Source organism: Boleophthalmus pectinirostris, unplaced genomic scaffold (assembly GCF_026225935.1).
Source record: "Boleophthalmus pectinirostris isolate CB_2022bp ecotype Guang Dong unplaced genomic scaffold, ASM2622593v1 HiC_scaffold_8, whole genome shotgun sequence".
Classification (NCBI taxonomy): Eukaryota; Metazoa; Chordata; class Actinopteri; order Gobiiformes; family Gobiidae; genus Boleophthalmus; species Boleophthalmus pectinirostris.
Window position 1 is genome coordinate 3,637,432 of NW_026571515.1, and position 144,179 is coordinate 3,781,610.

The window sequence follows — 144,179 nt, forward strand, 5'->3', positions numbered from 1 at the left end:
GCACCACCAGGTCATCCACCGCACCACCAGGTCCTCTTCTGCATCAATGTGCCCTCCTCTGCACCACCAGATCTTCTCCTGTACCACCTGCTCCTCCTCTGTACCACCAGGTCCTCCTCTGTACCACCTCTCCTCCTCTGTACCACCAGGTCCTCCTCTGTACCACCAGGTCCTCCTCTGTACCACCAGGTTCACTGATGAATCTCCTGCCTCAGGTTTGTGACGTCGTGTCGTGTTTTTTGTCTATGTTCATGTGGGAGCTCGGCTGACGCAGACTTGTGGGCGGAGCCTCGTACAGGCCCGTACAGCTCACTGTAAATGTGAGGAGCAGACCCACGGGAACATAGAGTCTGTTTAAAACTCGTCTCTAAGAAACGACGGGCTGAGGGACGAGAGGAACTCTGCCCAAAAACAGACCAGAAACTCTAAAGGACACGTCCAACCACGTCCCACCAGCAGAGTTGAGGAGTAACAGATTACATGTACCAGAGTAATCAGAGTACAAATTATGAGTAACTGTATTCAGTTACAGTTACTGTTTCAGTGAGTGGTAACTGGATTACAGTTACTTTGTTGAAATAAAAGGATTACACAGAGGGATTTTACTGTTTTCACATTTGGGGCTATGTCCCTTTTGTTTTTTGTTTTTTTCGGTAATTCCACTCATTGCCGGACACTAAACCAGGACTAAACCAGGACTAAACCAGGACTAAACCAGGTCTAAACCAGGACTAAACCAGGACTAAACCAGGACTAAACCAGGACTAAACCAGGACTAAACCAGGACTAAACCAGGTCTAAACCAGGACTAAACCAGGACTAAACCAGGACTCTAAACCAGGACTAAACCAGGACTAAACCAGGACTAAACCAGGACTAAACCAGGACTAAACAGGACTAAACTAAACCAGGACTAAACCAGGACTAAACCAGGTAAACCCAGGACTAAACCAGGACTAAACAGGACTAAACCAGGTAAACTAAACCAGGACTAAACCAGGACTAAACCAGGACTAAACCTAAACTAAACGGACTAAACCAGGACTAAACCAGGACTAAACCAGGACTAAAGCAGGACTAAAGGACTAAACCAGGACTAAACAGGACTAAACAGGTCTAAACCAGGACTAAAGCAGGACTAAACAGGACTAAACCAGCTAGGTAAACCAGGTTAAATAAACCAGGACTAAAGTAAAGGACTAAAGGACTAAAACCAGGACTAAACCAGGACTAAACTAAATTCTAAACGGTCTAAACTTCTGTCTAATCAATAATATTTTTAATAATTTGGTTCAGTAAAGTTTGGACTTTTTATTTTCTTTTATCAGACAAAACATCTTATGTGAAGATTTCCTCGTCTTTATTTCTCTACAGCAAATCAAGTAATCCAAAGTATTCAGATTACATTACTCACTTTAAGTCATTTAATGGATTACGTTACAAACTACACTTTGGTGTGTGTAATCTGTAATATGTAGGGGATTACATTTTAAAAGTAAACTTCCCAACACGTCTCACCAGCTTCAAACATCACGTTTATTAGTTTAATTAAAGACAAAATCACAGTCGATTAAATTTATTGGACGATTATGGATTTAAATCACTGAAAGAATTTGTCAAAAGACCAAGACTAGATTAGATTAGATTAGATTTAAATGTTTTAAACTGAAACAGAGTGGAGTTTCCGTGACGTGATGAGCCGGACCCGTCAATACGACACAAAGAGACAATGAGGCTAAAACTCCAACACACAGAGCTCAGAGATAAAACCTGCCCCCACCCCCTGCCCCCACCCGCTCCACAGGGGCCCCTCTGTTCCATCATGTTTGTGTCTCCAGGTAACACGCCGTCCCCTGTGTCTGTGTCTCTGTGTCTCTGTGTCCCTCAGCGTCAGAGTCTCATAATGAACCTGAGTCCAACAGGCCAAAAGAACCAAACACACTGAACCTGGTTAAATCTCGTCAGGACGTGTAATGTTCACACACGATTAGTTCTGATATGATTTAAAATACTGTAAAAGTTGCACTTATAAAATATGTCTTTTAAATTGTTTTATTTCTTTAGAGTATTTCTATTTGTAATGCCAAGTGTCAACTGTTTGAGAAACATCATTGTGTCCTTGGGCAAGACACTTCACCCTACGTGCCTGTGTGATAGTCAGGGTTCCCATAGTCATGGAAATCAATCATTGAAAATGTCATTTCCCAGGCCTGTAAATTTACTGAAAGTTTTGAAAAAGTCGTGGAGTTTTAGTGTCTCTTTCACTCAACTCCAGCGTTCTGTTAAATTCTCATTAAACTGTTCTGATTATTTTTTAAGTGGAAACAGTTCACATTTCATATTTAGTCTTAAACGTCTGATCGGTTCTACACATGTAGGTGCTGTAAAGTCATGGAAAATTCACTTTAGGTCATGGAAAAGTCATGAAAAAGTTTTGAAATGTTGTCAGTGAAAAAGAGTGGGAACCTTGAACAGTGGCAGATGAGAGAAGAGCTGGTGGTGCTCAGAGAAACTCCAGACAAGAGGAGATCATCACATCTCCATGGACACGGGCAGGTGGCAGGACCTCTGTGAAAAGTGACGTAGTGCAGCTTTAATGTCGACTACAGAGCCAAACAGAAGAAGAGAAGTGTGCTGTGGTGTGACGCCCGAATGTGAGTCTGTGGGTCTGTGAGTCTGTGAGTCTGTGGGTCTGTGGGTCTGTGAGTCTGTGGGTCTGTGGGTCTGTGTGAGTCTGTGGGTCTGTGGGTCTGTGGGTCTGTGTGAGTCTGTGGGTCTGTGGGTCTGTGAGTCTGTGGGTCTGTGGGTCTGTGGGTCTGTGGGTCTGTGAGTCTGTGGGTCTGTGGGTCTGTGGGTCTGTGTGAGTCTGTGGGTCTGTGGGTCTGTGAGTCTGTGGGTCTGTGGGTCTGTGGGTCTGTGGGTCTGTGGTCTGTGGGTGAGTCTGTCTGTGGGTCTGTGGGTCTGTGAGTCTGTGGGTCTGTGGGTCTGTGTGAGTCTGTGGGTCTGTGGGTCTGTGAGGTCTGTGGGTCTGTGTCTGTGGTCTGTGAGTCTGTGGGTCTGTGGGTCTGTGGTCTGTGGGTGGTCTGGGGTGATTGTGGGTCTGTGGGTCTGTGGTCTGTGAGTCTGTGAGTCTGTGGGTCTGTCTGTGGGTCTGTGGGTCTGTCTGTGAGTCTGTGGGTCTGTGGGTCTGTGGTCTGTGGGTCTGTGGGTCTGTGGGTCTGTGAGTCTGTGAGTCTGTGGGTCTGTAGGGTCTGTGTCAGGTCTGTGGTCTGTGGTCTGTGAGTCTGTGGGTCTGTGAGTCTGTGGGTCTGTGGGTCTGTGAGGTCTGTGTGGGTCTGTGGGTCTGTGAGTCTGTGGGTCTGTGGGTCTGTAGGTGTGTGGTCTGTGGGTCTGTGGGTCTGTGGTCTGTGAGTCTGTGTGAGTCTGTGGGTCTGTGAGTCTGTCTGTGAGTCTGTGGGTCTGTGGGTCTGTGGGGTCTGTGGGTCTGTGAGTCTGTGGGTCTGTGGGTCTGTGGGTCTGTGAGTCTGTGGGTCTGTGGGTCTGTGAGTCTGTGGTCTGTGGGTGTCTGTGGGTCTGTGAGTCTGTGGGTCTGTGGGTCTGTGGGTCTGTGGGTCTGTGGGTCTGTGGTCTGTGGAGTCTGTGGGTCTGTGGGTCTGTGGGTCTGTGGGTCTGTGAGTCTGTGGGTCTGTGGGTCTGTGAGTCTGTGAGTCTGTGGGTCTGTGAGTCTGTGGGTCTGTGGGTCTGTGAGTCTGTGGGTCTGTGGGTCTGTGGGTCTGTGGGTCTGTGAGTCTGTGGGTCTGTGGGTCTGTGAGTCTGTGGGTCTGTGGGCAGGTGTCAGGTGTCACACAGACCAGAGGAGGCGGAGCTTCCTCTGCCTCAGACGACACAGGAGGATTAAAGAGTGAGTGTCGAGTGTTTGTCTAACAAAACAAAACAGGACGGATTTATCTTTTCCTCAAACACACTGAGAGTTTTACACGAGCAGAGACTGAGCCCAGAGACGCCTGCACAAGCAAGACCCTCAAACTGTGAGGAGCACCAGAGCCGCAAGACCCTCAAACTGTGAGGAGCACCAGACACGCAAGACCCTCAAACTGTGAGGAGCACCACACCCTCTGGACCCTCTCATTATGAGAAGCACCAGACTCTCAGGACCCTCTCACTGTGAGGAGCATCAGACCCTCAAGACCCTCTGACTGTGAGAAGCACCACACTCTCAGGACCCTCTCACTGTGAGGAGCACCAGACCCTCAGGACCCTCTCATTATGAGGAGCACCACACCCTCTGGACCCTCTCACTGTGAGGAGCATCAGACCCTCAAGACCCTCTCACTGTGAGGAGCACCACACCCTCTGGACCCTCTCACTGTGAGGAGCACCATACCCTCTGGACCCTCTCATTGTGAGGAGCACCACACCCTCTGGACCCTCTCATTATGAGGAGCACCAGACTCTCAGGACCCTCTCACTGTGAGGAGCACCACACCCTCTGGACCCTCTCATTGTGAGGAGCACCAGACCCTCCGGACCCTCTGACTGTGAGGAGCACCAGACTCTCAGGACCCTCTCACTGTGAGGAGCATCAGACCCTCTGACTGTGAGGAGCAACACACCCTCTGGACCCTCTGACTGTGAGGAGCACCAGACTCTCAGGACCCTCTCACTGTGAGGAGCACCACACCCTCTTGATCCTCTCATTGTGAGGAGCACCAGACTCTCAGGACCCTCTCACTGTGAGGAGCACCAGACCCTCAAGACCCTCTCACTGTGAGGAGCACCAGACTCTCAGGACCCTCTCACTGTGACTAGCACCAGACCCTCAGGACCCTCTCGTTGTGAGGAGCACTAGACTCTCAGAACTCTCTGACTGTGAGGAGCATCAGACCCTCAGGACCCTCTCGTTGTGAGGAGCACTAGACTCTCAGAACTCTCTGACTGTGAGGAGCACCAGACCCTCAGGACCCTCTCGTTGTGAGGAGCACCTCTGAACAAACCTGAACTCACTTTAAGGTTCCTTCTTACATAAAACTGACTCGTGAACTTTAAGTCTGTTTAAATGTTGTTCCCGCCTCAAAAACAAACCTGGAGTCGTGTTTTGTTTCATTGACACGTTTCACGAATCCTTTTTTATTTCTCGGTCTGTTCCACTTTGTGATGTCATGCAGTGGTAGTTTTCAGTTCCTTTTACCTGTTGTTCATGACACAGATCAGAAAACAGAGTAAAACAGGTTCTTTGAATCAAAACTCACACACCAGAGCTAAAGTAGAAAGACCAGATTTTCAAAATAAAAAAATAAAAAACTGGGACATCCCTGGTTTGTGGTGGTTGGTAAAAATAAAACTGTGAAACGAGTGACTAATTAAGGAGAATTGTTCTGCACTTGGGTCTAATCTGAGTCAGTATAGTCACATTTTCTTTGTGTTTTGGTCGTTTTTAAGCAGATTTTTAGTATTTTAGCTAAACAAATTAGTTTATGTCTCTTTTTACTGTTGGCAGGGATCAAACTGGGACAAATCAGTGGTTTTGGATAAATCTGCAGGGACCAGGGACACAGGCTCAAAACTGGGACTGTCCCGGGTAAATAAAGAACCGGTTCTAAACCCAGGCTAAACTTGGACTAAACCAGGACTTGAGCAGGACTTTAGGACTACAGTGACCAGAATTTCAAAATAAAAAACTGGGACATCCCCATTTTTTTGGTGGTTGGTAAAAATAAAACTGTGAAACGAGTGAGTAATTAAGAAACGTGTGAACAGTACAGTCACATTTTCTTTGTTTTGGTCGATTTTAAGCAGATTTTCTGTATTTTACCAAAACAAATGACAGTTTATGTCTCTTTTACTGTTGATTGATCAAAAATAGAGACATCAGGGACATTTCTTGTATAAAATTCGGACAAATCACTGTTTTTTGATAAATCCACTGGGACATGGGACACAGGCTCAAACTGGGACTGTCCCGGGTAAACAGGGACATGTGGACTTAACAAACCAGTTCTAAACCCAGACTAAACCAGGACTTCAGTGGGACCTTAGGACCAGGGTGACCAGAATTTCAAAATAAAAAACTGGGACATGTTTTTGGTAAGTTGTAATAATAAAATTGTGAAACGAGTGCATAATTAAGAAACGTGAACAGTACAGTCACATTTTTATGTCATTTTTACGCAGATTTTCTGCATTTTACCTAAACAAATGACAGTTTATGTCTCTTTACTGTTGATTGATCAAAAATAGGGACACTTGGGACATTTTTTTTTTTTTAATAAAAATAGGACAAATCACTGGTTTTGGATAAATCTGGTGGGACAGGAGACACTAAAAAACTGGGACATCCCTGGTTTGAGTTGGTTAGTAATAAAATTGTGAAGCAAGTGTGTAATTAAGAAAAACTGTTATACACTTGGGACTAATGTGAGTCAGTATAGTCACTTTTTCTTTGTGTTTTGGTCATTTTTATGCAGATTTTTTGTATTTTACCAAAACAAATGTGAGTTTATGTCTCTTTTTACTGTTGGCTGGGATCAGATTGGTCAAAAATAGAGACACCTGGGATATTTCCTGCATAAAACTGGGACAAATCACTAGTTTTTTGATAAATCTGCCGGGACAGCTCTGGTTTGAGTTGGTTGGTAATAAAATTGTGAAGCAAGTGTGTAATTAATAAAAATCGTTATGGACTTGGGACTAATGTGAGTCAGTGTAGTCACATTTTTTTAATGTTTTGGTCGGTTTTAAGCAGATTTTTTTGTATTTTACCTCAACAAATTACAATTTATCCCTCTCTTTACTGTTGGCAGGGCTCAGATTAGTCTAAAATAGAGACACCTGGGACATTTCTTGTATAAAACTGGGACAAATCAGTGTTTTTTGATAAATCTGCTGGGACAGGGGACACTAAAAAACTGGGACATCCCTGGTTTGACTTGGTTAGTAATAATAAAATTGTGAAAAGAGGACTAATGTGAGTCAGTATAGTCACTTTTTCTTTGTGTTTTGGTCATTTTAACGCAGATTTTCTGCATTTTACCTCAACAAATGTCAGTTTATGTCTCTCTTTACTGTTAGCAGGGATCGAATTGGTCAAAAATAGGAAAACCTGGGACATTTTTTGTATAAAATTGAGACAAATCAGTGTTTTGGTGTACATTTGTTGGGACAGGGGACACAGGCTCAACACTGGGACTGTTCCTCGTCTCCCTAAGACTAAACCAAGTCTAAACAAGGACTTAACGAACCAGTTCTAAACTTGGACTAAACTTGGACTAAACCAGGACTTGAGCGGGACTTTAGGACGTCCAAAAGCGGGTTCTTCTCGTTGTTTTTGGTCACATTTGTGCAGTAAAGTGTGGTAAAGATGGCAGTTGTGTGTGAGTGTTTCCTGCTCGCGCTGTGGTCCCGGACCCCGCCGCCGAAGCCGTCGCCGTCGCCGTGCGTCGTGACGCTGCCTCGACGTGGGGTTTCCCGGCGCTGTTCGCAGGGTTACCGCGCCAGGGTTGCCAAGTCCGCTCAGATTTACCCACTCTGAGCTTCTTTGGGGGGAATTTACTTACGGAGTTTGGAAGTCAGGGGTTCCGTTTTGGGGCTTTTTTTCTGTTCGTAGTTGCATTTCATAAAAGAGAGTGTATTTTAGTGTTTAATTTGTTTGGTTTTTGTGATGCCAGTTCACCCTAGAGCCTAATCACCAAGTGTAACGCCTCTAATGGTGTAAATGGGGCGAGATTAAGGCAAATTTTCTGTATTATAAACATCAAAATATGTGTCAGGATTAGGGTGATTTATCTTGGACAATCCCAGTTTTGACTTCTGTTCCCCCCGTTCCAGCAGATTTATCCAAAACCACTGATTTGTCTCAATTTTATTCATGAAATATCCCGGTTGTTCTTATTTTTGACCAATTTGATCCCTTCTAACACTAAAGAGAGGCTTAAATTGACATTTGTTTGGGTAAAATATAGAAAATCTGCTTAAAAATGACAAAAACACAAAGAAAATGTGACTCTACTGACTCACATTCGTGCTGAGTGAAGAACAGTTTTGCTTAATTACTCACTCGTTTCACAGTTTTATTATTACTAACCACAAACCAGGGATGCCCCAGTTTTTTTATTTTGAAAATCTAGTCACTACTAAAAAGTCCAGCTCGAATACAAATATTGCCCACAAATACTTCTGGTGACACAGACGAACGTCACAAAACTGACTGAAATATAAAAACACAGTTTGTAATGTTGAGGGTTTTGGTTTTATTTGGGGCTCGTGTTCACGGGGGTGGCTCCGGGTGGCTGTTCGCGGGGCCTGTTTGCGTGCTTGTTTACGTGCTTCTCTCGTGAGATCTGGCGCCCCCGCACCGCGCCCATCTCCGCTGTTCCTCCGCTGAGGCTCGATGGCCGCAGGAAGACGCCGCTGAGCTGGACACAAGGACCGGACAGAAGGACCGCACCGGGGGACGGCTCGCGACGGTGGGAACGACCCAAAGGGATTTAGACTTTTGTCGGATTTAGTGTTTTTCTCCGTCTGAGCGTTTGCACGGGACTCCGGCGTGTGTTTGTGGAGGACAGCGCCCAGTCTCTGAGCCGGTGTGTCTCCCCCCCTCGGCGGGTCAAAAACTGGGTGCGGGGAGTTGCCGCTCCTCGGGTCGGACAAAATTCACCAAATCTGAGCCCCCAGACGGAGACGAGGCGATCGGACCCCGCGCACAGTCAATGTGAGAGAAGCACGGAGGCCACCGACTGAACGCGGGTAAGGCCAAACTTCAGTGTTTGTGGAGCAGAACAACCAAAGGGTTAAACCTGGATCTTTAGCCGCCGTTAGCTTCAGCAGAGCTCCGTGTCCCGGGGAGCGGGCGGGCGCGGGGGTCTGGGCACAAACTCTTCTGTTTGTGTCTGTTTCACTGATAAAAAGCGAGCGCAGCGTTTATAAAATCATTTGTGTTCATGTTCCGGCCTGGACGAGGCCTAATGTCTGGGTGTAACTCCGGCAGAGGCGGCGCTCACAGGCCCCTGTCCGGACACACTCCGCTGTGGCCCCGCTGGCTCCGGGTCCCCCGTGTCTATGTTTGTCCCCCCGTGTCCCCCCGTGCGACTTTAGCACAAAACAATGATTAATGCAACTGACGACGTGGCCCTAGAGCCCGTGAGCTCCGTGATAAACTCCACCGGCCCCGGAGGAGCCGAGCGCACGGACAGCGGCCGTAGCGGCGGCGGGACCGGGCGGACGTGCGCAGGGTTCGGGGGGGACCTGACTCTGGTGTTCGGGGTTCTGTGGAGCGGGTCGGGGGTCAGTGGGTCAGCAGCGCCCCGCTCTGAGGCCTTGTTTGGCCGCAGACTCACCTGAGGCCCCGGGCCGCGGCTCAGGGACACAGATAAAGGCCAGAGTCTGTGATGCAAATGGACGCACGAGACGGAAGCGCCCGTGCGCTTTCAGAGCCCGTCACGTGCGCAGCAGCTGTAAAAAAACAAGAGTTTGATGAAGCGCAGACCGCAGCAGCAACAGCAGCAACAGCCGAGCAGAGCAGCATCCTCCTCCTGCTGCTGCTGCTGCTCTCTGTGCACGGAGGGTCCGGACCCACCGAGTCTGACCCGGGTCAGCGCGGTGCCTCGGGTCAGGCCGGTGCAGTGTGGTCAGAGCCGGAGCTCGGGGCCGGTGCAGTCTGAGTTTAAGTGTCCGGGCCTCGGTAATGGGATTTGGGTTTATCTGGTTATGTGCACCGGGGCTGGGCTCGCGGCCACGCGCGCATCCGGGCACACAGGGCTCTCGTGCTCTCGTGCGCTCTGCAGCCGCGGTACAAACCCGCACAGACCCGGGGTTCACAGTAGAGTTTAGTCCGGAGGGGGCTGTTTGCCGGGGCTGGTGTGTGTGCAGTGAGCTGTGTGTGTGTGCAGTGGGTGTGTGGTGTGTGTGCAGTGTGGTGTGTGTGCAGTGGGCTGTGTGCAGTGTGGTGTGTGTGCAGTGGGCTGTGTGCAGTGGGTGTGTGTGCAGTGGGCTGTGTGCAGTGGGCTGTGTGCAGTGGGCTGTGTGCAGTGGGCTGTGTGCAGTGGGCTGTGTGCAGTGGGCTTGGCCACGGCCCGAGCTCCAGCGCGTGTGAGCAGCGCGTGTGTCCGCTCCAGAGCCGCTCCGACCCGGGACAGAGCGGGCAGAGCCGGGGCAGGAGGCGGTGTGGGGGTGGAGTAATGTCGCTCTGTAAACTCTTATTTTTAATTCGTGATTAGAGCCGCGGAGTGATTGAGCCGCGGCTCCATGAATGAATGAGTTCCTGTATCCGGGGCCGTAGCAGCTGCACAGAACAAGATGGCGTTTGAAGCTTCTGTGTGAGGCTTTTCCTCTGTGCGGGAGACAGATGCGGAGCCGCGGAGGAGCCGCTGCTGCTGCTCCTCTGTGACCGGAGCCGCTTAAATAAACCGGTGTGACTGTAGTTACGGAGAGGCCCAGACACGGCCCGGCTCTCCCGGGAGCCGCTGAGCCGTTTCATTACACAAACTGTCCGGGGAGGAGCGGGGCTGTGCGGGGCTGTGCGGGGCTGTGCGTGCGGGGCTGTGCGGGGAGGTCCGGGGGTGGGGAGGGGAGGTCCGATTCCCGCAAACATTGTCCGTGTGGTTAAACTCCGGTTTGTGTCTCAGATTCTCGTCCCAGTCGCGTTAACGCGCGGCTCCACATGTGTGTGACGGGCTGTGCTCTAAATAAAGCCTCTGTTGTCAGTTGTATGAGTTATTTTTAATCTGCTGTGATAAATGTTGGATAATAGTATTAACTTTTTAATCCGGCCTGTGGATGGCCCTCTGGGATTACAGGATTTGGTGACTGATATGGTCATTTTCACACGTACAGATGTGAGGGGAGGTGACACAACACACACACACACAGACACACACAACACACACACACACACAACACACACACACACACCTCGACCCCAGACTGTGGACAGGAGTTGGACAACAGACAATTAAATGAAACCTGGGGCAGTATTTTGGGTTCAGTGTTCATCACTTGTACAGTGTCTTTGTGAAAGTTTTGGGGATTTGTTGTGTTTTTGTTGTAGTAAAATCACATTTAGGTTGTAAAATGTTGAATAATTCACTTCTGTGGATAATTATTGGCACATTCTGCTCAGGCCTTTTAGTGACTCTGTCTATTTAAAACTGATTCTCTGTGATGATCCTGCATTATTTTTTATTACATCAGTATCATAAAGTAGCTTCAGTTTTATAGTTTCTCTGTTGCCCGGTGTCTGAGGTGGCGACGGTCCAGGGCTCGCTGCTCGTTTGAATAGGCAAAGTGCTCGCCCGCTGCCCGCTGCTCCGTTCAGCCCCGGCGCCCAAACTTTGCATCGTCCCGTCGCTCCAGAGCCGCACATTTGCATGGCACACGGCGGGTTTCGTGCCCTGGTGTATAAACGCTCCGGCTCAGGTAATCCACGTATGCACGGTGTGGTTTTTTTTAGCGTTTCGGACTCACTCTGAGCACACAAACGAGCAGCAGGAGGAAGTGGTGGCGGCGCAGGGCGGATGGGGAAATGGGGAGAGCCGTGCGTTTGTTTTGGTAAAGTTGGTCGTCGTGAATCTTCTTCGAGCTCGCTGGATCTTAGAAGGATTTAGGTGGACTCAAGACTCTACTACGACCAGAATCTTCCTTGTACTACTCGCTCACGATACGATACTATCACGATACGACGATACACGTGAAAATCAGTAAAGTGCGCATGAGATATTCTGCGATACAGGACTATTTTTAAGAACCAAAAACACTTCTAAACTACTGCTTCTGTAAAGTCAGTGTGGAATAAACCAGTGGAAACTATAAAAATCATGTAAACACTTAAGGGTGTAACACTAAAGTCACGGCTCGGTACATGTCTCGGTTTTGAAGTCACGGTTCGGTTCATTTTCGATACAGAATGAGAACAAAATGTAAAACTGTTTGCTTGTTGTTTATTTGTGTGTTTATAAGGGATGTAACAATCACAATATATCAAATTACAAGACTCTTTGCTTATATGAAGAGTTCAGGTGCAGCAAAAGCTTAAAAAAAATATAGGAACTACATAGACCATGATCCTTTGCTCCATTTCGGTGTACACTACAAGAAGAAATAACAGTTGTAACACTTTTAAGTCTTAGTTCTTTGGATTAAGTCTCGTCAAGGCTTTTTAAGAGGAAAAAGTCACATATTATTCAGTTTTGTTCGCAGCTTCCACAAAATATCATAATAAATATCGTGAGATGTATATTGTGAAAATATCGTACAGAGAGATTTGGATATCGTTACATCCCTAATCGTGAGCCTCCCCATCATATCGTGAACTTTCCCACAATATCGAAAATAAATATCGTACCGTGAGGTTCATACTCTGACAATATCGTATTGTGAGACTTTGATATTGTTACACCCCTAGTGTTTATTAAACCAACAATTAGTTTTAACTTTATACAAACAGGAAAATAAAATAAATACAAAGTGCTGCTTGGGAAAACTAATAAGTTAAATAAAAATATTCTCAAATAAGCAGGAAACGTAGGAAATAATATTTAAAAAATGTATTCCTTGTAAACAAAACTTTTCAGAAAGTAAAGAGCAGCACTAACCGTTCCAGCATGAACTTTTACAGGGCAGCCGTGAAGAAGGCCTTAAAAAGTCTTAAATTATGTTGTCCAAGTCTTATTTTTTTCCACAAAGGTCTTATATTTCATTAGGCTATTTTTTTGTTTTCTCAACCAGGCTGCAGTGTGATGTTAAACGGTGGGAGACAAAAAAATACAACAACGTGAAATAACATAATGAGAATGAACATTGAATTTGGAGTCTGTGCAAACTTTGTCTTTTAGCGCCGGCAGCAATGAGTACCGTATTTTCCACATTATTAGGTGCGGATTAAGGCGCCCTGTCATTAAATGGTCTATTTTTTTACTTTTTTCACAAATAAACCGCGTGGGACTTTAAAGGAAACCCAACAGTGTGATGGTGAGTGGTTTTGTTTGTTTGTTCGTTCACGGTGACTCTGGGCTTTGTTCAGTTGTGGCGTGTAGGGAGGGTGTGTCTGGGACCAACGGATTGTCGGCGTGTTCGCAGTGACTCAGTTGTTCAGTCGTGTCTAGAAGCGGCACATCGCACTCGCTTTTTCGGTTCGTTCCTCCGTTCCGTTCCTCGTCGGCGTGGAGTGATGAGTGTGTCTGTGAGTGTGTTTCGCCGTGCGGTCGCTGTCTGCTCCGTGTGTGTTTGTGTGTTCTGCGGGTGGTGCGGCTTTGTAGTTTACTGAAGTCGTGCTGGGACACCTAAGTGGATTTGTGTATAGGGCGCAGTCATTTTTTATCTGGTTGGAGGCTTAAGAGCGCTTCTAATAGCCCGAAAAATACGGTAAACAATCAGTTCCGTCTACACTGCCCAAGACGCAAAACTCTGGTCAGTTCTGCTCACGTTGTGTACGAGTTCACGTCACATACGTCACCACCGAGCGTCACCACCGAGCCGCCTGACATGCAAACACAATCCAATTCTACACACTTTTGCGTCACCGTATGCACACAGATTTCCTCCCGAAAACACTCGTCTAAACGCAGGATAAAAAGTGAAGATGCTGCACCACTTTTGTGTCTTGTTAGGACCCTCATCATATAAGCGTAGCCTTAGATTCTAAATATAGTTCAGTAGTTGTTTGGTCATTATTAGAATTAGACCTGGTGTTTTTCGCCCACATATTGGGTGTGACGTTGGTTTTAATTTTCATTTAAGTGGTCTTTAAAAGGTCTTAAAGTCTTTAATTTGGGGTAGTCAAACCCGGGAATACCCTGTTTTACTCAGTCTTCATATTTTTGGCCAGAAAATGATGATGATCGTAGTTTTGCGAGGGTTCACGTGGTCTGGAGGGACGTAGTCGAGGCAGGGAGAAACAGATGTTGTGAAGGTGGTCGCTCTAACTATAAAGCGCCGCGGGAAACTAGTGACGTGGAGATGAAGCCCCGTGAAGCACTGAAGCGTTCCGTCCATTTGCTCGACTCTTGAGCCGATGCTTCAAGGTGCTTCATTTGCTCCACTGCGCCATCAAGAACCCAAAAAAATGTCTAACAGGCAGAGTGAAAATAGAACAACCAACATGATCATCGTGGTTCTGATGGAAACATTTATATTGAAAAAACGAATGATTAAATGTTTGACTGTTTGTGATTTATGAACATGGGAGTCTGTGTTTATGATCTAACGGTCGGGTTAAAAGAAAAAGTAGGAACAAATTGGAGATCAGGATGTAATGTGACTGTGCTTGTGTTACTACTTTATGGCTGTGCTTATGCGACAATAAGGATGGGAAAATACAGTCATTTTATTTAAAAAATATAAATTTCTCCACAGTATTTGGACTTGGATGGTTTCTTTTTTACAGAGAATTGCCCCTGCTTTTGAAAAAAACCTTTCACAGCGCACAGATGATGCAGGCGTGCAGAGAAAAGCCACTTGCTGCTCCGTCACAAAAAAAAAAGAAAAAAATAAAAAAAAAAAGATCTCAAATAGAATGTACCAAACTCACAATAACCCAAAACCACAAAATGTTCTGGGGGAATCCGTTGCATTTCTTTGGCCCTTATGTTTCGAATCGCACCAAATCCGCGAACTACTTCCTGAAGCAGTCACGTGGTTCGTTCGGTCCCACGAGGCTTCAAACGTCACCGATACAAACCTCGATACACTTCACCAAAGACTTCCTGCGTTACTCTGCACACGCTTTGAAGCCTCGGCACATCTCGTAACATCACTACGGGAAACGCCTTCACCCCAATCACGGTTCCTCATGAATATTCAAGAGCCGAGCCTCCGTTTAGCTGCACAGGAAGTGGAGGAATGTAAACACACACACACACACAGTAACTGCATGAATTCACTCGAGCACAGCCCTGCGCCGAACCAAACGCCCTGTACCGAAACAGTTTACATGAACCGTTACACGCCTCATAAACAGTGAATATGTCAAATGTTCTGCATAAACAAGTTTATATATATACAAAATATACAACAACATGATACGAAACTGTACAACAACTTGACAAACCTGATGCCACGTGCAGGAGTTTCTTTAGACGGATGCTTTGTGATGGCGCTCTGAAGGGGGAGTGACTAAGTGCAAGGAGCAAAGACAAGGGGAGACTCAGAGCGGCAAAAACTTGAAATGTGAAATTTATACGTTATGTTTTTAGCAATAATTAAAATAAAATAATACATGAAATAATACATATAAAATAATTATAAAAATAAAATCTAAAATTATTATAAAATAAAATACATAAATTAATATATATAATAATAATAATATATAAATAAAAATACATTAAAAATAAAATAAAAATAATACATAAAAAATAAAATAAAAACAATACATAAAAAAATAAATAAAAATAATACATAAAATAAAATAATAATACATAAAATAATACACTGATTTCTGTGAATAAAGCATTTTTAAACCAGTAAAAGGGAACACATTGATCTAAATGAGTTAAGTTAATACCAAACCTTTGCCTATTTGAGTCACAAACTCGCGAGAAACCCGAGCAATCAATCACATCGCAGCACTCAGGTTTGGGACCAAAACAAAGATGCCGATGCCGACAGACTTTAGTCTATTTTAGCGTCACAACTTCAGGAATATTTAGTTTGTGAAATCGTGCAGAGGAAAGAGCTTTTTGTACTACTTTGAGCTTTTCTCTCAACTGGATTTAACTCGAGTTTGATTTTTTTTGTTCGCTGTTGTGACGCTTCGACCAGTCAGATTTAAGTTTTCATCTTGGCACTTCACGTTTTCCGTTCTCTTTCACCGAGAGCCGTCCCAGACTGAGCATGTGTAGAACTCTCTTCAGTCTGTGACACACACCCGTTTGGTTAAACCTCCACAGAAATAAAAAGTAAACTCACAGTTGCCTCAGTCCCGTCAGTTCTAACTCGAGGTCCATCTTTCCCACGTCTCTTGTCCTGTTCGTGTTGTGGATTATGTTGTTGTACTCATCTGTGTGACGTAACTGTGCTTAGTGTATGTAACATGTTTGTATGAAGACAAGTGAGTTCATTATAGTGACACTTCTGGTTCATCATGGGCCTGTAAATATTCTCATTAGATCATTGGTGCATCAGATGAACCACAAACTGGAATCAGTGGTGTTGTTTTTTTCTGAGACAGTCCTGACCTCACCTGCTGCTTAAAAGGAAGAAGTTTGTGCTTTTAAAGTTTTAAAATTGAGTGTGAAATCCCTCAGTCGTCAGGTAGAATCTACAGCGAAAGGAGAAATTCATTTATTTAAGTCGAATACGTTTCTCAGCTCATCCAAGTTACTTCTTCAGTTCTGGTCCGACGCTGGTGGACATTTATATCTGTCTGCAGGGAGGACCTAACTACACTGAAACTACTCTGAAACTAACACACACACTTGACTACAGTTTCTGTTTGTTTGCTCGGCCTATTGAGTGCGAGTGAATTGGTTTGAGTGGAGAGTTAAAGAGGCAATTTTTGTGAAGAAAGACAATTCTTCCTTAAACAGAAATGGAGCCCTCAGACGTCATCTGTCTCCGATTTACAACTCCATCCGCAAACCTAAAACAAAACAAAGAAAACCATAGGTGTAGCCAGGTCAAGTCCAGAGGTGTGAAAACTCCCATTATGGCCCTGAATGTTTATGCTAATAACAGTTCATAGACAAACATGGTAATGTTTGTCTATGGTGTGACTTGTTTTATGTTCTTATGTCTCTGTCTCTCTGACCTGCCAGGAACTACAGATGAAAAGCAGCTTTTGGGCTAATTCTGGCGTATTTACAAGTATATGTTCATTAATACGCATTGTCCCTTTTAAATAAATAAAACTAAAACTAAAATATATGACCCCACACTCTCCAAGTTGAACAGGCTGAGCTACAAACAGAAACTGTAAACAAGTGTGTGTGTTAGTTTCAGAGTAGTTTCAGTGTAGTTAGCTCCTCCCTGCAGACAGATATAAGGAAGTGTCCACCAGCGTCTGACCAGAACTGAACAAGCAGCTTGGATGAACTGAGAAACATATTCCACCAAGTAAACTTTTGTCCAGTTGACAAATTGAATTTCTCCTTTTGCCACAGTAGTAAAAATGGTTCTGAAATCACCTCTGAACCTTTGTCTCTAGAGGTTAAACCTGCAGATACAGACACTTAAAAAACCCTCACGCCCCACGGGAGCGGGAAGGGAAAAAAATGTCTTTGGGTCAATGTGACCCCGAGGAGAACGTGAGGGCTACAGGTCTGTCTCATTCTCAGTACGGGAAAGCTCAGAACTTCCACATTTTTACAGCGACTCTCTCCAGATCAAACTGTCACATTCTGCCCACAGCGCCACCTTCTGTCCACTTCCTTATGCAAAAATCTCTCTATCTTGGATCCCTTTAAAACACATTGTCTTAAGTTTGTGCAAAAACATTTGTTTCGATTTTTCTCTGCGTTATTTTATGTTCAAAGTTTATTTTATCGCAAAACTGCTCTAAGGTTCATATTTGTGGCCTCAGTTTGAAAGTTTTGCGTAAATTATCAACAGCAAAGTGCGAGAAATGCTCAATATGCAAAAAAATCGTTTGAATAATGGTGTTTGTCTCTTGTGTCTTGTGGAGTGAGTTGGAGCTTCTCGCGTTTGCTCAGTGAGTGACTTCTGGACGGGCAGATTGAACAGAGCTGGTCCCGTCCTCCATTGTTCTAGTTTCATTCAGAGAAGTGGGTTATGAGACCTCAGGCGGCGTTTCTTCTTCTTCTTCTGGAGCCTGTGAGGAGCTCGGCCCTCGGTGTCGGCTGAACCAAGAACTCGGCCCTCGTCTCGTCTTTGTTGAATCTGTGAACAGCGATTCTGCGGCGGCGAGGCTTTTTACTGTCGTTCTTCAGCCTCCTGTGTGTTTACCAGCACAAGTGCAGGGCTGTGGTGTGGTTTGGGAGGAAGCCAAAGGTGAGGCACTCGACCGAATCAAAACACACACACGACGCGGGCGCACAGGTCGGGTTTAGCCCAGTAAACATCTTCCTGTTTAATAAAGAAGTTTGCATTTATGGGAAACACCTTTGTGCGTTTTTATCTGTAATCACCAATCCTAGAGCCGTCAAAACTAAATACTAACGAATACAATAACTAATACTGAAACTGAACACTCATTTGTGCAGTTGATACCGAAACGTCCAAAAAAGGTCCTATATTATGCAAAAAATTTACTCTTGTGTGCGTTAAGTCATGTTTTAATGCAGTTTTCTCCTCAAAAACATATCAGGAATTGTGTTTTGTTTCATTTAAACATGTTTGAGTAACTCTTTATTATTATTGTCCGCATCTTCAAAGCTCAAAATGCTCTGATCCACCTTGTGATGTCATGTAGTGGTAATGTTTTGAGTTAAGGCATACCTTTTTTCAGGAGAGATTGGAAATTCCAGCCTAAATTCAGCCTGAATCTGAAGAGTTTGTGTGTTTAAACATGTTTGTAATGAGGAAACAACCGCAAAACATTTTATTTTTTATTTTTTTAGGGAAAGCAATTAAATTTATATGAGACTAGGAGGCAACTTCCTCCAGAGAACGTGCACTGTGGCTTTTTATTGTGTTGAAATTACAGTTTATTTTTGTTACGGTTTTGAAATTTGGGTCTGAAAAAGTTTTAAAACACACTTTTTTTTTTCATCATGTCAGTCAAACTGTATTTTGTGAGTTGACAGAAATAACAGGAGCTGGGCTGGCAGGGTGTGGGCCTGTTAACTCTCCCACACAGGAAACGGTGAAGAATTCGTTTGACTCTGAGCTCACAGACGCACAATGAGGAACACACAGAGGCATACACACACAGAGGCGCACACACACAGAGGCGCACACACACACAGAGGCATACACACACAGAGGCATACACACACAGAGGCATACACACACAGAGGCATACACACACAGGCGTACACACAGAGGCATGCACACACACAGAGGCATACACACACAGAGGCATACACACACAGAGGCACACACACAGAGGCATACACACACATACACACACAGAGGCGCATACACACACACAGAGGCGCACACACACAGAGGCGCACACACACACAGAGGCGCACACACACACAGAGGCATACACACACAGAGGCATACACACACAGAGGGCATACACACACAGAGGCATACACACACAGAGGCATACACACACAGAGGCATACACAGCACACAGAGGCGAACACACAGAGGCACACAGAGGCAACACAGAGGCATACACACACAGAGGCGCACAGACACACACAGAGGCATCACAGAGGCTCACACAGAGGCTCACAGACACACACAGAGGCACAGAGACTCACACAGAGGCGCACGCACACAGAGGCGCACACACACAGAGGCATACACACACAGAGGCATACACACACACAGAGGCGCATACACACACAGAGGCGCGAACACACACACAGAGGCGCGCACACACAGAGGCGCGCACACACAGAGGCGCACACACAGAGGCGCGCACACACACAGAGGCGCGCACACACAGAGGCGCGCACACACAGAGGCGCGCACACACAGAGGCGAACACACAGAGGCATACACACACGGAGGCAACACACACGGAGGCGAACACACACGGAGGCATACGCACACACAGAGGCATGCGCACACACAGAGGCATGCGCACACACAGAGGCATGCGCACACACAGAGGCATGCGCACACACAGAGGCATGCGCACACGACACGCACACGGAGGCGAACACACGGAGGAAACACACAGAGGCGCACACGCACAGAGGCTCACAGAGCACACACAGCGCACACACACAGAGGCACACACACACAGACGACGCACACAGAGGCTCACACACAGCTCACAGACGCACACACAGAGGCAACACACACAGGCTCACACGACACAGACGCTCACACAGACGCTCACACAGAGGCTCACACAGAGGCTCACAGACGCACACACACGAGGCTCACAGAGGCTCACAGACACACAGAGGCTCACACAGAGGCACACAGAGGCTCACAGAGGCACACAGAGGCTCACAGACGCACACAGATCACAGAGGCTCACAGACGCACACACAGAGGCTCACAGACGCACACACAGAGGCTCACAGACGCACACACAGAGGCTCACAGATGCTCACACAGGGGCTCACAGACGCACACAGAGGCTCACAGACGCACACAGAGGCTCACAGACTCACACAGAGGCTCACAGACGCACACAGAGGCTCACAGACGCACACAGAGGCTCACAGACGCACACAGAGGCTCACAGACGCACACAGAGGCTCACAGACGCTCACACAGAGGCTCACAGAGGCTCACAGACGCACACAGAGGCACACACGCACACAAATGCACACAGTCGCACGACACACAGTCGCACAGACCTGATCTGCCCTGTGGTGGAGGTGGAGATGTAGGTTTTGTAGATCATCTTGCTATTATGTCGGTTCTGTGGGTTTGATCTGTAGGTACTGTGGGTTGAATAGGTTCTGTCTGTTCTGTAGGTTCTGTGTGAAACCCACATCGTCCAATCATGTGTGTTTATTTCAGTGACGGGAGGAGCTGGTTGGTCGTCTGTTTTATTTAGAACAAAATCAAAGTTCCCCTCGCCTCAGATGGACAGTTTAGTTCGTCACTGCTGAACTCCTCCATGTTTCTCAGTCCTGTGTGTGTTGTTTTTCTTTTCAGTCCTAATCCGTCGTGTTTGTTTTGTACAGACCATGGGCTTCTCTGATTGGTTTATCTGTCTGTCAATCACCCCCATGTGACCCCAGGAGATTAGATGTGCCCAGTGTCAGATCAGACCACACGTCTTTATGGTCTTATTTATAATTTATTATCACCATTTATATTTTTTACTCTTTGTTATTATAATATATTGTGATGAGTGAGGATCTGTGTCTAAATCATTTCCCTTGTGGATTAGTAAAGTTGCCTTGTCGCTGTCATTTTTGATTCATGCGTCTGCGTCGAGGTGTATGTGCCACGAAGTAATTCACCGCCACAACACTAGGAGGCGAGGATTTAAAAATACCGTTTGTGTTTACAAAATGAAGCTGGAAATCAGATTACTGGAAATGTGTGTAGAGAGGACCAATCACAGCTCTTACTCTCTGTGTTGGTTCGATGCGCAGTTAGAACATTTTGGAGGTGCGGCGACGCAGACTCTCTGCCTTGTGATGCAGACGATTTGGCACACGACCATAAAATGGGTTTGAGCCTTAGGGTGCACTCACTCTAAGGACTTTAGATCTGTGCCCAAGCACAGGTCGCCTCTAAAGCGCCGTACGTTTGTCCAGGGTGAGTGCAATTGAACCATGCTCAACAAGCCCTGTCAGGTGTGCTGATGTTACTAATACAAGGAAAACTGAAGAAAATCTGCTCCAAAACACAAACCCGCGCTCACCTTCAATAAGGACTGTGACAGAAGTTTAGCTGCTCCACACTGTTTCATCTCCATAAACTCACGGAGGAGCGAATATCATAAAAGGACACACGTCAGCCTCACTATTTGATATTTCTGCCGCTGGACTTTTTTTCTCCACTAAAGTGTGAGCACATGTAAACAAACAGCGACGTGTCATCAGGCCGTGGCCCGGTTCAGATGTGCAGGTGTGAGTGTGGAACATAGAACCCTACACATTGTGCTTGAGCACAGCACAGCACATTTCTAAAATCCTAGTGTGAGTCGCTCTAAGTGTGAAGTGTTGACAGGTCCATGACGTCCACCTCTGAGTTTAACTGAACATTCTAAAATAAATGTTTTGTTTCCTTTTTGACACGTGTGTGGTGTTTGTTCAGTTGTTTTGTGGCAGGTGAACTCTGGCAAAATGGGATGTACATCGTGTTCATGTTTGAATGTTCAGGTGCATGAAGCCTCCATCACTGTAGCCCCTCCCCCTGTGTCCGAGCCTTCACCTGTCCTGTCGCTGCCACTGTCACTGTCCCTGTCACTGCCCCTGTCACTGCCCCTGTCACTGCCCCTGTCACTGCCCCTGTCACTGCCCCTGTCACTGCCCCTGTCACTGCCCCTGTCTGACCCCACAGGTGAATCTGTGTGTTTGCTCAAATCTGCACTTAATCCCACTGAGATGTTCTAGGATCTTCTCCACACTCTGTGATTCAAACTCTGTGTGTGTGTGTGTGTGTGTGTCTGTGTGTGTGTGTGTGTGTGTGTGTCTGTGTAATCCTGGGACCGACTAAGAGGAGGATTTTTAGTTTAGTTTTTAGTTTAGTTTAAACTTTGGTTCATGTTTTCAGTTTAGCTTCAGCGTTATGCGGTGTGTTTGTTTGTATGGGTGTGTGTGCGCACCTGTGTCTGTGTGTGTGTGTGCACTTGTGTGTGTCTGTGTGTGTGTGTGAGATCCCGGGACCAAGGAAGAGGATTTTTAGCAGAGTTTGGTTCATGTTTTCAGTTTGGCTTCAGCTTTACACGGTGTGTGTGTGTGTGTGTGTGTGTGTGTGTGATCCTGGAGCAGAGGGTCTGGTACATGACTGCAGGCGGGTGACTTGGTAGTGCTGTGTTTACCAAAAGCAGCTCTTTGTCATGTGTGTGTGTGTGTGTTTGCGTCCTGTGTGTGTGCGTCCTGTGTGTGTTCTGACCTCCTTAGGGTTCCTTGAAGAGCGGCATCTGGAGCAGGCTTTTAAGACGGGCCGGGCTCACTGTCTGTCTGCTCTCTTGTCCTGCGTGTGTGATTGTGTGCGTCGTGAGTGTGTGTGTGTGTGTTGTAAGTGTGTGTGTGTGTGTGTGTGTGTGTGTGACCTGGTTAGCTTTATGGACATTTTCCATGCATGGCTTCCCCTGCACTTACAGCCCACGGCCCCACAGCGCTCGGCCAGGAACACTCCAGCTCGCATTATAGGAGCCATACCCCATTTTCAACGTGCTCGCAGCTCCACAGACCCGACACACACACACACACACACACACACACGACAAAAGACAGCAGCTTCAAAAGGCCCATTTACACTACTTTCTGATTGACTGTAGACCTGGAGTTGTGCGGTGATTCTACAGACTGTGGGGTTGTAAATGAAGCATTTGTCGGGACCCGTGTGTGTCGAGTCACTTCGGTCCTCGTGAGACTCTCGGACGCTCTGATCAAAGCCTGCCCGAGTCCGCGGCACCAGAGGATTTTATGGCCTTTCTGCGGCGATCACTTCCTTTACACGTCAGCTCTGTGTCGGGCTGTTCTGTTCTGACACTGTTCTAATCCAGGACGCTGCGGGGAGGGGGGGGGGGGTTGGCGCTCGTACAGTGAGTTCACAAAGGTGTGTGTCGTGAGTCTGTGTCCACATCCGCCCGAGCGGAGGAGCCCCCCAACCCCCACAACCCACCCCCCCGTCACTGTCGCTCCCGTCTGTCTCCTCAGGCAGGAGGGCCTGAATAATGTACAGCACTTCCCCCTCCCTCCCTGTTTCTCTGCTCCTCCTCTTCTCCACCTCTTCTCCACTGCTCCTTTGTGCTCCTCTCTTTCCTCCTCTCTCCTCTTCTCTTTCCTCTCCTCTTTCTTCTTCTCTTTTCTCCTCTGTACATTTGTTCCACATTGACACACTGAGTCTTGTGCAAAGTGTCATTGTGTAACTTCATTTGTTCTTGTACAAACACGAGGAGCCGTGAACCTGAGAACAGGTCTTCATATCTGACTGGTGTGTTGGCAGAGTGGATAGTGCTCCTGCTGCTAGAAGGAAGCAGAAGGTTCTGGGGTGAATTCCCGGTCCTGTGTGATGTTCTCTGTGTAGTACAGTAGTACATTAGTACTGTACTGTAGCAGTACAGCAGTAGAGTAGTCCTGTAGTACAGTGTGGTAGAGTGGTTTGTGTGCGTACAGTCTTTGGTTTGGACAGTGCAGCGTGAGCACATTTGGCCGAGGGAAAACCCGCTCCTCTCCTCCTCCTCCTCCTCCTCCTCACTCCTCTTCTCCTCTCCTCACTCCTCTCCTCACTCCTCTCTGCTCCTCTTCTCATTCCTCCTCATTCCTCGTCCTCTCCTCTTCTCTTCCGCTCGTCACATCTGCCCCTCCCCCTCCTGCACCTGTCTAAAAATAGCCCACAGTGTGAGTGAGGCTGAAGCTGAGGCTCTGCAGCACACAGCTCCTGATGTCACACCTCCGTGTGTGTGTGTGTGTGTGTGTGTGTGTGTGTGTGTGTGGTGTGGGTGTGTGGGTGTTGTGTGTACATTTGTGTGTTAGTGTGTGTGTGTGTTAGTGTGTGTTAGTGTGTGTGGTGTGTGTGTAGTGTGTGTGTGTGTGTGTGTGTGTTAGTGTGTGTTCGCTCTAGACCACCACTGCTTCAGCTTCTGCTCTCCATGGTCTGGAGCCGGTGGCTGAGTCGATGCTGGAGCAGAGCCTCATGTTCTGTTCCTCTTGGTGTTTTTATATTTATATTTGTAGAGATGAAACCTTCGTTTCTGTTGAACAGAAAGTCTTGGTCGCTGAGGTCGTCTTCAGACCGGCCGCTTTTCACCAATGAAAACCAATGAATATTGAAAACTGAAGGTGCAGGTCCTACAGGTTTCTGTAGTTCAGTGTGAGAGGAGCAGAGCTCAGGATGGAAACGTCTGTAACGTCCTGTTTAAAGATCTCCACGAGCAGCAGCAGCAGCAGAGGGAGAGTCAGAGTCAGAGTCAGGAGGGAGTCAGGGAGCTACAGCCTGATGCTAACACAAAGCTACAGCTTTAGCCTGCTGCTAACACGAGGCTCCTGTCACACACGAGCGCTGAACCTCGTGTGATGAAGACCAGGACCTGAGCCTGGACCGTTACAGAAGCTCTCAGTGTAAACTGTGGATCTGACCTCATGTTTATAAGAGAAAGACTCAGTGCACAGAGACCAGAGGGACACGTGTTCATCGTCAGTGGAGCAGCGTCGACAATCAACATTTAGACGATTATTTTTCTTTTGCCTTCTCTTGTTTCTCCTCTTGTTTCGGCTCATTGAGTGTCATTTTTAAACACAAACTCAGATGACGCTGCTTGAAATCAACATTGTGAAATGAAAACACAAATCTCACCTGCGCTTTTCTCTCAGCGGATTTAACCAAAGTTTGTATTTTTGGTTTGTTTTTCTGTGGTGACTCTTTGGCCGTGTTCATCAGATGTTTTAAACCAATTGTATTTTTAATCAACTGATATGTTTTTTTCACGGCCGTTGGTGATATAGATTGTTTGGAATCCAGAGAAACCGATGGCTGATAAGCTTTGCCAATATTTTTAGGGACGATATGTTGTGGCAAAAAGAGCAGAATTTGAGGAAAATTATCAAAATCTGCCCAAGTTTTTTGAGAAACCTGTGTCGTCTCGGTTATATATCCGTATTAAAGTGTAAAAATAAAAGCTTTGTGTGTGTTTTTTAAGCAGCAGATCGACAAAAACTCAGTATTGTGCTGAGATTTAAGGCTGATACGTTAAAAATCCAAATATCTTCCCGACTGAAATGGTTTAAATGCTTCAACCTTTAAAGGACATTTGACCGGCCGTTATCTGACACACTTATGTTTGGCTGAAATTATGAAGATTTTGAGCATTTTGAAGTAACAGGATGGATTTTTTTGAGTCTTTGTAACACGAACCTGGAGCTGGTGTACCTCTCTGGAGTGTTAAAGTTGTGTGTCCAACAGTGACTCACACACAGAACACAGACAGGTTCTTTCACTTTTAATATCTGGCAGCAGCGGCGGTGATGGGCCAAAAAACTGAAAAAACGATTTGGATTTAATCAGAATTCATGTTTTTTTTTTAGAGTTAAAAAAAGGTGCATTGTGTAACTTTTCCGTGCTTTTTTTCCCCATGTTTTGCAGTGTGGTGTTAAAACTTTTATATTTTCACCAAGTTACAGGTCAGATCTGTGGAGAATGTTTGTTTTTCAAGGTGTTTTTGAGCGATAAAACCACCTGTAATTGAACAAATGTAGCTTTTCTTGTGAAGAGTCAGTCAAACGCTTTTCTCAGCTCTAACTTTTACATGATGCACCTTTAAGAAACTGTATAAAATAACTGTATGTTTCTGAAGGTTTACTGTGATTGGTTAAATCCACCTGTCAATCACTCAGAGCAAACAGAGCTGACCAACAGGACGAGTGTCTGGAGCTGCAATAAACAAAAAAGCAGAATATCACCATAGATTAATAGTTTAATGCAACGGTGTCAAACTCAAATTGACAGAGGCCAAAATTAAAAACAGGGACTAAGTCGTGGGACAAACTAAATATTTATTGAAAACTTTCAACAACATCTGCATGTTTTCTCTTCTTTCGACATCTGTAATGTTAAACCTTTTCTTATTAAAATAAATGTTTAATAATAGTTTTGCTTAAACACTGAATCCAGAACAAACATCATATAAAATAATAACATAATTTTAAATAAATAATGTCTTTATAGTCGATCTGTAGTCAGCGGGGCAGCTCTAATACAGATCTGATGTGATCTCGCGGGCCAAATATAATTATATCGCAGGCCAAATTTGGCCCCTGGGCCTGAGTTTGACATGTCTGGTTTAATGCTTTGTTCATTGATTCTGCCGAAATCTGAAAAGTCCTTTGTGATTTTTTTTTTTTTCAATACGTCTGACGATGCTTGTTCCTGATTGGCTAATCCATCTGTCAATCACGCTGCATCTTCAGGCGGTTATAGAGGAATTGAAGAATTATAGAGGAGTGTGTAAAAATATTGAAATATCGATATATCGTATTATTTAATGTGACAATACAGTATCGATATATCACCAAGAGTAATTTTTGGTATATTTTACCAAATTATTTTGTGTAAGATCTACAGTTGCGTTGACATTTTCACAGTTTTGATAAATAAAATATTAACTTTGCACAAATTTAGTGGACGTAGACTTGTAATATCACAGTCATGATTTAGACTTTGTTTTTCACTGAATCGTATTGAATCTTTTTGAAACATATCATATTGAATCATATTGAATCGATAGTGCACCATATCGAAAAACATATCGTGGCCTCTGTATCGTATCGGCAGCTTCTTAATGATACCAGCCCTAGTAGGAGTAAGAATTTATTTACTTACACAATATGGAACATCTTTTATTTTTATGCGATTTTTGTGCAACAGTTTTGGTTTGATTTTCAGTCGTGGCTTCAGTCCAGGTGGATTCAGTTTGTCGCTCCAACTATAAACGAAATAAATGTTTGTGTATTAATAGATGATAAAAGAATGGAATTTGGCATCAACAATAATCCACGTGTCATTCGTTCATTTGTTTTTCAAATTATAAATAAGAAAATGAAAAAACAACTTTTCTTCATTATTTGTCTCCAAAACCAAAATGAAAAAACAGATAATGATTCATTTTTTTCAGTTTTCGATGTTGTGTTTAAATGAAAAATGGAAAAAACGGGTAATGACAGTTTCCTGTTTTCAGACTTAAGCTGCAATGCCGGACTAAACCAGGACTAAACCAGGACTAAACCAGGACTAAACCAGGATTAAAACAGGACTAAACCATTTTCAGTCCCAGTCTGGTTCCGGCCTCAGTCCTGGTTCAGTCCTGGTTCAGTCCTGGTTCAGTCCTGGTTCAGTCCTGGTTCAGTCCTGGTTCAGTCCTGGTTTAGTCCTGGTTTAGTCCTGGTTTAGTCCTGGTTCAGTCCTGGTTTAGTCCTGGTTCAGTCCTGGTTTAGTCCTGGTTCAGTCCTGGTCTAGTCCTGGTTCAGTCCTGGTTCAGTCCAGCATCGCAGTTTACGTCACGTTTTCATTTAAACACAAAATCAAAAACTGAAAAACCAAATCATTATCCGATTTTTCATTTTGATTTTGGACACAAATAGCGAAGAAAATAGTTGTTTTGTCGTTTTCTTATTTTTGGTTTTATATTGAAAAAGAAATGAACAAATGATTAACAATTTATGGCTTTTAGGGGAACATTTTATTCACAAATGTCTTTTTTTTTTAAGGTTAAACCAAACATAACACACTTGAAGAACGACCTGAAACTTTTTGTTAGTTTAATTGAAAGAAAAGAGGCTGGTTTTGTCCTTTTTGAGTGAGTTTAAATTATTTCATTAAACTAGGGCTTTGAAATTGCCCTTTTTAAATGTGAATGTTTTTATTCACTGTAAACTTTATACTTTTATAAGGTGCTTTTTTTGTTTGTGTCTGAAAATCTGCAATAAAAAAACAAAAAAACCTACACAATAGCGAAAAATAAAAACCGCAGGATCGTGTAGAGCGGGTTAAACATTTTAAGACCAAATTGTCGATCGCCAATTCTTCAACGTAAAGTCGATCGGAGCCAGAGTCGACGGAGCCCGAACCGCGCCCGTGCTCACGTCCGTGTCCGTTTACACAAACAGACGTGCGGCGGAGAAAGTGCGTTGTGCCGCGGGTGTGGGCGGAGGAGGATTGAGGTCAGCGAGAAGGCCACAGCTTCAGGATCATCAGCAGGTTTTGTCTTAACCCGATTTGTTCTGAGGAGCTGAATCAACTCTGTCCCGGGATTACCACAGTGACATTGAAGAGGAGCCAGAGCCGCAGCGTCTGCAGCCCCCAGACACACCTCCGGCCTCATCTCGCCATCTTCGTCACTTCGTCTGAGTCTCGGCGGTTGGATTTGGAGCCGGACCGGGCCACGGTAACCTCACCAGGACCGGGCAGATTCCGCTGGACGCTCGGCGGACTTTGTAGAAACTAGAAATACCTTTTAAAATCAAGAGCGGGGCGAATGAAACGGGCTGAAAACTGACCAAATGTTGAGAAGTTCTTTCACGAATAATTATTAAATGGACTTCTCCTTCAAAATATGAAAGTTATGAAAGCTAGAATATTGTACTTTGGGGCTTAGACACTATTTCTTAGCAAAATTTGTGAGATTTTTTGGTAATTTTGTTGTTTGTTGGATTGAAATGTGTAATGTTGAGAATTCTTGTTGCAGTAATTATGGACTAAATGGACTTCTCCTTCAAAATATGAAAGTTAGAATAATCTACATTGAGGCTCAGATACTTTTTTTTTTTTTTTTTTTTTTGCAAAATTTGGGAGATTTTTTGGTAATTTTGTTGTTTGTTGATCTGAAATTTGTAATCTTGAGAAGTCCTGTCACGATAATTACTATATGGACTTCTCCTAGAACATTGTACTTTGGGACTCAGACACTTTTCTTTGCAAAATTTGAGATTTTTTTCTAATTTTGTTAGGCTGAAATGTGTAATGTTGAAGTCCTGTCGCAATAATTATGGACTAAATGGACTTCTCCTTCAATATATGAAAGCTAGAACATTGTACTTTGGGGCTTAGATACTTTTTCTTTGCAAAATTTGGGAGATTTTTCGTAATTTTCGTGTTTGTTGGTCTGAAATGTGTAATTTCGAAGTCCTCTCACGATAATTACTATTTGGACTTCTCCTAGAACGTTGTACTTTGGGGCTTAGACACTATTTCTTAGCAAAATTTGTCAGATTTTTGGTCAATTTTGTTGGGCTGAAACGTGTAATGTTGAGAATTCTTGTCGCTAAAAATTATGGACTAAATGGACTTCTCCTTCAAAATATGAAAGCTAGAACAATCTACTTTGAGGCTTATATACTTACTTTCTTTACAAATTGTGTTACATTTTTCTTAATTTTGTCATTTCTTGGGCTGAAATGTGTAAAGTTTAAGTCCTGTCACGATAATTACTCTATGGACTTCTCCAGAACGTTGTACTTTGAGGCGCAGATACTTTTTTTTTTTATTAAGAAAAATCGAACATATTTTGCAATTTGTTGGGCTGAAATTTGTAAATTTTAAGTCCTGTTATGATAATTACGATATGGACTTCTCCGAGAACGTTGTACTTTGGGGCTTAGACACTATTTCTTAGCAAAATTTGTGAGATTTTTGGTAGTTTTGTTGGGCTGAAACGTGTAATGTTGAAGTCTTGTCGCAATAATTATAGAGTAAATCGACTTCTCCTTCAAAATATGAAAGCTTGAAGAATCTACTTTGAGGCTCAGATCATTTTTTTCTTTGCAAATTGTGTGAAATTTTTCTTAAATTTGATGTTGTTGGGCTGAAATGTGTAATTTTGAAGTCCTGTCATGATAATCACTATATGGACTTCTTCTAGAACGTTGTACTTTGGTGCTCAGATACTTTTTTCTTTGCAAAATTTGGGAGTTTTTTCATAATTTTGTTGGTTGTTGGGCTGAAATGTGAAATGTTGAGAAGTCTTTTCACGATAGTTATGGACTTCTTCAAAGCTAGAACAATGTATTTTTTTATTGTGGATAGTTTTTCTTTACAAAATATGGTTGATTTTTGTTATTTTCGTTGCGATTTGAGCTGTAGAAGGTTTTGTATGTCACTTCTACGACTCATTCTCATCCCCGGCTTTTTATGGATACTGTATTCAAAAACTGGTTTACTGAGATTCTCCTACGACGTTTCGGTGTTTATCTCGACAGGGTTAATGTCGAGTGGGTTCGGGCAGATGCATTTGGTTGTGGTGTTGTTCGGCGTTGGAAGAAATGGTTGGAAAGGCGTTGAAATCGTAACTCCTTCAAAGCTCTAGTTGAAGTTCTGCTGCTAGAGGTTCAATTCCAGCTTCAGTCAGAACGTGCTGGTGTTGTCAACTCGATTTTGATGCTAAGAAATGGACTCGATACTGATTTCCGATACCGCAGAGACGATAAAAACACTTTATTCCGACAATAGAGCGTGATTTTCAACATTAAATCGCAGTATTTTCTCTTATTTCCGTCTTGTATCTGTGTAATCTATCATTTTTGTCTTGTGAATGTGACTTTTTCAGTATCGATACCTGCGAAAAATGAGGATCTAGGTTCAATACTACTTTTAGAATCGATTTAGTGTCGGATTTCTGATACTTTTGACAACTTTGGTACATACTGTTCCAGGTTTTTCACTTCCAATGCTTTGTCTTTAAGTAAATTTCAGTGTCCGATTGAAAATGGCATTTATTTCTCTCAAAATACCGTTAACTTTATTACAAAATCGGTCTGATTGTGCGAGTAACTGAACAGATTTTTGTGAACAGAACGTACATTGTGTAACTTTCCTGGTGGAGGGACCGTCAGATGATTTTCTTTCTCCATGCAGATGTCGTTGCTTGGTCTGGAATGTTTCACTTTCTATCTTCATGGAGACCAAACCAGACCGAGTCACAGGTCAGGTCTGTGGAGAGGCGACACCGCTCACAGTCAGAATAGAACGCCTGTTTTTTGTAGGTATTTTTGAGTTATAAAACCACCTGTAATTGAATAAATGTAAAGTCGAGCTGTTTAATGTCACACTGTGGAACATTCCAGGCAGAGCAATGACGTATCCATAGAAACAAGCAGGTGACGGACTCCCAACCAAAAAGTTTAAAACTTAAATTGTTGTTGTGAGATGTCTTGGGCCTACATCAGTCAGTAAAGAGTCTGAACAGGATCGACTGAAACGATATCGTGAAGCCGATACCCCAAATTTTAATGGATCTGCACCGATATTCCAGACCAGTATCGGTATCGGTGCATCCAAAGTCTGAACGTGGTGTTTGGCTGACAGGGCGTCCGGCTTTTTTCACAAAGTTTTTCCTAGATATTGTAGGATTCTTTTCTATTTTCACAACGTTAAACTTTTAAAAATGTTTAAATCCTCCAAGGGCCTAAAAGTGATCTTTGTCAGACTGAGCCTCGCCGTTCTGAGCCGCGTTCTCTCCGCTCTAGCAGCTCTCGCTCCGATTGGTCCAAACGCTCCACGCCGTGCTCGTTACAGACGCCGCGCGGGTGGGAGGAGCTCGCCCGGATTGAGGAAGTAAACGCGGAAGAGTGAATTGTTGTTGGGCGCCGATGAGCCGAAGAGCACAAACCACTGAAAACAACACGGCACTATCTTGGGTTCAGCTTCAGATTTTATTATAGTTCTGGGCTCTGACCGTGGAATTAAATGAAAAATGCATAAAACTGTCCTGAAAAAACACCGTAATGGACTGAAACATTTGTACTGGGTCTGGGCCGCTTCAGCTTCAGCTTCAGTCACGTCCAGTGTTGGGAAGGTGACTTTTAAAACACATTCCCCTACAGATTACAGATTACAGACCACAGAATGTAGTTTGTAACGTAATCCATTAAATTACTTAAAGTGAGTAATGTAATCTGAATACTTTGGATTACTTGATTTGCTGTAGAGAAGCAAAGACTCGGATATCTGCATATAAGAAGTTTTGTTTGCTAAAAGAAAATAAAAAGCCCAGACTTTACTGAACCAAATGAAAAATATTACTGATAGAAGATGAGGAAACACGTCCACGCAGCAGGGTTTAGTCCTGGTTTAGTCCTGGTTTAGTCCTGGTTTAGTCCTGGTTTAGTCCTGGTTTAGTCCTGGTTTAGTCCTGGTTTAGATCTGGTTTAGTCCTGGTTTAGTCCTGGTTTAGTCCTGGTTTAGATCTGGTTTAGTCCTGGTTTAGATCTGGTTTAGTCCTGGTTTAGTCCTTGTTTAGTCTGGTTTAGTCCTGGTTTAGATCTGGTTTAGTCCTGGTTTAGATCTGGTTTAGTCCTGGTTTAGATCTGGTTTAGTCCTGGTTTAGTCCTGGTTTAGTCCTGGTTTAGATCTGGTTTAGTCCTGGTTTAGTCCTGGTTTAGTCTGTTTAGTCCTGGTTTAGTCCTGGTTTAGTCCTGGTTTAGTCCTTGTTTAGATCTGGTTTAGTCCTGGTTTAGTCCTGGTTTAGATCTGGTTTAGTCCTTGTTTAGTCCTGGTTTAGTCCTTGTTTAGATCTGGTTTAGTCCTGGTTTAGATCTGGTTAGTCCTGGTTTAGTCCTGTTTTAGTCCTTGTTTAGATCTGGTTTAGTCCTGGTTTAGTCCTGGTTTAGATCTGGTTTAGTCCTTGTTTAGATCTGGTTTAGTCTGTTTAGTCTGTTTAGTCCTGTTTAGTTGTTTTAGTCCTGTTTAGTCTGGTTTAGTCCTGGTTTAGATCTGGTTTAGTCCTGGTTTAGATCTGGTTTAGTCCTGGTTTAGATCCTGGTTTAGTCCTGGTTTAGTCTGGTTTAGATCTGGTTTAGTCCTGGTTTAGATCTGGTTTAGATCTGGTTTAGTCCTGGTTTAGTCCTGGTTTAGATCTGGTTAGTCCTGGTTTAGTCCTGTTTTAGTCCTGGTTTAGATCTGGTTTAGTCCGGGTTTAGACCTGGTTTAGCTCTAGTTTAGTCCTGGTTTAGATCTGGTTAGTCCTGGTTTAGATCTGGTTTAGTCCTGGTTTAGTCCTGGTTTAGTCCGGGTTTAGACCTGGTTTAGCTCTAGTTTAGACCTGGTTTAGTATCCGGCATGAGTGGAATTACTGAGAAAAGACAAAAAAAAAAAAAAAACAGGGGATAAAGCCCAAAATGTGAAAACAGGAAAATACTGCCCTGTAATCCATTTATTTCAACAAAGTAACTGTAATCCAATTCCCACTCACTGAAACAGTAACTGTAACTGAATACAGTTACTCATCATTTGTACTCTGATTACTTAACTCCGGTACATGTAATCTGTTACTCCCCAACACTGGTCACGTCTAATGTCAGTTTTCGAATCCAGCAAAAGTTTGGATCAATTTGGCCTCGATTTTCACGAGAATGACCATTTCGACTTATCGTTCAGTATAAGTTAGATGGAATTATTTTTTTTATGGTCAGTTTTTATTGTTTACAGTATATTTCTTTACACTTCTTTGGAAATTTGTGGTTCTTTTTTGACTATATGATGAAATTTGAGCTGTAAAATTTAAATTAATGACTTTTATGAGTCATTTCAGATGCAAACTCGATACTGAAGAGTTTTGTTTTGCTGCTTATTTACAGCAGCTCATGTTTTTTAAATAATATTGTAGATTTAGAGCAGTTTTTGTGGTTTTTGGGTTTTTGTGTCAGTGCATTTTAGTTTCAATATCCTCATTTATCGTCTGTATTTATTCGTTTATCAAAATTTGTTATCGAGACAGGCAAAGGTTTGGAGCCCTAAAGGTGCATTGTGTAACTTTTCTGCTGGAGGGTCCTGCTTGTTTCTATGGTTACGTCATTGCTCTGCCTGGAATGTTCCTCAGTGTGACATTAAACAGCTCTACTTTACTTTTACATTTATTCAATTACAAGTGGTTTTAGAGCTCAAAAATACCAATAAAAACAGACATTTTGACTGTGAGCGGGGTCGCCCCTCCACAGATCTGACCTGTAACTTGGTTCGGTTTGATAGAAAGGTTTAATGTGCAAAAACATATTGTGGAACATTCCAGACAAAGCAATAACATCTCCACGAAGAAAAGCGTTTGATGGAGCCTTCACCAGAAAAGTTATACAATGCTCCTTTTTGAAACAACAACAAAGGCCGATTATTTTTAGTTTTGGTCGATCCACTTCCTAAAAAACGCACTCAAAGTTTCATTTTAACACTTTAATACGAAGACATAACCACACAAAATGTGACCACACTGCCGCTTTATAGGTTTGAGGTGTTAAAAAACAAAAAAAGCAGCTGTATGTGAGTTTGTTGTAAATTTAGAATACTTTTTTTTTTTTTTCACCCACCATTAACAGACGCTGAAAAAAAATTAAATAAATAAATAAAATTTAGAAAAAAAATACTACTAATAATAATAAACATTTTTAAAATAAATAAGTAAAACAGTAATAATAAAATAAAAATACAATAGTAATAGTAATATTCACCAGAAAATAATAATAAAAATAAAGTAAAAATAAATACATTTGAATATATTTCATTTACAGTACATAATTTGGGGAAACTAATTAAAATATCAGTCCAAAAATATCAGCAGAGTGTATCGGCCATCGGTTGGACTGGATTCTAAACAATTGATATCGATATCGGTATCGGGCATGAAAAAAAAAAAAAGACAACAAAATAAAACATATCGATCGATCTGTAGTTTGCATTTTCTGTGCGTTGTGCCTTTCTGGACACTCAAGGTCATCTTACAACAACATAAACAAGTTAAATATTATTAAAACGTGCAGTTAAAAGCACACAGTATGGCTTTAAATCTTTCTATCCTCATGGAGACCAAACCAGGCCAAGTTACAGGTCAGATCTGTGGAGAGGCGACCCCGCTCACAGTCAGAATGTCTGTTTTTCTAGGTATTTTTGAGTTTTAAAACCACCCGTAAATTGAATAAATGTAAAGTTAGAGCTGTTTAATGTCACACTGTGGAACATTCCAGAGTAATGACGTATCCATAGAAACAAGCAGGTGAGGGTCCCACTACAGAAAAATTACACGGCGCAGCTTTACGTGGGAGCCCGTATCGTTTATGTTCATGAACTCAATACTGAAAGTGATTTTTTTATTTTGTTTTGAACACAAAATAAAAAGCTGTTTGTTGTTCGCTGGAATGTTGTGTCTAACAGTTTGTGCGTTTGTGTGTGTGTGTGTGTGTGTGTGTGTGTGTGTGTGTGTGTGTTGTGTGTTTGTGCAGATCAGCAGAGTCTAGGTGGAGGAGAGCAGCTTTAGAAGAGGAAAATGAGTGAACTGGACCAGCTGCGCCAGGAGGCCGAGCAGCTCAAGAACCAGATCCGAGTGAGTCCCCGTCCACCGTCCACCTGATACACACACACACACAACACAACACACAAAAAACACACACAAAACACACATATAACATGCATATAAACACATATATAAACACACAAACATACACATGTAAAATACACACAAACACACTTATAAACACACAAATATACACCAACAAACACACAAACATACACACACACACACACACGCATATAAACACAAATATACACTCACACAACACACGTATACACACACAAACATACACACGTAACATACACATGCATATAAACACACAAATATACACACACATATGACACACAAACATACATAACACACATATAACATGCATAAAAACACACAAATATACACACACGACACACTAACACACAAACATAAACACATATAAACACACAAATATACACAAACACACAAATATACACAAACACACAAATATATACACACACACAAATACACACACACATGCATATAAACACACAAATATATGCACATACGACACAGAAATATAAACACACACGTAACATACACATATAACATACGTATACACACAAATATACACACGTAACATACACATGCATATAAACACACACACGACACACACACATATAAACACACACACACAAATACACACACACATGCATATAAACACACAAACACACATATAAACACACAAATATACACAGACAAATATACACACAAATATACACACGTAACATACACATGCATATAAACACACGACACACAAATATACACACACACATATGACACACAAACGTACATATAAACACACATATATAAAACACAAACATACACATGTAACATACACACAAACACACATATAAACACACAAATATACACAGACACATATACACACAAATATACACACGTAACATACACATGCATATAAACACACGACACACACAAATATACACACACACATATGACACACAAACGTACATATAAACACACATATATAAACACACAAACATACACATGTAACATACACACAAACACACTTATAAACACACAAATATACATATAACACACATATAACACACGTATACACACACAAATATACACTCACAACATACACACACACATATAAACATACACACGTAACATAGACACAAACGCACAAACACACAAATATTCACACAAATATATACACTAACACACATATAAACACACAAATATACACACACACAAACACATAAATATATATATATACACAAACGTAAACAGACACTTTGAATGTAAACCACAGTTGCAGTTTCTGTTAATTAATTTACCGTATTTTTTGGACTATAAGTCGCTCTGGAGTCTAAGTCGCATCAAAAAATGTGTAATGAAGAAGAAAAAAATCATGTAAGTGGCACCGGACTATAAGTCACACTTTTTGAGAGAAAGTTATGTTTTAAAATCAGAGACTAAGAACACACATTTAATAACAATTATTAACAATAGAAGAGAGAACAACAGACTGTTAACGTCTCATATGAACTGTTGTTTTGTTCTGTTGTTTATGCTGTTGTTATCTGAACAAGTTTACCAAACTCTCCATCTCACTCCAAATCACTAAATCCATTCAATTCTTCATCCTCGGTGTCCGCCAATTAGTTAAATCTCGCTTTTAGTCCGGGATTTGCTTTTTGTGTTTTCTTCGTTGCCGTTCGAGTCTCTTCCGCTTTTCTCCGGTCCCTCACAAGTTTCTCTCTCACTCCAAACTTTCTTTCTGCTGCTCGATTACTGTTTTCAGCTAATTATTTCACGACTTGCAGCAGGATAGAGGCTCTTTCTGCAGGAGACATGCGCAGTGACAGTGCTACAGGAGCATAGAACTTATCACACAGATGTTATTATAGCTCCATGTACAGGAGTAACAGTGTGATATCAGCAGCAGATCCTGGCACACAAGACTAGAGCCTCTCACGGCTGTCAGTGTGAAAATAACACGTGAAATTATATACTTGCACTTGAGTATTAAAGGTTGTATGGAGGATTTTTTTTTGTTTCAAACTGTCAGTGAAAGATTAAAATACCATTACAGAGACGCAGCAGCTTTGTAATTATGATGACCAAAAAAAAAAGAACGAAAATCTATCAACTGTGGACGTGTTGAGGCCAGATAAACATCAGCCAATAGAAAACGAGGCTCCCTCATTTTCTATTGGCTGTTAGGTTGTCAATCAAACTCCCTAGTATAACTGACTCGTCGGAGCGCGGGGATTACGTGGTTTACGCAGCGGTTCTTAGAGGCTTTTTTGAACTGTCGCTTCCTCGCATTTCACACGAAGTTTGTTGCGACGGCGGACGAGAATCCACGACCGGTTCGCCGCAAAAGAAAGTCCGTTTTTGAGGTCGCTGAAAGAAGAAAAGTGGAAAAGTAGCAAAGCCAAACTGAGGTGATTCTTGGAGATCTCGTCCAGCGATGGCGCAACCGAAGCAGACGAAGGGTCAAAAAACTGACGCGTCGGTCGCTGAATTACTTCTAGACAGGAAACTTCAACAGTAATTCTGAATGCGCACAAGGACTGTCGCTGTATTTCTCTTCCCTTGAAAAAATCCTCTATACAACCTTTAAGTCACAGGAAACACCCAAACCATGAAAAAAGTGCGACTTATATTCCGAAAAATACGGTAGTAGAAAATAACGTTTACTGTCCCGTCACTTGAGCTCAGACCAGAGTCGGCGTAAAGAAAACCTGATGCTAACGCCGATTAAAATGGTGAAATAAAAACCCCAGGATCAGGCAGAGTGGGTTAATAAAAACATTTTAAGACCAAAAAGACCGAACAAGTGATGGTTTTTCAACAGAAAGTGAACTGGAGCCAGAGACGAGCCAGATTGCGCCCGTGCTCACTTCCTGTTTGTAACGCAACAGCCAGCGGGTTGGATATGTTCATACAGTCTGATTCATTGTTCCGCTGGTTTTGACAGACGTGTGTTCTAGTCCCTCTTCATGTTCTAGTCCCTCTTCATGTTCTAGTCCCTCTTCATGTTCTAGTCCCTCTTCATGTTCTAGTCCCTCTTCATGTTCTAGTCCCTCTTGGTTTCACTGTCGGACGCTCGGGTTGATGTTTGTCTTTAGTCCAGGTTCTGTTCTAACTCTGCTCTGTGTTTCAGGATGCCAGGAAAGCGTGTGCAGATGCCACTCTGTCTCAAGTAAGAAACACACACACACACACACACACACCCTGTCTCTCTCTCTGACCCTGTCTCTCTCTCTCTGACCCGTCTCTCTCTCTGACCCCGTCTCTCTCTCTGACCCCGTCTCTCTCTCTCTCTGACCCTGTCTCTCTCTCTCTCTGACCCCTGTCTCTCTCTCTCTGACCCCGTCTCTCTCTCTCTCTCTGACCCCGTCTCTCTCTCTCTGACCCCTCTCTCTCTCTCTCTCTCTCTGACCCCGTCTCTCTCTCTCTGACCCCGTCTCTCTCTCTCTCTGACCCCGTCTCTCTCTCTCTGACCCCCGTGTCTCTCTCTCTCTCTCTGACCCTCTCTGTCTCTCTCTCTCTCTGACCCTGTCTCTCTCTCTCTCTGACCCGTCTCTCTCTCTCTCTCTGACCCCGTCTCTCTCTCTCTCTCTCTCTCTCTCTGACCCCGTCTCTCTCTCTCTCTGACCCCGTCTCTCTCTCTCTCTCTCTGACCCTGTCTCTCTCTCTCTCTCTCTCTCTGACCCCTGTCTCTCTCTCTCTCTGACCCCGTCTCTCTCTCTCTCTCTGACCCCTGTCTCTCTCTCTCTGACCCCTGTCTCTCTCTCTCTCTCTCTCTCGACCCTGTCTCTCTCTCTCTCTGACCCCTCTCTCTCTCTCTGACCCCGTCTCTCTCTCTCTGACCCTGTCTCTCTCTCTCTCTCTCTGACCCTGTCTCTCTCTCTGACCCTGTCTCTCTCTCTGACTCTCTGTCTCTCTCTCTGACCCGTGTCTCTCTCTCTGACCCTGTCTCTCTCTCTCTGACCCTGTCTCTCTCTCTCTCTGACCCTGTCTCTCTCTCTGACCCTGTTCTCTCTCTCTCTCTGACCCGTGTCTCTCTCTCTCTGACCCTGTCTCTCTCTCTGACTCTCTCTCTCTCTCTCTGACCCTGTCTCTCTCTCTCTGACCCTGTCCTCTCTCTCTCTCTGACCCTGTCTCTCTCTCTCTCTGACCCTGTCTCTCTCTCTCTCTCTGACCCTCTGTCTCTCTCTCTCTCTCTCTGACCCTGTCTCTCTCTCTCTGACCCGTGTCTCTCTCTCTGACCCGTGTCTCTCTCTCTGACCCGTGTCTCTCTCTCTGACCCCGTGTCTCTCTCTCTGACCCTTCTCTCTCTCTCTCTGACCCTGTCTCTCTCTCTGACCCTCTCTCTCTCTCTGACCCCTGTCTCTCTCTCTCTGACCCCTGTCTCTCTCTCTCTCTGACCCTCTCTCTCTCTCTCTCTGACCCTGTCTCTCTCTCTCTCTCTGACCCTGTCTCTCTCTCTCTCTGACCCCGTCTCTCTCTCTCTGACCCCTGTCTCTCTCTGACCCTGTCTCTCTCTCTCTCTCTCTGACCCTGTCTCTCTCTCTCTCTCTCTCTGACCCCTGTCTCTCTCTCTCTCTCTCTGACCCTGTCTCTCTCTCTCTGACCCTGTCTCTCTCTCTCTCTCTAACCCCGTCTCTCTCTCTCTGACCCTGTCTCTCTCTCTCTCTCTGACCCTGTCTCTCTCTCTCTGACCCCGTCTCTCTCTCTGATCCCCGTCTCTCTCTCTCTGACCCCGTGTCTCTCTCTCTGACCCCGTCTCTCTCTCTCTCTGACCCCTGTCTCTCTCTCTGACCCGTGTCTCTCTCTCTGACCCGTGTCTCTCTCTGACCCGTGTCTCTCTCTCTCTCTAACCCCGTCTCTCTCTCTCTCTGACCCCTGTCTCTCTCTCTCTCTCTGACCCCTGTCTCTCTCTCTCTCTCTGACCCCTGTCTCTCTCTCTCTCTCTCTGACCCCTGTCTCTCTCTCTCTCTCTGACCCTGTCTCTCTCTCTCTCTCTCTCTCTCTCTCTGACCCTGTCTCTCTCTCTCTCTCTCTGACCCCTGTCTCTCTCTCTCTCTCTCTCTCTGACCCCTGTCTCTCTCTCTCTCTCTGACCCCTGTCTCTCTCTCTCTCTCTGACCCCTGTCTCTCTCTCTCTCTCTGACCCTGTCTCTCTCTCTCTCTCTGACCCCTGTCTCTCTCTCTGACCCTGTCTCTCTCTCTCTCTGACCCTGTCTCTCTCTCTCTGACCCCTGTCTCTCTCTCTCTCTGACCCCTGTCTCTCTCTCTCTGACCCCTGTCTCTTTCTCTCTGACCTCAGATCACGGCCAACATCGACCCCGTGGGCCGGATCCAGATGCGCACCAGACGGACGTTGAGGGGCCACCTGGCCAAGATCTACGCCATGCACTGGGGCACAGACTCCAGGTACACGGTTTTGATAATCACCTCACCTCAGGAGAGTTAGAGAAGAGTTCTCCTCAGACAACAGGCCGCTCCAGGTCACTTCAAACGAGACTTTGAGCGTTTACAGTGTTTACAAGTGTCCAGAGCTGTAGTGGGGTTCATGCAGATTCTGTTGCAGAGATTTTCAAACATTCTTAAAATCCAAAAGGTGAAAGTGTAATTCAGACTTCAGGTTTTCCTCCTGGTTCTTGGATGTGACATTAATCCATAAGAACAGGTGCAGTGTTTAAAACCTCCTGTGTTTAAAGTCGGTCTCTGTGATCGTGTGAATCTGCGCCGACTCTTCTGCACTTTCAGCCTCATTCACTAGAACTGCCTTTGGCTCATTTTAACCTGTAACTTTTTTTTTTAATACTTTTTATTTATTCAGTTTTTCAAGTTTTGAGAAACAAACAAATAAATATAAAAACATAAAAACAAAAACCTGGGGCACTGTTCCGTTGTTGTAAGTCTCAAGTCTCTTTGTTTATATTTCAACCCTTTTGTCCAGTGTTTAATGAAGAAATGTCCTTGGAGACGTAGAAAAAAAGTCATTTGTTCCATGGAATATATTTCTTCTATAATGTCGAGCCACTGGTTCACTGTCGGTGGGTCCTTTTTAAGCCAGCTTCCTGTTATTGCCTTTTTTGATGCTAAATGTATCTGTCCGCTTTTTCGGTCACCTCTCCAGGCAGAAGACCCAACAAAAATATCTTTGGGTCCTTGGGAACAACATAAGTCAAGATCGTATCTGTTTTTTCAAACACATTATCCCAGAATGATTTTAATTTTGTACATGTCCAAAAAATCTGAGAGTGATCGGCGTTTGACTGGCCGCACTGTCTCCAACATTGAGAATCTGACCCTTGTGCTTTGGCAGTAATTTGAGGTGTAATAAAGAATCGTATAAGACACTTCCACCCGAATTCCCTCCACCTTTTGGAGCTTGTTGTTGTTTGTTGTGTGCTGCACATCAAAAGCCAATCATCTTCTGATAAAACAATATGCGGCTCATCCTCCCATTTAGATTTAACAAAAAATGTATTGTTACCCTTTTGTATTTGCAATCCTTTATAAAGTTTAGAGACAGATTTGTTGGGCATTTAACCTGTAACATTTTACTGCTTCAAATGTCCGTGTGTCTAACGGTCCTACAGCCAGAATCCCCCCGTCCGTCTCCTCTGTGTCTGAGGTTTTGCCCGTTTGCCCCAGAGGTTGTGATGTTAAACTGAACAGTTTTATCAGTGTAATTGTCTTTCTAGCAGAAGTTCTGGTGTCAAACACGTGTGCAGACTGAGCAGGTGTTAAAAGTCTCCAGCTCCTCCTGCTCTGCTCACAGGAGAATACAAACTGTTCATGTTCAACAGAGGCTGTTCTTTTTCTGTTGACACTTCTAAACATGGACACTTTTCTCCACCTGCACCTGCCTGTGCCGAGTTTATAGAGCGACCTCGTCTCTGTCAGGTGCCGGCAGGGGGCGCTCCTGTGCGGTTCTCTGGGGGTTCCTCCCTCACAGCTCTGAGCTTTAAAAAACACACATGGTTCTTCTTCCACATTCCCCCGGAGGAGAGCGTGGCCTTGGTCTGATCTGACTCTGTTCTGTCCACAGGCTTTTGGTCAGTGCCTCTCAGGACGGCAAGCTCATCATCTGGGACAGCTACACCACAAACAAGGTACACACACACACACACACACACACACACAACACACACAATCACCCTTCAGCAGGAGCATTACTTTGAACTTCTTTAAATGAACAGTAAATAGTCGTGTAGCCGTGGGTCAGAGCCGTTACTGAACCATGGTCTTAGTATTTATCGTGTATCTTGTTAAACTTGTTCCCGGTCGTTCCCTCTATGATTTTATTCAAACCAGTTCGAGCCTCTACAGTTTAAACTCTGCTCTGACGCAAATACATGTCGTCCTTCGGAAAAATGCTGGATGGTTCTATATCGGTGACTTGCTCGTGGGGGTACCTGAAAGAATCTGAAAAAGTTTATCAGTATCAGAACATTTTGGGACGACACTACATGTTTCCAGCGCTTGTGTTTGTCTCAGTCCGTCCGTGCCCATAGAGCTTGGAGTCTGTAACAGGTCTGAACTTTACAAACATCTACAGAACACACAGGCACACAGGCGTAAGCAGTTTTCCTCTTTAAAGTCTTGGTACCAAGTCCAAATTTGTTGCCAGTTGGTGAAGTTTTTCCAAATGTTGCACTGAAGGCTGCACAGACTTGGGTGAGTGTGTGAGCAGATTCCAAAACGCAAACTGACTTCTCTTTGGGAGTGAACGGCTCAACCTGAAAACAGAACAAAAATAAAACATTAAATATAAAATCTTGATCTGTTTCTAAACATTCAGTGAATATTTGAGGTTATTTCAACAAGAACTGACAAAATTATTGGCCTGCAAAATGACACCTTGTATATCAAATCGAAAGTTCACTTTACGAGATGCATATCATATCGTTTCCTACGTATCGAGGTAAGTATCGTATCAGCAGCTTCTTAATGATGCCCAGCCCTAGTGACATTGCATCAAATGTTTTCAATTTCCATAAGAGCATAAACCAACCGAACATGCATCAGTTTAGCTTCAATAAACGCATCAAGAATCTCGGACTTTCGGTCATTGCGCAATTCACACTGGGAAGGATTTAGCAAAAAAGTGAGCGTCAAACCTCCATGTTTGTTTTCCCAGTGGGATGTGTCTATTGTCGAAGTCGATCTTTTCAAGTCTTTTGAACCATATCACTTTTGTTTCTGGTTCTGATATTGTCATATTGTAGTTTTGGGATTCGGACATCGTTAATTGTGTGGTTGTTGGATCCTAACAGCGGAAAACGACTCGAGAAATGTGTTTGTGAACTCCATAAATGCAAAAGTGAATCAGATGTGTATGACTCAAACCTCCATTCAAACTGTTTCTCTTCCCATCGGAATTGAAAAATAGTGAAAGGTGAAGGCGATGGGCAGGATTGATCCACAGGAAGAACAAAAAAGGAAACTTTTAACTGCCTAAATCATCCCGAGTTTGTAGAGAACATTTTGTATGTGGAGCGAGGACAAAACAAAATCCCAATCCCTCACTCAGTCTTGGTTACGAATTTAAAAAGTCAATGCCAAAGCAAGAGGCACCAACTGTTCACCAAGAAACACCTTCCACTGCAAAGAGACCAAGATGTGATGTTGCTGTAAAACCACAAGAACAAGAAAGTGCAGCTCAGTCTGTTTGTCTTCTGCTCCTCTCCATTAACAAACGGGATTTTGTTTTGTCGTCGCTCCACATACAAAATGTTCTCTGCAAACTCGGGATGATTTAGTCAGTCAGATGATTCCTTTTTGGTTCTTCCTGTGGATCAATCCTGCCCATCGCCTTCACCTTTCACTATTTTTCAATTCCGATGGGAAGAGAAACAGTTTGAATGGAGGTTTGAGTCACACACATCTGATTCACTTTTGCATTTATGGAGTTTGCAAACCAATTTCTCGAGTCGTTTTCCGCTGTTAGGATCCAACAACCACACAATTACCATGTCCGAATCCCAAAACCTAAAATATGACAATATCAGAACCAGAAACAAACGTGATATGGTTCAAAAGACTTGAAAAGATCCACTTTGACAATAGACACATCCCACTGGTAAAACAAACATGGCGGTTTGATTCTCACTTTTTCGGAAAATCCTTCCCAGTATGAATTGCGCAATGACCGGAAGTTTGAGATTCTTGATGCGTGTATTGAAACACCTTTTCATAACTGAGGATTTGCAGCGTTTTGTTTCACTGTTTCTGTTTGTGGTTGCGTCAGTATGAAATAAACCCCTGTGAGATTCTGTTCAGGCTCTCGTTTTGTCATATTCGTCCTGAAAACGTTTCGCTGTGCCCCCGCAGGTCCACGCCATCCCCCTGCGCTCCTCTTGGGTGATGACCTGCGCCTACGCCCCCTCTGGGAACTACGTGGCCTGTGGAGGTCTGGACAACATCTGCTCCATCTACAACCTCAAGACCCGCGAAGGCAACGTGCGCGTGAGCCGCGAGCTCGCCGGGCACACAGGTAAAAACACCAGACCTAACAAGTATGAACCTAAACTATACAGGTAAAAACACCAGACCTAACAAGTATGAACCTAAACTATACATATAAAAGTACTGTACTACCAAGTATGAACCTAAACTAAACAAGTAAAAGCACTAGACTAACAAGTAAGAACCTAAACTATACAGGTAAAAACTACTGTACCTAACAAGTATGAACCTAAACTATACATATAAAAGTACTGTTCTACCAAATATGAACCTAAACTATACAGGTAAAAGTACTGGACTAACAAGTATGAACCTAAACTAAACTGGTAAAAACACTGAATTTATCAAGTATGAACCCAAACTATATAGGTAAAAGCAGTGTACTATCAAGTATTAACCTGAACAAACAGGTAAAGGCACTGGACTATCAAGTATGAACCTAAACTAAATGGGTAACAACAGTGTACTACCAAGTATGAACCTAAAATATACAGGTAAAAAGCACAGAACTATCAAGTATGAACCTAAACTATACAGGTAAAACTACTGTACTATGAAGTATGAACCTAAAATATACAGGTAAAAAGCACAGGACTATCAAGTATGAACCTAAATTATATAGGTAAACTACTGTACTATCAAGTATGAACCTAAACTATAGGTTCATACTTGATAGTACAGTAGTTTTACCTGTAAATTATACAGGTAAAAGCACTGAACCTAACAAGTATGAGCCTAAACTATACAGATAAAGGCACTGTACTATCAAGTATGAACCTAAACTAAACGGGTAAAAGTACTGCACCATGAAGTATGAACCTAAACTAAATGGGTAAAAACAGTGTACTATCAAGTATGAACCTAAAATCTACAGGTAAAAGCTCTGTACTATCAAGTATGAACCTAAAATCTACAGGTAAAAGCTCTGTACTATCAAGTATGAACCTGGACTCTGCAGGTACAGTCAGAGTCCTGTCAAGTATGAGCTAAACCACACAGGCAAAGCCACTGCAAGTACCAAATATGAACCTAAACTCTACAGATACTGCCACTGTCCTATCTAGTATGATCAAATATAAACCTAAACCGCGCAGGTCCACTCCTGGGCTGTTAGACGTAGTATAAACGAAGTATAAACCCAAATCTAAATGAGCTCCCTGCTTTGACTATCTTTAGAGAGGCAGTATTGTGCAAATGGACTTTTCGGGAGCTTCCTACCGTGTTATAACGTTGTTCCCTCATCAGAAACACGTCTGAAGAGGTTTTAGAGTCATCCGTGCATGTTTGAGTAATCTAGCGATCTCTCCCAGGCCCTATTCAAACCCTCCTTATAACCCTGTTTGCAGCCTGATTCTGTCCCCCATGGCTCCCACACGATAATTCTCCATAAACTTACAAAAACATGATACAAAACTGTGCGCACAACTTGACGGGACGTTCGCTGATTTTTGTAACGTGATAGCGCTCTGAAAGGGGAGTGACTGAGCACGAAGAGCAAAAAGAGGGGACAGTCAGAGTAGTAAAAACAAAGCTGAAACTTGGTAGTGAAACATGTTAATACGTTTGGCGAATATAACATTTTCCAAACAATAGAAGGAACACGGAGATATAAATATGTTAAGTGTTTGCAGTTAATATACAAGTGTAATAAAGGAGGAAAATATGTGAGGAGGAGGAGGAGGAGAGCAGACTCCACCGCTCCTCCTCCTCCTCACACTGTTTGGGGAGGAAGAGCAGAGGAGACTGTGTGAGGAGGAGGAGAAGAGAGTGTGAGGAGGAAGATCAGAGGAAACCGTGAGGAAGAGGAGGAGGAGCAGAGAAGACTGAGGAGGAGAGAAGACTATGTGAGGAGGAGAGAAGACAATGTGAGGAGGAGGAGCAGAGGAGACTTTGTGAGGAGCAGGGACTTTGTGAGGAGGAGACTTTGTGAGGATAAAGAGCAGAGGACACTGTGAGAAGGAGGAAAAAGGAGAGGAGACTGTGAGGAGGAGAGGAGACTGTGAGGAGGAGAGGAGACTGTGAGGAGGAGAGGACACTGTGAGGAGGAGAGGAGACACTGTGAGGAGGAGAGGAGACACTGTGAGGAGGAGAGGAGACACTGAGGAGGAGAGGAGACTTTGTGAGGAGGAGAGGACTTTGTGTGAGGAGGAGAGGAGACTTTGTGAGGAGGAGAGACTTTGTGAGGAGGAAGAGGAGAGAGGAGAGGAGACTGTGAGGAGGAGAGGAGACTGTGAGGAGGAGAGGAGACTTTGTGAGGAGGAGAGGAGACTTGTGAGGAGGAGAGGAGACTTTGTGAGGAGGAGACTGAGGAGGAAGAGCAGAGGAGACTGTGAGGAGGAGAGGAGACTTTGTGAGGAGGAGAGGAGACTTTGTGAGGAGGAGAGGAGACTTTGTGAGGAGGAGAGGTGAGGAGGAAGAGCAGAGGAGACTGTGAGGAGGGGAGGAGACTTTGTGAGGAGGAGACTGTGAGGAGAGGAGACTTTGTGAGGAGGAGACTGTGAGGAGGAGAGGAGACTTTGTGAGGAGAGGAGACTTTGTGAGAAGGAGAGGAGACTTTGTGAGGAGGAGAGGAGACTTTGTGAGGAGGAGAGGAGACTTTGTGAGGAGGAGAGGAGACTTTGTGAGGAGAGAGGAGACTTTGTGAGGAGGAGAGGAGACTGTGAGGAGGAGAGGAGACTTTGTGAGGAGGAGAGAGACTGTGAGGAGGAGAGGAGACTTTGTGAGGAGGAGAGGAGACTTTGTGAGGAGGAAGAGCAGAGGAGACTGTGAGGAGGAGGAAGAGCAGTAGTTTAGTAGAGGAGTAGTTTAGGGCTGTGCTGCTCCAGAGTAACCCGTGGGTCACATGGGCCACACACACACAAAGAGCACTTATCTGCAGCGTCACATGACCCGCGTCACATGGTACAGGAAGCGCGGCGGCGTCTCATCTGGAGGGGCGATGTTAGAATGTCGGGATTGGCCATTCGAAGTGATCAAGTTTAGTCAAGAGTTAGAAAACAGGTTCAGGTTTAGGCACAGGAGTGTTTTAAGCTGCAGAAATGTGTAAAAGTCCCGTGTAAAGTCCCGTGTAAAAGTCCTGTGTAACGCCGTTTTCTGAGCTGTTCTAGTGTCGTTTCCTCATCACAGACAAACCCGGAGTTGTGTTTTGTTTCATTCGCACACGTTTAAACACACAGTTCGTCTCTCAAACAACAGAAAACACTCTGTTCCACCTTGTGACGTCATGTGGAAGTGTTTTTAAACTCCACGCACCTTCACTAGAATCGTTTGGACAATTTTAATCCTCTCTCTCTGCTGACTTAAGGTAAAAGGAGGTGTTCACTTGAAAACTACCGCTTCATAAAACAGAATAGAGCTTTTTTTGAGCTTTGGAGATGTAAACTAATCAACTCCGGGAATGTTTTGAGGAGGGAACAACATTTTAACACGGTTTAAAGCTCAATAAAGAGTCAGTTTTGTGGAGTATAGGACCTTTAAGGAAAATATTTTGGGGTTAGTTTTGCTGAGACGGCTTTAAAAAAATGCAATTGCGACTCACTGGCCTTATCTCAACTTGCCCAGTAAAATAAAATAAAACATAAAATAGTCAAAAATACAACGTTGAAAAAGCTGAGGCACTCAAAAAGTACAAAATAATTAAAAACCTTTTAATACCACATGGCAGAAAAGTTAAAATCACCACGTTGTTGTATTAAAGGTGCCACAGTTTTCTCAGTTTTGTATTTGCGACTGATCTCTGCACTGAAGACACCGAAAGGACAATTCTGCACAATCTGTACATCCAGAAACTCTCCAGCCCCATAAAAGTTTTACAGAGTCGAAAATACAACATGTTATGCCTGGTTTAAGCTACAGCAGCCGGAGGTGATCACTTCTGTTTCTCCGGACAAAACGATGGAGCATTAACACAACTAGAGCTCTCCTCCTCTCTCCTCTTCTCTCTTCTATCTTCTCCTCTCTCTTCTTTCCTCTCCTCTCTCTCTTCTCTCTCTTCTCTCCTCCTCTTCTCTTCATCTCTTGTCTCTCCTCTTTCCTTTCTCCTCTCCTCCTTTCTCCTCCTCTCTCTCCTTTCCCCTTTCCTTCTCTCCTCTCTTCTCTTTCCACTTTTCTCTCCCCTTCTCCTCCTCTCTCCTTTCGTCCTCTATTCCTCTTTTGTCTCTCCTCTCCCCTTTCCTCCTCTCCTCTCTTCTCTCCTCTCCTCCTCCTCTCTCCTGTCTCCTCTCTTCCTTTCCTCTCTTTTCTTTTTTCTTCCCTTCTTCTCCTCTCCCCCTCTCCTCCTCTTTCCTCCTCATCTCTCCTCTGCTCCTGTCTCCTCTCTCCTCTCCTCTCCTCTCTTCTCTTTCCTCTTTTCTCTCCCCTTCTCCTCTCTCTTCTCTCCTCTCCTCTTTCCTCTCTCCTTCTCTCCTCCTGTCTCCTCTCCTTTCCTCTCCCCTTTCCTCCTCTCCTCCTCCTCTTTCCTCTTTCCTCTCACAGCTCCTGCCATTTCATTATAAAACTAACAACGAACACACACTAATGTCTCTCTGTGTGTCTCTGTGTGTCTCTGTGTGTCTCTGTGTGTGTGTGTGTGTATCTCTGTGTGTGTGTGTGTGTGTGTAGGTTACCTGTCCTGCTGTCGCTTTCTGGACGACAACCAGATCGTCACGAGCTCTGGAGACACCACCTGGTGAGTAGAGGAACTGCAGCTGCACCTTTTAAAAAAACATCACAAAGTAAAAACCTTTTTTTTTTTTTTTTTTTTTTTTTTTTTTTTTTTTTTTTTTTTTTTTTTCTCTCCTCCTTTTAAACACGGACATATTCAGCCTGGACAAACTCTTCGTGTTTTTATTAAAGAAAAAGTGCCTCTGTGAGTTGACGTGTGTCTCTGTTAGTTATTTATTTATTTCAAACCTGCACGTACAATTCACATGACAAGATAACAACAAAAGGGTACGGATGAGGCAAGATTATTACCGTATTTTTCGGGCTATTAGTCGCGCTCTTAAGCCTCTAACTCCAACAAAAAACAACCGTGCGCCACAATCCAGAGCCCACACACGAATCCACTCGGGTGTCCCAGCACGACTTCAGTAAACTACAAAACCGCAAACACACATGGAGCAGACGGCGACCGCACAGAGAAACACACCCACACACACACTCATCACTCCACGACAACGAGGAACGGAACGGAGGAACGAACCGAGAAGGCGAGCGCAGTTCTAATGTTATGGTCATGAATAAAACAGAAGGAACTTGTTCAGACTGATTCTACAGTTAAAATTAAAAATCGGTTTCATGATGTCGATATTAGGGATGGGCATGTTTAGTCGATTAATCGATAATTGATCACTAAGAATTTCATCGATAACGTACATTTTAATCGTCAAACCAAATGTAGGTTGCTGTGTGTATCGTGACAAAACAGGTGTGTACATGTGTCTCTGCATCAGAAGGAGCGAGACACAAACAGTGGGTCAGTCTGTAACGAACCGAAGCACAAATGTGGATTTAACGATGATTTGTACAAGAAATTCCACACTTTCTGTTGCGTTGGGACAAGTGTGAGTCCATGTGCACAGTGTATAAAGCAGCACATATGTTTCTGTGTCCAGTGGGAAAAAGTTTTTCCAGGTGAGAGTCGCTCAATGTGGATGATGAGGCCCCGCCCCCCTCCCCCCGTACGCTGTCCTGGTTTTGACAAACACAAATCTGGTCACACTGACCTGTATTCACCTGAGTCATGTCTTTTAATCTGACAGAAGTTGAACCACATCAGCGACACAAGAGCTGGAGTTTTATCTTCACTTAGTTTATGCAAATTAGTGATGTGGTTTTAAGTTTTGTTTCTGTGAGATTTGAACAAAACTGAATTAAACACATTATAATGTCAAACAGCTGATGTGGCTCTAGAGTCGTTATGTTTATATGTTGTAAAGTTGAATTTATTTATGCAGATTAGTGCAGATAGTAATAATAATGATGATCATTTAAATATAAAAACGTTAATGATTAATCGATAATCGATCATTAAATCTTCCGACGATCGATTAAGAAAATTTCATCAAATGCCCATCCCTAGTTGATATTAGTACAGGCGAGTTTCAGCTGACGTCATTGTTATTAAAAGTCCGCGTTGCTGCTGGGAAATATTTTGGTCGGAGGTAAGAAACACGGTAGCGTCAAACACAGTGCGTAACCTCGCGTATTTCTCCTCGATAATGGTGAATTCCTGCTGCATTATCGGATGCACAAATAGAAGCACGGAAGAAGGAAAATGTCTTTTTCGTGTTCTGAGTGAAAAGAACCTCTGACGGTGAATTAAAGGACTTTCAAACATCCGCAGAGCAAACGTAGAAGATCCTAACAAACCGTGGACTCAACAAGTTCAACAACACATCGAGACTCTTGGAGGTTTTCATCTTTTCTGCTGTGAATGGCCCAGGAGTTTCCACCAAGTCATTGTGGATGTCGCCCAAGTGAATATTTGTCCAGGTAGTTGGAGATTCAGACCAGAAATTTGGTTTTGTTCCACCTTTTGTCGGGGTTGAAAAGGGTGATTTGTCGTCCGTCGATGCTTATGACCAATTTCTGGTCAAATGGTCTTGGGTCCTCTGCCGTTAGTGGATAAATAACCAGGATCAATACCCTTTACGTTCTTTCTCGCTCCGTCCGTCATGTTGAAGTAGTGTTTCTTTCCGCTGACCAAAATAATTCCCAGCATGCAACGCGCGCTTTTGTCAACAATGAAACTTCGCGCTTTTAAAACCTCCAACTTCATCAAAAAACGACTGTGGGGTCGCGTCTTCGTTTTTTCTTCCGCGTTTAGACGAGTGTTGAAAATCCTCCCTGATCTAAACGTTTCATCGCTGTGGTTTTAGTTGTGTCCAGTTTAGTTTGTTTCTCTGACCAGTCTTCTTCTCTTCCTCCTCCTCTTCTCCTTCTTCTTTTCTCTTCTTCCTCTTTCTCATGTTCCTCCTCCTTTTCCTCTCTTCTCCTCCCCTCTCTCTTTACTCTCCCCCTCCCCTTTCTCTTTCGCTTCCTCTCTTCCTCTTCCTCCTCTTCCTTCTCCTGTTCATTCTCTTCTCTTCTTTCTCTTCCTCCTTCTCTGCTTTCGCTTCCTCCTTCTCCTCTTCTTCCTCTTGCTCCTTCACTTCTTTCTCTTCCTCCTCCTCTTTGTCTTCCTCCTTCCCTTTTTTCTTTCTTCCTCCTTTTCTTCTTTCTCTTCCTCCTTTTCTTCTTTCTTCATCTTCCTCTTCTTCCTCTTCCTCCTCCTTCTCTTTCTCTTCTTCCTCTTCCTCTCCTCTCTCTCTTCCTCCTCCACTTCTTTCTCTTCCTCCTCCTCCTTTTCCTCTTCTTTCTCTTCCTCCTCCTCTTTGTCTTCCTCCTTCCCTTCTTTCTTTCTTCCTTCCTCCTTTTCTTCTTTCTTCATCTTCCTCCTCCTTCTCTTCTTTCTCTTCCTCCTCCTCCTTCTTTCTTTCTTCCTCCTCCACTTCTTTCTTTCTCCTTCTCTTCTTCCTCTTCCTCCTTCTTTCTTTCTTCCTCCTCCACTTCTTTCTCTTTCTCCTTCTCTTCTTCCTCCTTCTTCCTCCTCCTCCTCTCTCTCCTCTCCTCTCCTCCTCTCCTCTCTCCTCTCTCTCCTCCTCTCTCCTCCTCCTCCTCTCCTCTCCTCTCTCCTCTCTCTCCTCCTCTCTCCTCCTCCTCCTCCTCTCCTCCTCCTCTCCTCCTCCTCCTCTCCTCCTCCTCCTCCTCTCCTCCTCTCCTCTCCTCCTCCTCCTCTCTCTCTCTCCTCCTCTCCTCTCCTCCTCTCTCCTCCTCCTCTCTCCTCCTCCTCTCCTCCTCCTCTCCTCCTCCTCTCCTCTCCTCCTCCTCCTCCCCTCCTCCCTCCTTCCCGGTGCAGTGCTCTGTGGGACATCGAGACGGGGCAGCAGACCACCACGTTCGCTGGTCACACCGGGGACGTGATGAGTCTGTCTCTGGCCCCGGACACTCGGCTCTTCGTGTCCGGAGCCTGTGACGCCTCCGCCAAACTCTGGGACATCAGAGAAGGGATGTGCCGGCAGACGTTCACCGGGCACGAGTCCGACATCAACGCCATCTGTGTGAGTGGGACAACGCACACACACCCTGACACACGCACACACACGACACACACACACACACACGACACACACACAGACGACACACAGAGAGAGACACATACAGACACACACAGACGTTCACCGGGCACGAATCCGACATCAACGCCATCTGTGTGAGTGGGACAACGCACACACACCCTGACACACGCACACACACGACACACACACACACACATGACACACAGAGAGAGACACATACAGACACACACAGACGTTCACCGGGCACGAGTCCGACATCAACGCCATCTGTGTGAGTGGGACAACGCACACACACCCTGACACACACACGCACACGACACACACACACACACACACACACACGACACACACACACACGACACACAGAGAGAGACACATACAGACACACACACAGACGTTCACCGGGCACGAGTCCGACATCAACGCCATCTGTGTGAGTGGGACAACGCACACACACACCCTGACACACGCACACACGACACACACACACATGACACACAGAGAGAGACACATACAGACACACACAGACGTTCACCGGGCACGAGTCCGACATCAACGCCATCTGTGTGAGTGGGACAACGCACACACACACCCTGACACACGCACACGACACACACACACGACACACACGACACACACAGACGACACACAGAGAGAGACACATACAGACACACACAGACGTTCACCGGGCACGAGTCCGACATCAACGCCATCTGTGTGAGTGGGACAACGCACACACACCCTGACACACACACACACACACACACACACACGACACACGACACACACAGACGACACACAGAGAGAGACACATACAGACACACACAGACGTTCACCGGGCACGAGTCCGACATCAACGCCATCTGTGTGAGTGGGACACACGCACACACACACTGACACACACACACACGACACACAGAGAGAGACACATACAGACACACACAGACGTTCACCAGGCACGAGGACGCACATACACACGGACACACAGAGAGAGAGGGACACACACACGACACACACACAGACACAGACAGACACACACATAGACGTTCACCGGGCATGAGTCCGACATCAACGCCATCTGTGTGAGTGGGACAACGCACGCACCTCGCACACACGACACACGACACACACACACACGACACACACACACAGACACACACAGACGTTCACCGGGCACGAGTCCGACATCAACGCCATCTGTGTGAGTGGGACAACGCACACGCCTCACGGACGGACACGTACACGTTTATGGTCGTACAAACTTATAATAATGTTAACGAAGGCACAAAAGTTTATGACCCTACAAAATAAACCACAATAAGAATGAAAAAACTAATAATAATGACAAACATTTACTCATTTAGATAATTTATTTAATTTCATTTTTTTTTTTTTTTTTTTTTTTTTTTTTTTTTTTGTTTTTTTTTTTTTTTTTTTTTTTTTGTTTCCATTCTAGTCCAGCTTTTTGGAACTGTAAGAGCCGTAACTCACCAACACGTCACCTTTTTTGTCCAATCCAAATGTGAAACACTTGTCACCAGATCGTTTTTTTTCTCTTGTCTCTTGCTCGACCTTGTGGTAATTTTCTCACGAGGTCTTGTGGCTCGAGATCTTGTAGCATCTCGAGTGAAAAAGGTTTTTATTTTGAGTGTCAGTTCAGACTCTCGTTCTTTTAGTGAAAGTTTAAACAGTTCAGTGGGACGGTGGTTCTTTTCTTCAGTGCTCGTCGCTCTCTGTGCTGCTCTTTTCCCTCCAAAACCTCCAGAACATGTAGGTCAGGTTAACCCACAACGCCGCCGCCGCCGTCGTCGAGCGAGAGCAGCAGCAGCAGCAGCAGCAGCTGCCGCCGCCGCCGCAGCAGCAGCAGCAGCAGCAGCGGTGCACAAAGAACCACCTGAGCTACACAAATGTGCTGTGCAACTTTCAGGGAGAATAAAGAAAGACGTGAACTCTGATCTTATCTGATCTGATCTGATGTCCTCACACTCCTTGAACTTCATGCTAGTGTGAAAAAAATAAAATAAAATAAACACATTGAGTTTCCAGACAGGTCAGAGGAATTGCAGATGTTCAAATGTGTTCAGATAAAAGTAAAAAATAATGATCTGTACAAGTGACTTTGTGACATACGTCTGTGAAAAGAGCTATAGAAATAAAAACTTACCGAACCAATGAATTAACTAAATAACTAAATAAAATAAATAAAAATAATAATTTTTAAAAATCAAATAAAAACTAAATAATTAAATTAACAAATAATAATAATAATAATAAAAACAGAATAAATAAATAAGTAAAATAAATACAAAATAAAAATAATCAAATAAAAATGTTATGATTAAATAAATAAAATAATAATAAAAAATAATAGTCATCAGATAAAAACATAATAAAATAGTAAAATAAATAATAAAATTAAATAAATATAGGGTTCCCACGGTCATGGAAATCCTGGAAAAGTCATGGAATTTTTCACGCAACTGCAGCATGTCTGTGAAAAGAGCTATAGAAATAAAAACTTACTAACTAATGAACTAACTAAATAAATAACTATATAAACAAAAATAACAATCAAATAAAAATTAATATAAAATAAATAATATAATTAAATTAAATTAAATTAAATAAATACCGCGTTCCCACAGTCATGGAAATCCAATTTTTATCCCCACAACTCACAAGTTCTCATGAGGCTGTTCTCATTATTTCTGAACGTCAGAATTTTGTCAGATTTCAACTAAACCGATATCAACTGAACCGATACCCGATACTGCAAACTTTCCTGGATTGGCGCCTACACCTGAGTATTTGTATCTGTGAATCCCTCAAATAGCAGAGAGTAGAAATAGAAGTCTTGTCTCTCCTCCATCTCATCTTGTTTTTGGTTTTTTTTTTCTTCTCAGTTCTTCCCCAACGGAAACGCCTTCGCCACCGGCTCCGACGACGCCACGTGCCGGCTGTTTGACCTCCGCGCCGACCAGGAGCTCATGGTCTATTCCCACGACAACATCATCTGTGGCATCACCTCTGTGGCGTTCTCCAAGAGCGGGCGCCTCCTGCTGGCCGGATACGACGACTTCAACTGCAACGTGTGGGACACTCTGAAGGCCGACCGCGCAGGTACACGCCACCGCCGAACCGTAGTCCTGTTCCCGAAGCGTAGGCCCGTTCCCGAAGCGTAGGCCCGTTCCCGAAGCGTAGGCCCGTTCCCGAAGCGTAGTCCCGTTCCCGAAGCGTAGTCCCGTTCCCAAAGCGAAGCATAGTCCCGTTCCCGAAGCCTGTTTCTGAACCGTAGTCCCGTTCCCGAAGCGTAGTCCCGTTCCCAAAGCGAAGCATAGTCCCGTTCCCGAAGCCTGTTCCGAAGCGTTCCCGAAGCCTGTTCCCGAAGCCTTCCCGAAGCCTGTTCCCGAAGCCTGTTCCCGAAGCCTGTTCCCGAAGCGTAGTCCCGTTCCCGAAGCGTAGTCCCGTTCCCGAAGCGTAGTCCCGTTCCCAAAGCGAAGCGTAGTCCCGTTCCCGAAGCGTAGTCCCGTTCCCGAAGCGTAGTCCCGTTCCCGAAGCGTAGTCCCGTTCTCGAAGCGTAGTCCTGTTCTCGAAGCGTAGTCCCGTTCCCGAAGCGTAGTCCCGTTCCCGAAGCGTAGTCCCGTTCTCGAAGCGTAGTCCTGTTCTCGAAGTGTAGTCCCGTTCCCGAAGCGTAGTCCTGTTCCCGAAGCGTAGTCCTGTTCCCGAAGTGTAGTCCCGTTCCCGAAGCCTGTTTCTGAAGCGTAGTCCCTTTCTTAAAGCCTGTTCCCAACGCGTAGGCCTGTTCTCAAAGCTTAGGCCTGTTCCCGAAGCATGGTCCTCTTCCCGAAGCGTAGTCCCATTCCTGAAGCGTAGCCCTGTTCCCGAAGCCTGATTCCGAATCGTAGTCCTGTTCCCGAAGCGTAGGCACAAGCACAATAGGTCTTCTTTAATGAATGAACAAAAATACAACAGGAGTGTTTTGGTGAGGGGACAACTGTATATAAGGTTAAAATCTGCCTCCAGCAGTTATTTTAATGTCCCCAAAAAGCATCGCAACCCCATATGTACGAACAGTAAATGGAGGAATGATAAATAAGTACAGACGGATCAATATATGGGCAGAAATTTGCTCTTATTTAGCTTATCATTTAATGTCCTCAAGTCTCCACCAGAGGCCAATATTTAGTTTGTTTTGTTGTTTTTATTTGAACACTTAAGTCCAAAAAGTTACTGCTAAAATGTGACGACACTGGACACTGGAGTTTGTTGTAAAAGGAGGTTCTGAATGAGTTTGTGAGAATTATAAACTGGACAAATGGGTTCGGTCAAGTGTTAACGGAGGGAAACAGGGTCAGATTTTTGACATTCAAATGTCTCTTATTCAGAAACTAGAGGAACTATTGAAATAAGTAAAGTATCAGAATGTAGGAAAGAGTTACACTCCAACAGGGTCAAGTTAAACCTGTGAGATTCTTTCAAGTTCAAGACAAAAAATTAAAAAACTCATGTTGGTAACGGAGGAATGAAATATGCAGCACTTTTTGGTCAATAAATCCAAACAGTGATAACTCTTGGTTCTCACTTACATATCCTTAACAAACTGGTTTGAATATTTGCTTCATATAGTTTTCTACCATATGGTACAAGATTAGGTTGAAAAACCTCTGACTTTTTTGACTCATGAGATTTTTTTTATTAAGAAAGGTTCATGGTAACGGAGGGAAAAGTAACGGAGGGAAAATTGTGCAAACAAGTAGAAGGTGCAGGATTTTACATCATTTGTCTCTTTTTTTCTTCTGAAAACTTTAATATTACTTCAAAATGAAAGAAACTATTTCTATAAAATATGTCAGTCCTTCCAAGAACATTTTTATCATTTTAAATACTTTTTTTTTTTAAATCATGTCCCTTCATCAACAGTTCAAAGATGGAATAACACAAGATATGATGAAATACATCCATTTATTTACATGATTTTCAGGTCTTTGAAATTTGGGAAATAATTTTTGTTCCATGTTTCATACATGGTCTGTTTAAAACGGATGGAACTTTAGAACCAAAAATGGTCCAGAAAAAAGGTCAACAGTTTCATAAACTAGAGTACATATGTATCTGTTCAATACATTTTTATATCAGATGAATTAACTGGAATTTTTGGCCTTGTTGTTTACTTCTGCTTGACTGGACCCACATACAGCTCATATCAACCTAAAAACATCGGCAGAGGTCTTGATCCATCAGTTTCTCTGTCTTCTGCACAAGATGTAAGACGTCTAATGTAAACTTTTTGGTGTTTTTTGTTTGTTTTTTTCAGGGGTGCTGGCGGGCCACGATAACCGGGTGAGCTGTTTGGGGGTGACTGATGACGGCATGGCAGTGGCTACAGGGTCCTGGGACAGCTTCCTCAAGATCTGGAACTAGAGTCCAAAGGTAAAAACTCGGCTCCTCTTCGTCACACCGTCCACTTTCACTTTCACTTTCAGAGCAGGACCACAGGGGGGCAGTAAACGCTCACACTTACACCACACGTCTGAGAGGATGTGTGCACTGAACAGAACTCTTAAAGGTCCGATTCCTGATTTTTATTTATTCTTGTCAAGATTAAAGTTTTTTACATCAGGTCCGTGTTTGGTAAAAGCTGCAAAAATATGGAGCAATAAAACTTTCAGGAATATTTTGTGTGCTTAGGCGCTTAGAGAAATCTGTGCGTGTTTGTCTCTAGTTGAGCAAAAAATAAATATTTGTGAACTTTCCAATGAGTTCAGTCGTGTTTAAAATGTGTTTTCCTGGTTCAGTTCTGGTTTAGTCCTCTAGATTCAGTCCTGGTTTAGACCTGGTTTAGTACTGGTTTTGTACTGGTTCTAGTCCTGGTTCAGTCCTGGTTCAGTCCTGGTTTAGTCCTGTTTTAGTCCTGGGTTAGTCCTGTTTTAGACTTCGTTCAGTCCTGGTTCAGACCTGGTTTAGACCTGGTTTTGTACTGGGTTAGTCCTGGTTCAGTTCTGGTTTTGACCTGGTTCAGACCTGGTTCTAGTCCTGGTTCAGTCCTGGTTTAGACCTGTTTTAGTCCCGGTTTAGTCCCGGTTTAGTCCCGGTTTAGTCCCGGTTTAGTCCCGGTTTAGTCCCGGCTCAGTCCTGGCTCAGTCCTGGTTTAGTCCTGGTTTAATCCTGGTTTAGTCCTGGTTTAGTCCTGGTTTAGTCCTGGTTTAGACTTGGTTTAGACCTGGTTTAGACCTGGTTCAGTCCCGGTTTAGTCCTGGTTTAGTCCTGGTTCAGTCCTGGTTTAGTCCTGGTTTAGTCCTGGCTCAGTCCTGGTTTAGTCCTGGTTTAGTCCTGGTTTAGTCCTGGTTTAGACTTGGTTTAGTCCTGGTTCAGTCCTGTTTTAGTCCTGGTTCAGTCCTGGTTCAGACCTGGTTTAGACCTGGTTTAGACGTGGTTTAGACCTGGTTCAGTCCTGGTTTAGTCCTGGTTTAGTCCTGGTTCAGTCCTGGTTTAGTCCTGGTTCAGTCCTGTTTAGTCCTGGTTCAGTCCTGGTTCAGTCCTGGTTTAGTCCTGGTTTAGTCCTGTTTTAGTCCTGGTTTAGTCCTGGTTCAGTCCTGGTTTAGTCCTGGTTTAGTCCTGTTTTAGTCCTGCTTTAGTCCTGGTTTTGACCTTTTTTAGAGGATCGGGAAACGTCACTTTTTCCAAGACAACAGACGCCCTGGATCCGAGTATTTTTCTCCCGTTTGTCGTTTGTTTGATTCCCCTGACCGGCCCGTGTGTGATCTCCACCCGCCCGTAGTGTTTCCAGAACGTTAAAACTCGGCACAGAACTCTAACTCACACTCGCGCTGGAGGATTTTTCAGATTTTGCTCAGTGGATTAAACCTTCAGGAGGGTTTTAAAGTCTCTTTAAACGTGTGTGAAAGAAACAAAACACGACCTTTTAATAACGACTCTGTGTTTCTTTGTCTGTGTCTGTGCAGGAAAACCTCTGGACTCTTGAGTGGAAGACCATTCCAACTTCACAATGTAAAATTTTCTGGCATATCCGATCTTTTCCACCCACCTCCACCACCGCCACCGCCACCGCCATACTGACTCCAGCCATCCCACAAACTTATCAAAGGGCAAATCTCTCCTCCTCCTCCTCCTTTATTTAAAAAGAGCACAACGTGGTCGCCCCTCCGAAGGAAAAGGAACGGCTCCGACGATTGGCCGGCGAACTCAGCAAGCCCCGCCCCCTCCCTCCTCCCTGTCTGTCCGTCCCTCCTTTTCTCTTTCCCGCCGCCTCCTCCCTCCATCCCTCTCTCCTCCTCGTCGTTCTTTTTCCCGCTGAGCGACCGCCGGGACCGACCGGGATCGAGAGTTCGCCCTAGTTTTAGCGTGACCCCCTTTGACGTTTTTTCCGAATCGCCCACGCCCGTCTGTACGCGCGCCCACGTTTTTTTTTTTTTTTATATTTGTTTTTCTACCTTTTCTTCCCCCGTGTCGTCATGTCTTAGTTTGCACAAGCGGAAAAAAAAACAAAAAAACAACACACATATTAGAGTAACGTCGACTAACGAAGCACACGCCGTCTATAACGAAATAATGAATGCTCTTTTTTTTTTTTTTTTTGACAAGGCGCCCACACATAGCAGATTATGGAGCCTGGCCCTTCCCTCTTTTTTCCCTCTTTTTCCGACTCCCTCTTTGCCCCGATTCCCGCAGCGAAGAGAGCAAATGGAACCCAGGACCCTCCCCTTTCCGCTCTTCCCGTCGGCGCCCGCGTTCACTACTTTTACACGCACGAAAAAATAAAAAAAAACATCGAAACAGACGAGGAGCAGCTCAAAAAACCCAGAAGATCACGAGGCGTTTAGGGGCGTCTAGTCATTTTTAACGTCTAAAAATTCGCGGCGATGATTACTGAACGAAAACGCCGTTCGTACTTAAACCCAAACTTTTACGTAAATGTTAAAACGTTTTATTTTCAGCTGCGTTACTCTGGTAGTTTTTCGCTTTTAACGTAACGGACCAAAAAAAATGGAGAGATTGTAGTTTGTAAACGAGCGCGCAAACGTCCGAACGCGTGTCTAGTTTTTTTCCTCGTCGTTTCTTACCTCGTGCAGTTGGACGCCTCTCCTCGTCCGAGTAAATGGAAACGGGACGTCGGAGCGCGTACGAGCTTCTCCGGACGTTATTCGGAGCTTTGAGATTCGATTCGAGACTCCTCAATCGTCATTCCCGTGTTTACGCTTTCCGGAAAATCGGTTTAATTTGGACGAGACCAGTTCTTTGGTTTTCTAGGTGTGCGTAAATGTAGTGAAAACTTGGCCACTCCCACTCAGACAAATTCTGCGTTCGTTTATCCGTCCGTCTCCTAATCGAATCTCGGATGTGACGCAGTTTTATTACGGTTCGTGTGTCCGATTTGGAGAAAAACGCGGACGCTAAACCGGAAAACTGTTGTTGTTTTCGCGTCAACCGAGCACCAGGAGCAACAAAATAAGTCTGTTCTTCAACTGCAAAACCTCGAGGAAGATTCAGAAAGTATAATTCAGTTTATTAGTGAAGTTAAAGTGTTGGTGTCGCTTCGTAGTCGATCGTTTTGTCACGAAATGGGCTAAAATCGTGGGCGACACCGACGACCAAACCGACACTCAGTGAAACAAAAACAGTAAGTCTTGAGTATCCAAACCTTTTTAGTCCGACGATCTACTTTTACAAAACGAAAACGCGAAAGAGAACTTGTAGTTTTAGCGGTAAATAAAGAGGCACGAAGAGTCTTGGATGACGTACAGACAACGACTATTAAACATAAACCAATATCTGTTTATTAGTGGACGAAGTTCGGAATTAGAATGACACACGTACAATGGAAAGAGGCTTTTAATGAATCAAATTTTACTTATTGAGCTCAATACGTATGATTGAGAAATAGTTTGGAGAGCTGCTTGGAAGTGGGAGACTGAAATGATCCTTTAAACCAAACCAAAAGCTCCAAACATAAAGTTGAGTTTGTACGTAAAAGTGACTCTGGGCGCCGCGTCTTGGTTGGATTCTGTCTCAGAATCTTTGCCTCGGAGTTTTTCCGAGTTTCGCCGTCCGAGGGAAAGGGGCGTGTCCGTGTGTTTCGCCGGGCAACGTCCTCGGAGCTCAGAGTCTGATGGATAAACGAACGCGCCAAGAAGCTCCTCCCCCTCATACAGAAGCTCCTCCCCCTCATACAGAAGCTCCTCCCCCTCATACAGAAGCTCCTCCCCCTCCCCCTCCCCCTCATACAGAAGCCCCTCCCTCTCAGGCAGGCCCCTCCCTCGCAGTCAGAAACCCCTCCTCCTCAGTCAGGCCCCTCCCTCTCACGCAGAAGCCCCTCCCCCTCCGTCAGACCCCGCTCTCTCTTTCTCTCTTCTCTTTCTCTTTTCTCTCTTCTGTCCCCTGGTTCTTTGGGCCGTGGGCGGGACCCTCAGATCCGTGCTTGGAAATGCAGTTACTACTCTGTGAATGACATGTTGTATAAATCAATGTTTGAAAATAATGATATTGAAACTTTTTAAGTTTAAAACGGAAAAAAAAAAATAGATTTTGGTTGTCTGCCATGGGTGGGTTCTCTCTCTCTCTCTCTCTCTCTCTCTCTCTCTGTCTCTCTTAGAATCGCATGCTGTAGAATTGCTTAAAAAGGTGCATATGGAATTCAATTCTTTGATGTTTTTCTTTAAGAAAAAATGTTGATATATCATAAATACTATGATATGGTATTTATATTTTATTTTTTATGTTTGTTTTTTCCTTGTTCTCGGCTCCTCTGTGCATACACGATACAAGTCAAAAGGTAAAGCTATGCACAGGAGCAGCAGCCCCCGCGTCCCCGGGTCCATCGCACACGGGGGGGGGGGGTCCCACAAATGAAGTTCAATTGTACACATCCTTCATACATCCTCATCACCGCGGCGACGGAACAACTCTTCATTGCTCTGTAGCAGGTCCAGCCCCCTCCCGAGCGCTCCCCCTCCCGAGCGCTCCCCCTCCTCCGAGCGCTCCCCCTCCTGAGCGCAGGCTGTTCGACTCCTCCTCCTCCTCCTCGTTCTCCTCTGACGCTCTTTCTTTAGCACTAGTCACATCTCACTGTTTTTCTCTTCTCTGCTACATCCTGTACAAACATGTGCTGTAATCGTGCGTTTAGGCCTGGAGTTGGCAAAAGTCAATAAATAAATTAAAATACAAAAAAAAAAAAAAAAGTTCAAATGACTTAAATTCCACTTTTTGTTTTTTTTCCCTTTTTTCTCTTATCCTCCATTTTAACTTCAATAACTGTAGAGCTCTGCCCCGACGCTCCCCTTTTCATTTTTTGTATTTAATTTTGAAGTCAGTCAGTGTACAAGAGAACGCTGGATGCAAGATAGAAACTATATTCAAATGTACTGTTATTTAAGATGTAATAAAAGGCAGTTTGAGATGACCCTGTGTTGTGTGATTCTGCGGTTCCACACACGCTCCATGTGGCCCACTCTTACCTGTAATTCTGTTCAAATGAAATAAACACTTTCTTATCCACACCGAGCCCCCATAGTTCTGTTTTATATTCCACTCGACTCGTTACATTTAGATTTTTTAAAAGGTCCGATACGACGCAAAATTGAGCTTTTAAGACGTCGAAATAAATGCAAACGTACAAAATTAACGTCAAAAACAAAGCTGTTTCATTCACACATGTTTGAGTGACAGTTTATTATCAGTCTGTCTACATCACCAAAGTTCAAAACCCTCTGTTCCACCTTGTGATGTCATGAAGTGGTCGTTTCTCATTTTGTGGCTCATTTTTTTTACCTTTAGTCAGTGTTGGGAAGTTTACTTTTAAAATGTAATCCCCTACAGATTACAGATTACACACACGTAAATGTAGTTTGTAACGTAATCCATTAAATTACTTAAAGTGAGTAATGTAATCTGATTACTTTGGATTACTTGATTTGCTGTAGAGAAACAAAGACGAGGAAATCTTCACTTAAGAAGTTTTGTCTGATAAAAGAAAATAAAAAGTCCAGACTTTACTGAACCAAATTCAAAATATTATTGACAGAAGAAGAAGAAACACGTCCACACAGCAGGATTTAGTCCTGTTTTAGACCTGGTTTAGATCTAGTTTAAACATGATTTTAGTCCTGGTTTAGACTGGTTTAGTCCTGGTTTAGTCCTGGTTTAGATCTAGTTTAAACATGATTTTAGTCCTGGTTTAGAACTGGTTTAGTCCTGGTTTAGACCTGGTTTAGATCTAGTTTAGACTTGGTTTTAGTCCTGGTTTAGACCTGGGTTCAGTCCTGGTTCAATCCTGAATTAGTCCTGGTTTAGTTTCCGGCAATGAGTGGAATTAACAAAAAAAAGAAAAAAAAAAAAAATCCCAAAATGTGAAAAACAGGAAAATCCCTCTGTGTAATCCATTTATTTCAACAAAGTAACTGTAATCCAATTACCACTCACTGAAACAGTAACTGTAACTGAATACAGTTACTCATCATTTGTACTCTGATTACATAACTCTGGTACATGTAATCTGTTACTCCCCAACACTGTCTTTAGTTCGATAGAGATGAGCAAATCCAGAGCTAAAATTAGAGTGTTAAAATCGACTCTCACAGTCTAATGTAACATTTTTGGAGATTTTAATTGAGTAACACTGGACTAAAGTTCCTGTTTAACCCCAAAATCAAGAGTTATATGAATGTTTTGAGAGTAAACAGATAACACTTTGTAGAGTTATTCTGATTTATCTAAACAACACACAGAGGTGTTTTATTTTTACACTTTAATTTAGTTCATTTAAGATGAAATTATGAACAAAACTGGGTCAAACTGGTCTCTCACAGGAGTTTAAAGTGGTGGTGCTAAATTAACACTAAGGGAAGTTGAATTAACACTGACATTAACTTCAACCACATCAACTCTGAAAAAAATACAACTCTGAAATATTTCACCCTTGACTTTTAACCCTCCAGTTTTTGCTGTGTGTATTTATATATGTATAAATATGATTAGAGTGAAGGTGTGTGAAGTTTATAAACACAGTGGAGCACTTTCTGTTTCACCAGATGACATCACGAGGTGGAACAGAGTGTTTTATGTGCGAGAAAAGAACATAAACTAAGTCTGCAGTGTTTGTGTGTTAATTAAACGTGTGTGAATGAAACAAAACACAACTCCAGGTCTGTTTGTGACGAGGAAACTGGATTATAACATAAATCAGAAAATAGCGTAAATATGAGCCCTTTAAAGAAATGACACTTTTCAGAGTACTTTTCTGACACAATACTTTTACTCCTACTTGAGTAATATTTGGGTCCGGTCAAGTGGTAACGGAGGGAAACAGGGTCAGATTTTTGACATTCAAATGTCTCTTATTCAGAAACTAGAGGAACTATTGAAATAAGTAAAGTATCAGAATGTAGGAAAGAGTTACACTCCAACAGGGTCAAGTTAAACCTGTGAGATTCTTTCAAGTTCAAGACAAAAAATTTAAAAACTCATGTCGGTAACGGAGGGAATGAAATATGCAGCACTTTTTGGTCAATAAATCCAAACAGTGATAACTCTTGGTTCTCACTTACATATCCTTAACAAACTGGTTTGAATATTTGCTTCATATAGTTTTCTACCATATGGAACAAGATTAGGTTGAAAAACCTCTGACTTTTTGACTCATGAGATTTTTTATTAAGAAAGTTCATGGTAACGGAGGGAAAAGTAACGGAGGGAAAATTGTACAAACAAGTAGAAGGTGCAGGATTTTACATCATTTGTCACTTTTTTTTCTTCTGAAAACTTTAATATTACTTCAAAATGAAAAGAAACTATTTCTATAAAATATGTCAGTCCTTCCAAGCCAATTTTTATCATTTTTAAATACATTTTTTTTTAAAAAAAAATCATGTCCCTTCATCAACAGTTCAAAGATGGAATAACACAAGATATGATGAAATACAAACATTTATTTACATGATTTTTGGGTCTTTGAAATTTGGGAAATAATTTTTGTTCCATGTTTCATACATGGTCTGTTTAAAACATATGGAACTTTAGAACCAAAAATGGTACAGAAAAAAGGTCAACAGTTTCATAAACTAGAGTACATATGTATCTGTTCAATACATTTTTATATCAGATGAATTAACTTGAATTTTTGCCCTTGTTGTTTACTTCTTCTTGACTTGTATTGCAGTAACTGTACTGTTACTTGAGTAAAAGTTGAGTTTCCTCTTCCCACGTTGAGTCTAAAGTGACAAAAGCTTCATGTGACAATAGGAAACAATTTAAACGTTTGTGTTTCTTCAGATCTGATTCAGTTTGTCTCATTTTTGTGTCCGTCCTTTAAAAAACACCAGATTTTGTGATTTATTTAACATTTTGTCTTTCACATTACATTCACTTCAAATTATAAATCAGATATTACGTCCTGACAGTTGCTCTTTATGTTACACAGTCGATTTTTTTAGACCACTTCTTCGTACTTCTACTAGACTAATATTATTTTGAAGTAACATTACTCTAACTTGAGTACAATTTTTGTCTCCTCTATCACCTCTGAGTATTTACACAGTCTATGGTCTGTAGAGTCATTAAAAATACACTTTCATTTTTAACATTTCTGACATTTTTGAGTCCATAAAGCTCAATATTACTGGATTTTTATCATCAGTTGTAGCCTGTCTGTAAATATTTGTCATCTACATTCCCTGATGGTGTGACCCGGGACACAGAAGATTTATCCAAAACCATTGATTTGTCCCAGTTTTATACAAGAAATGTCCCTAGTGTCCCTGTTTTTGACCAATTTGATCCCTGCCAACAGTAAAGAGACATAAACTGTCATTTTCCACTTAAAAATGACCAAAACACAAAGAAAATGTGACAACACTGACTCACGTTAATCATAAATAAGGTGACCACATTATCAAAACTCAAAACTGGAACACACTCGGGTTGGGATGGTTGGGATAAATAAATTTATAAAAAGATCGTGAAACATTGTGGATTCTTATGTCAGTCGTGATCTGAGGAGCTTCTGTCGCTGCATTTTTTGCTTTATGGTCATTTGCAAACACGGTTTTCTGTATTTTTCCCAAATAAATGACAATTTATGCTCCTCTTTTACTGTTGGCAGGGGTCAGATTAGTCAAACATTGTGATAGTCCAGTTTTAGTCCTGGTTTAGTCCTGGTTTAGACCTGATGTAGTCCTGGTTTAGTTTTTAGTTTAGTCCTGGGTTATTCCTGGTTTAGACCTGGTTTAGACCTGGTTTAGTCCTGGTTTAGACCTGATGTAGTCCTGGTTTAGTCTTAGTTTAGTCCTGGTTTAGTCCTGATGTTTAGTCCTGGTTTAGTCCTGGTTTAGACCTGATGTAGTCCTGATGTAGTCCTGGTTTAGTCCTAGTTTAGACCTGATGTAGTCCTGGTGTAGTCCTGGTTTAGTTCTGGTTTAGACCTGATGTAGTCCTGGTTTAATCTTAGTTTAGTCCTAGTTTAGACCTGATGTAGTCCTGGTTTAGTCCTGGTTTAGACCTGATGTAGTCCTGGTTTAGTCTTAGTTTAGTCCTGGTTTAGACCTGATGTAGTCCTGGTTTAGTGTAGTCCTGGTTTAGTCCTGGTTTAGACCTGATGTAGTCCTGGTTTAGTTTTAGTTTAGTCCTGGTTTAGTCCTGGTTTAGACCTGGTTTAGACCTGGTTTAGTCCTGGTTTAGACCTGATGTAGTCCTGGTTTAGTTTTAGTTTAGTCCTGGTTTAGACCTGATGTAGTCCTGGTTTAGTTTTAGTTTAGTCCTGGTTTAGACCTGATGTAGTCCTGGTTTAGTTTTAGTTTAGTCCTGGTTTAGACCTGGTTTAGACCTGGTTTAGTCCTGGTTTAGACCTGATGTAGTCCTGGTTTAGTTTTAGTTTACTCCTGGTTTAGATCAAATTTGTCAAAAACAGGGACATTTCTTGTATAAAACTGGAACAAATCACTGGTTTTGGATAAATCTGATGAAACCTGTGCTAACTTTAGGCACTGCTCTGTCTGAAGCTTTGTTAGACTTTAATTTGTGTTTTATTTGAACACAATCTGACCAGAAAGAGCCCACTTAACTTCGCTGATTTGTGCCGTTAAACTGTTAAAAGTCTCTCACACACATAAACATTACGATCACGAACAGTTTTTCGGTACATTTTAACGGACTACATCTGTATTAATGATTATTTCTGATTAAAATGTAATAAAATCCAACGATAGCCCAGTAACAATGAATGGTTTTAAGGAGAATGGCGCCCCCTGCTGACAGAGTTAACGCAAAACCAAATAATAAATAAAATACGGTAAAATACGTAAAGAAATAGGCTAACTAACAAACTAACTAAATTAATTAATTAATTAATAAGTGAATAAATAAATACATAATACATAAATAAAATGAAATAAAACTGAAAATTAAAATAAAATGAAATAAAATAAATAGCGTTTTTTTTTTTTGTTTTTTTTTTTTTTTGTCTAATTGCGTCATAAACTCTCACTCATCGTTACCAATTTGTTCATCGTGGCATTTTTATATCGGTTTTTTTTTAATTGATTGATGCAAAAGGAAATGTTACAAAATAAGGTAAAAATAAGCTAACTAACTATAATAAATAAATACATAAATAAAAATAAATATTACTTTTCTTTTTTTTTTTGTCATAAATTCACCGTCACCAGGTTGTTCATTGTAGCATTTTTATAAAGAGATATTATAATTAACTGATGCAAAACCATGTCGTAAAATATGGTAAAAAAAAAAAAAAAAAAAAAAAAAAGGCTAACTAACTATAACTAACTAACCAACCAACCAAAAAAAAAAAAATAATAATAATAAAAAATTAAAATAAAATATAATATAAGAAGATATAATAAAATAAATAAATACATAAATAAATAAAATTGCAGTTTGCCTTTTTATTTTATTGCGTCATAAAGTTTTTTCATCGTGACATTTTTATAAAGAGATATTATAATTAACTGATGACATGTCGTAAAATATGGTAAAAAAACAACAACAACTAACTATAACTAACTAACCAACCAAATAAATAAAATAATAATAATAATAATAATAATAATAATAATAATAATAATAATAATAATAATAATGATGATGATAATAAATAAATGCATAAATACGTAGAATAGCTGTTTGCCTTTTTATTTTATTGCGTCATTAAGTGTTTTCATCGTGGCATTTTTATAAAGAGATATTATAATTAACTGCATGTATTAAATAGATAAGAGATGTCCACGGTCCTGTCCACTCGGAGGGGGCTGTCCCGGGCGGTCCTCCCGGAAGGGGCGTGCGGTCAGCGGGCGTGGGCGGCGCGTCACTCCCGGCTCTGGGCTCTGGTTGGCGGCTGAGAATGAGGAAACTCTGGGCTGACTGTTGACAGTGTCGGGGGGGAAATGGACATGTCCAAATGAGGCCTAAAGCGTGAAAACATGTCCAGTGTGTGAACGTCCCCGGCGCCGCCACGACCTGCGCTCCCCCCCCGGACCCGGTAACGAGCCACGCCGCCCCCCGAGCCGCGCTGCCCGGGGAACAGGCGCTGATAAGAGCCGCTGGGAGCGCGTTAGCCTGGGCTTAGCTTAGCTTCAGCTGTCAGTCTGCGGCAGCTTTGACCAGACACAGGGACAGAGAGCGGGTTTAGAGCGGGTTTAAAACGGGTTTAAAACGGGTTTAAAGCGGGTTTAAAGCGGGTTAAAGCGGGTTTAAAGTTTGTTCCACTGACACGTGAGAAATGTGCATTTTTGCGCTAGCGGCTAAAACTAAATAATGCTGCTAAAGCGACTAAAGCTGAGAGGATCAGGGGCAGAACCGGCAACAGTCTGCAGGACTGAGGTCTGGACTGAGAACTGGACTAGACCCTGGTCCGGGCTCTGGACTAGACTCTGTGCTAGGCTCTCGACCAAACTCTGGACTGGGCTCTGGACTAGACTCTGGACTAGACTCTGGACTAGACTCTGGACTAGACTCTGGACTAGACTCTGAACTAGACGCTGAACTAGACGCTGAACTAGACGCTGAACTAGACTCTGGACTAGACTCTGGAGTAGGTTCTGGACTAGACTCTGGACTAGACTCTGGACTAGACTCTGGACTAGACTCTGGAGTAGGTTCTGGACTAGACTCTGGACTAGACCCTGAACTAGACTCTGAACTAGACTCTGAACTAGACTCTGAACTAGACGCTGAACTAGACGCTGAACTAGACGCTGAACTAGACTCTGGACTAGGTTCTGGACTAGACTCTGGACTAGACTCTGGACTAGACTCTGGACTAGACTCTGACTAGACTCTGGACTAGACCCTGGACTAGACTCTGGACTAGACTCTGAACTAGACTCTGGACTAGACTGAACTAGACTGAACTAGACTGAACTAGACGCTGACTAGACTGGACTAGGTTCTGGACTAGACTCTGGACTAGACTCTGGACTAGACTCTGGACTAGACTCTGACTAGACTCTGGACTAGACTCTGGACTAGACTCTGGACTAGACTAGACTCTGGACTAGACTCTGAACTAGACTCTGGACTAGACTCTGGACTAGACTCTGGACTAGACTCTGGACTAGACTCTGGACTAGACTCTGGACTAGACTCTGGACTAGACTCTGGACTAGACTCTGGACTAGACTCTTAAACTACCCCCCAAACATCCATTTACCCATTTTATCATAATGCGACTAAAGCTGACAGGACCAGGGGCAGGAACTGGACTAGACCCTGGTCCGGGCTCTGGACTAGACTCTGTGCTAGGCTCTCGACCAAACTCTGGACTGGGCTCTGGACTAGGTTCTGGACTAGGCTGCAGGACTGAGATCTGTACGGGACTCTGCACAAGGCTTTGGACTAAACTCTGCACTGGGCTCTGGAGCAGGATTTGGACTAGACTGAACTTGGCTCTGGACTAGACTCTGGTTTAGATTCTCAACTAGACTCTGCACTAGGTTCTGGACTAAACTCTGGACTAGGCTCTGAACTAGACTCTAGATTAGGTTCTAGCCTAGACTCTGCAGTAGGTTCTGGACTGGGATCTGGACTGGACTCTGGACTAGACCCTGGACTAGGCTCTGGACTAGACTCTGAACGAGACCCTGAACGAGACCCTGAACGAGACCCTGAACTAGACTCTGGACTAGACTCTGGACTAGACCCTGAACTAGGTTCTGGACTAGGCTCTGGACTGGACCCTGGACTAGACCCTGGACTAGACTCTGGACTAGACTCTGAACTAGACCCTGGACTAGACCCTGAACTAGACCCTGAACTAGACTCTGGACTAGACTCTGAACTAGACCTGGACTAGACTCTGAACTAGACTCTGAACTAGACTCTGGACTAGGTTCTGGACTAGGCTCTGGACTGGACTCTGGACTGGACTCTGAACTAGACTCTGAACTAGACTCTGCACTAGGTTCTGGACTAGGCTCTAGACTAGGTCTCTGGACTAGACTGGACTATGCTTTGGACTAGGCTCTGGACTTTATTCTGGACTAAGCTCTGGACTAGGGTTATGGGGATCTGGACAGTGCTCTGGATCTTGTCTAGGTTTTGGATTAGGCCCTGGACTAGACTCTGGACTAGACTCTGGACTAGACTCTGGATTAGACTCTGGACTAGACTCTGGACTGGACTCTGGACTCTTGTGGAGGCTCCTTAACTCCTGTGACCCTCCTGTAGGTCCTGACCCAGACTGTTCAGATACAGGGGACACATACCTCACCTGTCCTCACCTGTTCCTCACCTGTCGTCACCTGTTCCTCACCTGTCGTCACCTGTCTCACCTGTCCTCACCTGTCTCACCTGTCCTCACCTGTCTTCACCTGTTCCTCACCTGTCATCACCTGTCTCACCTGTCGTCACCTGTCTCACCTGTCCTCACCTGTTCCTTTCCTGTTCCTCATCTGTCTCACCTGTCCTCACCTGTCCTCACCTGTCCTCACCTGTTCCTCACCTGTCCTCACCTGTCCTCACCTGTCCTCACCTGTTCCTCACCTGTCCTCACCTGTTCCTCACCTGTCCTCACCTGTTCCTCACCTGTCCTCACCTGTTCCTCACCTGTCCTCACCTGTTCCTCACCTGTCCTCACCTGTCCTCACCTGTCCTCACCTGTCCGTGTGTGCTCTTGGTGCAGGTGACCCAGGCTGACGACAGGAGCAGACATGGAGAGCTCGGAGGGGATGCAGTCGTCCTCTGTCCTCTGTTGTCCGTGCGATGGAGCGGACGTGTCCATGGGAGACGTTTCCACCAGGAGCTCGACGCGTCGAACCCGCAAGTGCCGCAGTCTGAGCGCGTCGTCCGTCAGCTGCCCCGAGTACAGGTACTCACACACCGTCCTGCGGGTTCTCTCTCTCAGATGATCTAACTCACGCACACCAGGACTCGATACTCGATACTCGATACACGACTCACGATACGATATTATCACAAAATGGTGATACGTGTGAGAATCAACTATTGTATTTTATCAATTTATAACAGTATGGACTGGGCTCTGGACTAGACTCTGAGCTAGACTCTGCTCTAGACTCTGGACGGAGTTCTGGACTAGACTCTGGAGTAGGTTCTGGACTGGGCTCTGGACTAGACTCTAAACTAGACTGTGGACTAGGTTCTTGACTAGGTTTTGGACTAGGCTCTGGACTAGACTCTGAACTAGACTGTGGACTAGGTTCTTAACTAGACTCTGAATTAGACTCTGAACTAGACTGTGGACTAGGTTCTCGATTAGGCTCTGGACTAAACTCTGAACTAGACTCTGGATTAGACTCTGAACTAGACTCTGGACTAGGTTCTGTAACAGACTCTGGACTGGGCTCTGAACTAGACTGTGGACTAGGCTCTGGACTAGATTCTGGACTAGACTGTGGACTAGGCTCTGGACTAGATTCTGGACTAGACTGTGGACTAGGTTCTGCATTAGACTCTGGACTGAGTTCTGGACTAGACTCTGGAGTAGGTTCTGGACTGGGCTCTGGACTAGACTCTGACCTAGACTGTGGACTAGGTTCTGAACTAGACTCTGGACTAGGTCTAGGACTAGGTTCAGGACTAGGTTCAGGACTAGGTTCATATTTATAAAACCCCGTCCCACCATCTCCAGCCTTCAAACTTAATTAAACAACCCCCCAAACATCCATTTACCCATTTTATCATTTTTTTTTTCCCGTTTGTACCAGTGGAAACATCCTGGACTAGACGGAAATTTGCCGTGACAACTTTTTGACAAGGCTCTAAAGTTAAAGTTTTTATATATTTGATTTTCGAGTCCTTGCATAGTTTTAAATATACTGATATTTTAACATAGTGCAACATGCAAACTCTTATTATTATTTATTATTATTTATTATACTGTTATTATTTTGTAGTTACCCAGGACAGAGTAGAAGCAGGAACAAGTCTCTGTTTATTATGAAACATTTGTAAACACAGATTTCTACAGAACATCACACACACACACGAGTACACACACTTACAACAGTATAACATGATTTCACTGCCCGTGTTTATGACGCAGTGTAACTTCTGACTTCTGTTTACTCTTACTGGACTTGGAGTTGATATGGGCAGAGAACTGGCACTTCCTACAGTAACCGATGTTATCTGACTTCCATTTTATCGTTTAAAGCGCCCGTACCAGGTTCAAATACTCAGTTTACTTACGTGTATTTCAGATTTTTGCAAAAACACACACACTTTTTTGTAACAATTTGGCCATTTTTTTTATTTTTTTTTGGTTTAAATCTTATTCCCTAGAAAAACTCCTCTAATGTTCACAGAAAATATGATCTGACAAATACAAATATAAGAATCTGTTCACCTTTATTTTGTTGAAAGTGTGTTTAAGTTAGAGGTGTGCAAAAATATTGAAATATCGATATATCGTTCTGTTTAATGTGATGATACAGTATCAATATCGTGGACTGCTTCATTGATATATCGCCAAGAGTATTTTTTTGTGTATTTTACTTAATTATTTTGTTTCAGAGCTACAGTTTTGTTGCTTGTTCAGAGGAAAGAAACTTGTTTATGCGACACATTTGACATTTTCAGTGTTTTGATGATTAAAATGTTTGTGTTTCTTATGAACTTTGCACAAGAAGAAGTGGTTTAACAAAGACTTTTAGTATCACAGATGTTATTTAACCTTTATTTTTTTATTGAACCGTATTGAATCGATTTTAAATATATCATATCGAACTGAAAGTGCACGGTATCGAGACGCGTATTGTATCTTTGCCTGTATGTATCGTATCGGCAACTTGTTAATGATGCCCAACCCTAGTTTAAATGATCAGAAAAATGTGTTTCTTGTGTGTAAACTGAGCCGAACGTATGAAAACAATTCTCCCCAGTGTTATTTTCAGCATATTTTTCTAGGAGTGGGCGATATCTTGATATTTTAAAATATATCGAGATAGTTTTTAAACACGAAATGGATTCTCTGACATATTGTTTATATCGATACAATGCTTATATTTAATTCTGATTACGCTGCTTCACTTGTTCGCTTTCTCTGTGCTCTCCCCACTCGCCCGGCACAAGGAGCGAGCTGTTTTTTTAATCGCTTATAGTTTATGCAAATGAAAATTTAGTCAGTTTGTCGTGTTGCCGTCGCCAAAATCTCACCATCGACTCACTGACGTCGAGCTCACGTGCAGCAGCTCTGTTTCCTTCTTCCACAGACACATCAATCGCCTTTAACTTAAAAACTTCATCATCTGCATTTCTTCGTGTGTTCCAAGTGTCAGAAAAAAATTGCGGTTTATAGTCCGGAATTTACGGTATTTTTTGCTCCGTATCGCCCAGCCTTATATTTTGCCACTTTTTCTCGCAAATCGCTTCTTGATTTTTGCAAAACTGTAACTGATATTTACACTAGTTTTAATCTTACCAAATTAAGTCAAAATTTGAGAATCATAAAAGTCTGTTGTAAGCGCTTTATTGTGTTTTCATTTCTTGCTTTTTCCAGTAAAACTCTTGCAGCATTTCACTGCGCGGCTCAGACCCTTCAGTCCCTTCACAAAGAATCGGATTCAAAACCTGATTAAGTGTCGTAAATGAGAGAGGCCTGGGTCTGATGTGAGCTGTGTGTGTGTGTGTGTGTGTGTGCGTGTGTGTGTGTGTGTAAAACCAGAACACACATCCGCCCATGCACTTGTTATTCTAATACGGAACTGGACTATAAATTATCCGCTGTAACTGCTACCCTGGTTTAGCTGCATTTGGCTGGAGCTGGAGGGTCCTTCAAACGCTTTTTTCCCCATGGAGATGTCACTGCTTTGTCTGGAATGTTCCGCAGTACGGCATTAAACCTTTCTTTCTGTCTTCACGGAGACTAAACCCTGACCCGCTCACAGTCACAATGTTTGTTTTTCAAGGTATTTTTGAGCTTTTAAAGCCACCTGGAATTGAACAAAAGTAGAGTAGAGTTGTTTAATGTCACACTGTGGAACATTCCAGGCAGAGCAGTGACGTCTCCATAGAAACGAGCAGCTGTGGGCGACGTTCACACTCCTTCAGTCTCTTCAGATTATTCTAAAACAGATTTTTTTCCCTCGTTTTGATACTTAAAATGAGAAAGCGACGCGCCAATACCAATTCTAAAACAAGAGCTTTAAAGGTGCACTGTGGAACTTTTTGCCTGGGGGTTTCTATGGATATGCCAACATGTTTCAACCAACCTGGTCTTCACCTCTCTTAACTAAGCCCTGATGAAGACCAGGTTGTTGAAACATGTCGGCTTTGGCCATTTAAATAAAGGCCTTTTAACGATTTTTTTCCTCGTGTGATTTTTCCTTCGTTGGAGTTCCTGGAGTCCGTTGTGTTTTAGTTATGTCATGATACGGGTCCGGTCAAGCAGAAGTAAACATCAAGGCCAAAAATTCAAGTTGATGCATCTGATATAAAAATGTATTGAACAGATACATATGTACTCTAGTTTATGAAACTGTTGACCTTTTTTCTGGACCATTTTTGGTTCTAAAGTTCCATGTTTTAAACAGACCATGTATGAAACATGGAACAAAAATTATTTCCCAGATTTCAAAGACCTGCAAATCATGTCAATAAATGGATGTAATTCATCATATCTTGTGTTATTCCATCTTTGAACTGTTGATGAAGGGACATGATTAAAAAAAAAAAAAAATTTAAAATGATACAAATTTTCTTGGAAGGACTGACATATTTTATAGAAATAGTTTCTTTCATTTTGAAGTAATATTAAAGTATTCAGAAGAAAAAAGCGACAAATGATGTAAAATCCTGCACCTTCTACTTGTTTGTACAATTTTCCCTCCGTTACCATGACCTTCTTAATAAAAAATCTCATGAGTCAAAAAGTAAGAGGTTTTTCAACCTAATCTTGTACCATATGGTAGAAAACTATATGAAGCAAATATTCAAACCAGTTTGTTAAGGATATGTAAGTGAGAACCAAGAGTTATCACTGTTTGTATTTATTGCCCAAAAAGTGCTGCATATTTCATTCCCTCCGTTACCGACATGAGTTTTTAAATTTTTTGTCTTGAACTTGAAAGAATCTCACAGGTTTAACTTGACCCTGTTGGAGTGTAACTCTTTCCTACATTCTGATACTTTACTTATTTCAATAGTTCCTCTAGTTTCTGAATAAGAGACATTTGAATGTATAAAATCTGCCCCTGTTTCCCTCCGTTACCACTTGACCAAACCCTATTGTATCATGAGACTCAAGGCAATCCACACCCCTAGTATCGATATATCACCAAGAGTATTTTTTGGTTTATTTTACTGAATTATTTTGTTACAGTTACAGTTTTGTTGTTTGTTCAGTGGAAGAAAACTCGTTTGAGCAACACATTTGACATTTTCACTGTTTTGATTATTAAAATGGGCGTGTTTCATAATCACTTTGCACAAGACGCCGTTTAACCTTTAGACTTTTAGTATCACAGCCACGATTTAGTGTTTATTTTTATTGAATCGTATCGAATCAGTTTGAAATATATCAAATTGAAAGTGCACAGTATCAAGGATTTATATCGTATCGGCAACTTCTTAATGACACCCAGCCCTAGAAATGGGCATTAAACCTTTCTATCTTCATGGAGACCAAACCAGACCAAGTTACAGGTCAGATCTGTGGAGAGGCGACGCCGCTCACAGTCAGAATGTTTGTTTTTCTAGGTATTTTTGAGCTCGAAAACCACCTGTAACTGAGTAAATGTGGAATATTCCAAGCAGAGCAAAGACTTGTCCATAGAAACAAGAAAAAAAAGTTACACAGTTTGTCTTTTAAGTTGATTTATTATGGATTTTTTTGATACTTTTGACACCACAAACCTGTACTGGCATTTGTTTTCTCACTGTCTTTCCTCATACCACATTCTCGAGTTTGATCTGTGCAGGACAAATTAATGAGTCGATGATGCAACCGAACACTGCTGCTTTTGTTTTTTTTTTATCTCTCAGAGGAAGTATCAGGACAGGATTACCAAACCGTTTACCGGACAGACACAGGGAAGTCACACCTACGGCTCCTTACAAAAGCCCTGCGGTGACAAAACACTGGCGAGGCACGTCTAAAAAAAAAACCCGCGATTGTGTCACTCTGAAGGTCACGCCGGCTTTTGGAGAAGTTGAGGTTTACTGGGGAAAATCCAGGTAACAGGAAGTAAACACCGAGGAGGATTGTGGGAGATTTATTTGCAAAAAGTGAGATTTTAAATGGACCAAAAATAGCAGAAATGTCAGTTTATACATTTCTCAGTGGGAGGTTACACCCCGTCTCTTCATGAGGTCAGGAAAGCCATTTAAACACACCCACTTCTCTGTGTTTACGTTGTTCTCCATTTTTATTTCCTTAATTAGTGATATGTAAAGGACAGTACATGAGTTTCCCGGTTATGATCAGGTATTTGAGTCTCCTGGTGTTGTGGGTGTCAGTGTAAAGAGTTAGAATGGCTGCGTTCAGACTAGGGACGGGCATTCGATGAAACTGCTCCCGGTGCAGACGGCTCCTCTGATGGTGCTTTCTCAACTGGTTCGCCTGTATTCAGCCTCACATTTTATTGTGTCCGGTTATGTATTTTAGCGTGTGAGTGTGTGTGTGTGTGTGTGTGTGTGCGTGCGTGTGTGTGTGTGTGCATGTTTGTGTGTATGTGAGTGTGTGTTTGGGTTGTTTGACTATGTGGGGTTGGGGTGCGGGGGTTGGGTTGGTGGGTGGGTGGTTGGGTGGTTGGAAATGCGGGACTGTTTTTAATCACTGTAAAGCACTTTGTGTTGCATTTTGTATGAAAAGTGCTTTATAAATAAAGTTTGATTTGATTTGATTTGAATTTTCTTAATCGATCGTCGGAAGAATTAACGATCGATTATCGAGTAATCATTAACGTTTTTATATTAAAAATGATCATCATTATTATTACTATCTGCACTACTAATCTGCATGAATAAATTCAACTTGACGACGTATAAACCGTAACGACTCTAGAGCCACATCAGCCCGTTTGACATTATAATGTGTTTAATTCAGTTTTGTTCAAATCTCACAGAAACGAAAACTTAAAACCACATCACTAATTTGCATAAACTAAGTGAAGATAAAACTCCAGCTCTTGTGTCGCTGATGTGGTTCAACTTGTGTTGGATTAAAAGACATGACTCAGGTGAATACAGGTCAGTGTGACCAGATTTGTGTTTGTCAAAACCAGGACAGCGTACGGGGGGAGGGGGGCGGGGCCTCGTCATCCACATTGAGCGACTCTCACCTGGAAAAACTTTTTCCCACTGGACACAGAAACATATGTGCTGCTTTATACACTGTGCACATGGACTCACACTTGTCCCAACGCAACGGAAAGTGTGGAATTTCTTGTAGAAGTCATCGTTAAATACACATTTGTGCTTCGGTCTCTCAGTCGGTCTCTCGGTCGGTCTCTCGGTCGGTCTCTCGGTCAGTCTGTCGGTCGGTCTGTTGGTCTCTCAGTCGGTCTCTCGGTCGGTCTCTCGGTCGGTCTCTCGGTCGGTCTCTTGGTCTCTCAGTCGGTCTCTCGTCGGTCTCTCGGTCGGTCTCTCGGTCGGTCTCTTCGGTCTCTCAGTCGTCTCTCGGTCGGTCTCTTCGGTCGGTCTCTCGTCGGTCTCTCGGTCTCTCGGTCGGTCTCGGTCTCGGTCGGTCTCTCGGTCGGTCTCTTGGTCTCTCAGTCGGTCTCTCGGTCTCTCGGTCGGTCTCTTGGTCTCTCAGTCGGTCTCTCGGTCGGTCTCTCGGTCGGTCTCTCTCAGTCGGTCTCTCAGTCGGTCTCTCGGTCGGTCTCTTGGTCTCTCAGTCGGTCTCTCGGTCGGTCGGTCTCTCGGTCGGTCTCTCGGTCGGTCTCTCGGTCGGTCTCTCGGTCGGTCTCTTGGTCTCTCAGTCGGTCTCTCGGTCGGTCTCTTGGTCTCTCAGTCGGTCTCTCAGTCTGGTCTCTCAGTCGGTCTCTCGGTCGGTCGCTCGGTCGTCGGTCGTCAGTCAGTCTCTCGGTCGGTCTGTTGGTCTCTTGGTCGGTCTCTCCGGTCTCTCGCTCAGTCGGTCGCTCAGTCAGTCTCTCGGTCGGTCGCTCGGTCGGTCGCTCAGTCAGTCTCTCGGTCGGTCTGTTGGTCTCTCGGTCGGTCTCTCAGTCGGTCTCTCAGTCGTCTCTCAGTCAGTCTCTCGGTCGGTCTGTTGGTCTCTTGGTCGGTCTCTCGGTCGGTCGCTCAGTCGGTCGCTCAGTCAGTCTCTCGTCGGTCTGTTGGTCTCTCAGTCGGTCTCTCGGTCGGTCTCTTGGTCTCTCAGTCGGTCTCTCTCGTCGGTCTCTTGGTCTCTCAGTCGGTCTCTCGGTCGGTCTCTTGGTCTCTCAGTCGGTCGGTCGGTCGGTCTCGGTTGGTCTCTCGGTCGGTCTCTCGGTCGGACGCTCAGTCGGTCGCTCAGTCAGTCTCTCGGTCGGTCTCTTGGTCTCTCAGTCGGTCTCTCGGTCGGTCGCTCTGTCGGTCGCTCAGTCAGTTCTCTCGGTCGGTCTCTTGGTCTCTCGGTCGGTCTCTCGGTCGGTCTCTTGGTCTCTCTCGGTCGGTCTCTCAGTCGGTCTCTCTCTGTCATTCGGTCTCTCGGTCGGTCTGTCGGTCTCTCGGTCGGTCTGTCGGTCGGTCTCTTGGTCTCTCGGTCGGTCTCTCGGTCGGTCTCTCTCGGTCTCTCTCGGTCGGTCTCTCGGTCTCGGTCTCTCGGTCGTCTCTCGGTCTCGGTCTCTCGTCGGTCTCTCGTCGGTCGGTCCTCTCGGTCGGTCTCTCAGTCGGTCTCTTGGTCACTCGGTCTCTCTCTGTCATTCAGTCTGTCGGCGGGAGGATGTTGAGATGTTGAGCGTCTGTAAACAGCAGATGGAGCCAGCGTTAAGAGGATTATCTCCGGTCTGACCCCTGACCCCTGCGCGGCTCTGAACACGCTGCACGCCGACATGTCCGGCCTAATCCCATTTCAATATTTCACCCTCTTTAGTCTCTGTAACAATATGTCCTCGTTAACCAAGTCACACGATTTAGAGGCTTAGGTTTGGTCTTAACTGGAGTTTTAGGCTCAAGTTCAAAATCATTTAAAGGGACGATAAAACGAGATTTTCTGATCTGGTCTAATGTCGTTTCCTCGTCACAAACAGACCTGGACTTGTGTTGGTTTCATTCACACGTGTTTTATGGTAGTCCTGGTTTAGACCTACTTTAGTGCTGGTTTAGACCTGGTTTAGTCCTGGTTTAGACCTGGGTTAGTCCTGCGTTAGTTCTGGTTTAGTCTTTAGTCCTACTGGGTTTTTAGACCTGGTTTAGTTTTAGACCTGGTTTTAGTCCTTTAGTCCTGGTTGTTTAGTCCTGGTTTAGACCTGGTTTAGTCCTGGGTTTAGACCTGGTTTAGACCTGGTTTAGTCCTGGTTTAGACCTGGTTTAGTCCTGGTTTAGACCTGGTTTTAGTCCTGGTTTAGGTTTAGACCTGGTTTAGTCCTGCTTTAGTCTTGTGGTAGTCCTGGTTTAGACCTGGTTTAGTCCTGGGTTTAGACCTGGTTTAGTCTTGTGGTAGTCCTGGTTTAGTCCTGGTTTAGTTTTGTGTAAAACACAATTGTCACATAATTTTTTTTTTGATAAAAGTTTATGATCGACACTGAGCATTTTTACGAAGTCAAAATCCACATTTTTTAGATTTTACTGGACAAATCCTCACAGAAAAGTTGAGCCCACAACAGTTTTTCACTTCGTCTACAGATTTATTACACATTTCATCATAAATTATACTTTTTGTGACACTCAAATATTATTTTAAGGTTAGAAAACTGTTTTTTTTTCCATCCTTCTGAACAGACAAACAAAGTAAATAAGATTTGTACCTTGGAAATTCAAAATTGTTGCTTATTATTTTGTTATAATGTCATAAAACCATTAGTTGCTCAAGAGTTAATTATTGTAAATATATTATGTTGCTTCATTTTGTCTCCATTTCCAAATTTTGAACATTCTGATAAAAGATCTAAAGAATCTATAGTTCTTTTTTTTTTTTTAAGAAAGGTGCATTGTGTAACTTTCCCGGTGGAGCCTTCGTCAAACGCTTTTCTTCATGGAGATTTTTTTTTTTTTTTGCTTTGTCTGGAATGTTCCACAGTATGGCATTAAACCTTTCTAACTTCACGGAGACCAAACCAGACCAAGTCACAGGTCAGATCTGTGGAGAGGCGACCCCGCTCACAGTCAGAATGTTTTTTTTTTTTCCCCAAGGCATTTTTGAGCCGTAAAACCACCTGTAATTAAATTTAAAGTTTAAGGTAGAGCTGTTTAATGTCACACTGTGGAACATTCCAGGCCGAGCAACGACATTACCATAGAAACAAGCAGGTGACAGACCCTCAAAAAGTTACATAGTGCATCTTTAAGACTGTAATTCTATTTTTCTTTTTGTTTTTCACTGTCATGTTTGAGGAACTGTGTCTGGAGTCTTTTGTTTCTCTGTTCCAGGAAGCAGTTCCATTGTTCAGCTTCATTGTCTTTACATTTTTACCCTCTGAGCGACACACACGCCTCACAGACACAACGTTCCGGGTTTGATTCCCGCCCCGGCTTTCCCAAAACCCAAAACACACGCGCATAAACGTAGATCAAATCAAATCCTCCAGCTGAAGTCCTGACCAAGACGAGCTGGAGACCTGGAGACGGGTCCACGAGCCGCGCTGCTCCTGAGCCGGGATTTACACCGGGAACGTCGACGGAGCTGTGGGGACGAATTATGTTTAAAATCACAATCAGTGTTGGGGAGTAACAGATTACATGTACCGGAGTTAAGTAATCAGAGTACAAATTATGAGTAACTGTATTCAGTTACAGTTACTGTTTCAGTGAGTGGTAATTGGATTACAGTTACTTTGCTGAAGTAAATGGATTACACAGCGGGATTTTCCTGTTTTCACATTTTGGGCTAAACCAGGACTAAACCAGGACTAAAACTAGGACTAAAACTAAATGACTAAAACCATGGACTAAAAGGACTAGGTCTAAACCAGGACTAAACCAGGTAAACTAAAAACTAGGACTAAAACCAGAACTAAAACCAGGGGACTAAACCCAGGACTAAACCCAGGACTAACCAGGACTAAACCCTAGGACTAAACCAGGACTAAACCAGGACTGGACTAAACCAGGACTAAACCAGGAACTAAAAACTAGGACTAAAACTAGGACTAAAAACTAAAGGTACTAAAAACTAGGACTAATAAACCAGAACTAAAACGGACTAAACTAAAACTAGGACTAAAACTAGTAATAAAACTAGTAATAAACCAGGTCTAAACCAGGACTAAACCAGAACTAAAACCAGGACTAAACGAGACTTGGGCTCAACAGCCAATTTGAAGAGAACAAACAAAAATTTTCAGGATGTGGTTGATTCATTCATGTAGTTTTAAAAAACATGACAATATCAAGTAATCCAAAGTATTCAGATTACATTACTCACTTTAAGTAATTTAATGGATTCTGTTACAAACTACATTTTGGTGTGTGTAATCTGTAATCTGTAGGGGATTACATTTTAAAAGTAACACTCCCAACACTGATCACAATACAAAGGTTGACCACGAGAGAGACGATGTTTTGCAGCGATAACGAGTCGTATCTGTGGTGAAGCTCCTCGCTTTGAGGCGTGGGAAGCAACAAAAAAAAAAAAAAACAAGACGTTAAATGAAATAAATTAAATGAGGTTTAATTAATAGGGTTGTAAAAGGTAAATTAACAAAACAGACTAAAATATACAGAGAATACTCTAAACTAGGGATGGGCATGATTAATCGATTAATCGATAATTGATCATTTAAGAATTTCATCGATTACGTAAATTTTAATCGACAAACCGAATGTAGGTTGGAATTAAACACATTATGATGTCAAACGGGCTGATGTGGCTCTAGAGTCGATTATGTTTATATGTCGTAAAGTTGAATTTATTTATGCAGATTAGTAGTGCAGACTAGGGATGGGCATTCGGTGAAATTTTCTTAATCGATCGTCGGAAGAATTAATTATTAATGATTAATCGATTATCGATTAATCATTAACGTATTTATATTAAAATGATCATCATTATTATTACTATCTGCACTACTAATCTGCATAAATAAATTCAACTTTACGACATATAAACCGTAACGACTCTAGATCCACATCAGCTGTTTGACATTATAATGTGTTTAATTTCAGTTTTGTTCAAATCTCACAGAAACAAAACTTAAAACCACATCACTAATTTACATAAACTAAGTGAAGATAAAACTCCAGCTCTTGTGTCGCTGATGTGGTTCAACTTGTGTTGGATTAAAAGACATGACTCAGGTGAATACAGGTCAGTGTGACCAGATTTGTGTTTGTCAAAACCAGGACAGCGTACGGGGGGAGGGGGGCGGGGCCTCGTCATCCACATTGAGCGACTCTCACCTGGTAAAACTTTTTCCCACTGGACACAGAAACATATGTGCTGCTTTATACACTGTGCACATGGACTCACACTTGTCCCGAACGGAAAGCGTGGACTTTCTTATACAAGTCATCGTTGCACATCATTCGCATTTGCACTTCATTACGCTGCAGACTGACCCACTGTTTGTGTCTCGCTCCTTCTGATGCAGAGACACATGTACACACCTGTTTGGTCACATTACACTACACACAACAACCTACATTCAGTTTGTCGATTAAAATGAGCGTAATCGATGAAATTCTTAATGATCAATTATCGATTAATCGACTAATCATGCCCATCCCTAGTGCAGATAGTAATAATAATGATAATCATTTTAATATAAAAACGTTAATGATTAATCGATCGTTAAATCTTCCGACGATCGATTAAGAAAATTTCATCGAACGCCCGTCCCTACTTTAAACAAACAAACAAAACAACAGATGAGTTTTGTGCCACAAACGGGTGACGCAGACTTACACAAACGAGTGGTTAGACTAAGGGACACAGACAAAACTAAAACACAAATTCCCCAAATTAAACCACTTAAGCCCACAAACAGAATCGAGTGACCAAAAAAAAAAAAAAAAAAGGCACAAAATAGAACTAAACTACAGAACTAAACTACAGAACTAAACTACAGAACTAAACTACAGAACTAAACTACAGAACTACACACACGAACACAAACACAAAATGGCAAACAGCCCCGAACAGGTGCTGGGAATTTCCTTAAATAAAGGGGAGGAGTCTGGAGGTGAGGCGGGATTGGCCAGGTGTAGAGGTAATCCACCAATCAGGGACCAGGGCTCTCACAGCAGGATTCCAGGCGGAACAATAAAGAAAGTAAAACACACACAAAACAAATCACAGACCTGGAGGGCTCGGGGCCGTAACACTCACCATTTCACTTTGTTCGTCTGCTCCTCGCGTCTTTTCCTTCAGAAGTTGTTCTTGTAAAGTTTCTGTCTGATGTCGTGAAGTGTTTTATATTCCTCCTCCTCCGCGCCTGTAAACTTTCTGTGTCCATCACGAGTCGTTCTCCGAGCTCCTGATGATGACTGTAGCGGTTTTAGAGAGCGTGTTTTGACACAGTGCTTATGTCCTGTCTCGCCTCTGCTAAAAATCGGAAGTCGGCCTAAATCTCGCCGATATGGGCCGATATTTCATGTGGGCTTGTTATACCTCGTTATAAATCTTAGACTCTCTACATTATGTTGATTTAATCCAATTTACAGACAGATAAATGTTCAACTATGTGGCTCCGCATCAGTGTTTATGTGTGGAGTCATTTGTCTGTGTGTGTCGTACTGTCCCTGAACACACCACAGAGTCACGTCACTCACATGTGTTTGTTATGACCAAAAACGCATTTGGGTTTGGTCAAGTGGTAACGGAGGGAAACGGGGGCAGATTTTTGACATTCAAATGTCTCTTATTCAGAAACTAGAGGGACTATTGAAATAAGTAAAGTATCAGAATGTAGGAAAGAGTTACACTCCAACAGGGTCAAGTTAAACCTGTGAGATTCTTTCAAGTTGTTGACAAAAAAATTTTAAAAACTCATGTCGGTAACGGAGGGAATGAAATATGCAGCACTTTTTGGGCAATAAATCCAAACAGTGATAACTCTTGGTTCTCACTTACATATCCTTAACAAACTGGTTTGAATATTTGCTTCATATAGTTTTCTACCATATGGTACAAGATTAGGTTGAAAAACCTCTTACTTTTTGACTCATGAGATTTTTTATTAAGAAATGTCATGGTAACGGAGGGAAAAGTAATGGAGGGAAAATTGTACAAACAAGTAGAAGGTGCAGGATTTTACATCAATTTGTCAGTTTTTTCTTCTGAAAACTTTAATATTACTTCAAAATGAAAGGAAACTATTTCTATAAAATATGTCAGTCCTTCCAAGAACATTTTTATCATTTTAAATACATAAAAAAAAAAAATCATGTACCTTCATCAACAGTTCAAAGATGGAATAACACAAGATATGATGAAATACATCCATTTATTTACATGATTTTTGGGTTTTTGAAATTTGGGAAATAATTTTTGTTCCATGTTTCATACATGGTCTGTTTAAAACATATGGAACTTTAGAACCAAAAATGGTCCAGAAAAAAGGTCAACAGTTTGATAAACTAGAGTACATATGTATCTGTTCAATACATTTTTATATCAGATGAATTAACTTGAATTTTTGGCCTTGATGTTTACTTCTGCTTGACCGGGCCCATATTTGACCTTGGTGACCTTGACCGGTTTCAACCTGTAACATCCAGTGTGCCTGGTTATGTGTGTGCCAACTTGTGTGATGATTGGGTGAATATGGTTCAGAAATTGCCGAAATTGCCGCTCCTTTATAACGACGTGACCTTTCAATTGACCCGTGTGACCTCAAATGACCTCGAATCGTCACCAGACTTTTCTTTCGGCCTCGGGCTCGAGGACTTGACCCACGTACCAAATTTTGTGACAATCGGTCCATAAAAGGCAGAATTATCCCGAGTGGACACACACACACACACACACACACACACACACACACACACACACACACACACACACATACACACACACACACACACACACACAGACACACACACACACACACACACACACACACACACACACACACACACATACACACACACACACACACACACACACACACACACAGACACACACACACACACACACACACAGGACACACACACACACACACACACACACACACACACAGACACACACACACACACACACAGACACATACACACACACACACACACACACACACACAGACACACACACACACACAGACACACACACACACACACACACACACACACACACACACACACACACACACACACACACACAGACACACACACACACACACACACACAACACACACACACACACACACACACACACACACACACACACACACACACACACACACACACACACACACACACACACACACACACACACACACACACACACAACACACACACACACACACACCACACACACACACACACACACACACATACACACACACACACACACACACACACACACACACACACACACACACACACACACACACACACACACACAGACACACACACAGGGTGAATACAAAACCTGGTCAAACCTTTTACAGACGATTGTCACAAAAACGATTTACAGTGTTACTCATTCACTCCAGACCCGGTGGTGATGCTGACTACTGTTGTAGCCACAGCTGCTCTGGGGCAGACTGACGGAAGCGCGGCTGCCAATCTGCACCATGTCCGACCACCATCACTCACACACACAATATTTTCTTACTAAACAATGTGGATGAAGAAGAGTTTTTGTGACTGGCTCCTCCTGTGGCTCCTGATTTTCAAGTTCTGTTCTGTTCTGTTCAAGTTCCTGGTTCAAGCTTATGGTAGTCCTGGTTTAGTCCTGGTTTAGACCTGGTTTAGACCTGGTTAACTCTCGTGGTAATCCTTGTTTAGACCTGATTTAGTCCAGGTTTTGACTTGGTTAAATCTTCTGGTCGTCCTTGTTTAGAGCTGGTTTAGTCTTAAGGTAGTTCTGTTTTAGTCCCGGTTTAGACCTGGTTTAGACCTGGTTTAGTCCTGGTTTAGACCTGGTTTAGACCTGGTTAATACATGTGGTAGTCCTGGTTTAGAACAGGTTTAGACCTGGTTTAAACCTGGTTTAGTCTTAAGGTAGATCTGGTTTAGTCCTGGTTTAGGCCTGGTTAGACCTGGTTTAGACCTGGTTTAGACCTGGTTTAGACCTGGTTTAGTCCTGGTTTAGTCCTGGTTTAGACCTGGTTTAGACCTGGTTTAGACCTGGTTTAGTCCTGGTTTAGACCTGGTTTAGTTTTAGTCCTGGTTTAGACCTGGTTTAGACCTGGTTTAGACCTGGTTTAGTCCTGGTTTAGTCCTGGTTTAGACCTGGTTTAGACCTGGTTTTAGACCTGGTTTAGTCCTGGTTTAGTCCTGGTTTAGTCCTGGTTTAGACCTGGTTTAGACCTGGTTTAGACCTGGTTTAGTCCTGGTTTAGTCCTGGTTTAGACCTGGTTTTAGACCTGGTTTTAGTCCTGGTTTAGTCCTGGTTTAGTCCTGGTTTAGACCTGGTTTAGTCCTGGTTTAGACCTGGTTTAGTCCTGGTTTAGTCCTGGTTTAGACCTGGTTTAGACCTGGTTTAGTCCTGGTTTAGTCCTGGTTTAGACCTGGTTTAGTCCTGGTTTAGACCTGGTTTAGTCCTGGTTTAGTCCTGGTTTAGACCTGGTTTAGTCCTGGTTTAGACCTGGTTTAGTCCTGGTTTAGACCTGGTTTAGTCCTGGTTTAGACCTGGTTTTAGACCTGGTTTAGACCTGGTTTAGTCCTGGTTTAGACCTGGTTTAGACCTGGTTTAGTCCTGGTTTAGTCCTGGTTTAGACCTGGTTTAGACCTGGTTAACTCTTGTGGTCGTCCTACTTTAGACCCGGATTAGCCACAGCTGCCCTGGGGCAAACTGACGGAAGCGCGGCTGCCAGCCCATCTGCTCCACCACCAACCAACACCATCACTCACGCACACACTCCACTCTCATACTAGGCAATGTGGGTGAAGTGTCTTGCCTAAGGACACAACAACAGTTTTTTGTGACTTGGCGCCTCCTGTGGCTCCTGATTTTCCCAGTGGTCTCCGGTCCAAGTCCAGACCAGGACCTCTGAGCCTCTGAGATGTGACGGGATCAGACTTGGACGAGCCTCGCGTGTTTGTGTCTGACGGATGTTTTCTGTTTTTGCAGCCCTCGTGTTTGTGTTTTCACGGTTTCTAACAGTTGTGCGTCTCTGTTTGTGTGTTTGTGTGTTTTCAGGAGGACTCAGTGGCTCCATGGCCCCAGCCCCGTCACCACCTTCGGCCCCAAGGCGTGTATGCTCCAGAACCCCCAGGCTGTCATGTGAGTACAAAACACACACACACAACAACACACACACACACACACACACAACAACACACACACACACTGTTTACTGATCTGTGTTATAATGTCATGTTTTTAGGTTCTTTTTTACGGAAGCCGACAGGGGTCACAACAAACGCAAACGCCGCAGCAAATACAAATGCGACGACACAACAAAAAGCCACAACACACCAAAAAAAAGCCACAACACACAAAAAAAGCCACAACACACCAACAAAAGCCACAACACACCAAAAAAAAGCCACAACACACCAACAAAAGCCACAACACACCAAAAAAAGCCACAACACATAAAAAAAAAGCCACAAGGGAAATGACCGCGGGACTCTAGTTTAATGCAAACGCCGCAACAAATACAAATGCCACGACACAAACGCAAAAGCCGCAACACATTAAAAAGCCGCAACACAACAAAAAGCCACAACACACCAAAAAAAGCCACAACACACCAAAAAGCCACAACACACCAAAAAGCCACAACACAACAAAAAGCCACAACACAACAAAAAAAAGCCACAACACCAAAAAAAAGCCACAACACAACAAAAAAAAAGCCACAACACAACAAAAAAAAAGCCACAACACAAAAAAAAAGCCACAACGGAAGTGACCGCAGGACTCTAGTTTAATGCAAACGCCGCAACACAAACGCAAAAGCCACAACACATTAAAAAGCCACAACACTTCAAAAAACCACAACGGAAGTGACCGCGGGACTCTATTTTCCGACGGACCGATTAAGCTACAAGTGAAGAAGAAGAAGAACTACAACATGAAACGAATAATGATAAAACAATAAATTACTTTGACTTACGTTTCCAACTTCTCCGTTCCTTTACTTTTCACGTTGTAGTTCTTCTTCTTCACTTGCCGCTTGATCGGTCCGTCGGAAAATAGAGTCCCGCGGTCACTTCCGTTGTGACTTTTTAATGTGTTGCGGCTTTTTAATGAGTTGCGGCTTTTGCGTTTGTGTTGTGGCGTTTGTATTTGTTGCGCCGTTTGCATCAAAATAGAGTCTCGCGGGAATTTCCGTTGTGGCTTTTTTTGGTGTGTTGTGGCTTTTTGTTGTGTTGTCGCATTTGTCGCGGCGTTTGCGTTTTGTTGTGACCCCTCTTGGCTTACGTACTTTTTTCAGACCAAGGGTTTGTTTTCATCCCTCACAGTTTGTTCTGCTCCCTGCGCTCTTCCTCAGAGTCACGTGATGTTTCTGTGACGTGTCGCTCAGCTGATTTAAAACAGGTTTTGGTGCAGGACGACAGCGCCACCTGCAGTCCCACTTCCTCAGGACAGATCCCAGGTGTGTGAGAAAAAAAAAAAGCCCCTCATCCCGTGGACACGTTTCCATGTTTCGATTTGCTTCTTTAATCCAGCCAGACACGTCACAGCGACATCACGAGACTCTGAGGAAGAGCGCCGTGTCACGCATGAAAACAAAACTCTTGGTCTGAGAAAAAAATAACCTAATAACATAAATTATTGGAAGACCAAATGAGCCTCTTCTGGACTCTGTTATGATGTCATTTCCTCATCACAAACAGACCTGGAGTTGTGTTTTTCAGTGTTTTTACAGAAGGAATTATTGTGTTTCAGAGCAATACAAACAGCTGTAATGAATAAATGCTAGATGAATGTGATTAAAGCAATAACATCTCCATAGAGACAAGCAGGTAGTGGACACTTAACCAGAAAAGTTGCACAATGCATCTTTAAAGAGACATTAAACACCCTCCCGAAGCTTTACATAAGCAAAATCAGAAAAATCCTCCAGAGTGGGCGGTGCTCAGCGGGTGTGGGCCAGTCTCTGGAGTGATGATTGACAGCCCACCGACAGCCACAACAATCCAGGTCGGGGCGGGGCTGAGAGGGGCTCCTCACGTCCCGCCCGTAGACGCCGGTGTCTGCGCTCGTCACGTAATAACCTCTAACCTCTAAGTCTGACTCGTTGACGCCGTTAGTCCAGCACAAAAATTCAAATGTCCTGACCGTAGTTGATCCTAAAGAGGCCGATACAGACACGACTTTGCCCCAAAAAGTCACATGTTTAATAAATATGTACGAAAATACCAAAATAAATCCAGGGACAGAGATACACTTCTGTTTTAGACACATTTACACAGAGAGCCAGGAGAAAAAAAGTGATTTTGGTGTTTTGTCGCCCTTTAAAATGAGGCTTTGTCTGTATGTTTCGAGCAGCTGAAAAATAAAACTCTGTGCTGGAGATTGAACACTGATCACTGAACAACCCCCCCCAATATTATTTAATATGAGTCCAATTCTGGGCCTCAAAAACCCCGGGGCCTTCGGACAACAGACTCTTTTTCTTCCCCGTCTACTGCCCTGGGAGTAGCAGTAACAGCAGTAGAATTAGTAGCAGTAGTACCATTAGTTTTACTGCTACTGCTGCTACTAGTAACAGTAGTAGTAGTAGTAGTAGTAGTAGTAGTAGTAGTAGTAGTAGTAGTAGTAGTAGTAGTAGTAGTAGTAGTAGTAGTAGTAGTAGTAGTAGTAGTAGTAGTAGTAGGAGGAGGAGGAGGAGGAGGAGGAGGAGGAGGAGGAGTAGGAGTAGTAGTAGTAATAGTAGTAGTAATAGTAGTAGTAGGAGTAGTAGTAGTAGTAGTAGTAGTAGTAGGAGTAGTAGGAGTAGTAGTAATAGGAGTAGTAGGAGTAGTAGGAGTAATAGTAATAGTAGTAGTAGGAGTAGTAGGAGTAGTAATAGTAAGTAGTAGGAGTAAGTAGTAGTAGTAGTAAGTAGTAGGAGTAATAGTAGTAGTAGTAGGAGGAGGAGTAATAGTAGTAGTAGTAGTAAGAGTAAGAGTAGTAGTAGGAGTAATACGAAGTAGTAGTAGGAGAAGTAGTAGAGGTAGTAGTAGTAGTAGGAGTAGTAGTAGGAGTAAGTAGTAGTAGGAGTAGGAGTAATAGTAGTAGTAGGAGTAGTAGTAGTAGGAGTAGGAGTAGTAGTAGTAGTAAGTAGTAGTAGTAGGAGTAATAGTAGTAAGTAGGAGTAGTAGAGTAGTAGTAGTAGTAGTAGGAGTAATAGTAGTAGTAGTAGTAGTAGAGTAGTAGGAGTAGTAGGTAGTAGTAGTAAGAGTAAGAGAGTAGTAGTAATAGTAGTAGTAGTAGTAGTAGTAAGTAGGAGTAGTAGGAGTAATAGTAGTAGTAGTAGTAGTAGTAGTAGTAGTAGTAGTAGTAGAGAGTAGAGGAGTAGTAGAGTAATAGTAGTAGTAGTAGTAGTAAGAGTAAGAGGAGTAGTAGGAGTAATAGTAAGTAGTAGTAGTAGTAGTAGTAGTAAGAGTAGTAGTAGTAGTAGTAGTAGTATAGTAGTAGTAGTAGTAGTAGTAATAGTAGTAGTAGTAGTAAGAGTAAGAGGAGTAGTAGGAGTAATAGTAGTAGTAGTAGTAGTAAGAGTAAGAGGAGTAGTAGGAGTAATAGTAGTAGTAGTAGTAGTAAGAGTAAGAGGAGTAGTAGGAGTAATAGTAGTAGTAGTAGTAGTAGTAAGAGTAAGTAGGTAGTAGTAGGAGTAATAGTAGTAGTAGTAGTAGTAGTAGTAAGTAGGAGTAGTAGGAGTAATAGTAGTAGTAGTAGTAGTAAGTAGTAAGAGGAGTAGTAGGAGTAATAGTAGTAGTAGTAGTAAGAGTAAGAGGAGTAGTAGGAGTAATAGTAGTAGTAGTAGTAAGTAAGTAGTAGTAATAGTAGTAGTAGTAGTAGTAAGAGTAGTAGGAGTAGTAGTAGTAATAGTAGTAGTAGTAGGAGTAGTAATAGTAGTAGAGTAGGAGTAATAGTAGTAGTAGTAGTAAGAGTAAGAGGAGTAGTAGGAGTAATAGTAGTAGTAGTAGTAGTAAGAGTAAGAGGAGTAGTAGGAGTAATAGTAGTAGTAGTAGTAGTAAGAGTAAGAGGAGTAGTAGGAGTAATAGTAGTAGTAGTAAGAGTAAGAGGAGTAGTAGGAGTAATAGTAGTAGTAGTAGTAGTAAGAGTAAGAGGAGTAGTAGAAGTAATAGTAGTAGTAGTAGGAGTAGTAATAGTAGTAGGAGTAGGAGTAATAGTATTAGTAGTAGTGTACTGGTTCAAAATAATGGTGAGTAGTGTGTGTGTGCGTGTGTTTGTGTGTGTGTGTGTGTGTGTGTGTGTGTTGTGTGTGTGTTGTGTGTGCTCCGTGTGTGTGTGTTTGTGTGTGTGTGTGTTTGTTGTGAGACTCTGTTCCTCCTTCAGCTCAGTGCAGTTTGTGTGAGGAGCTCTGGCTCTGCTCTAATCACTGTTATTACACACAGCAGGACATGAACACAAACACACACACAAACACACACACACGGAGCAACACACACACACACACACACACACACACACACACACACACACACAACACACACACACACGGAGCAACACAACACACACACAAACACACACACACACACACACAAACACACACACAAACACACACACACGGAGCAACACACACACACAAACACACACACAGAGCAACACACACACACAAACACACACACAGGGAAAAAAAGACACTCCCGAAGTCCCAAAGGTCCCAGGTCACTTCATCACAACAACCTGTGAAGTAAAAATACTGAAAATCAGATTCAAATCGAGTCTAAAACAATAGTAGATAAGTAGATATTCATTCTTGTTTCTATGGAGACGTCACTGCTGTGTCTGGAATGTTCCACAGTGTGACTTTAATCAGTTCTACTTTACATTTATTCAGTTACAGGTGCAGGTTTTACAGCTCAAAAATACCTCGAAAAACAAACATTCTGACTGTGAGCGGGGGCGCCTCTCCACAGACCTGACCTGTAACTTGGTCTGGTTTGGTTTCCATGATGACAGAAAGGTTTAATGCCACACTTGTCACTTTTATATGAGAGCTTTAATACTGAATACAAATATTTTAATAAAAAAATAAATTCTGCTTTAAATAGACCACGTAAACACTTAATTCCTGATAAAAATGATTATTAAGTGGGTGGTTTATTCTGATTTTAAAGCCAAATTCATTTATTCCTCGATCATGTAGACGTTTCTTCTTCTTAAAAATAGTTCTGGTCGTTCAGCGCTAAGAGAACCTTTTATGTGGAAAAGCGCTGTATAAAAATGTGACCACATATGACACAAAATTGACTCTTGTGAGCTTGAAGTTGTGTTATAAAAAACTAACCAGGAGTTGTGTTTTGTTTCATTCACACATGTTTGAGTAACACTTTAAGATTAAAATGCTCTGTTCCACCTTGTGATGTCACGAAGCAAGTATTTTCCAAGTGAACAGCTCATTTTATCTTTAGTTCAGTAGAGTTTGGCAATTCCAGAGCTGAAATCATCCAAACGATTCTCCTGAAGATGTGTGGAGTTTAAAAACACAGTGAAGTAGGGCTGTACAAAAATGTAAATATCAGTATATCGTATCGTTTAAAGGTTGTATGGAGGATTTTTTTTGTTTTTGTTTTTTGTTTCAAATTGTCAGTGATAGATTATAGAGATGCAGTAGCCTTGTAATTATGATGACCAAAAAAAAGAGAATAATAATTCATCAACTCTGGACGTGGTGGGGCTAAACATTTGCCAATAGATAACGACACTGCCTCGTTATCTGTGAGCTGACAGGCTGTCAATCAAACTCCCTACGTTTCTAGTGTAACTGACTTGCCTGCGCGCCGCCGTTACGTGGTTTACGTACGACTGTCACACAGTCCACAGACGCAAGACGCACAGACGCTGTTTACTCCACCAACGCAACAGTTTTAGCGGCTTTTTTGACCTATATCTTCCTCGCAGTTCGCACAAAGTTTGTTGCGATGGCGACAAGAATCCAGGAGCAGTTCGCCCCAAAACAAAGTCCATTTTTGAGGTCGCTGAAAGAAGAAGACAAGGGGAAAAGCAGCGAAACCAAACTAAGGTGATTCTTGGAGATTCATTCCAGCGATGGCGCGACTGAAGCAGACGAAGGGTCTAAAGACTGAAGCACTGGTCCACAAATTACTCCTGGACAGGAAACTTCTGCTTATTATGAAAATGTACTTTACTTCCAAGAGTTAGACAAACGTTTTTCAGGACACGAATGCGATATCCTATGTCTGAAAACTTAATTTTCAAGGCAAAGAAAGAGTCTGCTTGCTGCTGCATGTTGTAGTAGTAGCTAGTTCATTCGCACGGAATCTCTCTCTTGGAAAATCCTCTATACAACCTTTAATGTGATGATGCAGTATCGATATCATGGGCTGCTGTATCGATATATTGCCAAGAGGATTTTTTGTTGTATTTTACTACATTATTTTGTTACAGCTACAGTTTTCAGTTCAGAGGAAGAAAAGGCCGATGTCACCTAGTGCCTCCGCTCAGTTTCATTTTTCTCCAGCGACTAGTTCAGGAATCAGAAAACACTAGAACAATTTTGGTCCGGGGACCGTATCCAACCTACTTTGATCCCAAATGGCCGGATCAGAAAACTCATGTCATATAAACCCCAAAAATAACAATAAGTTCAAATATTTGTGCACAGAAACACAAATCTATTACAGAAATCTTTTTTAACTGATGAAATCTTTCTTTTACAAAATATTATAATATTATGAACAACCTGAAACTTTAAGAAAAATTCTATTTCAACACAATGTTTTAACATGAACTTGTATAAATAGGCATAAGTCAATTTTTGTTGTAAAATCCTGCACTCGGCTCCACTTTTCTCATGTTGGACATTTTTCTGATGAGGGTGTCACGGTCAACAGTCAAAACGATCGTCCTTTAAGAGCGTTTGGAAAGAGACAAGTCTTCATTTGTGCTGCTCTGGTGGGAGGGGCCACGTACAGAGACGCTGGAGACGCTGCTGTGATAAACACCACAGAAAATTAACAAGATTTTAATAGAAAATATAATTCAAATATTTTAGAAAATCAGCCAAGGGCCAGATTAAATCCAGCCCTCGGGCAATATGTTTGACACCCCTGATCTAGATGGTTTGCAAGAACCCCGGAAGTTGTAGACCACGCACCGACCAATCAGCTGTGAGTTGTAGTTGAAGTCATGACGTCAAACTGGTGGCGTCTGTCTGTGTCCCTTTTGTGGAACAGCACAACAGTAAACAAAGCGTCGAGATGAATGTAGACGAAGACAGACATTCTGTGTTGGCGACGATTCCCCAGATCGAGGATTTAAAGCCGGAACAAAGAGAATGTTTGGTGAATTTGGTTATTATTTGGTTATAATGTTTGGTTATTGTCCTCCTTCCAACGGGATTTGCTGCATTACATACGTCACGACCAAACAGCAGCGACTGGTTAAATAAAAAAGTATCCGCGTACCGTCGAGCGAATGAATCCTAATGCTGCGAGGTCACACGGTTTCCATGAAATGAAACCATCTGATGAATCAGGCTAAGAAACTCGTTTATACAACACATTCCACATTTGCTTGATTTTTTTTGATGATTAAAACGGGCGTGTTTCATTTTAAGTTTGCACAAGATGTGGTTTAACAAAGACTTTTAGTGTCACTGCCACGATTTAGCCTTTATTTTTTACTCAACCGTACTGAATCGATTTGAAATATACCGTATTGAATCGAAAGCTCACTGTATCGGCAACTTCTTAATGATACCAGCCCTATTATTCTGTCTGCATCTGTAAACCTCAAAATGCTCTGTTCCACTTTGTGATGTCACGAAGCTGCAGTTTTTAAGTGAACAGCTTCTTTTACTTTTAGTTCAGTAGAGATCGACAAATCCATTGCTGCAACGATTCATATGATTCTACTGAAGGTGTTTGGAGTTTAAAAACACAGTGGAGAGTTTCCTGTATTACCACTTAATGACATCACAAGGTGTTTTAGTTTGAGAGAAGAACCTAAATCTGCAGGGTTTGTGTGTTAAATGTGTAAATAAAACAAAACACAACTCCAGGTCTGTTTGTGATGAGGAAACAATATTAAACACTGCAAAAAAGCTTGATGAAAATGTAAGATATAAACACTTAAATAGTGAGATTATCTGTCCATGGTCGATGTAAAATAGATAATAAATCTGAAAACAAGATGAAAAACCTGATGTAAGTTTTAAAATATTTGCCAGATCAGAGAAATTTGCAGAGTAACGTCAGAAAAATAGTGTAACATGAGCTGTTTAAGTGTGGCTGTAGTTCTTCCCGCTCGAGTGCAGGAGCTTTGCACTTTCACACAAACACAAACACAGTTGAGTCGCACTTCCGTCCAAGTGTGACGCTGCACATCTTTTGTCCGGGCTCTGGAGCAGGTTTGTTTGTCTCACCGGTGGATTTACCTGTCCAGTGACATAACCACGGCTTAACCCTGCGCCCAATCACTGAGCTCGCTTGTGCAGGAGGGGGCGGAGCTACGGGCAGAGGGCGGGGCTTGTGTCATAGTAAGAGCCGTGTTAATCTTCAGCAGGGAGAGAGAGAGAGAGAGTGAGTGAGCCGAGGCAGCACGGGGAGGATGACTCTCACGACGCTTGTCAAATCTGCTTCTTTATAGCAACTTCAGGCTGTTTTTTTTTTTTTTTTTTTGGAGCTGCTTGTTGTTTTTTGAGAGTTGTGCGTCGGGTTTTTTGGGTTTGCTCCGACCTGGCAACCGCGATGTCTCTGAGTGACAGTGCCGGAGCTGGGAGGCAGACATAGTGCCGCTATGTGCCCCGCGCAGGACGCCCTCCGGGGCTGCACCATGAGCCGGCGCACGGCCAACTGGTAGGAGAACTTTCACACTTTAACATTTGGCACAAGTTTTTGAGCGCTCAGACCCTCGCTGCTTCGTTTAAGGCAGGAGAAGTGGGCCACATGAAAAACAGATAATATTGTGGAGGGTCGGACCAAGATGCTTAACTCAGTTCTGCGTAATATTAATTGTATTTCTTTATAAAAAACAGTAGCTTTTACGAGTTTACGTTATGATAAAGCAATGAAAAAGTGCAGCTGCTTTACAAAAACATCATTTAAAAACACTTCTAAAATAAAAGAAACACAGCTTTAGTCCATAAGGTAAAATTATAAAATATTAGGGATGTAATGCCCAAAATATCGAGATATCGTATCGTCAAAAGTGTCAATAATATCATTGGCTGTCACAATATATCAAATTATTCATGGTTTTATAGTAGCAACAGCTTATAAACATTAGAAACTACATATCCCATGATGCATTTCAGCGCAGACAACATGAAGAAACATGTTTATTACTTGAATTCTTGAAGTAATTCACACCGAAATATTAATATGAAGGTATTTTAAAAGCAAAAAATTGTCCTATCTATAATTATACCAGCCTCTTCATAATATCACAATAAATATCTGTACTGAAAGATTTGTATATCGTTACATCTGTACAAAATGTGTTTATTTTGTAACTCCAAATTATCTTAAAGAGGCTGGTCAGAGTCAAACAAAGAGCCGTATGTGTCCCCGGAGTTGGACAATTCCCAGGTCTGGTCTCAGGGCTGATGGGAAATCTGGACTGGACTTGAGTCAGTCACGGCAGAGTTTCATCTGTTAAAGGTTCGATATTACACAAAATTGACCTTCGTGAGCTTTAAGTCATGTCACAATGAGGGTGGGCTGTCACGATATACCGAATTACAAAATCCTTCGCTTAAAACAGTATAAACATCAGAAACTACATATCCCATGATGCATTTCAGCGCAGACAACATGACGAAATATGTTTTTGACTTGAATTCTTGGGATTATGACGGAAATAATTCACACATGGGAAATTTGGGCTGGATTTGAGTCAGTCACGGCAGAGTTTCATCTGTTTTAAGTCATGTTATAATTAAGGGTGTGCAAAAATATCGAAATACTGTTTTATCGTACCATTTAATGTGATGGTACAGTATCGATATCGTGGGCTGCTGTATCGATATATCACCAAGAGTATTTTTTTTGTGTGTATTTTACTGAATTATTTTGTGAAAAAGCTACAATTGTGTTGCTTGTTTGGAGAAAAACTTAATGCTGTACATTTTTATTTTTATTATCACAGCCATGATTTAGCCTTTGCTTTTCACTGAACCGTATCGAATCGATCGTATTGACTCGTATCGAATCGACTGTGCGCTGTGTTGAAAAACGTATCGTATCGTGGCCTTTGTGTCGAGTTCTGTATCGTATCGGCAGCTTCTTAATGATACCCAGCCCTAATTTACGGAAGCCGAGAGGGGTCACAACAAACGCAAACACTGCAACAAATACAAATGCGACAACACAAACGCAAATGCCGTAACACATTAAAAAGCCACAACACATTAAAAAGCCACAACACATTAAAATGCCACAACACATTAAAAAGCCACAACGGAAGTGACCACGGGATTCCATTTTAATGCAAACATTGCAACAAATACAAACGCAAATGCCGCAATACATTAGAAAGCCACAACACATTAAAAAGCCACAACACATTAAAAAGCCACAACACATTAAAAAGCCACAACACATTAAAAAGCCACAACACATTAAAAAGCCACAACACATTAAAAAGCCACAACACATTAAAAAGCCACAACACATTAAAAAGCCACAACACAAACACAAATGCCACAACACATTAAAAAGCCACAACACATCAAAAAGCCACAACACATTAAAAAGCCACAACACATTAAAAGCCACAACACATTAAAATGCCACAACACATTAAAAAGCCACAACACATTAAAAAGCCACAACCTAAGTGACCGCAGGACTCTATTTTAATGCAAATGCCGCAACAAATACAAACGCCACAACACATTAGAAAGCCACAACACACAAAAAAGCCACAGCGGAAGTGACCACGGGACTCTATTTTCCAATGGACCGATCAAGCGGCAAGTGAAGAAGAAGAACTACAACGTGAAACGAATAATGATAAAACAATAAATTACTTTTACTTACGTTTTCCAACTTCTCCGTTCCTTTACTTTTCACGTTGTAGTTCTTTTCTTCTTCACTTGGCGCCTGATCGGTCTGTCGGAAAATAGAGTCCCGCGGTCACTTCCGTTGTGACTTTTTTGTTGTGTTGTTGCATTGGTATTTTTTGCGGCGTTTGCATTTGTTGCGACCCCTCTCGGGTTCCATACTAATTGCCACATGACATCACAAGGTAAAATGGTGATGAGGAAACAACATTATTAGTATTTTGTTAGAATTCGTTCGCTCGACCCCTTTCCCCCTTTTGTTTTGCTTAATCCTTCCAGACCTAAGGGTAATTTTAGTACATTTGTCCTCGCCTGGATTTTTTTCTTAATTTTGCATTTAAAACTTCCAATTTTACCCCCTAATGAAGTGTTATACATCGTCTTTTTCAGTACAACCTGTTATTTCACAATCTGCGGCTGTAGTTGTGTCATGTGGCTGTAATAAAAACTACACGAACAGAAATACAAATGAAAAAAAGAAAAGAAAATTCACAGTCTTTCATACAAAACACAGCAAACATGTATAAACAACTTTTTGGACATAAAAAAAAAGCTTAATTTAGGGCCTTAGCTACAAAAGTGCAAGATATTAAGTCTGTAAATAAACTACAAATATCCTTATTGCCTCAAAATAAAAAAAAGAGCCATGACTTTCCTGGCGTCAGCCGTGGAATCAGCTGGAGTCAGGTCCAGGGCTCAGAGCCACATCACTTCCTGCGTTTCCATGGAGTTTATTACATTTGGATTTGGACATTTGGACTGAAATAGACCTGAAAATAAAAATAGCAACGGATGCACAATTACACAGACCAAGATGTGTAATTTGACATTTATTTGAGAAATCTCTGCACTTGTTCTGAACTGAGCTCAGAGCATCGACCATTTTGACTCACTACACTCTCTGGCAAAGTTTGGGCCGATCAAAATGGACGGAGCAGATGAGTTTGGAGAAAAACAAAGTTCCTACTGGACACTCGTTTTTCCCTACGTCATCGCGCAGTAAGTGATGTAGGATAATGCTGGAAATATGCTCAGAAAGACACAACTCTCTAGCCAGGCTGGTGCCACCTAGTGCCTCCACTAAATTTCATTTCTCTCCAGCGACTAGATCAGGAATCAGAAAACACTAGACCACACATGTCAAACTCAGGCCCGGGGGCCAAATTGGGCCCACAATATAATTATATTTGGCCTGTGAGATCATATCAAATCTGTATTAGAGCTGCTCGCCAGCTACAGATCGACTATAGAGACGTTATTTATTTAAAATGTTGTTATTATTTTTATATTATACTTGTTCTAGATTCAGTGTTTAAGCTAAATTATTATTAAACATTTATTTTAATAAGAAAAGGTTTATCAGGCATATCTCGAAAGAAGAGCAGATGATGTTGAAATCTTTAAATAAATATTTAGTTTGGCCCATGTTTGGTCCCAGTTTTAAATTTTGGCCTCTGTGAATTTGAGTTTGACTCTCCTGAACTAGATGGTTTGCAAAAACCCCGGAAGTTGTAGACGGCGCACTGACCAATCAGCTGTGAGCTGTGAGTCTGTCTGTGTCCCTTTTGTGGAACAGCACAACGGTAAACAAAGCGTCGAAATGGATGTAAACAGAAGGATTTAAAGCCTGAACAAAGACAATGTTTGGTGAATTTTATCAAGAGGAAAGACGTTTTTGTCCTTCTTCCTACGGGATTTGGAGCATTTCATACGTCACGACCAAACAGCAGCGATTGGTTAAATAAAAAAAAGTACCTGTCAACCTCTGAGCGAACGAATCCTAACGCTGCGAGGTCACACGGTTTCCACCAAGTGAAACCGGCTCATGAATCAGGCTAGGAACTCTCAGCTTTTTAAGTAAAAAAAATAATACGTTTCTATCTTTTAAGGTTGGAAAGTTCTGCACAGTTTAATCAAAAACATTTCCCGGTGTTGTTTACGATACCATCAATCTGGAAGGGTTAAAGCCACGCTGTGTAACTTTTTACCCCAAAAACCTACAGAAATAAAAGCATAAATAGATTAAACCTGTCCACGATGAGGGGGGACGACTAATCACAAGGTGGATCAGAGCGTTTATTTGTTTTGGACGTGTAGACAGACAAATAATAAAAGTTCAAACATGTGTCAATGAAACAAAACACAAAACTGCAACTCTGTGTTTGACGTTTTAACGTGACTAAACGCTCACAAGAGTCACTTTTGTGTAATATAATGCCATAGTTGGGAACATTCCAAACAAAACAATAGTGCACCTTTAACCTTGAAGACTTAATATGAATAATAAAAGTGAGCAGAGCTGAGTGTGGGCAGAGGCAGGACCAGAGGCAGAGTCAGGGGCAGGACCAGAGGCAGGACCAGAGGCAGAGTCAGGGGCAGGACCAGGGCCGATCGCACTTTTCCACAGTCATCGTGAGTGTTTAAACTGGAGCCGGTATCAAACTCACCATGACGTTTTGGTGATTTGAACAACAAGATGTCCAGAGTCCACCAGGTTTTCTGTGTAAAAGCGCCCCACCCTGTAGTTCAGACTCTACAAACATGTCTGTGTGTGTCAGATTATGTCAGATGCCCTCCCTGTGTCTCCATACGGTCTTATTCTGTGTAAAAACTGCTGAGGTTTGATCATGGCAACAACTCGGATCTATCAGTGTCCTGCAGATTTCGTTTTTAGTCCAAGTTCAGACATAGACCTGGATTAAACCTGGACTAAACCTGGACTAAACCTGGACTAAACCTGGACTAAACCTGGACTAAACCTGGACTGAAACCTGGACTGAACCTGGACTGAACCTGGACTGAACCTGGACTGAACCTGGACTGAACTTTAATAAACCAGGTCTGAAACGAGACTAAACCAGAACTGCACCCAGACTAAACCAGGACTGAACAAGGTCTGCACCTGGTCTAAACCTGGACTAAACCAGGATTGAACCAGGACTGCACCAGGACTGAACCTGGACTAAACCAGGACTAAACCAGGATTGAGCCAAGACTGCACCAGGACTGAACAAGGGCTGGACCAGGACTGAAACAGGACTAAACCAGGACTAGACCAGAACAAAACCTGGACTAAACCAGGACTAAACCAGGCATGAACCTGGATTAAACTGGGACCGAACCAGGACTGCCCCAGGACCGAACAAGGGCTGAACTTGGGCCGAACCTGGACTAAACCTGGATAAAACCAAGACTGAACCAGGACTAAACCAGGACTATACTAGAACAAAACCTGGACTAATCCCAGACTAAACCAGGCATGAACCTGGATTAAACCAGGACTGAACCAGGACTATACCAGGACTGAACTAGGACTAAATCAGAACAAACATGTCCCTGTGTCAGATTATATCAGATGCCCTCCCTGTCTGTAAATGTGTGAGATTCTTGTTTTTGTTTATCAGTTCATGTTTCAGACTCTCGCGTTTCTGGACACGTGTTTTCTGTCAAATATGTCGAATAATGTTTGAACAGTCGGATTCTGTTCAGAGTACATTTTGTAAATAACTCCAGAAGAGTTCAGGTTTGACAGAGACTGAAATCTGAAGTGACAAAAACAAGAATCTCATGTATTTCAGAACAGGAAACGTGAAGATGACAGGAACAACAAGAAGTTTGGTCCTGGACTGGACCTGGACTGAACCTGATCTACCGCAAGACTAAATCACGACTACCGCAAGACTAAACCAGGACTAAAACATACTGCAGGTGTGGTCAGGGTGTTTCTTATAATAAAGAAACAGAACATTCTGTGGTCTAAATAATTACAGCCTTTGAGGTTTGATCATTGCAACATCTCAAATATATCAGTGTTCTGCTGATTTATTTTTAGTCCTACTTCCTCCACTAAAACAGGACTAAACCAGGACTAAACCAGGACTGAACTAGGACTAAACTAGGACTAAACCAGGACTAAACCAGAACAAAAGCAGGACTAAACCAGGATTAAACTGGTCCAAACCAGGACTAAACCAGGACTAAACCAGAACTAAACCAGGACTGAACCAGGACTGAACCAGGAGTGAATCAGGACTGAACCAGAACTGGACCAGGACTGATCTAGGTCTGAACCTGGACTAAATTTTGACTAAAAATGGACTAAACCAGGACTGAACAAGGGCTGAACCAGGGCCGAACCTGGTCTGAACCTGGACTAAACCAAGACTGAACCAGAATTGAACCAGGACTTAAATTATAATTAAACCTGGACTGAAACGGGACTAAACAATGGCTGAATCTGGACTAAACCAGAACAAAACCAGGATTAAACCAGGTCTGAACCAGGTCTGAACCAGGTCTGAACCAGGTCTGAACCAGAGCAAACCCTGGCCTAACCTAAAACGTGTATATCTGTGTGTTTTCAGGCACATCCAGGACCCTGCGAGTCAGAGGTTGACCTGGAACACTCCGCCTCAGAGCGTTTTGGTCGTCAAGAAGATCCGAGACACGGCTCTGCTCCAGCCCTTCAAGGAGCTCTGCCGCTTCCTCATCGAGGTACACACCACCACACCGGGACACCACCAGAACACTGACCAAAACACTGACCAGAACACCACCAGAACACCACCAGAACATCACCAGAACACTGACCAGAACACTGACCAGAACATCACCAGAACATCCAGAACCACCAGAACACCACCAGAACACTGACCAAAACACTGACCAGAACATCACCAGAACACCACCAGAACACTGACCAAAACACTGACCAGAACACTGACCAGAACACCACCAGAACACCACCAGAACACCACCAGAACATCACCAGAACATCACCAGAACATCACCAGAACACACTGACCAAAACACTGACCAGAACATCACCAGAACACCACCAGAACATCACCAGAACAACACCAGAACACCACCAGAACATCACCAGAACATCACCAGAACACTGACCAGAACACCACCAGAACAACACCAGAACAACTGACCAGAACACCACCAGAACATCACCAGAACATCACCAGAACAACACCAGAACACACCAGAACATCACCAGAACATCACCAGAACACCACCAGAACATCACCAGAACATCACCAGAACACTGACCAGAACAACACCAGAACATCACCAGAACATCACCAGAACACTGACCAGAACATCACCAGAACACTGACCAGAACATCACCAGAACACTGACCAGAACATCACCAGAACACCACCAGAACACCGACCAGAACACTGACCAGAACACTGACCAGAACATCACCAGAACATCACCAGAACACCACCAGAACACTGACCAGAACATCACCAGAACACTGACCAGAACATCACCAGAACACTGACCAGAACACTGACCAGAACACTGACCAGAACATCACCAGAACATCACCAGAACACCACCAGAACACCACCAGAACATCACCAGAACACCACCAGAACACCACCAGAACATCACCAGAACACCTCCAGAGCACCTCCAGAACACTGACCAGAACACTGACCAGAACATCACCAGAACATCACCAGAACATCACCAGAACACCGACCGGGACACCGACCAAGACACTGACCAAGACACCGACCAAGACACTGACCAAGACACCGACCAAGACACCGACCAGGACACCGACCAGAACACTGACCAGAACACTGACCAGAACACTGACCAAGACACCGACCAGAACATCAGCAGAACATCAGCAAAACACTGACCACGACACTGACCAAGACACCGACCACGACACCGACCAGAACATCGCTCTAGAGGCTGAACGTTTCAGATCACAGGGAGGTTTTCAGGCTCTAAAACGTGACGAGGAGGAGACAGAGACAGATTTTCTTATTTATTACATTGTACTTTGACTTTTCTTTTGGTAACAAGACTCCAAAACCTGCTTTATCACAACAAAAATACAAATTTGACTGACTGAATGACTTGTTCTTTTTAGCTGCACCCGTCTGTTAAATATTACTGGAGTGACTTTCACTTTCATTTGAAGTCACGTTTTTTTCTGTAAACTGTGGGAGTGAATTTACCGGAGCCTCACCTTTATTTACCAAATTTCTTCCTGGAGTCTGACGCCAAAATAATGAATGTTTCCCATAAAAGTTTTTGGACTCATTCAAGTTCGAAACATGAATCATTTCTTCACCTACACGCGCGCTGATGGTTTTAATCCATCCAAAGAAGCACACAGACCTCGTCCTTCTGCGGAGTTGATTTGAAACATTGACAAAACTAAACTTAAAATCAGCACACACTTCTGTTTTATCTGAAAATAAATTGCCTGGAAAACTCACTCCAGATCAACAATCCAAATCCAATCCACTTTATTTCTACAGCACATTTCATAAACAAAACAGAGTGCTGCACAATACAAATAAAATATATCCAGTAGAAATATAAATATAAAATAAAGCTCTTTTAACTCCACTAGTCCTTGGGTAAGACAATAGAAAAGAAAAGAAAGAAAGAAAATAGAAGTAGCAATATCAAATAAGAGCAAGGATACCAATAAATACTAAAAAGGAAAAAATATCAAAATAAATAAACAACACATAGCAGTAGTATTGAGATACATATTGAATCGTGGGAAAACCAGATCTTTGCATCTTTAATATGAACATTTTAAGGCAGAGACTCTCTCCGGGCGGGTGGAGAGTCTTTGCCTCAAGTGGAGGAGTTCAAGTATCTCGGGGTCTTGTTCTCGAGTGAGGGGAGGACGGAACGTGAGATTGACAGGTGGATCGGTGCAGCGTCTGCAGTGATGCGGTCGCTGTATCGGACCGTTGTGGTGCAGAGGAGCTGAGTCGAAAGGCGAAGCTCTCGATTTACAGGTCAGTCTACGTTCCTCCCCTCACCTCTGATCATGAGCTCTGGGTAGTGACCGAAAGGACGAGATCGTGGATACAAGCGCTCGAAATGAGTTTCCTCCGCAGGGTGTCTGGGCGCTCCCTTAGAGACAGGGTGAGGAGCTCAGTCACACGGGAGGAGCTCGGAGTAGAGCCACTGCTCCTCCACATTGAGAGGAGCCAGCTGCGGTGGCTCGGGCATCTGTTCCGGATGCCTCCTGGACGCTTCCCTCGGGAGGTGTTCCGGGCACGTCCCAGCGGGAGGAGGCCCCGGGGAAGACCCAGGACACGCTGGAGGGACTATGTCTCTCGGCTGGCCTGGGAACACCTCGGGATCCCCCTGGAAGAGCTGGAGGACGTGTGTGTGGAGAGGGAAGTCTGGGAGGCCCTTCTCAGACTGTTGCCCCCGCGACCCGACCCCGGATAAGCGGATGAAAATGGATGGATGGATTTTAAGACATGTTAAGGGTTACAGTTTTTCAAAACAAAGAGAATTGGAGCCAGAGTCGATGGAGCTGGAAGCGCAGTCATGTTCACTTCCTACTTTTCCTATTGGCGAGTCTCAAGTCCTGAAAAGTGTCATTAAGTCGTAAGAATCTGGACTCCCATCTCTTCTGTGTGGGCGGTTGGTTTGGAGTGAGTTTTACTGTGTGATGTGATGTACCCTCATGTTCTCCTCCTCCTCTTCCTCCTCAGGTGAAGAACATGCTGGTTTACGTGGAGAAGAAGGTTCTGGAAGACCCGTCCATATCCGCAGATGAGACCTTTGCACCCATCACCAAGAAGTTCTGCACTTTCAGAGAAGGTGGGTGTGGAACTCTCAGAGGAGCTGGACAAAATGTTTTATTCGTAAAGTGGTGCAAATTCATCACGTTTTACTCCAGTTTGTTGACAGTTTGTTGTGGTCAGTGATCCAATTACATAAGAACTTTAAATCTGAATAAAAATTAGTTCAACTTTAAAAAGACGATATAAACACTTAATTCCTAATGAAATATTCAGATTTAAACTTAATTCCGAAGTAAGTGGGTGGTTTATTCTGATTTTGAAGCCGAATTCTTTTCTTCCTGGATCATGTAAAGGTTTATTCTTTTTTTTTTTCCCCCAATATTTTTATTAATTTTCAGACAATAAAAATTTTTCACACGAACAACTGACCACGTTATTAACACAGGTCAACATACAACCAAAAAATAAAAAATAAAAATAATAATAATAATAATAATAATTACAAACCAATTCACGCACTCATACACATTCACATATTCACTAAACAATATTTGCACAATACAATTTATCAGTCGCAGGTAAGTTCGAGAAAAAAAAAAAAAAATTATAAATAAAAAAAAAATGGGTAGAGAAAAATAAATAAATACATGAATAGATAAGAATAAAATATAAATAATTAAATAAAAAATAAAGTAAGAAAGGTAGTAAATGCTTATTCTTCTTAAAAATAATGTGGGTGCTTCGGCGCATGCTCGTTGAGTCTCTCTTCTGACGCGATCCAGTCCTGGCTTCGGACTTTCCTCCACGTCTCTTTGGATTTGCGAGCGGGATGCGGGAGTGGGCGGCCGTCGACTCAGTTTGTCTTCTTCCTCCCTTCTCCGACACTCTTCCCTTCTCCTCCTCAGCCGACAGACATAAAGCGAGATGAGACACGAGGCACAAGGACTTGACCCACGTACCAAATTTGGTGACAATCGGTCCATAAATGGCGAAATTATGGACCGATTTAATGGACAGACACACACAGAGACACACAGGGTGAATACAAAACCTGGTCAAACCTTCGGGGACCAGGTCATAAAATCTAAAATCTTGTCCAGTTCTTTCGGAGTTTGGTTGGAGCTCCACAAACTGATCTTGAGTGTGTTTTTTTTTTTTTTATCCAGATCTCGATGACATTTCCAACCGTGTGGACTTCATCATCTGCCTGGGAGGAGACGGGACTCTGCTGTACGCCTCCTCCCTCTTCCAGGTACACCGGCCTCCACCTGCAGGAGGCGCTCTTCTGCTCTTCTGTTTACTAGAATGTGTCTGTGTGGAACAGGTCAAACCACTAGACTACCTCCAGAGTCAAGGTTTATTTAGTTTAGTAATTACCTGGTACTTAACATATGATTTATAATTTGAAGTTAATGAAGAGTGAAGGACAAAACTGTAAATAAGTCACAAAATCTGGTGTTTTCAAAGGACAGACACAGAAATGAGACAAATTAAATCAGATCTGAAGGAGCTGCAAAAAACACAAATGTTCAAATCATTTTATATTGCAACATGAAGCTTTTGTCACTTTAGAACAGAGAATGGCAATTATTTTTTTCCATGGACCCACATGAGAAACAGAAAATATTGTGACGGGCCAAAACGCTTAACTCAGTTCTGCATAATATTAATTGTATTTCTTTATAAAAAGTAGAAGTCGGGGAGCCAAAGTCTCAAAAAAGGGCTGAACCTGACATCGTCTGCCATACTTTTTATTTGTGTTTTTTTTTTTGTTAACTGTGACCCTAAGGACCAATAATTGCAGGGTCTGCTCTTCCGGAAATATCGTGAAAAAAAATTGTGGCCATTTTAGTGTAGGTAACCTTCATTTTTTGACAAAAAATTTTGAAAAATGAAAAATTTCCTGAAATCCAGAAGAGCAGACCCTCCAATTATTGGTTCTTAGGGTCACAGTTAACAAAAAAAAAAACACAATAAAAAGTATGGCAGATGATGTCAAGTTCAACCCAGTTTATTGAGCTTTTGAGACTTTGGCTCCCCGACTATACGTAATATCATTGTTTTGACGAGCTGCTCAGACAGGGAGAAGTTTATGTTCTGACTCAGCAATGAAAAAGTGAGGCTGCCTTATAAAAAAGTGATTTAAAAAAAACACCTCTAAATAAAAATTAAAGCAATGCAGCTTTAGTCCATGCATGAAATGTGAAACATGTTTATTTTGTAATTCCAAATGAGCTTAAACGGGCCAGGCAGTGTCAACCAAAGGGCTGTACGAGCCTCAGGACCTGGACAATGCCCAGGTTCGCTTTAGACTCACTCACAACTTTTACTCAACTAAGGTTACATTTACACTGAAACGAATCACTGTATCACTGTATCCGAAACAATCTGCGTCCAGACATGTCGTTTCTGTGTCTGCAATCCTTCTCTATCCTCACAGCTTTGAGCACATTTGTTTACGTTTTACAGAAACAAAAGTTAAAACCACATGACTCATTTGTATAAACTAAGCGCTCAAAAAAAAAAACAGCTCGCTCCTTGTGCGCTGATGCGGTTCAGCTTCTGTCGGACTAAAGGACACGACTCAGTGGAATATGAGTGTTCTTTCTGTGACAGAGGGGTGTTCTGCTGATGGTGAGTCTGTTCTGTGTTTCTGTCGTGTTGGAGATGGTTCATGTTAAACTTTTCAGAGATTATACGTCTGCAGGTCGTACACACACACGTTTATATGAATGGACATATACCGTATTTTCCACACTATAGGATGCGCTCTTAAGCCTCTAACAGCATCAAAAAATGACCGCGTGCCACAATCCAGAGCGCCCCATACACGAATCCACTCGGGTGTCCCAGCACGACTTCAGTAAACTACAAAGCCACACCACCCACAGAACACACAAACACACACAGAGCAGACAGAGACCGCACAGAGAAACACACCCACAGACACACTCATCACTCCACGCCGACGAGGAACGGAATGGAGGAACGAACCGAAAAAGCGAGCGCAATGTGCCGCTTCTAGACACGACTGAACAACTGAGTCACTGCAAACACGCCGACAATCCGTTGGTCCCAGACACACCCTCCCTACACGCCACAACTGAACAAAGCGCAGAGTCACCGTGAACGAACAAACAAACAAAACCACTCACCCATCACACTGTTGGGTTTCCTTTAAAGTCCCACGTTTTATTTGTGAAAAAAGTTTGAAAATAGACCATTTAATGACTAATAGTGTAGAAAATACAGTATTCTAGCCTCTTAGCGTCTTGGCGCTGAATTACTTCGCGTCGCTTAGACCTACATCAAAGTATCAGCGTTTTCAGGCGTCCACACAGTGTCGGATCAGATCTGGCAGCATCAGATCGTTCCGTCTCTGGAGCCATTTTCAGCCGGATTAGTGTGAACGAACACTGCATCCACAACGAAAACAACTTGAATACGAACTAGTGTGGACGGGCCCTAAGAGTACTGTTACTTCAATACAAATATTACTCAAGTAGGTGAAAAAGTGGAGCTATTAAACACCAAAATAGTTCGCTTTTATGGTACAAGCATGAAACTTTGCCAGATTAATAACACCCCAGGACTAATATTTCTGGATATGGAACCAAGCCTAATTTAACACTGGAGCTGAGAAGTGCGCATGTCACAAAGTGGACTACATGAAAACGAGGCTGTCATAAAAAAAAAAAAAAAAAAATACTGCATAATCCTTTTCTTATTCTTGCTGTTTGTGTGTCCAGGAGAGCGTCCCCCCGGTCATCGCCTTCCACCTGGGCTCCCTGGGCTTCCTCACCCCCTTCAAGTTCGACTCGTACCAGTCCGAGCTCACTCAGGTCATCCAAGGTACAGCGCCCTCGCTACAACACGCACCACGGAGCCCGACACGAGGGACTGTCACTATTATGATGGGATAAATGATGGGATAATGGGATAATTTATAGTTTTACACTGATCCTGATGAAAATGTTAAATGTGTCGCATAAAAGAGTTTCCTTCTTCTGAACAAGCAACAAAACTGTAGCTGTAACAAAATAATTTAGTAAAATAAACCAAAAAATACTCTTGGTGATATATCGATATTTTTGCACACCCCTAATTTTCAGCATTAAATGGTTGTACTTTCTTTTCTATTCCCATGTGACCTTAAATCTGTGTAATCCCTCAGTGGCACAGGTCTAACCCAGGTCTAACCCAGGTCTAAACCAGGTCTAAACCAGGTCTAAACCAGGCCTAAACCAGGCCCATGAGTGTATATTAGTATATGTGCTCTTATACAGCTCAAGATGATTCTAAATACATTCAGAAAGGTTCATTTCTGACTTTTTCAGTATCAATACCTGTTAAAAATGAGGATCTAGTTTTGATAATAGTTTTAATATCGATTAGTTTCTGATTTCCAATATTTTTTACAGCCTTCGTGTGTTTCTGTGTACAGCTTATTTACTTGTTGTGTGACATGTGTGACCTGTTTTTACACATTTCTCAATCTGATCATAATTGTCCACAAAAATGTAGATCATTATCTCTGAAATACACCCTGAGCTGTTTTAAAATATGCGTGTGAAAATCCTTTTCACAAACAAGTTTTTCAGAAATGACCTTCCCAGGAAGAAAAGTCGACTAAACCTGCACCAAACACTTACAGGTGTTTTTGTCTTCAGAATAAAACCCAAAGAACAGATCTGAAACTCAAAGAAAAGATTAGTTTTTCTGAGTACCAGATCTAAACCAGGTCTATAGGCGAGTTTCATTGTTGACAAAAGCGCGCGTTGCATGCTGGGAATTATTTTGGTCGGCGGCAAGAAACACTAATTGAACATGACGGACGGAGCGAGAAAGCACGTAAAGGGTATTGATCCCTGTTATTTATCCACTCTAACAGCAGAGGACCCAAGACCATTTGACCAGAAATTGGTCATAAGCATCGACGGACGACAAATCACCCTTTTCAACCCCGACAAAAGGTGGAACAAACCAGATTTCTGGTCAGAATCGCCAACTACCTGGACAAATATTCACTTCGGTGATATCCACAATGACTTGGTGGAAACTCCTGGGCCATTCACAGCAGAAAAGATGAAAACCTCCAAGAGTCTCGATGTGTTGTTGAACTTGAACCCGAAGGAGCTCATTGGTCACGTGTCATTTACAAATAAAATTTCTCACCTCAGATTAAAGAGTTTCGTTCTTCACTCACTGATTCTGCACAAATCCGCCGTGTTTTCCAGTTTCTGTGTGATTTTATTCCTTTGTTTTTTTTCTGATACAGATGAACAATGCATGTCCCTGATTGGCTAATCCACCTGTCAATCACGCCCATCTGAAAACGAGGAGATTCAGTATTGACCAGACTAACATCTTTGAAGAACAACACAAGTTTATTTTGACACTGCGTGCTTTTTTGCTGTCTTCCCCTGATAAAAAGGCTGGAGAGACGCTTCGCTGACGCTGAGAAGTTAGAACTCTGAGCTACTTTGAGGGCTGCGTAGCGTAATGTTGGCCGTTGGATGGGCGGATGACCCTGTTGGTATAAACCGCCCGATCGGTTAAAATGGAAAGTCAAACCTGCGCGTATGCTGCTCATGTGCTCTTACTGCTTTGGTGTAAATTTTGGGTTGGTCCACTTCTTACGTCGGCCATGGTCCCACTCAGTTTATTTACTTTTCCTTTTATCACAGTTCATTGTTAATGGCTCATCCTGACCCCCCCCGACTCAGAATAACTCAGACTAACCCAGATTAAACCAGACTGACCCAGACTAACCCCCCTGACCCCCTGATGCTGACGTGTGCTGTTCTGGTGCAGGAAACGCAGCTCTGGTCCTGCGCAGTCGTCTCCGAGTGAGAGTGACCAAAGGGGGCGGGAGAAGAACAACGGCCTGAGTCTGACCAACGGCGAGGGGGAGGGGCCAGCCGAGGAGTACCAGGTGAGACATACAGGGTTCATGGAAATCCTGGAAAAGTCATGGAAAGTGAAAATGTCAAGTCATACAATTTTGTAAATTCACTGAAAGTTGTGGAAAAGTTGTGGAATTTTAGTATCTCTTTCACGCACCTACAGCGTTCTGTTCAGTTCTCATGAGACTATTCTGATTATTTCTGAACATCTGCGCCTTTTGTTTAAAAGAGACGACAATAAATGCACTGACAGGATTTTGAATGTTAAAAAACTATAATCCCAAACCATAAGGTGAGTGGAAAGAATTAACATTTCAGATTTAGCCCTAAAAGTCTGATCCATTCTACACATGCAGGTGCTGTAAAGTCATTTAAAATTCACTTTAGGTCATGAAAAAGTCATGGAAAATTTTTGAAATGTTGTCACTGAAAAAGAGTGGGAACCCTGGACCAGAGGCGGCGCTACCATTAGGTAAAAGTAGGTGGTTGGTTAGGGTCCCCAAACCCGCAGGGGCTCCCAACCAACTGCCCTCGGTGCCACTAACGGCCGAGGCCTCAGAGCAATTTGATTTTCTCTCAATATGACATTAAAAGAGAGTAGTTTTACTTTTAAACATTAATCATAAGAAAAATAATAATAATCATCATATGTAATGGATGTAAACAAAAAAATAAACTACTTTCAGTTCTGGCTAGTAGGCTGCCGAACTAATAAAAGTTTCCAATCCATCATCATTGAAATAAATAGAGACGTGCATGTCTCATGATAGTGAGGGCCCCAAACTCAAGTTCACCTCGGGCCCCCAAATTGCTAACTCCACCACTGCCCGGGATATAGAGGGAGGGGCCCGCTGAGGAGTATCAGTATGTACTATGTCACTTTTCAAGGAGAGGGTCCAAAACCTGCTTGTCTCCATGGAGATGCTATTGTTTTATCTAAAATGTTTCCTAGTACAGCATTTATTCAATTACAGATCCTTTTATTGCTCACCACTAGGGCTGGGTATCAGTAAGAATTTGCCGATACGATACATACCTCGATACGCAGGCCACGATACGATACATATCTCGATACAGTGCACTTTTGATTCAATATGATATATTTCAAATCGATTCGATACAGTTCAATAAAAAATTAAGGCTAAATCATGGCTGTGATATTAAAAGTCTTTGTTAAACCACTTCTTGTGCAAAGTTCATATGAAACACAAACATTTTAATCCTCAAAACAGTGAAAATGTCAAATGTGTCACATAAATGAGTTTCCTTTCACTCAACAAGCAACAAAACTGTAGCTCTGTAACAAAATAATTTAGTAAAACGCACGTAAAAATACTTTTGGTGATATATCGATACAGTAGCCCACGATATCGATACTGTATCATCAAATTAAACGATACGATATATCGATATTGCCGATATTTTTGCACACCCCTACTCACCCGTGCTCCTGCGGTGTTTTTAAATCCACACGTTAAGTCTGTGCAGTTAATTTAATTTTGATTGCAATTTTGATTTGCCTGTCAAAGAATCTCCAAACTCATATAATCGAGCTGAAACGATTTTTACAGAGTTTATTTTGGGATATTTTTGAGTTTTGATTATAGAGCAGCTGGATATATAGTTTATTTTAAATTTCTATGTTTTATATGTCAAAAAACTGATCTAAGGTTCAGATTCATAGTCTAAATTTATTTTGTTTGATAGTTTTGTGTAAATTATCAATAACAAAGTGTTTTTTTTTTGAGAGAGAGAAATGCTGAATAAATGTTTCATGTGACTAAAAAATAATCATTTAAATAATCATGATTTCAAAATTATCGTGATAATGTTTTTTTCCATAATCGAGCAGCTCTACCGTACATCTACATTGTTGGAAAAGCAGTTGCCCACTGACCACAAGTCTTCTGGTTCAGTCTCCACCAGTATCCATATGCTTGGAGTTCTAGTGCTGCTGTTTCTCACTCGAACCGGCCGCAGTCTGGTTGGCGGGCGCGTACTGAACCCACTGTACCACACTGCAAATGTCTCTGATCTGGCCAAGATTTTAAAACTTATATCAGGTTTTTCATCTTGTTTTCAGATTTATTATCGACTTACTAACTCTGAGACGGCTTCATTCTAGTCTAGAGGTCGTTTATTTTAAGAGAACTTGTCGAGTAATATGATTTTGTTGCGTGAACAGTTCATTTCACTACTTTTACGTCTTTTTCTGATAGATTTAAGTGTTTATATCTTAAATTTTGGCCAAACTGTCAGTGAAATGGCCTTAAAATCATTTGATCGTCTCTCCACGCTCGGGTCAGCAGACGGGGCCTGTGCGGGTTTGTGTGTCTGAGCCGCTCTTTGGTTCCGCTCCGGCGTAAATAGTGCGAATAAAAGTAAACAGAAGTGATTCTCATGAGAAGCGCCCGCAGCGTTTTACGAGACACGACCAGAAAACCGCCAGCTCCGAGTCGAATCTGCGCTCTCTGCTTCAGTTACGCAAACGTGACTCTGCTCTTTTAGACGAGCTTCCTTAGAAAAACAAACCTGGGAGTGTCGTTGTGTTTTATTATTTTTACGTGACTTTTTCATTTAGAAATTAAACACAGAGCAGCCAATGCAGAGATTTTTAGGGATGATATTTAGGTTTTAGATTTGATATTTTCCACAAATGATGTAATTTAAATTTCCTACAATCTCACGCACAGTTTGTTTTTTACCTCAAATCTAAAAGAGCAGTGTAGTCACGTTTTGAGCAGTTATATGCAGTGTTGGGGAGTAACAGATTACATGTACCGGAGTTATGTAATCAGAGTACAAATTATGAGTAACTGCATTCAGTTACAGTTACTGGTTCAGTGAGTGGTAATTGGATTACAGTTACTTTGTTGAAATAAATTGATTACACGGCGGGATTTTCCTGTTTTCACATTTTGGGCTATAGCCCCCAAAATATTTTATTGGAAGCATCTTTCATTTAGACGATGACGCCATCTTTGGGGCTTAAAAAGAAAAAAAATGTGAAACCACGCTCCAGAGTGGAAAAGTTGAATACACTCCCTCGTAGCGTTTCCGTTTACACTGCCCAAGACACAAAACTCCACTAATAAAGTGGAGCTAATGCGACATAAACGGATATAAAACTAAAGTTGCAGATGTAACTGTAGTTCTATGAATCCTGGATAACCACCAGAATCTTCTCTTCGCACGAGAATGTTCAGGAGGGGTGACAGGGAACACGAGGTTCACTTTTCTGGTTAAAATTCAAATGACATATTACATACATATTATTTATTTGAGACAGGGACAGTGAACAATCTATAGTAACCTTAACAGAACAGATGCATTGTACCAGGTTGTAGCACCAGATGTAATTTCCTCCTGTTTTCTCTGGTAAATTTTTGCTAGTTTTTTTTTTTTTTTAGGATATTATTGTTTTTTTGTTGTGTTTAATGTATGACCTGTCTTTAACCCCACCGCCTGAGAGACCTTTTGCTTTGTGTGTTCCAGGTTCTGAATGAGGTGGTGGTGGACAGGGGCCCGTCCTCGTACTTGTCCAACGTCGACCTGTTTCTGGACGGACACCTGATCACCACGGTGCAGGGAGACGGTACGAGCTCTGACGGTGTTTATACACGACTCTACACTGAGTTTATCTGTGTGTGTGCGTGTGTGTTATAACTGTGGCGTCTGTGTCCAGGTCTGATCGTGTCCACGCCCACGGGCAGCACGGCGTACGCTGTGGCCGCCGGCGCCTCCATGATCCACCCCAACGTCCCCGCCATCATGATCACGCCCATCTGCCCTCACTCTCTGTCCTTCAGGCCCATCGTGGTGCCCGCCGGGGTCCAGCTCAAGGTCTGTTCTCTCCTCTGGGCTCTGGGCTCTGGGCTCTGGGCTCTGGGTTTTGGGTTTTGTCTTCTGGGTTTTTGGCTCTGGGCTCTGGACTCTAGACTCTGGGTTCTGGGCTCTGGTCCCTGGTCCCTGGTCTCTGGTCTCTGGTCTCTGGTCTCTGGTCTCTGGTCTCTGGGCCCTGGTCCCTGGGCTCTGGGCTCTGGGCTCTGGGCTCTGGGCTCCTGGGCCCTGGTCCCTGGTCCCTGGGCTCTGGGCTCTGGGCTCTGGGCTCTGGGCTCTGGGCTCTGGTCCCTGGTCCCTGGGCTCTGGACTCTGGTCCCTGGGCTCTGGGCTCTGGGCCTTGGGTCCTGGGTCCTGGGCTCTGGGCTCTGGTCCCTGGTCCCTGGGCTCTGGGCTCTGGGCTCTGGGCTCTGGGCCTTGGGTCCTGGGCTCTGGGCTCTGGGCTCTGGGCTCTGGTCCCTGGTCCCTGGGCTCTGGTCCCTGGTCCCTGGTCCTTGGGCTCTGGTCCCTGGGCTCTGGTCCCTGGGCTCTGGTCCCTGGGCTCTGGGCTCTGGGCTCTGAACTCTGGTCCCTGGGCTCTGGGCTCTGGGTTTTGTCTTCTGGGTTTTTGGCTCTGGGCTCTGGGCTCTGGACACTAGACTCTGGGTTCTGGGCTCTGGGTCCTAGGCTCTGGACTCTGGTCCCTGGGCTCTGGTCCCTGGTCCCTGGGCTCTGGTCCCTGGTCCCTGGGCTCTGGTCCCTGGTCCCTGGTCCCTGGTCCCTGGGCTCTGGGCTCTGGGCCTTGGGTCCTGGGCTCTCGGCTCTCGGCTCTCGGCTCTCGGCTCTCGGCTCTCACTCACTCACACACTCATACTCTCATACACAGCAGGAATCCAGATAACTGACCTGGTCTAATTTAAACCGATTTATCAAAACTTGGACTCTGAGCCCTGCTGAACATTTTATAGTGTTTCAATGTGCAGGTAAAAATCACAGATTAACTTTTTACTTTTGTAACAACAACAAAATGTATATATATATATTTTTTTTTTACTTTTATTGCCACAAATCAGTTCACATCAACAGTGTCCTGAGACCCTCACACAATTTATATATTTACTTTTTTTTTTCTCTAGAAGAAAAACAAAACAAAACAATAGATTAAAAAATAAATTAAAATAAGGCATGTTAGGGCATAAGTGTCTTATTTGAAAAAGTCAAATAATTGGACCCCACCTCTTTTTAAAAGTTGTCACCTTTAGCCGTAGTTGAGCCGTGAACAGTTCCGTTGTATAAACTTGTCTGATCCACTGATCAATGGTCGGTGTTTAACAAAATTTATTTAACTGGAATATAAATTATTTGTTATGTGTTTGCGTAAAAATGCAGCCACACAATTTTTTGAGTCATTATTCAAAAAATATCAGTATCAAATATCAGTGTCGAATGGTGATATCGGCCGATACAGTCGACCCTGTGTCATATTTAGGTGATACCGATACCGGAGCCGATATAGCAGCATAAAACCATTTGAATATTATCAATTATCGTCTGTATTTATCAAATATACAGTGACTTTAGGCTGATTATTGGCTCAGTTCTTACTCAGACTATTCTTCACTAAGACTTAGACAAACTTTATTGATCCACAGAGAAATTATCTGGACACAGCAGCTCAATATAAAATAATAACAAAGAGCAAAAATATAAATGGTAATAATAAATTCTAAATAAGCAAAAAAAAAGATAGCAATGGACACGTGTGAAATAAGACATGATTATATAAATGTAAATGTACAAGTCAAAATAAAATAGAAAAATAAGTAATAAAATATTTAAAAACCTTGCCTCAGTCATGTTTTTCTGTAACAACATTGGAAACGTGTGATTGTTTTTAAGAAACGCCTCAGGCCTGTCACGGCTCACCTGCACAACCAGACACAACTTTCCTTTGAACTGTCTCTGAACCGTGTAACCTGTCTGACAGGATCAGAGACAGGACCTGCAGCACCTGTCACCTGTCACCTGTCATAACAGTCAGACTCCAGAGGGGGGCGCTGACGAGTCACTAATCTCTGTTATATACTGTTTATGTAAATGTAATGATCTGTGTGTTTGTGTGTGTGTGTGTGTGTGTGTGTGTGTTGTGTGTGTGTGTGTGTGTGTGTTGTGTGTGTGTGTGTGTGTGTGTGTGTTTGTGTGTGTGTGTGTGTGTGTGTGTTGTGTGTGTGTGTGTGTGTGTGTGTGTGTGTTGTGTTGTGTGTGTGTGTGTGTGTGTGTGTGTGTGTTGTGTGTGTGTGTGTTTGCGTGTGTGTGTGTGTGTACAGATCATGCTGTCCTGTGACGCCCGGGACACCGCCTGGGTCTCCTTCGACGGGAGGAAGCGCCAAGAGATCTGCCACGGAGACAGGTTTGTCCTGGGTCTGGTCTGGGTTTGTCTTGGGTCTGTCCTGGGTTAGACCTGGGTCTGTCCTGGGTCTGGGTTTGTCCTGGGTCTGTCTGGGTCTTAGTCCTGAGTCTGTCCTGTCCTGAGTCTGTCCTGGGTTAGTCCTGGGTTAGACCTGGGTTAGACCTGGGTCTGTCCTGGGTCTGTCCTGTCTGTCCTGGTCTGTCCTGTGTCTGTCCTGTGTCTGTCCTGGGTCTGGTCTGGGTCTGGTTTTGTCTTGGTTCTGTTCTGGGTCTGTCCTGTGTCTGTCCTGGGTCTGTCCTGGGTCTGTTCTGGGTCTGTCCTGGGTCTGTCTGGTCTGTCCTGGGTCTGTCCTGGTCTGTCCTGTGTCTGTCCTGGGTCTGTCCTGGGTCTGGTTTTGTCTTGGTTCTGTCTCTGGGTCTGTCCTGGTCTGTCCTGGGTCTGGTGTTGTCTTGGGTCTGTCCTGTGTCTGTCCTGGGTCTGGTCTGGGTCTGGGTTTTGTGTCTTGGGTCTGTCCTGGGTCTGGGTCTGTCCTGGGTCTTGTCTTGTCTTTGTCATGTTTGGACCTGACTCTAGTGTGTTTGGAGCTCTTGGGCTCAGGTCCAGGCAGGCGTCAACTGACTGTAACTGTCACCAAAACATGACTTTCCTTTTCTTAATAAATGTAAATTACACTTTAATTATATTGAATTAAACTTATTATTCTTAATTATGTTGATGTTGTGACTCAGGTCGTGTCTGTGTGGTTCTGTCATTCTTTCTTTGTGACAGAGAAAACATTAAAAGTTTACACGTTCTAGCTTCCTGTTTATTCTCTGTGATAAGAGCATTTCCCAACTTTGACATCACACCAATCACACTGACTAGCATGCAAACAGTGCACTAAAACACAGTATAATTACATGCAGACAGTACACAGTGGTCTTATTCTGACCCTGAAGAGCTGCTTTTACATTTTATCTGTCGTGGGATCAGACATATTCGACTTTATTACATGAAAGAGCTTTATCATAGTCTGCTGCTGTCACCATGGTAACCGTGTGCCCGTCCTGTGCCCGTCCTGTGCCCCGCAGCATCACCATCACCACGTCGTGCTTCCCCGTGCCCTCCATCTGCTTCAGAGACCCGGTGAACGACTGGTTTGAGAGCCTGGCCCAATGCCTGCACTGGAACGTACGCAAGAGACAGAGCTACCTCAGCGCGGAGGACGACGACTACTGAGCCCTGACCCCGCCCGCCGACCACGGAACCTGCCCACCGACCACAGAACCTGCCCCTCGGCCGCAGAACTCGATCGCCGACCACAAAACCTGCCCACAGACCGCACCCGCCGGCCGCAGACTCCCACCCACTGCCTAATGACCCCACAGACCCCGCCCACATCCTCCACAGACCTTCGCCGCTGACCACAGACTCAGCACAACGACCCCTGATCCCGCCCACTGACCACAGACCCCACCCACTGACCACAGACTCTGCCTACTGACCACAGACTGACAAAAATACCCCGCCCACTGACACCTGGCCACACCCACTGACCACAGACCCCACCTACATCCCCACAGACCCCGCCTACCGACCAGACACCCCGCCCACTGACCACAGACTCCGCCCACTAACCACAGATCCCACCTACCGACCACAGACTCCGCCTACTGACCACATGACCACAGACTCCGCCTACTGACAACATACCCCGCCTACTGACACCTGGCCCCACCCACTGACCACAGACCCTGCCCACATCCCCACAGACCCCGCCTACCGACCAGACACCTCGCCCACTAACACCTGGCCCCGCCCACATCCCCACAGACCCCGCCCACATACCCACTGACTCAGCCCACATCTTCCCAGACCTCCGCTTCACTGACCCTGACCCACACCCCCCTGACTCAGCCCACCTCCACCTAACCCCGCCCACTTCCCCCCCAACCCCCGCCCACTTCCCCACCGCCCGGCCTTAGTCGTGAATGTAGCACGAGGCACAACACGTAAAAATCCTCTCCGTCGGCGTGGAGGAGGCCTCTGGCTCCCGATGCCTTCGTTTTGTTACACTTCCTGAACGCGAAGAGGGCGGTTCACTTTTGGCCAAAATAATCCCCATTTTTTTAAACTACAAAAACAAACTCGATACCAACAGCGTTTCTCAGACCTGCTTTTATCAGACCGCGTTTTTATCTTTTACTAACGATTGAATTAGTGCAACATAAGAGGTATTTTTGGTAAATTGTGACGGTATTTTTATGGAGTGTTTTGCCGCCTGTTTTATGAAAACGGGGGCGGCGCAGTCGACTTAAAGGGACGATATTACACGTTACGATGCCGTTTCCTCGTCGCAAACAGACCTGGACCTCCTTTCCTCCTCCTCGTGATGTCATTAAGTGGTGATACGGGAATCGCTCCGGTGTGTTTTTAATTTCAGACGTGGATTTCCCAAATTTTGAAGTCGCAGCAGCTTTTGTTCGAGCCTCACTGAAACTGCTTCACTCCTCAGAGCACCAGCAGATTTTAGAGACTTTTTACTGACAATCTAAACCGTACAAAAATGAAAACATAAAAAAATAAAAGCAACAACTTAAGCGTTTTTTCCATAGTATTATCGAGTAAAGCAGTTAAAGTGAGGCTGAAATAGCTGTTTGTACCTTAAAACGACCACTTTAAGTTCTTTTTTTCAGAGGTTTTATTCAGTCTTGCTGTCAGGTCACTGCTAACAACTAGCCTGCAAACAGAGCACTTCCTGTTTCATGATTTCTAATACAAACACAGCACACGGCGGCCTCATTCTGACCCTGAACAGAACTGCGTTTACAAGATACCTGCACCGGGACAAGACCCGTTATACTTAATCTCGTTATTATGATTATTAAATTATTTTTATTGATTGAAAAAATTTAAAACGCACATAAACATTAAATAAAAACACAGCAGGTACTTTTAACATAAGATAGATGTAGTTAGTCACATAGATTAAATAAATAAAAATTGCAAAACTAAATTGAATAGAGACAAAATATGTAAAAAAACAAAAAACATGTTACACTTTATTACATAGAGAAAAATCACGCACACTGTCGTACTTGCAAATTTTGAGATTTATTAGGACAAACTGGGTCAAGTTTTCGTAATAAATCTCACAATTTGCAAGTAAAACAGTGTGCGGGATTTTTCTCGATGTTCCTCGGCCGCTCCCCTCTCCTCCGACGCACCGTCTCAAGTGACTGATGTGCGCAGTTCTCATTCTTTTATACTTTATTACATGAAATAACCTTCTTTAACAAAACCTTTTACTGTCACCGTAATAACCACGTGTTTCCTGTGCTGAGGGGGGGGGGATGAAGCAGCTGAACAAAAACATCAAGAAATAGAAGCAACAACTTCATGATTTTTTTCTAGAGTATAGACTTTTTTTTTCGGAAGTGTCCCGCTGTTGGTTTACTTTTGGAACTTCCGGTTAATGGTTTTCTGTGTGTAAATGTGTGTGTAAATGTGTGTCGTATTCTCCAGCAGCTTCATAAATCTGCCCCATCACCAAATCTACAACCAACAAACTCCACAAAGGATAAAACATTCTAACGTGAAGAATTTATCCACAACTATCAAGAGAAGAAAGACCAAAACTTAAAGGAAACGACGACGACGCTTTAGTGACACACTGAACAAAACTAATGTCATGGTCCTAGAGATGTCTCGCATTTGAACTGTACAAATCTATTTATCTGTGTTAATATCGACATCATGAAATCGATTTTAAATTTTCATTCTAGAATCAGTCCGAGTGAACAAGTTCCTTCTGTTTTATTCATGATCATAACGTTCGTTTTGCTCAGCGTCGTCGTCGTTCTTTCTCCTTTAAGCTTTCGTCTTTCTTCCCTTGATAGTTGTGGATAAATAAATAAAATAAATTCTTCATGAAGATTGTTTATCTTTTCTGGACCTTGTTGGTTTAAGATTTGGTGGAAAATACGCCAGACATTTACACACGCATTTTGCCACAGAAAACCTTTAACCGGACGTTCTGCAAATCTACAGTGGGACTTTTTCGGCTGTTGTGGGAAAAAAAAGTCTTTAGTTGTTAACCTTAAAACTACCACTTCATGACATCACAAGGTCAAACAGAGCATTTTGAGCTTTGGAAATGTAGACAGACTAATAAAAAACAGTTACTTAAACATGTGAATCAAACAAAACACAAGTCCAGGTCTGTTTTTGACGAGGAAACGACGTTCTAACTCGACTTAAATCTCACTTTTGCGTAATATCGCCCCTTTAAACTTTTCCGATTGTCTGTATATTTAGCGCTCTGGATTTTCCTCCTCCTCCTCCTCGTATCAGGGTTTGTCTTGCACTTTGCTCTGTGTTGACAGACGATCTCAGCGACCAAAGGCAGAGTCCGTTCTTCTTCTGCTGCTGCTAAACTGTTGTGAAAGTGCCTTATCTTCAGCAGGTTTCACCCGCCGCCCCACTGCCCTGTGAGCTGGAATCACAGTCCCACCAGAGCCGCCCACATCCAGGCTCCTCCTCCTCGTTCTCCTCGTCCTCGTCCTCCTCCGCCGGGCCGGGGCTTAAAGGAGACAGGTCGGGGTGACTCCGTGTTTACAGCAGGTTTGATCATGAGTTGTAGTTACGCTTAGATTTGGAGTCGACTTGAAGTAAATATGCGTCGATCTTCTTTAAATGCTTCGTGTCTATAATTTTTTTGTTATTTCAAGGCTTAAAGTGCAAATGACTAAACTAGAGACTGAAAATTTTACTAAAAACATACCGTATTTTTCGGACTATAAGTCGCTCCGGAGAATAAGTCGCACCAACCAAAAAATGTGTAATGAAGAAGAAAAAAAAAACATATAAGTTGCACTTTTTGGGGGAAAATTTCTTTTATAAAATCAGAGACCAGAACCGACATTTTCTGTTTAAAGTCAAGCTGTAGTAAAAACAACAGAAGAGAGAACAACAGACTGTTCACGTCACATATGAACAGTTCTTCAAATAAACTTATAACATAAACAACAGAACAAGTTTAACCAAACTCTCCATCTCACTCCAAATCACTAAATCCAAACCAATCCAACTAAATCTGAGAAACTCTGCGACCTCGGGAGGTAAACGGAGCGCCACTTCCTCTTCAGCATTAGGGCTGAGTATCATTAAGAAGTTGCTGATACGATGCATACCTTGATACAGCGCACTTTCAGTTTGATACGATATATTTCAAATCGACTCAATACGGTTTAATAAAAAAATAAAGTCTAAATCATGGCTGTGACACTAAAAGTCTTTGTTAAACCACTTCTTCTTGTGCAAAGTTCATATGAAACACAAACATTTTACTCACCTTTAGAGATAGAGTGAGGAGCTCAGTCACACGGGAGGAGCTCGGAGTAGAGCCGCTGCTCCTCCACGTCGAGAGGAGCCAGTTGAGGTGGGAAGACCCAGGACACGCTCGAGGGACTATGTCTGTGGACTGGCCTGGGAACACCTCAGGGTCCCCCCCGGAGGAGCTGGAGGAAGTGTCTGGGGTGAGGGAAGTCTGGGAGTCCCTGCTTAGACTGATGCCCCCGCGACCCGACCCCAGATAAGCGGAAGAACATGGATGGATGGACATTTTACTCATCAAAACAGTGAAAATGTCAAATGTGTCGCTTAAAGGTTGTATGGAGGATTTTTGTTTTTGTTTCAAACTGTCAGTGAAAGATTAAAATACCATTACAGAGACGCAGCAGCTTTGTAATTATGATGACCAAAAAAAAAAAAAAAAGAACGAAAATCTATCAACTGTGGACGTGTTGAGGCCAGATAAACATCAGCCAATAGAAAACGAGGCTCCCTCATTTTCTATTGGCTGTTAGGTTGTCAATCAAACTCCCTAGTATAACTGACTCGTCGGAGTGCGGGGATTACGTGGTTTACGCAGCGGTTCTTAGAGGCTTTTTCGAACTGTCGCTTCCTCGCATTTCGCACAAAGTTTGTCGCGACGGCGGACGAGAATCCACGACCGGTTCGCCGCAAAAGAAGAAAAAGTTCGCTGAAAGAAGAAGAGAAGTGGAAAAGTAGCAAAGCCAAACTGAGGTGATTCTTGGAGATCTCGTCCATCCAGCGATGGCGCGACCGAAGCAGACGAAGGGTCTAAAAACTGACGCGTCGGTCGCTGAATTACTTCTAGACAGGAAACTTCAACAGTAATTCTGAACGCGCACAAGGACTGTCGCTGTATTTCTCTTCCCTTAAAAAAATCCTCTATACAACCTTTAAGCAAGTTTTCTTCCACTGAACAAGAAACAAAATTGTCGCGCTGTAACAAACCAAAAAAATACTCTTGGTGATATATCGATACAGCAGCCCACGATACCGATACTTTATCATCACATTCAATGATACAATATACCGATACTTTGATATTTTTGCACATCCCTACTCAGCATCAGTTCCAGTTAGAATTATTCGGGTCTTTCTGAACCCGACAGGATGGTTTCGGTGTCACTGACGTCCAGGCTTTGTCCATCCAGTGACTCCAGGAAAGTTTCATGGTGCATCCTTCCAGTGTCACAAGTTTCTCTCTCACTCCAAACTTTCTTTCTGCTGCTCGATTTCCGTTCTCAGCTGCAGATTTCACGACTTGCAGTTTGTAATCTGCAGGATATGACAAGTGACAGTGGCACAGGAGGAACAGGAGCAGCAGAAACTCACACACGAGCCCACAGCGCCCTCTTGTGGACACCAGTGTGAACATTTAAATATATAACTCAAAACGGGAGTATAAGTCGCAGAAAACACTCAAAACCATGAAAAAAAGTGCCACTTATAGTCCAAAAAATACGGTTGTGCTTTAACAGTAAGGCTCAAAACCACTAGTATGCTAACAGTGCACTTCCAGAAGGCACACAGCAGACTTATTTTAACCCCGTGAGCTGTTTAGACAATAAATCTGTACTGGCTCCGGACTAAAGAAACACGCACAGAGCTTTTAACGTTATAATATTTAGGTTTTTGGTTCAGTTTTTGCAAGTTTGTTGGTTTATAAATTTATTTCTTGGTTGGAGCTGTGTTTTTAAACTCCACACACCTTCACTGGAATTATTTGGTTCATTTCAGGTCTGGAATTGTCGATTTCTAGTGAACTAAAAGTGAAAAATGAAAGGTTTTAACTTGGAAAAACTACCCCCGCGTGACATCACAAGGTGCAGCAGAGCAGTTTGACGTCTGGAGATGCAGACGGACGAATAATATAGAGTTAATAAAACGTGAATGAAAAAAAACCAAGTCCAGGTTCAGTGTTGGGGAGTAACAGATTACATGTACCAGAGTTAAGTAATCAGAGTACAAATGATGAGTAACTGTATTCAGTTACAGTTACTGTTTCAGTCAGTGGGAATTGGATTACAGTTACTTTGTTGAAATAAATGGATTACACAGAGGGATTTTCCTGTTTTCACATTTTGGGCTAAATCCCTTTTTTAATTTTTTTTTTTTTTTCTGGTAATTTCACTCATTGTCGGACACTAAACCAGGTCTAAACCAGGTCTAAACCAGGACTAAACTAGGTCTAAACCAGGTCTAAACCAGGACTAAACTAGGTCTAAACCAGGTCTAAACCAGGACTAAACTAGGTCTAAACTCAGGTCTAAACCAGGACTAAACTAGGTCTAAACCAGATCTAAACCAGGACTAAACTAGGTCTAAACCAGGTCTAAACCAGATCTAAACCAGGACTAAACTAGGTCTAAACCAGGTCTAAACTAGGTCTAAACCAGGTCTAAACCAGGACTAAACCAGGACTAAACCAGGTCTAAACCAGGTCTAAACAGATCAAACCAGGTCTAAACCAGGTAAACTAACAGGTCTAAACCAGGTCTAAACCAGGTCTAAACCAGGTCTAAACCAGGTCTAAACCAGGTCTAAACAGATCTAAACCAGGTAAACTAGGTCTAACTAAACCTAAACTAGGTCTAAAACCAGGTAAACCAGGACTAAACCAGGACTAAACCAGGTCTAAAACCAGGTCTAAACCAGGTAAACCAGACTAACCAGGTCTAAACCAGGTCTAAACAGTCTAAACCAGGTCTAAACCAGGTCTAAAACCAGGTCTAAACCAGGTAAACTCTAACAGGGTCTAAACAGATCTAAACCTGTCTAGGTCTAAACCAGCTAAACCAGACTAGTCCAGGTCTAAACCAGGTCTAAACTAGTCTAGGTCTAACTAAACCAGGTCTAAACCAGGTCTAAACCACTAAACAGTCAATAAACCAGGTCTAAACCAGGTTAAACCAGGTCTAAACTAGATCTAAACCAGTTCTAAAACTAGTCTAAAACAGGTCTAAACCTAAACCAGTTTAAACCAGGTCTAAACCAGGTAAACCAGGACTAAACTAGGTCTAAACTAAACACTTAACTAGGTCTAAACCAGGTTTTCTAAACCAGGACTAAACTAGGTCTAAAAACCAGGTCTAAACCAGGACTAAACCAAACCAGGTCTAAAAACCAGGTCTAAACTAGTCTAAACGGTAAACCAGGTCTAAACCCAGGTCTAAACCAGGTCTAAACAGGTCTAAACCAGGTCTAAACTAGATCCAAACCAGGTCTAAACCAGGTCTAAACTAGTCTAAACTAGATCTAAACCAGTCTAAAGTCTAAACCAGGTCTAAACTAGATCTAAACCAGGTCTAAACTAGTCTAAACTTCTAAACCAGGTCTAAACCAGGTCTAAACTATGTCTTAAACAGAATTTAACAGGACTAAATCCTGCTGTGTGGACGTGTTTCTTCTTCTATCAATAATATTTTTAATTTGTTTAAATAAAGTCTGGGCTTTTTATTTTCTTTTATCAGACAAAACATCTCATGTGAAGATTTCCTCGTCTTTGTTTCTCTACAGCAAATCAAGTAATCCAAAGTTTCAGATTACATTACTCACTTTTAGTAATTTAATGGATTACGTTACAAACTACATTTTGGTGCATGTAATCTGTAATCTGTAGGGGATTACATTTTAAAAGTAAACTTCCCAACACTGTCCAGGTTTGTTTTTGAAGAGATAATAACATTATAACGTCATTTAAAGCTCACATGGGTCAGTTTTCTGTAATATCAGACTAAAATGAAAAATAACTTAAATTAAAAATAGTCATATGCACTTTTACTGCCTGTCTTCCACAGAATTAGCATTATTTTATTTTTTTTTTATGTGTATTTTAATCTTTTTTTTTTTTTATGGGTCACTTCCCACTGTCACCAGCAGAGGGCGCACACACACTAACCCTGACCACCGTGTCTCCTTTAAGCTCCGTACGCTTTGTTAGATTTTATACCTTTTACTAAATTAAAACCATTAAATTATTGCGCAACAAACTTCGCTGTCTCTTCGTCACTAAAGCAACACTACGGAATATTTTTCTGGAAATTCCGATTTATTTTTGCGAAACGGGGAAGTCGTTGATTCTTTCTAAACGTAAAAACCAAATTCTGTACATTTAAAGTTTAAGTTTAAAGTTACACATTGTGTAACTTTTCAAGCGATTTATCTCCATGGAGATGGCATCGCTTTGTCGGGAATGTTTCAGAGTGTGGTTTTAAATTGTTCAGTCGCCACGGAAACCAAAGCAGACCGAGTTACAGGTCAGATCTGTGGAGCGGCGTGGGTCTTTTTGAGCAAATTTTTGAATAAATGTAAAGTTGGAGATGTTTAATGTCACACTGCGGAACATTCTAAGCAGAGAAATGACGTCTCCATGGAAACGAGCAGAAGAAAAGAAAAGTTACGCGATGCACCTTTAACTTTAACATGATTTAATTCTGCTTTTTTTTTCTGAATGTTGCTTTAAAATAATAATTCTGTGATGTTGATGTTTAAAAATGGAGAAATGTGTTTTGTATTTTTTAGAAGAAAAGGACCAAGATACTGGAAAAAACATTCCTCTGAGATAAATGTGGATTTTCTTTGTATTTGTCGAATGTTTCTGAACCTGTTTACAACATGTCACTGCTCAAATAAACTCATTTGGTATTTTTTCACACGATTACACTTTTTATTTCATTTTATAGTTTTATTTTAGATTTTCCAACTCAGCTCAGTTTTATTTCTCAAGCTCTTTAAAAACACAGTGGAACAAAACTCGAACTGAGGAAAAGCCAAAAAAAAAGAAAGTATTTAAGTGGGATTTAAAACGAGTACAAGAAGATTTAATATGACTTTTTAAATGGAAGTAGTAGTAGTGGTAGTATTAGTAGCAGCAGTAGTAATAGTATAAGTAGCAGTGGTAATGGAGGCAGTAGTATTATCAGTAGTAGTAGCAGTAGTAGCAGTAGTTGTAGCAGTAGTAGTAGTAGTAGTAGTAGCAGTAGTAGTAGTAGTAGTAGTAGTAGCAGTAGTAGTAGTCAGTAGTAGTAGTAGTAGTAGTAGTAGTAGTAATAGTAGTAGTAGTAGTAGTTAGTAGTAGTAGTAGTAGTAGTAGTCAGTAGTTGTTAGTAGTAGTAGTAGTAGTAGTAGTAGTAGTAGTAGTAGTAGTAGTAGTAGTAGTTGTAGTTGTAATAGTAGTAGTAGCAGTAGTAGTTGTAGTAGTAGTAGTAGTAGTAGTAGTAGTAGTAGTAGTAGTAGTAGTAGTAGTAGTAGTAGTAGTAGTAGTAGTAGTAGTAGTAGTAGCAGTAGTAGTAGTTGTTATAGTACAGAAGATGAAGAGCCTCAGTGAGTCACGTGACTTCTCTTCCGCCCCGTCACGTGACCTGAGCCTTTGTTTTGGATTGAGATGGAGACTTCCGGTTCGCAGAGGCGTGTTTCCGCTCAGTGTTTGTGACTTGACTTTTCACTGATGGACGCAGCCACGTCTCACCGTTACGCGCCAGAACCGGAGCCGCCCGGAGCGCGTGGACCGTGAGCCGCGAGCCGTGAGCCGCAGGTCGTGTCGCTGAGCCCGGTGCGTTCTGCTCCCGCTCCCGCTCCGCGCAGATCACAGCCGCTACACGTCCTTTGTCCCACTTCCTCCCGAGTCCTGATCCGACCTGAGACCTGAGACCTGAGACCGGATCTGCCAGACTGACCGGACCGCGCACCTGAGTCCAGGTGGACCTCCCGCCGCGGCCCGACTCTGCTCCGCGGGACACACCGGGCCTGGACACGGGTACGCGCCTCACTTCTGCAGCTCGTGTGCAGCCTGCAGACTCCCGGTGCGCGCGTGTGCGCGCGTGTAGACTCCCTGTACGTGTGTATGTGTGCGTGCATGTGCGTGCGTGTGCGCGTGTATCCGGTGTGTTTGCAAACTCTGTTGTCGTCACTGTAACAGACTGAGGCAGGGCCACACACACACAGCTGTTTTTCTCTTGGCAGGTGTCAGCAGGTGCTGGCAGGTGCTGGCAGGTGCCCCGGGTGCTCTCCTCGTGCTGAGGGCTGTGATGGCCTGAAGGTTCCTCTGGTCAAACCCGTGTGTGACGCCTGCTCCTCCCTGTGGCCCCGGGGCCCGTGTGGCGATGACGGGGGGCCGGTCCATGTCCAAACACCCGCTGTGGCGACTGATGTCCCGTCTGGGACGGGCCCCGGACCGCGTGGTGTTGGCGCGCAGCGAGAGCCTGTCGGGGGAGCAGGTGCTGAAGATCACGGTGACGGAGACCACGGTGATCGAGGCCGAGTCGGGTGTGTGGAACAGCCGCTCCATGGCCTACATGGGCCTGTGGTATTTCTTCAGCTTCTGCACACTCTTCCTCAACAAGTACATCCTGTCCCTGCTGGAGGGGAGCCCAGCATGCTGGGTCAGTCCACTGTCCTCGTCCTCTGTGTCTCCTCGTCCTCTGTGTCCATGGCCCCACCCTGTGCCCTAAACCCTCGGTGTCCTCCACATGTCTCTGTCCTGACATCTCTGTCCTCACATGTGTCTCTGTGTTGTGTCCTCACATGTGTCTGTGTGTTGTCCTCACATGTGTCTCTGTGTTGTGTCCTCACGTGTGTCTCTGTGTTGTGTCCTCACGTGTGTCTGTGTGTTGTGTTCTCATGTCTCTGTGTTGTGTCCTCACATGTGTCTCTGTGTTGTGTCCTCATGTCTCTGTCTCTGTGTTGCGTCCTCACGTGTGTCTCTGTGTTGCTCACGTGTCTCTGCGTTGCGTCTGTGTGTCTCTGCGTTGCGTCCTCATGTGTCTCTGTGTGTGTGTGTCCTCACGTGTGTCTCTGTGTTGTGTCCTCACGTGTGTCTGTGTTTGTGTCTCACATGTGTCTGTGTTGTGTCCTCACATGTGTCTCTGTGTTGTGTCCTCACGTGTGTCTGTGTGTTGTGTTCTCATGTCTCTGTGTTGTGTCCTCACATGTGTCTCTGTGTTGTGTCCTCATGTCTCTGTCTCTGTGTTGCGTCCTCACGTGTGTCTCTGTGTTGCGTCCTCACGTGTGTCTCTGCGTTGCGTCCTCGCGTGTGTCTCTGCGTTGCGTCCTCGCGTGTGTCTCTGCGTTGCGTCCTCGCGTGTGTCTCTGCGTTGTGTCCTCACGTGTGTCTCTGTGTTGTGTCCTCACGTGTGTCTCTGTGTTGTGTCCTCACGTGTGTCTCTGTGTTGTGTCCTCACGTGTGTCTGTGTCTTGTGTCCTCACATGTGTCTCAGTGTTGTGTCCTCACATGTGTCTCTGTGTTGCGTCCTCACGTGTGTCTCTGTATCGCATCCTCACGTGTGTCTCTGTGTTGTGTCCTCACGTGTGTCTCTGTGTTGTGTCCTCACGTGTGTCTCTGTGTTGTGTCCTCACGTGTGTCTGTGTCTTTTGTCCTCACATGTGTCTCTGTGTGTCCAGGCGCGGTGCAGATGTTGTCCACGACTGTGATTGGTTCTCTGAAGATGTGCGTGCCGTGCTGTCTGTACCAGCACAAGTCTCGCTCGGAGTATCCCTCCAACTTCATCATGATCATGCTCTTCGTCGGCCTCATGAGGTCAGACCCTCCTCCTGTCTCACGCGCTCTGTTCCACCTTGTGATGTCACACGGTGCTCCACTCTGTTTTTAAACTCCACACACCTCCACTTGAATCATTTGAATCATTTCAGTTCTGGAATCACCAAACTCCACCGAGGTAAAAGTGAAAGGAACTGTTCACCTGAAAACTACCACTTCATGACATCACGAGGTGGAACGGAGCATCTTAATCTGTGTGGATGTAGACAGACTAAACATGAAGTGTTACTCAAACGTGTGAATGAAACAAACTAGAATGTGTGTTGTGGGTACTTTGCCGTTAGTGTGTGTTATGTGTGTTTTGTGTTGTGTGTACTTTGGAGTTAGTGTGGTGTGTTTTGTGTACTTCGGACTTGGTGTGTTTTGTGTGTTTTGTGTACTTTGGAGTTAGTGTGTTTTGTGTTGTGTGTTTTATGTACGTTGTAGTTAGTGTGTGTTGTGTGTATGTTGTAGTTAGTGTGTGTGTGTTGTGTGTATGTTGTAGTTAGTGTGTGTTGTGTGTACGTTGTAGTTAGTGTGTGTGTGTTGTGTGTGTGTTGTGTAGTGTGTGTGTGTTGTGTGTAGTGTGTGTTGTGTGTTTTTGTGTTAGTGTGTGTTGTGTATTTTGTGTGTGTGTGTGTTGTGTATTTTGTAGTTAGTGTGTGTGTGTGTGTGTATTGTGTATTTTGTAGTCAGTGTGTGTTGTGTATTTGTAGTCAGTGTGTGTTGTGTATTTTGTAGTCAGTGTGTGTTGTGTATTTTGTAGTCAGTGTGTGTTGTGTATTTTGTAGTCAGTGTGTGTTGTGTTGTGTATTTTGTAGTCAGTGTGTGTTGTGTATTTTGTAGTCAGTGTGTGTTGTGTATGTTGTAGCTAGTGTGTGTTGTGTTGTGTTATGTTGTAGTCAGTGTGTGTTGTGTTGTGTATTTTGTAGTCAGTGTGTGTTGTGTATTTTGTAGTCAGTGTGTGTTTGTGTTGTGTATTTTGTAGTCAGTGTGTGTTGTGTTGTGTATTTTGTAGTTAGTGTGTGTTGTGTTGTGTATTTTGTAGTCAGTGTGTGTTGTGTGTATTTTGTAGTTAGTGTGTGTTGTGTGTATTTTGTAGTCAGTGTGTGTTGTGTTGTATTTGTAGTCAGTGTGTGTTGTGGTGTGTATTTTGTAGTCAGTGTGTGTTGTGTGTATTTTGTAGTCAGTGTGTGTTGTGTATTTTGTAGTCAGTGTGTGTTGTGTATTTTGTAGTCAGTGTGTGTTGTGTGTTGTGTATTTTGTAGTCAGTGTGTTGTGTTTGTGTATTTTGTAGTCAGTGTGTGTTGTGTTGTGTATTTTGTAGTCAGTGTGTGTTGTGTTTGTGTATTTTGTAGTCAGTGTGTGTTGTGTTGTGTATTTTGTAGTCAGTGTGTGTTGTGTTGTGTATTTTGTAGTCAGTGTGTGTTGTGTTGTGTATTTTGTAGTCAGTGTGTGTTGTGTTGTGTATTTTGTAGTCAGTGTGTGTTGTGTGTATTTTGTAGTCAGTGTGTGTTGTGTGTGTGTTGTAGTGTGTGTTGTGTGTATTTTGTCAGTGTGTGTTGTGTGTATTTTGTAGTCAGTGTGTGTTGTGTTGTGTATTTTGTAGTCAGTGTGTGTTGTGTGTATTTTGTAGTCAGTGTGTGTTGTGTTGTGTACTTGCAGGTTCGTGACCGTGGTCCTGGGACTCGTCAGTCTGAAGAACGTCGCCGTCTCATTCGCCGAGACCGTGAAAAGCTCCGCCCCCATCTTCACCGTCATCATGTCGCGCCTCATCCTCGGAGAATACACCGGTACGACGCACACACACACACACACACACACACACACACACACACACACACACACACACACGGGTGACTCTGCTTTGTCCAACGATATGATGATTGACAGGACACAGAGTTTTGTGTTACATAAGTGTGAGTTGTTGTACAGATTAGGGCCCGACAGATATGATACAGATAAAATGGGAGTTGGAGCTGCCGATAGCAAAGATATAATCGTCGATATATTTAGTGACATAAAAATTCACTGTAAATCTTGAATTGTTTAAAAAATTTAGGTTTGGCTCTAGTGGATTTTAAATCTGGTTTATTTAGGCAACATTTATTGTTATTCTGCGTCTTTACGTCATATTTACAGACAGTAGGTCGGCCTAATGACATTTTTGCATCATGTTCTAGCAGCTAGTAAAGTAAGTAAACTACCGCTATCAGCCTTTGTCTGTAAATGTGCACCGCAGTAATTAATTATATGTGTAAATGTCGATCGTTCACACCTCTATTCACAGCTTATTTACATATCAATGCAGGTCCAGTAACAAATATACGGCCAATATAGTCACTGTACAGTTGTAGTAGTAGTTGTTGTAGTTGTTGTAGTAGCTACAGCAGCTAATCGCTAACCAATGTGAAATAACCAAAATTATCTTCAAAATCGCCACATTTCCAGCTCTCAGCCTCACACAAGCTCCTCTCACATCACAAGTCTGCACTAATAAATGTCCTTTTAATCCAGACTCAAACTGATTGTCCATAAAAAGAAAATAATCTCAGTGTTTGGATCTGTGTCTGAGGTTGTAAACAACTCTGTGGTGTGTTCAGGGACAGTACGAACACACACACAGACAAATTACTCATGCCCACGTGAAATATCGGCCCCTATCAGCAAGATTTAGGCTGTGATAGAAATTTAGATTATGGAAAGACTTCTCTCATTCTGTCTTTCTGTAAATGAATGTGATTTCTACCTGAGATCAGACCCCCACAGGAAAATATTGATTATGCTTGATTACATTTAAAATAGTGATTAGTTTATCTTTTAGAAACACATTTGGTCTTGTAACTAAAATCCATTTGGCTTGTTAGAAAGACCCCTATTTTTTATAAAAAAAAAAACAACAACATTTATTAATTTAATTAATTTATTTTTATTTATTATTATTATATTATTTATTTATTTATTTATTTATTATTATTATTATTTATTTGTATTATTATTATATGTATATATATATATTTTTTAATTATTATAATTTTTTTGTATGCGTGTTAGTTTTATATTTAGTTAAGTCTGTCTTGTTGTGGATGTGCTGGGTATCCAATCCCTCAAACTTGACAAATTATAAATAAGAAAAAAAAAAAAAAAGAAAGACACGTCAATGTAAATGCTTCTGTTCTCTTTTGCTTGTTAATCCTGTCAGGAAGTGACAAACGCAGGTGAATGTGGAGGCAAGTCAGATCAAGCACATGTGGCCACACCTCAGCAGGAGTCGTCACCTTCTCACTTTGAAATATGTCTTCTGGTCATCTCAGGCTTTATAAACGTGGTGCTTTGTAACACTGGGGGTGGGAGATGTAGTAGGAACATGCTGCCGGTGGGAGACGCTGTTGGGCTTTGGGCAGAACAGGCCTAAGTCAAAGATGTTCATTTTGTCTTCTTACATACTTTAACTTCTTGGGTTCTTTTTAAAGACGGTACAGTAAAGTGTGTTTACCTTGTTGACATGTTTCGGCTGTACAACTCACCCTTATAAGATAAGATAAGATATGCTTTTATTAGTGCCACAGTGGGGAAATTCAAGGGTTGCAACGCGCAATTTCAGAACTGCAGGAAAAGGTAACATGCATTAAAACAGATAATAAATAATAGCTTAAAAATAATAAAGAAACAGACTTAAAAATAATTGCACATGGATATAATTGAATGGCACATGTTCAGTGTTAACAGTGTTTGTTGTACAGTCTGACGGCAGCAGGAAGGAAAGACGTGTGAAACCTCTCCTTCACACAGCGAGGGTGAATCAGTTATGTAACAGATAATACTCCCTACAACTGTACTAGGGCCCAACTGATATCGGTTGGCTGATATTATCGGTCGATAATCTGTGACTGCAAACCTCCGTTCAAACTGTTTCACTATTTTTCAATTCTGTTAGGAAGGGAAAGGTGAAGGGATGATTTAGGCCAGGAGTGTCAAACTCATTTTGGTCCGGGGGCCATATCCAACCTACTTTGATCCCAAAGGGGCCGGATCAGAAAATTCATGTCATATAAACCCCAAAAATAACAATAAGTTCTAATATTTGTGCAGAGAAACACAAATCTATTACAGAAATCTGTTTTATTTGATGAACTCTTTCTTTTACAAAATATTATAATATTATGAACAACCTGAAACTTTAAGAAAAATACAATTTCAACACAATGTTTTAACATGAACTTGTATGTAAACAGAAATAAGTCAAATCCTGCACTCGGCTCCACTTTTCTCATGTTGGACATTTTTCTGATGAGGGTGTCACGGTCAACAGTCAAAACGATCGTCCTTTAAGAGCGTTTGGAAAGAGACAAGTCTTCATTTGTGCTGCTCTGGTGGGAGGGGCCACGTACAGAGACGCTGGAGACGCTGCTGTGATAAACACCACAGAAAATTAACAAGATTTTAATAGAAAATATAATTACAACACCTTTAATCTGGCCCTCAGCTGACTTTCTACTAAAATAGAAAGTCATCTGAGGGCCAGATTAAAGGTCTTGGAGGGCCGGATCTGGCCCCCGGGCCTTATGTTTGACACCTGTGATTTAGGCAGTCAAAGGTTTCGTTTTTGCTCCTTCCTGTGGATCAATCCTGCCCATCGTCGAGTTTGTAGAGAACATTTTGTATGTGGAGCGACAACAAAGCAAAATCCCGATCCCTCGCTCAACCTCAGTTACGAATTTAAAAAGTCAACACCAAAGTGAAAGGCTCCAACTGTTCACCAAGAAACACCTTCCACTGCAAAGAGACCAAGACGTGATGTTTCTGTAAAACCACAAGAACAAGAAAGTGCAGCTCAGTCTGTTTGTCTTCTGCTCCTCTCGCTTAACAAACAGGATTTTGCTTTCTTGTCGCTCCACATACAAAATGTTCTCTGCAAACTCAAGGTGATTTCTTAAGCAGTCAAATGTTTATTTTTTGGTTCTTCCTGTGGATCAATCCTGCCCATCACCTTCACCTTTCACTATTTTTCAATTCCGTTGGGAAGAGAAACAGTTTGAACAGAGGTTTATCTGATTCACTTTTGCATTAATGAAGTTCACAAACAAATTTCTCGAGCCGTTTTCCGCTGTTAGGATCCAACAACCACACGATTACGATGCCCGAATCCCAAAACTAAAATATGACAATATCAGAACCAGAAACAAAAGTGATATGGTTCAAAAGACTTGAAAAGATCCACACATCCCACTGGGAAAACAAACATGGAGGTTTGATGCTCACTTTTTTGGAAAATCCTTCCCAGTATGAATTGCGCGATGACTGAAAGTCCGAGATTCTTGATGCGTTTATTAAACCAGTGCAGCTTTAGAGTCAAAAGTGTCAAGTGTTTTGGGCAGATTGTGAATCTACTGAAGTGTCAAATGTTTTGATTTTGATACAGAATTTAGTTTCCTGAAAGTGAAACAAATGAACCTTTTTCATTTCGGCAAGTTTCAAACTGTAACAAAACTACACAGACTTTTTAATTCTGTTACAAAAGTAGAGGAGCCGAAAGTGCAGCTACTTCCTCTTTAATGTAGAGAAGTGAAGCTTTTTTTAACTCAAACTCTGACGCTCCAGTGCAGTGAATTTGTTTAAGCAGCTCTGTTTGCATCTAAATCTACGTTCAAACAATCCAATTTTTGTGCCAGGTCGTTCACATTTCCAAGTAAACCCGACTTGTATGTGATCTAGGGTTTGGCGGTATGAAGGTAAACATGTTGCAGAATGAGAGAGTGTAAAACTTGTAAAATTTGTGAGAATGTGAGAACAAAAAAAAAGCACTTGAGTGACTGAAAAAAAAATGAAATTCACTTGTGGAAAATATTTACACACACGGGAGAAAAATGTGAATAAATGTGTCGATTGATATTTGCATGAACAGAGTGACATCTGCGTCCGTTATGACAGATACAAGCACAATTCAGCCACTGCAACTTCTCAAATGTGTCCCGGCAGGTTCAAATCTGCGCGCCTGGACTTTTGTGACACATTTTGCGACTTGCATGTGGCAAAACTGATTTGCACTTGTAGAGAGCCTGTGGACCAATCAGAAAGCGGGAAGATGAAGAATCCGTGTATCATTCGTTTTTTTCAAAATAAAACCAAAAATAACAAAACGAAAAAACAACTATTTTCTTCATTATTTGTCTCCTACGACCGAGTATAAGGGTCAGATAAAAATATATATGCTGGCGCTACGAGAATAAAGTCGTAATTTCGAATTGAAGTCATAATATTATGAGAATAAAGTCGAAGCCAGAAAAAGTCGTAATTTTACGTAAAGTCAAAACGAATAAAGTAGTAATTTTATGAGAATAAAGTCGTAGTCAAAATAAAGTCATAATATTATGAGAATATCGGCCGCTCGGAAAGTCTGAACGAGTGGAGAATTTTGTAAAAATTGAGAAGAATCCGTGTATCATTCGTTCATTCGACCGAACAAGGACTGAATCAGGACTAAATCAGGTCCGGAACCAAACCAGAAAGACCAGGATTGAGACCGGGACCAGACCAGGACTGAGGCCGGGGCCAGGACTGAAAACGGTTTAGTCCTGGTTTAAGTCACGGAAATGGGAAATGGCGTTTTCGTGACTTTTAAATGCGATGCGGGACTAATGCGCCGCATACAGACTGAACCGGGACTGAACCAGGACTGAACCAGGACTGAACCAGGACTGAACCGGGACTGAACCAGGACTGAATCGGGACTAAACCAGGACTAAACCATTTTCAGTCCTCCTCTGGTCCCGGTCTCAATCCTGGTCTCAGTCCTTGTCTGGTCCCGGACCTCGTTTAGTCCTGGTTTAGTCCTGGTTTAGTCCTGGTTCAGTCCGGAGGCGCAAATAATGAAGAAAACTGTTGTTCGTTTTCTTATTTTTGGTTTTATATTGAAAAACAAGGTTCTTCTTCTGCCGCTTTTTTCACTTTGACTTTGATTTTATTACGACTTCATTCTCGTAATATTATAACTTTATTCTCATAATATTACGACTTTATTTTAACTTCGACTTTATTCTCGTAAAATTACGACTTTTCTGGCTTCAACTTTATTCTCATAATATTACGACTTTAATGTCGAAATGTTACGACTTTATTCTCGTAGCACCAGCATTTTTTATAATGCGAGATAAACACATGACAGAACGAGATGTGCTCCCCGAGGCCCAGTGATCCAGAGAGAAATAAAACCAATAATAAATACGCAATATTAAAAAGTAAGTACATCAAAACAACAACATTTAGCAGCTCAAATGGACAAGTACAAGTAAAAATGTGCCCACACAGGAAGTCAAAAGTTCAAAAGTTCAAATGTTCTGGCTTATCATCCAGTAATCAGGAAGTGCGTTTAAGTGCTTGCTAGTCATCACCACAAGGTAAAAAAAAAAAAAAAGAAGCTGAATGCACAACACTTTTACTTTTACCTTTGTATTTAATTTCCACCGTTGACCGTAAACATCATTTCTATTTAATCCTAAAAAAATCACGATCGGTTTTGTTGAAATGTTAATATTATTTTTGGAATCTCTACAATGAAATAAACTATTAAAATAACACTGAACGTTTTATTTAAAGAGGGTTTTTTCTCAGTGACTCCACTAAAACAATAAAACAATCAAATTAAATCTGATCCTTGCCCTGAGCAAACGGGCACTGATAAAGAAACACAAACACCTGAAGCACCACCGGGTTTGGTATAAACAAATCTCTGTAGTTCTTTTCGTAAAAATATAATAAAATCTAAAAAGAAGTATTCCAATTATTCAGAGTGCAGTACTTTGATTATATACACAGTAAAATGCAGGAGTTCAGTGTTCTGTCTTTCCTCTCTGTGTCTGTCTCTTTCTCTTATTTCATCTTTTTTTCTTTTTTCTGTCTTTCTCTGTCTCTCTCTAGTAGTAGAATTAAAAAATAATAATATAGTAGAATAAAAAATAATAGTAGTAGAATAAAAAAAATAATAACAGTAATAAAAATAAAAAATATATATATATATAGTAGAATAAAAAATAGTAGAATAAAAAAATAATAGTAGTAGAATTAAAAATAATAATAGTAGTAGAATAAAAAAATAATATAGATAATATAGTAGAAAATAAAAAAACAATAGTAAAATAAAAAATAATAATGTAGTAGAATAAAAAATAATAATGTAGCATAAAAAATAATATAGTAGACTAAAATAAAAATAATGTAGTAGAATTAAAAAAATTGTAGAATAAAATAATAAATATAGTAAGAATAAAAAAAAAAAATATAGTAGTATAAAAAAATAGTAGAATAAAAAATAATAATAGTAGTAGAATAAAAAGTAATAATAGTAGTAGAATAAAAAATAATAGTAGTAGTAAATAAAAAATAATAATAGTAGAATAAAATAAAAAATAATGTAGTAGAATAAAAAAAAATTAATAGTAGAATAAAAAATATATAGTAGAATAAAAAAAATAATATAGTAGAATAAAATAATAATGTAGTAGAATAAAAAATAAATAATGTAGTAGAATAAAAAAAATTATATAGTAGAATAAAAAAATAATAGTAGAATAAAAAAAAAAAATATAGTAGAATAAAAAATAATAATATAGTAGTAAAATAAAAAATAATATAGTAGAATAAAAAATAATAATGTAGTAGAATAAAATAAAAAAGAATATAGTAGAATAAAAAATAAGAATATAGTAGTAGAATAAAAAATTGCGCAGCAGTTTGTGTTTTGTGAAATGTTTTTTTTGCTGAGCTATTGAACCGTGTTTGTTTTTAAGGTGGCGTGTCCGGCTTTTGTGGTTCAGACTTGTTTATTTTTCCAGGTCCTTGTACTTTTATAAAACGTATTTACACAACTTCTGATTAATTAATTCTGATCGTTACGTTTAATCTTCACTGTGGACGGTTCAGAGCAGGTTTCAGAAGTAGAAAAGCCTGTTGGGTCAGAGTCTGTGTCCTTTCTGATCTCTTCTGTTTCCGGACCTGGTCACCCTGTGGTGAGAGGGCAGTCGCTCCACAGCGCCACCTGCCTGTCTGCTCTGGAACTACTGCAACTAAATACATACACCAGAAGATACATGTGTTTGTAGTGTAGTAGTTGTAGTTGTAGTAGTTTAGTTGTAGTAGTTGTGGTTTAGTTGTAGCTGTTGTTGTTTAGTTGTAGTAGTTTAGTTGTAGTTGTCGTTTAGTTGTAGCTTTTGTTATAGTTTAGTTGTAGTTTTGTTGTTGTAGTTTTGTCGTAGTAGTTGTAGTTTTGTCGTAGTAGTTGTAGTTTTGTTGTAGTAGTTGTAGTTTTGTCGTAGTAGTTGTAGTTTTGTCGTAGTAGTTGTAGTTTTGTCGTAGTAGTTGTAGTAGTAGTTTAGTTGTAGCTGTTGTGGTAGTTGTTGTAGTTTAGTTGTATTATTTGTTGTAGTTTTGGTGTTGTAGTTTTGTAGTTTAGTTGTGGTTGTTGTAGTAGTTGTTGTAGCAGTTGTAGTTGTAGTTTTAGTTGTAGTAGTAGTAGTTGTTGTAGTTGTAGCTGTGTTGTAGTTGTAGTAGATGTAGTTTAGTTGTAGCTGTTGTGGTAGTTGTTGTAGTTTAGTTGTAGTAGTAGTTGTAGTAGTAGTGGTAGTTTAGTTGTAGTAGTTGTTGTAGTTTTGTTGTTGTAGTTTAGTTGTAGCTGTTGTGGTAGTTGTTGTAGTTTAGTTGTAGTAGTTGTTGTTGTTGTAGTAGTGGTAGTTTAGTTGTAGTAGTTGTTGTAGTTTTGTTGTTGTTGTTGTTGTAGTTTAGTTGTAGCTGTTGTGGTAGTTGATGTAGTTTTTGTAGTTTTGTTGCATTTGTATCAACTCAACAATTAACAGAATGATAATGATAAATAATACAGAAAATAATGTAAAAAAAAAAAAAAAAGAAGAAAAGAAAAAGAATAAACCATACCAGCCAAAAAAAGAGACGAAAACATAATAAATAAATACAAAATATTACTTATTGATTTATTGATTTATTGATTTAACAGACAGCTCTGACTCTCGGGTGAACAGACGTATTTTCCATGAAGCGAGTCCAGGTTTATTTGGTTAATCCAATGTACATCGTCACTTCCACCAACGTGACCAGAGGTGACCTGAGATGGACCTGACAGGAGAAGGAGAGGAGGAGAGAACAGGAGGGGAGGAGGAGGAGAACAGGAGGAGGAGGAGGGGAGAAGGAGGAGGAGGAGAGGAGAGAAGAGAGAGGAGGAGAGGGAGGAGGAGAAGGACAGAGGAGGAGGAGAACAGGAGGAGAGAAGAGGAGGAGGAGAGAGAGGAGGAGAGGAGAGGAGGAGGAGGACAAGGAGGAGAACAGGAGAGGTGGAGGAGGAGAAGAGGAGGATAACAGGAGGAGGAGAACAGGAGAAGAGGAGGAGAACAGGGGAGGAGGAGAAGAGGAGAACAGGGGAGGAGGAGAAGAGGAGAGGTGGAGGAGGAGAAGAGGAGGAGAAGAGGAGAGGAGGAGAGGAGAGAGAGGAGAGGAGAGGAGGAGAGGAGAGGGAGGAGAGAACAGGAGAGGAGGAGGAAGAGGAGGAGAAGAAGGAGAACAGGAGAGGAGGAGAAGAAGGAGGAGGAGAACAGAGAGGAGGAGGAGAAAGAACAGGAGGAGGAGGAGGAGAAGAGGAGAGGAGGAGGAGGAGAACAGGAGGAAGGAGGAAGAGAGAGAAGAAGGAGAGGAGAGGAAGGAGAGGAGGAGGGAGGAGAGAGAGGAGAGAGGAGGAGTGAGAGAACGGAGAGGGAGGAGAGAGACAGGAGAACAGGAGAGGAGGAGGAGGGAGAGGCAGGAGAGGAGGAGGAGACAGGAGAGAGGAGGGAGAGGAGGAGAAACAGGAGAGGACAGGAGAGAGGAGGAGGAGAGAGGAGAGAGGAGGAGACAGAGAGGAGGAGATGAGAGAGAGAAGAGGAGGAGAAGGAGGAGAAAGGGAGAAGAGGAGAGGACAGGAGAGAGGAGGAGGAGAGAAGGAGAGCAGAGGGAGAGGAGAAAGAGGAGAGGAGGAGGAACAGGGGAACAGAAGGAGAGGAGAGGGAGGAGAACAGGGAGAGGAGGGGAGAGGAACAGGAGAGAGGAGAGGAGGGAACAGGAAGGAAGGAACAGGGAGGAGGAGGATGAGAGGAGAACAGGAGAAGAGGAGGACAAGAAGAGAGGAGAAGGAGGAGAACAGGAGAGGAGGAGAGAAGAGGAGGAGAAAGGAGGAGGAGGAGAGGAGAGAAGGAGGAGAACAGGAGAGGAGGAGGAGGAGAGGAGAGGAGAACAGGAGAGGAGAGGAGGAGAACAGGAGAGGAGGAGGAGAACAGGAGGAGAAGGAGGGAGGAGGAGAAGAGGAGAGAGAGGAGGGAGAGGGAGGGGAGGAGGAGAGAGAAGGGAGAGGGGAGGAGAAGGGAGGAGAACAGGGAGGAGGAGGGAAACAGGAGGAGGAGGACGGGGAGGAGAACAGAGAGGAAGAGAGGAGGAGAACAGGAGAGAGAGAACAGAGAGGGGAGAGGAGGAAGGGAAGGAGAGAGGAGGAGGAGGGAGGGGGTGAGGAGGAGGAGAGGAGGAGGACAGGAGGAGGAGGAGAGGAGGAAGGAGGAGGACAGGAGGAGAGGAGAGGAGGAGGAGGAGAAGGAGGAGGAGGAGGAGGAGGAGAGGGAGAACAGGAGAAGAGAGGAGAGACAGAGAGGAGGAGGAGAA

At 42.8% G+C, this 144,179-nt stretch overlaps 3 protein-coding genes and 1 long non-coding RNA gene across 4 annotated transcripts in view; all 4 read left to right on the plus strand.

The window, feature by feature from the left end:
• Positions 1-8,286: 8,286 nt before the first annotated feature.
• Positions 8,287-62,288, plus strand: gnb1a (guanine nucleotide binding protein (G protein), beta polypeptide 1a). The gene is made up of 11 exons (XM_055165697.1): positions 8,287-8,742; positions 35,406-35,506; positions 38,643-38,681; positions 40,811-40,917; positions 42,545-42,608; positions 44,830-44,992; positions 49,564-49,630; positions 52,844-53,045; positions 55,967-56,183; positions 58,378-58,493; positions 60,026-62,288. Exons 2-10 carry the CDS (start codon positions 35,450-35,452, stop codon positions 58,482-58,484), a joined length of 1,023 nt encoding a protein of 340 aa, XP_055021672.1. The 5' UTR covers positions 8,287-8,742; positions 35,406-35,449; the 3' UTR covers positions 58,485-58,493; positions 60,026-62,288.
• A 7,127-nt stretch (positions 62,289-69,415) lies between these two features.
• Positions 69,416-121,091, plus strand: nadka (NAD kinase a). The gene is given in 13 exon segments (XM_055165696.1): positions 69,416-69,567; positions 72,208-72,393; positions 88,924-89,007; positions 104,296-104,425; positions 107,438-107,546; positions 108,637-108,722; positions 111,220-111,322; positions 113,285-113,338; positions 113,341-113,405; positions 116,872-116,971; positions 117,062-117,219; positions 119,523-119,605; positions 120,676-121,091. Coding segments are annotated over 12 exon segments (1,278 nt in total). The 5' UTR covers positions 69,416-69,567; positions 72,208-72,235; the 3' UTR covers positions 120,824-121,091.
• A 7,051-nt stretch (positions 121,092-128,142) lies between these two features.
• LOC129412318 (uncharacterized) lies at positions 128,143-129,609 on the plus strand. Its single transcript, XR_008633657.1, has 2 exons — positions 128,143-128,178; positions 128,290-129,609. It is a non-coding gene; the product is annotated as an uncharacterized LOC129412318 (long non-coding RNA).
• A 738-nt stretch (positions 129,610-130,347) lies between these two features.
• Positions 130,348-144,179, plus strand: part of LOC110166466 (solute carrier family 35 member E2B) — a 24,525-nt gene continuing 10,693 nt past the window's right edge. The window contains 5 exon segments of the mRNA XM_055165611.1: positions 130,348-130,712; positions 130,919-131,311; positions 131,314-131,337; positions 132,356-132,491; positions 134,157-134,432. Coding sequence (XP_055021586.1) covers positions 131,059-131,311; positions 131,314-131,337; positions 132,356-132,491; positions 134,157-134,432 — 689 coding nt within the window. The 5' untranslated portion in view covers positions 130,348-130,712; positions 130,919-131,058.

Coding starts and splice junctions, on each gene's coding strand:
- gnb1a (XM_055165697.1), top strand. CDS start 35,450: ATGAGTGAACTGGACCAGCTGCGCCAGGAGGCCGAGCAGCTCAAGAAC. Junction 35,507..38,642: donor AGCTCAAGAACCAGATCCGA/GTGAGTCCCCGT, acceptor TCTGTGTTTCAG/GATGCCAGGAAAGCGTGTGC. Junction 53,046..55,966: donor CCGACATCAACGCCATCTGT/GTGAGTGGGACA, acceptor TTTTCTTCTCAG/TTCTTCCCCAACGGAAACGC.